General features: G+C 32.4%; 2 protein-coding genes across 4 annotated transcripts; one reads left to right on the top strand and one right to left on the bottom strand.

The window, feature by feature from the left end:
- Window positions 1–31526: 31526 nt before the first annotated feature.
- LOC114333479 (uncharacterized) lies at window positions 31527–35591 on the top strand. The gene is made up of 2 exons (XM_028283364.2): window positions 31527–31786; window positions 34285–35591. Exon 2 carries the CDS (start codon window positions 34336–34338, stop codon window positions 35113–35115), a length of 780 nt encoding a protein of 259 aa, XP_028139165.2. The 5' UTR covers window positions 31527–31786; window positions 34285–34335; the 3' UTR covers window positions 35116–35591.
- A 32034-nt stretch (window positions 35592–67625) lies between these two features.
- On the bottom strand, window positions 67626–135566 carry LOC114333480 (monocyte to macrophage differentiation factor 2). 3 transcript variants are annotated; one of them, XM_028283367.2, is made up of 5 exons: window positions 135447–135566; window positions 94625–94700; window positions 88456–88701; window positions 75360–75612; window positions 67626–70001 (listed from the first exon to the last, which is right to left on the bottom strand). In XM_028283367.2, exons 2-5 carry the CDS (start codon window positions 94696–94698, stop codon window positions 69813–69815), a joined length of 762 nt encoding a protein of 253 aa, XP_028139168.1. In that variant the 5' UTR covers window positions 94699–94700; window positions 135447–135566; the 3' UTR covers window positions 67626–69812. The 3 variants fall into 3 exon arrangements, with proteins under 3 accessions (XP_028139168.1, XP_028139169.1, XP_028139171.1); XM_028283368.2 differs by lacking the exon at window positions 135447–135566 and adding an exon at window positions 104634–104864; XM_028283370.2 differs by lacking the exon at window positions 135447–135566 and adding an exon at window positions 94879–94943.
- Window positions 135567–144179: the final 8613 nt, after the last annotated feature.

Here is a 144179-nt window from a genome sequence, read left to right as displayed (position 1 = left end):
CATAAAAAATTAGTCAGAACAGTAACGAAAATATGTTTTTTTTATGTAAAAATCTGTACATAAAACAAGAAAACTCTTGAGAGACGTAAAAATCTGAAAATTTTCAAAATATTTTACGTTTTATTGTTTTTTCTTTATTTAAAATAGATCAGGTTACATTTTAAGACCATCGAAAGTGCATTTATCTCAAAGTACCTATTTATTTTACCAAACATTGTGCGGATTTTTAATTGCATTTAAACTAGTTGACCACATCGATTTGAAAATATGGTTACATTTTTTTTGCTTTTCCAATTTCTATTGAGTCAATTATAATATACTTTTTTAGAATTGATTTTACACATTATAAAGCAAAGTTTGGGACTAACTGATGGGTCAGGTTAAAAATTTGCGCACTATTTTTTTATGGTCAAAAATGAGCGTAGAAAAATTTAGACAAATCGCAATGTAGGGGAGTGCATATAGATTTTCACTTCGGAAAAAATCAAACAAGATAGAACTTTCTGTAATTTCATTAAGAAATGTTTAATAAACAACATATCAAAAAGTTCTATTCGAGAAGTGGGTGCTTCATTTTTAATTAAACAAATGAACTACGAAATTAGATGTTTTTTTAAATAACTCCGAAAATATAAATTTTAGAAAAAAACTGACTTGACCATTGAAAATTTCAGAATATTTTACAAAAAAAACCTTATATAAAGAATTTTGTAAAATTAAATCTGTATCTTCTATAATTTTTTATTTATAACGCTAAAGTCACCCTTCTCACAAACATTGGCGCACTGTAAACTAACGTACGGCGAAGTGCACGGTTGAGTTATTTTAATGTAATTCTTTAACTAATTGATCAGATAAAATTTTACAAATTTAACATTAAAGAAGAATAATTAAACTATCTTATGATTATAATAGAAAGAAATAAAATGTATGGGCATAAGTACGGTGTAGGCGGAAAGTGACGCTTACATGAATTTTGTTTAAAAATTATTTAAAAATGTGTAACGAATACAATTTTTCTTATAAAACTCTCAATTTTGCACAACTTACCTTTCAAGCATCTTACTAAATGATGTTTTATTCAAAAAAAATGTCAAAAATTTAATTCAAATGATATGACGTCTCAAATATTGTAATTTTTGAAATCTTCGTAGTTTTATAGAATTACCACCAATTTAAGACGGTATTACTCAAGTTTGAACATATCTATTACAGTTTTATTAGTGTTGTTTTAAAGCTTAGGATGTAATCTTCAAAATTCACTGAATTATTTTACTTTAGAAAAGAAATAAACTATTTCTTTTTAAGAAAATTAAGAAAGACAACAAAAATGTAATACAAAAACCAAAAATTACCAGCTAAAAAAATGTTTATACAAAGTGATCAAAACTTTTTTCTGTAAAACTTACCTAAAATACATTTAATAATAAGCTTTAACAATAATAAATTTCAGCAAAAAAAAATTTTTTAGCTCTTATACAGTATGTCTGCGTAACTTTGAACATATTGATAACTTTTTTATTATCAGTTTTACGAAAAAAAGTTATTCTTTATAAAATACTCTGCATCGTATATAAACTAAGATGCAATCATCAAATATCAAATTTAATTTATGTTATACGAGGTATGTCAAAAAATATGAATTTCACTCAAGAGTAAAGTACCTTTACATTTCACAATATCGAAAATTGTTATTAAGAAAACTTGTTTGGAATTAAAAAATATGTTTCAGTGTTCAATTACATCCTTCTAATTAAAATATTGTGAATAATAAAGGCACTTAACTCTTAAGAAAAATTCATATTTTTTGTATCTTGATATCTCATGATTGTATCTTAGATTTTAGATGAGGGAGAGCATTTTATGAAGAATAACTTTTTTTCGTAAAAGTGATAATAAAATAGTTATCATAATTGTAATAAAATGATAAGTACCTATCCGTAATTTGAGAAAAAATTGATTTTTTTTTTCGATTAGAATGATGTAATTGTATATTTAGACATAGTTTCTGATTTCAAACAACTTTTCATAATAGCATTTTTTGATATTCTGGAATATAAAGGTACTTTACTCTTTAACGAAATTCATATTTTTGACATAACTCGTATAAAATTGATAAAATTTGATATCTGATGGTTGAGTTTTAGATTTTTGACTATCCAGAGCATTTTATTAAGAATAACTTTTTTTCGTAAAATTGATAATAAAAAAGTTTTCCATGTGGTTCCTAGCTACGCAGACACACTGTATAGGAGCTTCTGTATAAGAATTTTTAAATTGCAATGCCAATGCCATATTCGGATTCAGCATAATCAAAAACAAAATAGTAACAAGTAAAATAATGAAATAGTCGATATTTTTAAAATTATTTATACAAAACAATTGTTATTGTTTAAACAATTAATAAACAATTAGCGGCCAAATCTGCGAGTAGAACTTTTTACTTTAACATGTATATGTTACAGTTCAAGTTGATTATCCAGTTGGAGTTGACTCCAACTAGTTGGAGTCAACTCTAACGGCTGGTTTCAGTAGAAGTTGATTATAAATATAAAATGAAGATTTATATTCAACATGTACTAGTAAAAGTAGACTCCAACTAGGAAAAGTATACTCTTCCCAATGCCATTTAGTAAAAGTTGATTCTGATTCACACAAACAGCCGATTCTAGCAATTAAATGTTACTGAATATGTTCAAATTAGTCTAGCCTGTATCGTCGCCCCCGTTAGGTAAATTACTCCGATTCGAATTTTTTGCACAAAGTTACTCAAAAAGAGGTCCTTATAACAAATCTACTGGGTGCCAGGCAGTACCTTGATCGATAAATTGTTTAAACAATTTTTTTTTAGACAAATTCACAAAAATAATTTTTTCACTTCGAACAATTTTTTTTTAGATCGTTTGGGTTATTCTGAGCATTTGCATGAGTATTTTGTGATTTTTCTCTAAAATTGATTGTTGTCGAGTTATACGCGATTTAAAATTTGAAAAATGCGAAAATTGCCATTTTCAAGGCTTAATAACTCGGTTAAAATCCATTATTATGAAAGTCAGAAAGTGACCAAATCAAAGTTTATAGCCCCCTCTACAAGATCCAGCAGAAATTTTTGTCACTATTTTATTACTAAGCTTTATCTTTAATTATTAACAATGAGCGCTAAGTGCGTATTAGGCGGCCGTCAATGGTGAGTGCTAAAGAGATGCACCATTCCAGCCGTCCAATGGTGAATCTCACTCGCACTCACATTGACGGCCGCCTCAATACACGGTTAGCGCTCATTGTTGATAATTAAAAATAATATCTTATTAATGAAATAATAACAACAATTTCTTCAGGATCTTAGAGGTAGTTTTAATCTTTGATTTTTTTTAGTTTCTGACTTTCATAATATATAATATCGTATAGCATTTTTGCCTTTCGGACAGTTCCGGCGCCAATTACATATTTAACCCTGTTTCAAGTAACTAGTGTCGATGTACACTAGCCCAGGGGGACCGACTGCTTAACGTGCTCTCCGAGGCACGGTGAGACGGCTCGTGTCATTATTGAAAATGAAAATGGTTTGTCTTTAGCAGGGCTCGAACTCACGTCCACTGGCGTATGAGGCCAGCGATTATGCCGTTACTCCACGGCCGCTCGCTCGACTTTCACAATAATTATCTTTAACCGAGTTATTAAACCTTGAAAATGGTTATTTTGGCGTTTTTCAAATTTTAAGTCGCTAATAACTCGATAACAGTCAGAGAAAAAAAAGGCCTAACGGATCTAAAAAAAAATTTGTACGAAGTGAAAAAATTATGTATTTTTGCGAATTTGTTTAAAATAATTGTTTATCGCCAAACTTCACTAAAATCATTCATTATTGTACTCATTTGCCCTGATTTTCGGCAGTAAAGTAACACTTTGTTGTATTGAAAGAAGAATGTTACTTTACCTGCCGCGATAATTAATCAAATTAACCGAGATTGAATGTAAGTGGTCAATGGCAGCAATCGATTATTTATTTGAGTGAAATTAAAATTTATTTACTTTAATTATTAAAAATATTGTACACAATTTATCTTATTATTAATAAAATTTATGTCAAAAAGTAAAATTCTGTAGTGTTTCGCAATTATATTCATACAAAATAAATCAAAACTTTACAGATTTAGTAATTAGGTACAGGGGCGGTTTCTCCATTGGTTTACTTGTGCAGTGAACACCCAATGAAATTTCATTAAAATACATATTTTTAAAAATCTCATAAATACCATTAAAATATTTTTTCTTAAATCTCATAAATATCATAGTATCATTAAAATATAACTGTATTTATTAATCACATAATTTGTTTGGACAACACCGCTACGCTAGATGCACGTTTTAAGTGCAGAATTCAAATTGAACCCAGCCACTATACAGTAACCCTATAGAAGAACGAGAGCTCTTAAATCCGTGAACCAGGGATTCTCCTATCTTAAAACATTGACCATTTGTGCACTGCACACAGAGACCGGGGCTAAGCGTTTCGATTCACAGTTTGGTATTTTCTGTTGTGGGATTTTATTAAATACAATATTGGTAGGAAGTTTTTTTTAGGATGGTGGAGCCTTATTCAGTGAAGTTTATAAAAGAAAATGCAAATAGTTTTGAAAATCGACTTCTTATAAAAAGTATGGACTAACTGGCCCGGAGATAAACTTGGTACAAGAATGTGCAATAAGAAACAAAAAGTTTAAACATTGTTTTAAAGTTGAACAATATAGAAAAACTTAGTGATTATGTGGGTGTGATAAACTACATTCTTTATTTTGTTTTCCATGTTTAGTATTTTCAAAGAATAAAACTATAATTTCAATCTCGGTGTTTGGATGCCGTTAAAATAAACGGATTTTTAAACAGTTTTGACAAAGCCATTTCATTATTCGTAACTTCTGCCTCCACCTTCACTACCGAAGAAGTGCCATCATTCAGTAGGTATCATATTCTGCACAAAACAAAAAAAGTGTGTGACATCCTGACTAATCGGGTCAAAGATAGGTTTCACTTTACAGAACATCTTTTGGCGAGGCCCCAAAAATTTTTCGCCTGCGGCGCGTATTCACCGTTCGTATAATTACATTCTTTAATTGAACACCCTCCTTAAATTATCACGAGCCGCCACTGATTAGGTAGGTATACAATATTGATATAACTATCGATTAAATATCAAAACCGGCAATCATGCAAAAGTCATCTGTCATTACTGTCATACGAGATTTTTATTTCGTCTAAAATTAAAAAAATTTCCTCAAAGTTGTAAGTAACTGTTAATGTTTTTTATGATTGACGATACAATTTTGTACGCACAACCTCAATACTCTTTATCGAACGCGTCTGTTTCTCTGCTCGTAATATCAGACTCGTTCGATAAAGAGTCACTTTACTGACTGATTTTACTGAAATTAGTTAAACAATTTTTCGACCGCGGTACCGCGTGACACCCTGTGTATTTGTTATAAGGATTGTTATACGGATGTATTTCTTTCGAGTAAGTTTGTGCAAAAAATCAAATCAGAATAATTTACCTAACGGGGGCGACGTTACAGACTATACTAATAAGTAGTTGAAACGGTCAAAACAAAGAAACGCACACTCATCAAAAATGCACTTGAGATTCTCGTATAATCAACATTTACTGAATCGATCCAGGAAGAGTCAACTCCAACTAGTAAAAGTTGATTTAAATTTTTAAAATCAACTTTTACTGCTCGTTTCAGTTGGAGTTGACTCCAACTAGTTGGAGTCAACTCTAACTGAGAATCAACTTGAACTGTAACATATATAAACTAACCAAAAAGGTTTTAGAAAAATATAAGCTTGTTTGAATTCTTCCGAAACAATGTTCTTAATGTTCTTAAGTTTATTCATTTTAATTTATAAATAAATGAGCTTCGGTGTATTTATTTATAAGTTTCTTAAGAATAAAAAATATATATATGTATATCTCGTGTTACCATGTGAAACAACAATCCATTTGAAAGAGATGTTAACTTAATAATTAATAAATATAGAGCATATTAAATATGCTGATCAACGAACTTTTACTGGACTTTAAAAACTTCTTGAGCGCACGGCACTTCGCGTAATGATATCAATGAGTTCAAAACACTGAGCTCTAACTTTCGACAGAGTCGCGAAATCACTGAAACTTCGCAAAACTATTTACCGAAAGACTTTCCATGAATAGGGAGAAGCGCAAACTCGATGTTTGAAATTCGCATTAGAAGCAACAGGTTTCCAGGGCAATTGTGTGGGATAGAATCTACAAACGGTATTCGGGATACGAAATTGGATATCTGGATAGGTAATAATTTTTTTCCGTCCGTCAAGAATTATTGAAGCAATAAACGAAAACCAGTTAGCCAATGGTTTGAGTGCAATACACCGTATCTACCAAATATTAATTTCAAGTAAAATTTAATAAAAAATTTTTGGTTTGGTAAAAGGTATATTAGTTTAAAAAGCCCCTATAGGGCTACAAACATAGAAACAAAACGTTTTCGCTCTGTAACAAGAGCATCATCAGTGTTACCTAATATAAGTATAACCATTTTAATTAAAGCAAAATGTTAAAGTTAAAATGATGACCAAGGTAAAAGCAAAGTTTGGTTATACTTACAAGAACATGGTGAGCCAACCAAAAAATACAAAGGTCATAGTCCATTCTTTCACGGTTTTTGCTCTAAATTTTAAAGAACCGCTTGGATTGACATGAAATTTGGCATTTGTATAGCTTACATGTCAAAGAAGAAAAGTGATATTGTGCCGATGTGTGCTTTTGCCCTGGGGGTGACTTTCACTCCCTCTTGGGGGTGAAAAAATATATGTCCAAAATAAGTCCGGAAATGGGTAAACAGACCAATTTTAAGTAACTTTCGTTCTATAGAGCTTTTTCGCCAAGTCAACACTTTTCGAGTACTTGCGAGTGAATATGTTCATTTTTCAACAAAATAACCACATTTTTAGACGGTTTTTCGCAAATAACTCAAAAAGTAAGTATTTTGTCGAAAAAAATGTTTTTAACAAAAATATAGCCTATAAAAAATTAAAAAAGATGGTGTACGCGTTAGGTCTCTGGATCTCGTAGAACCAGAGTTATAGCCAATGAAAAATAGATTCATATTCACCAAATTTCAAATAGAATATTTCGACGTGAAATATCCAAAAAATTAAGCACTTTTTGGGGAAAACCCATTTTAACTTTTTTAAAGTGTTTAAAAAAAGATTTATTTCTGTTTCTACAAAAAGTTTCTAGCATTAAATTTAAGCAAGTCACGCTCAAAATAAAGTTGGTCCCTCTTGTTTTTGCAAAAAAAAATCGGGAAGACCACCCTCTAATTAGCAACTTAAATGAAATTAATCGTTACCGCCCCACAAATTATTTTACTTATGTTATGTTTATATGATCTGTAAGTTTCATCGGTTCAAAGTGCTTATTTTTGAAAAAATTTGGTTTAAAAGTAAAATTTTTAAAAATTTAAATTTTGAAAAATATGCTTTTTTTCAAAATAAGTTAAAAATTGTTAGAGATACCAAAAATCTCGAAAAACAATAAAAGTCAGATTTGCTTTTCTGAATATCATTTTTTTGTTTTTCTGTTAGACAAAAATTGATTAAGATTTGGTGTTTCTAAATTGGCCTACGTTCGTGATCAGTGACTCGTTCAATACCTTTTAACTACAAACCTTTCAATAATAGGGACTTTGAACCGATGAAACTTACAGATCATATAAACAATATATACACGAGTCAATAAACTTGTGAAGTCGTAACGATTAAGTTCATTTAAGATACTAATTAGGGGGTGATTTTCTCGATTTTTTTACCAAAAACAAAAGGGACTAACTTTATTTTGAGCGTAACTTGTTTAATTTTGATGCTAGAATTTTTTTTTATAAAACAAAAATGAAGCTTTTTTAAGCACTTTAAATAAGTTGTAATGAGTTTTCTCCGAAATGTGCTTCATTTTTGGTTATTTCACGTTAAAGTATTCCATTTGGAATTTGACGAATATGAACCTATTTTTCATTAGCAATAACTCTGCTTCTACTAGGTGTAGAGACGTGATATATACACCATTTTTTAAAAATTTTTACAGGCTACATTTTTGCTAAGAATGTTTTTTCGACAAAATAGTTACTATTTGAGTTATTTGCGAAAAATCGTCTAAAAGCATGGTTATTTTGTTGAAAAAATGAATATATTCACTGCCAAATAACTCGAAAAGTATTGACTTAGTGAAAAAACTCTATAGAACAAAAGTTACTTAAAATTAGCCAGTTTATCTATTTCCTGACTTTCTTTGGACGAATATTTTTTCACCCCCAAGAGGGGGTGAAAACCACCCCCAGGGCAAAAGCACATATCGGCACAATATCACTTTTTTTCTTTGACTTGTTAGCTATGTGTATGCCAAATTTCATGTCAATCCAAGCGGTTCTTTAAAATTTAGAGGTTTTGCAATATTTTACCGTTAAAGAACGGACTATCAAAGCCTTTCAAAAACAGACTTTTTTTTAAATATTAATTTGATATTATAGGCTAGGAACCGAAGCTTTTCACCTCGCAATTTTTACAGAATGGATCGATTTGCTTGAAAATTTGAGAATAGGTAGTAGATAGTCCAAAGATCAAAATCTATATGATTCCGAAAGGCGCTTTTACCATGGGGGTGGTTGCCACCCCATCTCGGGGGTGAAAAATTTTTATTATATTTTGACCGCAAAAGTTGATAAAAACATTCATTTTAAGCAAAAAAATGTTCTATACATTTTTTTGATAAAATTAATAGTTTTCGATTTATTCGCTATCGAAAGTGTTAGTTTTGTATAGAGAAAATCAATGTTTTCGATATTACGAATCACTCAATTTTTACCGTAGAAATTTTTGTTTCAAACCAAGTTCTTAGGAATTAAATAACCTACAATTTTATATGGAAACATTTTTTCGTATCTCTGATGCTGATCTTTCTATTGTGAAGAAAATGCATTTTTACCAAACTACAAAAATTCGTTATTCGCAACTCCAGTTTTTTAAAAACTAATCATTCTAAGCCAGTCAAACTTCTAGAATCTATTTATAATACATAAATAAATAAGAATGAATAAGGCCAATAACCAAATACACAGCTAACTTACATTATTAGGCTTCCAATTGGATTTCTCTATTTTTTTTTTCAAAAAAAATATATTGATTTTTTAACCGTAACTTTTTCATTTTTTATCTTAGAAAGTTTGATAAAAAAAATTTTGTAGGTTTTTACAAGATCTATAAACCTATTAATATTGAATCTTTTCAAAATCCTCAGTCGCAAAAAGAGGTGACTTTGAAACGGTTGGTAAAGGTGGTTTTTGCATGTTATTATGTTTCAATTGTCAATAGCTCACTGAAATTTTGCCGTAAAGAAAATTTTTGTAAACCATGTTCTTGGAAATTAAATAAGTTACAATTTTATATTTAAACATTTTTTCGTATCTCTGATATTAATTTTGCTATTCTGAATAAGAGGCCATTTTTTTCCAAACTACAAAAATTCGTTATTCGCTTTTAACTCTATTTTTTTTAACTAATCATTCTAAGCCGGTCAAACTTCTAGAACCTATTAATAATACACAAGTAAAAAAGACCAAACAAGGTTAATGACTAATTTTAATTAGGGTGGTGATTAGAGGGTTGCTTGCGATCACTTTTTCGCTGAAAAAAATAGGGACTGACATTCTTTTCATTATGTCACTTAATTTTTGAGTTAGAGACTTTTTTTATTTCTGGTGATAGATATTTTTAAGTGCTTTAAATTAGTTTAAACAAGTTGTCCTCGAAAAATGCATAGTTTTCCCGTCTTTTGACTTTGAAACTAGAATATTTAGCATTTGACGAAGAAGAGCCAACATATAATAAAGTATAGCTTGATTACTATTGGTCCTAAGGAATATTTAAAAAAACATTTTTGTTTATTTTTTCAAAAGGTACATTTTTGTTAAGTAAAGTTGTTTTGATAAAACGAAAACTTTTGGGGTTATTAGCAGAAAACTTATTAAAAACATTAATTTTTTTCAATATAAAACTAACACTTTCGATAGCGAATAAATCGAAGACTGTCCATTTTATCAAAAAAATGTATAGAGCGGTTTTTGCTTAGAATGAACGTTTTTACCAACTTTTGCGATTAAAATATAATAAAAAATTTCAACCCCTGAGATGGGGTGGCAACCACCCCCATGGTAAAAGCGCCTTTTGGCATGATATAGATTTTGATTCTCGGACTATCCATTACTTATTCTCAAATTTTCAAGCAAATCGATCCATTCTGTAAAAATTGCGAGGTTTTGTCCTATATTTTAAGCTTCATTACTTGGACTAATAAGTAGAAGATCCGATATAAGAAGGATATTGGATGTATAATTTAGTATGTTAAGATAACAACAAGGGGTGCCAATATAATTTTATCTCGACATTAAAGAATGACTTTTTTGTAAATTGTACTAAGATTTTTTCGGCTCTGTCAGATATCATTTTAGATTTTTTCGATTATTCTCAACAAAACAGTTTTTTAGTAATTTTTCTCTTAAGTTGATTGTTTTTGAGTTATAGACAATTTAAAACTGGAAAAAGAACAGAATATGACGATTTTCAAGAGTCAAAAACACAAGTAAAAAATATTATTTTTGTAATCATCAGGTACCTGAATTTAAGTTTCTACTAGGTCCCGGTAAGAATTTTTGCCGTGTTTTATTCTAAAATAAAGTTTTTTAATTGAGAATGAGGAAGGTTCCTTATGAGAAGGCGGACCATCGGGCTGCATTAGCAACTAACATATTATGTAGAATGTTTTATAATGAAATAAGCCCAAAATACTTATCAAGAATTGATAGAATAAGGTTTTAACTTGAGTTTTAACTTGAGGTTTTCAATCTGGTAGGATGTGGAGCAACATTTTTGATGTTGTTTTGTGTGCTGTTAGATTGAAAACTTGGTCTTTTGCTAGCAGTTGCCGCTAGGGCATCCATGCCATTTCGTTCGTTGCAGTTCGTGACTGCACGCCGGGGTTTGTCCTGGTTGGGTCAGAGAGAGCAGCATATGTGCCTCCTGATGAGAGACTAATAAGTTTCGAAACCGTTAGAGGTGCTTGCAGCACTCTCTGATTTAACTAGAATATTATGCGGCTGTAGTTTCGTGTTGCAACGAAATTGAACATGGTTATCATTTTTGATTTACATGTTTACTCTGATTGGAGTACGAAGGGAACCATTCTCGTTGGAACTTTACCGCGCTGAGCAGATGGGACGTGAATTATAAATTGTAAAATTTCGTCATCTTCCTTGGTCTCAGCATCCGTTATGGCTTGCAAATTTTAGAAGCCTCGGAGGTGTCACCAGAGAAGGTTCCCATTGTTTTCAATCTGGTAGGATGTAGAGCAAAATTTTTGATGTTGTTTTGTGTACTGTTAGATTGAAAATCTAGTCTTTTGCTAGCAGTTGCCGCTAGGGCATCCATGCCATTTCGTTCGTTGCAGTTCGTGACTGCACGCCGGGGTTTGTCCTGGTTGGGTCAGAGAGAGCAGCATATGTGCCTCCTGATGAGAGACTAATAAGTTTCGAAGCCGGTAGAGGTGCTTGCAGCACTCTCTGATTTAACTAGAATATGATGCGGCTGTAGTTTCGTGTTGCAACGAAATTGAAAATGGTTTTCATTTTTGAATTGCATGTTTATTCTGATTGGAGTACGAAGGGAACCATTCTCGTTGGAACTTTACCGCGCTGAGCAGATGGGACGTGAATTATAAATTGTAAAATTCCCTCATCTTCCTTAGTATCAGATAGTCTGTTAGGATGTGGAGCAATATTTTAGATGTTGTTTTGTGTGCTGTTAGATTGAAAACTTAGTATTTTGTTAGCAGTTGCTGCTAGGGTATCCATGCCATTTCGTTCGTTGCAGTTCGTGACTGCACGCCAGGGTTTGTCCTGGTTGGGTCAGAGAGAGCAGCATATGTGCCTCCTGATGAGAGACTAATAAGTTCCGAAACCGGTAGAGGTGCTTGCAGCACTCTCTGATTTAACTAGAATATTATGCGGCTGTAGTTTCGTGTTGCAACGAAATTGAAAATGGTTACTCTGATTGGAGTACGAAGGGAACCATTCTCGTTGGAACTTTAGCGCGCTGAGCAGATGGGACGTGAATTATAAACTGTAAAATTTCCTCATCTTCCTTAGTCTCAGCATCCGTTATGGCTTGCAAATTTTAGAAGCCTCGGAGATGTAACCAGAGAAGGTTCCCATTGTTTTCAATCTGGTAGGATGAGGAGCAATATTTTTGATGTTGTTTTGTGTGCTGTTAGATTGAAATCTTAGTCTTTTGTTTTAACTGTCACTTCGCGTCAAAAAAAACTGGTACAACTCTTATAACTGAAAATCGTGTTTTTCAAGTTGTGTAAGTTGATCTTGTCACAAGTGTTGCCAGTTCAACGAAAATATTATATCAAACTAGGTAAAAAAGGGGCTGTGCGACAGACCGCATTTTTTAATATACTAAAAACTAAAACAATTGTAATTTTCCGTCATCTCAATTAAGTATCCATACATAGTAGATTCGTGTTTTATTATAATTTATGAAAATATTTCAATTCAAAAATAATGATAGATAATAAATCTTGACATGACTTTAAATTATTATGTTTAATGTCAAATCGAGAGGAGTGATTGATTTCTCGTAAATTGTAGGACAAAACTGCATTAAGTTGTATAGAATAAATAAAACACAGTGGAAAAATTAAAAATTTAATTTGAAATTAATACAAAATGAATAAATTTTACAGGGAACAAGTGTGGAATTTAAATATATGTGTTACAATTCGAAATATACATTTTAAACGTTATTTTTTTGTATTTAGATTTAGTGCAATTCCGTTATCTGTGATGGCAACAACGAAGTGATTCACGAACAATGATTGTCAGTCTGAACACAGGTTTACATTGGGAAAAAAAGTGTACCAGTTTTATATGACGCGAAGTGTACTTCGTAATTTCAAAAATGGTATTGTTTACTTATGTTTTTTAGCCCCTAAAAACGTCATCTTTCGTTATTTTTTAGTTTTAAATTGTTTATAATAGGCCTATATCCCACGTACCAAAAAAAGTTGATTAAAACCCTTATCCGGGCAAGGTGAGTCCAACGGACCCGAGACGCCAATTCTTTTATCATAAACTGATAAAAAAAATTTATTGAATTTTATGCATCACTGAATTTGTTTAGAAGTATGTTTCCTTTAACATAGTCATGAGCTATTTAAAATATTCATTATCATTTTTTAAATTATTGCGTCGAAAGAATTTTGTCACGTAAAGGGGCAACACGGGCCCGTCGGACCCTATTCGTATTTATACCTAAAGTCTAAGTCTGTCTTACAGAAATTAAACTGGCAGTCAGGTATTGTTTTTGTGGATTATCTAAACGACTTTTATGATTCCGGAAATTTAATAATAAAGTCTAAACATGTAAAAACAATGTAAACTCCTCTTTGGTGTGAACATCAAAGAGATGCTTACAATAGGTGTTATACCTATTCTAAATGAATTTTAAAAACTGATAATCATTGTTGGAATGCAATAATATTGTTAGGTGGGTACCTATACATATTTTGAAATAAATAATGCATCTGCTATCAGTCGCTTGATATCGATGTTAGTGTGGACAACTAAGCTCCTAAAATTATATTGAATTACAGTGAAAGTAGATAGTGCTAATAAAATGCCCGAAAACAATTATCAGCTACAGAACTGCAAGATATTGCAAATAATTTATGGGATTCCTATAATAAAGAATCTCCTGAAGTAGATGGCATTGAAAGTGACTCTGAAATTGAAGGTCATCTTTCGGAAGCAAGTGAAGAGGATGATCAGCAATTAGTATTGAGTGATAATGAAGAAGAATGTGTAGCTACAAGTTCCCAGATTTCAGAGTGTGTAATTTTTGAAACTAAGGATGAAATTAACTGGAAGAGTTAACCACAACCGACAGAACGTATGCGATACTGCGACATAATAAAAAGCAAAGTGCACAAAGTAATGTTAGTCCCTGGTCAAAGTGTAGATGATCCTGTTGATTCCTTTTGTTTGTTTGTGGACGAAAAAATTGTGAACGAAATAGTGAAGTGTACAAATAAAGAAACCTAAGAAGTCCTGGGTATAGGGAACTGGAAATATTGCGACTCTACAGAGCTATATGCCTCTATTGGACTACTACTAACTGCAGGACACGTGAGTGCCAACATTCATAATGTAGATATACTTTGGAGTAAGTTTTATGGATCTACTATATTTAAAGCTACCATGGGGTTAAAACGATTCAAAAATTTGCTAAGATTTGTTCGATTTGACGATAAGGACACGAGGTCTGAACGAAGAAGCGACAAATTAGCAGCAATACGCGATGTGTGGAATCAAGTCAACCAAAACTTTCAGAAATACTATTTACAAGGAAAACATATAACGGTAGATGAGCAACTTGTTCCGTATCGAGGTAGTCTTTATTTGGCTCCAAATGTTTATTTCTTGTGAATAAATATTTTTTCTACAAAAGTTTTCTTGCATTTCATTATTTTGTGCAAATCCTTCAGATAGATCGCACCCTCGAGGTAGACCGCATACTATAGTAGCACCTTTTTTAACCTAGATAAAGAATATAAGAAATATGTGGGTAAATATGAATAGTACATTCAAGAACAGTAGTGGGCCCAACGGACCCGAGTTGCCCGGTTACGTAAGTAAAATGTGTTGCCCGGATAAGGTAGCAAGCTGAAAATGTGTTAATAGATTACGGCTATGGGTACATAATTCGCAAATATTTTAGGCCTATCCCTACCTTTTCTGTCTTTACATGGCAAATTACGTGTAGTAAAATTCACACTGGTATGGATATGTACATATTACTAGAATGTCATTCTACTTAACAATGTCATAACTAACTTAAAGAGATGGCTTTTGAATGTTCTTGGATAACTGTTATTTTTTGTATAATTGCAAATTATTAATTCAGTTAATAAATGTGATAATTTTTTCACTAGTTATGTATTCAGTGATTGTAATAATACCTATGTACCTACAACAAAAACTAATACTCAATCGAGAAAAGAGCAAAAGTGTAAAAGTGATTTTTTAATAATATATTGTTACTATGGAACGCTTACAATTTTGAACATCTTTAAAACAAAATACTTGGATCACAGAATATATTTAAATGTATTCTCTGCTTCTATCTTCCATAAATAATACACAATAAATAAATTTTTATAAAGTTGACCTCTTAAATCAATTATTTATCAAATACACTATATATCAATATTATTTAATCAACAACTAAAAATATTCCCGATTCATGTCAAATAATTATTTAAAATTGTCAGTGTCTGACTGACAATATTCTATTCGACTAAGTGCGTTGTATGACAAAGATAGATTTGGAAAATATCAACCCGGACATGGTGTCCATTTTTTTCGAATCCTGAAAAAACTAATAAATATTTTTACAAAATTTAAACGCAGAACGAAAGACTAAGTTATTACCGAGGGCCGAAAGTCCCTTAGAATAAATAAAAAGTTTATTTTGAATGAGATATTTGAAATTAAAAATAACACTAAATTTTCTCTTAGTTTTTCACCCCTGTAACTTATTAAAATAAACAAGATAGAAGTTCTCAGGGACTTTTGGCCACCGCTAATAACGTAATCTTTCATTCTGCGTTTATATTTTTTTAAAATACTTATTAGTTTTCTAAGGATTCGAAAAAAATGAATCCCCATTTGAATAGCATTGCAGCCGAAAAAACGTACCGATCCTCTTAACGGTGTCTAGTCGGACAAACTTTGATGCACGGGAACACTGGAACAGGGGAAGTTTTAATTGTGGAAGAGTTGAAAGATTTGGAACGTCAAATTACGAGAACCTCTCATGTATTTTGTCGGACAGAACATCCAATTGATTTGTTACCCTTTCATTAAACTCTCTTGCAAAAATCAGACTGCTATTACTAACCAACATGATTTCTGTCATTTGACATGTTCTTCGTGTTCCACTCATTAAAATGCCCAGTTGGTGATAAACACCAGTCTGATTTTGCATGAGAGTTTAATGAAACGGTAACAAATCTATTGGAAGTTCTGTCCGACAAAATACATGGAACGTTTTCGTAGTCTGACGTTCCAAATTTTTAATCTGTTCCACAATTAAAACTTCCCCTGTTCCAGTGTTCCCATACATCAAAGTTTGTCCGACTAGACACCGTTAAGCTTTCAAAAAATTTTCAGCTTGCTATTAATCAACTTTTTTGGGTATGCGGGATCCAGGTCTATAACTCAAAAACGATCCACTTAAGGGAAAAATTAAAAAGAACTTTTTTGTTTAGGATAACCGAATAAATCTAAAATAATGATATCCGCCCAGGCCGAATTTTTCTTTTTTTAATTTACAAAAAAAAAATTATTTTTTAATTATTAATTAATTGTAGTCAAAACAAAATTAGATCGGGCACCCCTTCCTTTTTATAATTATTGTTAACATACTAAATTACATAAATATCCAATAATTTTTATCCATTAAACAGATCGGTGCCGATCGACCTTGTATCCTATCTTAAACTATGTGAAATAGAACGACTGAGGGTTATAATTTAAAAAATAGGATCTACAAACGGTATTCGAGATACGAAATTGGATATCTGGATAAGTACCTAATACATTTTTTACGTCCGTCAAGAATTATTGAATCAATTCTTCAGTCTACACCAAATATTTAATAAAAACAGATAGCCGATGGTTTGGGTGCAATACCAACTGTTAATTTGATAGAAGCTATAAGTTACACTATTGTAAGATGAGTATGAAGTATTTACAGTGTATTTAGTGCAGTTATACTGAAGGTTTATATGAGCTATTACCTCTGATTTCGTTGAACCTCCATCGATTTGCATGAAAATTGGTGAGTAGTTAGAGGATACCTCAAAGAACAAAGGTGACATGGTGCCAACTAGCTCTTTTACCCTGGGGGGTGGATGTCACCCCTTCTCGGGGGTGAAAATTATTTTATTAAGAATAACCCCATAATTCGATAGAGGGACAAATTCTAATCAAAATTTGTTATATAAGGTTATTAAAATAAATCAAAACTTTTTGAGTTATTAAAGACCAAAGATTTTAATTTTTTTGAGAAAAACGCATGTTTTTAATTTTTCGATTTTTCACAAATAACTCAAAAACTATAAGTTTTACAAAAAAATTGTAATTACCAAAATTGAAGCTAATAAAAAATGAAATAAACTCATTACTAGAAAACCCTTTTAATATTAACTAAAAGTGAGTTATAGGTAATTGAATGTATATTTTTTTCAGCGAGTGCCAAAATCTAAGTATTCAAGCTTAAATAACGGGAAAATGATGCATTTTATAACATAAACAAAATTTGTCAAAGTACTTAGAAATATCTATCAAATTAATGAGCTCCCTAACGAGTCGATAGCTTTAAAATTTATGCTCCAAGAATTGTTCAAAATTTATCTTTTAAAAATTTTTCCAAAAATATTATTTTTTTTTTTTTTAACTTTGTTAATTTTTACGACATCAGACTCACCTAAACAACAATTGAAAGATAATTCCAGAGCTATTAAATCACGTTAAATTTAATCGTTTAAAACTGTTACTTTTTTAAAAATAAAAGGTTAAATGGCCCCGGTTACATGGTTCTCGCAGCAAAATTTAAGCTTTAAACGTTTCTATCTCAGTTACTATTTACCCTACAGAAATAGTAAAACAGGTAAATTATTTGGTACAGAAAAAGCTCAAATATAATTATATATCATTTTTTACGTATACTGAGTATTTTGGAGTTATTATCAAAAGAAAATGAAAATTACAATAATTTTAAAAATTCTGATTTTGTTAAATGTCTTCTTTTTAAAACTCTAAAACTATTTAAATCGTGAACCTGGTCCACCCATTTTTCTGTAGAAACCAGAAGACATGGCCAACAATACAGTCTATTTTTCTTGCAACCAATAACCAAGGATTTTCACTGTACCAACTAAATTTAAAATATCGAACTACTTTTTTGATTCCTTTTTTAAATTGTTTGAAATACGTCTTTCATTTTCAATATTCTCATTTTTTTCTTCAAAATTATACAAGGAGAATTACTTTTCAAATAGTTGATCGATTACGCAGCGACACTCAACCTTGGTAAACTGCACGCATACTTTTTATATGTACTGTAACCAAATTTAAATCTGGTAACGGGGCTACTGATATTCACAGCGCGCTTACGTCGTCGCTCCTTCAAAATTTTCAGACAGTAGCCAGCTGGTCCCGAGCGGCAGCGAGGATATAACCATTGTTACTACAAATGAGACTGGTAACAGAGTATAATAAAGTGCAACTGAGTCACATAAACTCGCCAATATTTTCGTGTATCTACGAGTAGTTGGCTATTTACTGAATTAGGTACTATTAACACATAATATAATAATATATTTCTATTGGTAAAAATATTGGTAAATTAAATTATTCATCGTCATAAAATATTTATTTGCAAGATTTTTAACTGTTACCAATGGTAACAGTGGTTACATGGACGCTTCGCCAGTGACAGTGATGTAGATTAAAATAAGTTAGTGACGTGACTGTTTTTCTTTATTAAATGTCTTCTTTTAGATATTTTTCTATAGGTACATTTTTTGTAAAAATTTTATTATACTTTTTTTTCGCTGAAACTTCGCAAAACTATTTACCAAAAGACTTTCCATGAATAGGGAAAGCGCAAACTCGATGTTTTAAATTCGCATTAGAAGCAACAGGTTTCCAGGGCAATTGTGTGGGATAGAACGACTGAGTTATAATTTAAAAAATAGGATCTATAAACGGTATTCGGGATACGACATTGGATATCTGGATAGGTAATAAATTTTTTTACGTCCGTCAAGAATTATTGAATCAATTCTTCAGTCTAGAGCAAATATTTAATAAACGAAAACAGTTCGAGGTTTATAGTGCAACATACCATATTTACCAAATAGTCAGGGCAGATTATAGGAAAATAAGCCATTTTGGGAAAAGTTATTTACCAGCATTTTTACTACTATGATCGAATCTTATGATTGTATGTATTATTAATATAAGTTAGCAAAGTCCACAGATAGTGTGCTATTTTATTTATAAAATTAGAACTCCTAAATTGTTTGTGTATTTTTTTTAATAATTATTATATCTAAAATCGTGCTTTTTTAATTATTGCTCTGTAACTCCCAAAGTTTTAACTTACACCAAAAACACTCATATAAAAATTAACAGAACTCTACATATAATAGAGATATTTTTCCCGAATTGCTTTGACGAAAATTTTCCTCGGAAAATCCGTGTTTGTTTTCCCAAAATTGTTTTTTATTTTCAATTAAAATTTTAGGTAAGTAATTATTTATCACTAATTAAATAACTTGATGACTTAAAAGCTTTTTTGGTATAGATTATCTATATTTTCCGTGGAAATACGGGTAATAGGTATGACCCGTAAGTGCACCAATGGTGACTATAAAATTGTTAATTCTATGTCAAAAAATGCGCAATAACTACGTCTTAAAACCCACCAAATTGTATTTGCATATCTCAACCGGTTTTAGAGCATTGAATAAATCCTCAGTTTTTAAGAAAAATCTCAACATTCTGTATTTCGGAAACGAAACGTATGCGGACATACGTTTATAAAGCAAACTGTCATTATTTTTTTATACAGAATTACTCCTTAGAGTTTGTCAAACTTATTTAAAAACACACTGTATTGATGAAAAACATGGCTAATTGTTAAAGTACCTAACTTTTTTACTATCCAACATAAACGAATTAATCAAAAAACATAATGTAGATCAATCAAGTTAGTAAAAAATAAGCCGTTTTTCGAGATAAGGGAAAAGACGAGGTTTGACAGTTGAAATGTATAGTATGAGATATTACAAAAAGACTACCATCTTGGGATTCATCAATTTTTTAGTGGAACAATTTTTAAATAAACAATCTAAACGTCAAACTTAGTTTTGTGCTCATAACTTAAAAACTTGTGTATTTAGAGATTTGACGTCCACAGGTAACTTTTTCAGAAAAAAAAAAGATACATCGAATGAGATACGCTATATGAAAATCGGTTTATAAACAAAAAAGTTATTGCAAAACGGACGACAAAATCGCTGTTTTTGAATATTGTTAATAACAATTTTATTGTTTATTAAAATATGTTTAAATATACCTAAACTTGAGGGCATTATGGTGTGTGAATGGTGTGCAAAAAATGGTCTAGATCTGTTAAATAGTTTTTGCAAAATTGAATTTGTTTATAAAATTTTTTGAAAAACGAACTAGTTTCTGAGGCTGGTCCAGTTAATTTGGGTGAATGTATCTCAATAATCCGGGGCTCATTTCCTTCGTTAGGATGTATACTAACAGCCTATGAAAAAAAAAGTAAAAAAAAAAATTTAATGTACGTACAGAAAATTATTTGTTAATAAATAGCAGTTTTTAAGCTTATAAACAATTACAATAATTTCGTAGAAATTAGATTAAGTTAAATGGCAATAAAAAATACGGAAAGTTGGTTAAAATACACAACTTCTAAAAAAAATTTTAGGTCCTACGACCCTTGGGGTCTGAGATGGTCCCCTTTTTTGAAAAAATCACTGTTACGTTAATTAACAACACTAAGAGCTGAAATTAACCAATCTTTTATAAGAAAAGTCAATGTTTTTAACAAAGTTTTTAGCAAGAAAAAATGTTAAAAATTGTTTAAACAGGAGTGTTATAAACAAAGACTATTTTGCGTGCCGACTAAAGTAAAAAAAATAGTGGGCGTAGTCGAATGAGAAGAAATTCGCACACTACCATTCGCTAGACCGTTGCAGCTCATTTTTAACATTGACAGTATACCGGATTTGAAGCTTAATATTAGGTAGATATATTTTGGTAGAAACTTGAATTTTATGAATATTATTCTGTTGCACATTTATTTAGTAGAATTATATTTTAAATAAATGAATTTAAAAAATAACAATAAAAAGGCCACTTCAAAAAAGTTTTATACATCCCATTAGCTGCTTTGTTTTGGATAATTTTGCAGTGAAAATAAGATAAATGTTATTATTTTAATGTGGTACCATAGATAAAAAAAATTAGTAAACTTGGTACAGTAGAACCCGATAGGTATAGGCCATTTTTTCCGGTCGTTTTATTTTGAATCTGTGTGTAGTCCAGGCTGTATCGTCGACCCCGTTAGGTTAATTATTCCGATTCGTTTTTTTTTGCACAAACTTACTAAAAAAAAGTTCCTTATGACAAATCCAGGGGTACCAAGAGGTACCGCGGTCGCAAGAGGTACCGCGGTCGAAAAATTGTTTAAACAATTTTTGTCAGATTTCATTAGTTTCATGGTTACTTATAAAATTTGGATGAGAAACTGTTTAGTTTATAATTTTAATCAACACAGCATTAAAACATAGGCCATGAAGAAATTTTCTGGAAAATTTCAAGACAAAATATGCAACAGGAAAAAAGTTACGCGACCTTATAGACGAGTGGCACTCCCCCAAAAAAACGCTCATTTCTCGAGACACTAACCACGGTATGGTGAATGGCTAATTTTGGTCTTACTTTATGTTTTTAATGGTGCTGAAAACGAAAATGGAATTATTTTAAATTTTAGATGGGGAAACATTGTCAAAATCGCAATTTTACCCTAAAAATAAAAAAAATCGCGTTTTTCTTAAAATTTTTCTTCGCGTCAATTAAAAGTTAGACCATTTTTTTTCTATAAAACATTTTGTTCCTTGTACTCTAGATTTTAATATAAACTTAGCTAAATTTAAAATTTTGTCACTCAACTTTTGCGATTAAACTTGCAATCCAAGAATCTACACCTTTTACTTCAAACAATTTATAACTTTTTTATAGTAAGACAGAAAGATTGAAACATGTCCCATTGTCTTCAGAAAGGTGAGAAATATAAACTAAAAAAATTTCAGAAAAAAAATATTAAAATGGAACTGAGTTGTAGCGAGTTAAACGCAAAAAAACGTAATTTTATTTTTTTTTTATTTTTAGGGTAAAATTGCGGTTTTGACAATGTTCCCCCACGCAAAATTCAAAGCAACCCTAATTTTCGTTTTCAGCACCATTAAAAATATAAAGTATGACCAAAATTAGCCATTCACCACACCGTGGTCAGTATCTCGAGAAATAAGCTTTTTTTTGGAGTGTGCCGCTCGTCTATAAAGTCACATACCGGTTTTCCTCTTGCATATTTTGAATTAAATTTTTTTGGAAAACTTCGTAATGAATCATATTTTATTGCTGTGTTAGTTAAAATTATAAACTAAAAAGTTTGTCACTCAACTTTTTTAAGTAAACATGAAACTAACGAAATCTGACGACAAAATGTTTAAAAATTAACAACTTCTCTTTTAATGTGTTTAATCATTTTGGCCAAATCTCATTGTTATCTAAATGCTTCAAAGATTACACAGTAAAATTTTCAAAAGGAAATATTTCCAGCAACCAAAAATACAGCGAGGTAAAATTGAAAAATCATTAAAATTAATTTTTCGCATTTTTGCATAAAATTTGATTTTTGAACATGTTCCACTAATTCTAGAAAAAAATATACTCCATATTAAGATTCCGTGACCTCGAAAACATAAGGAATGACCAAAATTTGTCATTCAACTTAAAGTTGATTTTTGTGGTCAGTATAACGTAATTTTAGGGGTTGCTGGCGCTCGCCAGCCGTGCCCACGATTCAGTCAGTCGACTACGCCCGCTATTTTTTACTTTAGTCGGAACGCAAAATACTCTTTGTTTATAACACTGCTGTTTATACAATTTTTAACATTTTTTCTTGCTAAAAACTTTGTTAAAAATATTGACTTTTATTATAAAAGATTGGTTAATTTCAGCTCAGGCCCGGTTTTTCAGTGAGCGGTTAAAATTTTGGTTAGCTAACCTAGTTTAAATTTTAACCAATATTTTAACCCTTATATCGTTTTTCAGTGCTTTAAACCAAGATGTGCAATTCTATAGATTTTTGACAGAAAAATAAACAAAATATAATTTCATAACCTATTTTATAAATAACAAATAACATAACATTACAAAAATGATTAATGCATTCAAGTTCCGATTCTTCATCTGATGATGAAGATATAATCAAGAATAGAATAATACATAATACAATATTTCCCGCGATAGCACAAAATGTCATAATTTAACTAACCTCTTCTTTCAGCAAATACAGTCGAACCCGCTTATTAGAATAGCCTTCGTGCCAAGCAAAAGTATTCCTATAACAGGGATATTCTAATAACCGATCATATGTGCCTAGTAAAAACGTTTTGGGACCTCAAATTTCTATTGTTTAAACCGGGATATTCCTTTAACCGGTATTCTAATAAGCGGGTTCGACTGTATAGATAAACGTCTGTCGGAAAATTCGGAGTTAAACCACCTATGATAGCGAGTATCGGTTAAAATCTTGGTCAACGTAAACGGGTTTAAGCGATAACCTAGTATTGAAAAACTGATTAACCATAAAAATTTCGGTGACCGAAAAATCTGGGTTAACCCAGCACTGAAAAACCGGCCCTTAATGTTGTTAATTAACGTAACAGTGATTTTTTCAAAAAAGGGGACCATCTCAGACCCCAAGGGTCGTAGGACCTAAAAATTTTTTAGAAGTTGTGTATTTTAACCAGCTTTCCGTATTTTTTATTGGCATTTAATTTGATCTAATATCTACGAAATTATTGTAATTGTTTATAAGCTTAAAAACTGCTATTTATTAACAAATAATTTTGTGTACGTACATGTAATTTTTTTTACTTTTTTTTTCATAGGCTGTTAGTATCCATCTTTACGAAGAAAATGAGGCCCGGATTATTGAGATACATTTAGCGAAATTAACTGGACCAGCCTCAGAAATTAGCTCGTTTTTCAAAAAATTTTATAAACAAATTTAATTTTGCAAAAACTATTTAGCAGATCTGGACCATTTTTTGCACACCATTCACACATTATAATGCCCTCAAGTTTAAGTATATTTAAACATATTTTAATAAACAATAAAATTGTTATTAACAATATTCAAAAACAGCGATTTTGTCGTCCGTTTTACAATAACTTTTTTGTTTATTAACCGATTTTCATTTAGCGTATCTCATTCGATGTACCTTTTTTTTTAAGTTACCTGTGGACGTCAAATCTCTAAATAAACAAGTTTTTAAGTTATCAGCCAAAAACTTAGTTTGACGTTTTGATTGTTTATTTATAAATTGTTCCACTAAAAAATTGATGAATCCCAAGATGGTAGTCTTTTTGTAATATCTTGTACTACACATTTCAATTGTCACACCTCGTCTTTTCCGTTATGTCAAGTAAAAACCTAACTTGATTGGACTAATGGTGAGAAAACCTAAGGCTCTGGTTTGGTTTTAATCTAAGTATTTTATAAATTCTAGAATATTCCACAGGGTGTTGCGAACTTTGAGAATTAACACCGTTTGATTGGTAGGGGAAGGACGTCGAAGATGACGCACCTAAGCAAAATACATTTTATTTAAGGGTAAAAAATATTTAAGCTAACTTTGAATGCTACGAGCCTGTAATTTGGACATTTCTATAACCAATTTCTAGGATTATTTTTAAATTCAATAAAAGGAAGTATTTTTTATGCGGCTTTAAAAAAAAACGCTTTTGCGCCATCTTACCTTCCACCGAGGGAAAGATGACGCACAGTGATGGTGAAGATGGCGCATGTAGGTATCTATATTAAAAGCGCAAGTGATATGAAAAGAAAATTTATTTTTTAATACTGAAAGTAAGAAAATGTAAACAAAGCTTTTTTAACATATTAACAAAAGTCACAAATGTAGTTTTCGGGACTTTTGGCTCCACTGCATTCTTTATGCACCCATTGTCCACAACTTGTGCATCTGAACCATGTTTCCGTCTTTTTGCCGAAGTCTCCACATAATATGCAGATATCAGTTTCACCTCCCTCGTTGATTATGTCATCCAACTCATCGTCATTGCAAAGACCTTCTTCATCAAAATCGCTTTCTTCAGTATCGCTATCCTCCAAGATTTTTTTGTTTATTTTTTGTTTGATTATTTTTTGTACTTTGGCTTTCCCTTTATTTTTATTTAGTTTTAATCCTGCATCATTAACCAATACTTGTCTGGTTACTTTTTTCTTTCCTTCTTCCGACTTCGCCAGTTTTTCTTTTTTTTTATTCTCTTTTTCTTCTAAGAATTCTTTTAAAGGGATGCTTGTTAGAATTTCAGAATGTTGCTTTTGTCGTCCATATTTTCTTTTAATTTTTTTATTGGGCAAAGGAACTGGAGAAATAAGTGAAAGAGAAATATGTGGACGTTTGGTTATTTCATTTTGTTTTGTGGGGGTTGTGTGACGACTTTCAGGAGACTGTCGGCTGGTTGATGGACGTGGTAATTCTGGTTCTCTTATAGATGGTGTTGTTATTAGTGGAGGTGTTCCCTGAGGTGCAGGTTCAGGAGAAACATCTCTATCCAAGCTATCATTGTTTAAATTATCAGCAGGAAAAAAGTCATCTTCTGTGTACTTATCAGAGTTTAACGGGAAAATTCCGCACGTTCCGAAACCAGAAACGGCCTTATCAATATTTGCCACCTGATCATATGCTAACTTAAAAATCTCGGCGACATCATATGGAGTAATTTTATCTTCAAACTCTGAGTTGCTGATCTTAGATTTTAGAAAGGAATTGCAATGGCGACCATACGCATATTTTAATGCAGAAAAAAATGACACATCAAGAGGTTGTAATTTGTGGGATGTGTGGGGTGGAATACTAACCATTATAATCCCATTCTCTTTGCAGTAATTATAAATATCCAGTGAAATATGGCTCGAGTGATTATCTAATACTAACAGCACGGGATTATCTGGACTAGACAGGACTTTTTTTTGGAAATGCTTCAGCCATAATAAAAACATAGACGTATTACTCCATCCATTATCCGTGCAGTTGTAAATCGCACCGCTTGGTCCATTTTTCTGAAGCTGTGGGCTCATCCTCTTCCTGGGAAATATAAATAATGGAGGTATGTAGTTACCGGAGGCACTGAACGCCATTATTGCCGTGATATTCTTCCCTCGTTCCCACGAAGAAATGATTCCAAACTGCTTTACTCCTTTGGGTCCAAGTCTTTTACATGATTCTTTAGGAACCGTAGATATACCGGTTTCATCAACATTTTAAATGCGATCTGGCAGAAATTTATATTTTTCTTGCACTGTTTCCAAATTTTTAAAAAAGCGGTCTACTTCTATTTTATTGAAGGCTGTTATTCTATTAATGCTTGTAGCTTCTGGCTTTCTCAAGGAAATTTGAGGATTTCGTTTTATAAATCCTAGATACCAGTCTTTTCCAGCCATTTGTTTATTCTTATTAAAATTGTGTTTAATTTCATTGCGTTCTGCATAAGCAAATGCCATGGTTCTCAGCTCTATGCAAGTGATACCAAAAAATAAATTGGCCAGCTTGAGAACATGATCTAGTATCTCCTTTTCATGATGTGCCGAAAACAATGGGGCTCTACCAAGAGACTCTGATTTGACTTCCTTTAATAAATTTTTAACCTTAAGTTTTCTCCTCAATGTAGCTTCTGGTATTGAAAATGCCCTTGCCACTTCCCGAATTTTACGACCATCTCTACAAATTGCATTCAATGCTGCATTAAGAGCTGCTGCAGAAAATGATCCTCTCTGTGTTTTTCGTGTATATTTTCCCATTTCTAAAAAAGAAAAAGATGCCTCAAAATGCAAAATAGACACTAAATAATAAATATTCTATACTCCATTGTTATTTAAGGTAATGAACTGAAAAGGCAAAGATGACGCACTATAACAGCAAAGATGACGCAGTCTGCGTCAACTTAGCCTGTTCAGCATAACCTACAAAAAATGGTTATCAAAATTATCCATCATCAAATATTTAACAGATAAATCCTCGCTAACTGAAAATAAATATCACCTACTCCCATGAATATGAAGAAAATCCAATGGAACCATTTTTAAACAACTTACCATTAATATTCGCAGTGTCAAAAATAACAAGAAATCAACGTGTATCGCGTTACTCTGCCTCACAGATACTAAACAGTACGAAAGCTGACCGATGAAGTTTTAAAGTAATAGTAGTTTCTAAAGGAGGGCGCCACGGGTATAAAAACTGAATTTAGTGAAGTACTTGATAAAATACAGAGGTGCGTCATCTTAGACGCTGCGTCATCTTCCCCGTCCTTCCCCTACACCCGCTGTACAAAGACAATTTACCTATATAGTAACAATATTTTGTTACTTATTTTTGTTATTTATAGTAACGACATTTTTAAAAATGTCTATTTGTAGGCAGGTCGACTCAGCCTGAATAAAATGAGTACCTTGGGTAAAACCAGGGGTAATAACAGGCGGTTAAATCGTAGCACTGGCCCTGTTACCTTCCTTGTACACCGTATACCCTAGATTTAGCAGACTACCCTGCAATAATCCCAAAGCCGCGTAAGCTGTATAAAACGGAAGATTATTATTATTATTATTAAGCTCTAACTTTCGACAGAGTCGCGAAATCACTGAAACTTCGCAAAACTATTTACCGAAAGACTTTCCATGAACATGAAGAAGCGCAAACTCAATGTTTGAAATTCACATTAGAAGCAACAGGTTTCCAGGACAAATGTGTGGGATAGAACGCCCGAGGGTCATAATTAAAAAAATAGGATTTGCAAACGGTATTCGGGATACGAAATTGGATATTTGGATAGGTAATAAATTTTTTTACGTCCGTCAAGAATTATTGAAGCAGTCTACAGCAAATATGTAATAAACGAAAAACAGTAAAACAGTTAGTTGAAAGTCTGAGTGCAATACACCGTATCTACCAAATATTAATTTGATATGTATGTAGTAGAGGATCCGATATAAGAACAAACTGCACCGATCATCTGCTTAATGGGTAAAAATTATAGTATGTATATTTTAGTATGTTAAAGATTATAAAAATAAGGGGTGTCAATATAATTTTATCCCGACATTAAAGAATGACTTTTTTATCAATTGTACTAAAATTTTGTCGGCCCAGGCAGATATTACTTTAGATTTTTTTTTCGATTATTCTAAACAAAAAGTTCTTTTGTAAAAGTTTTCTCTTAAGTTGATCGTTTTCGAGTTCCCACACACACACACACACACACACACATGCTCGTATCAACCCCAGCCCCGGGGGACATGTGTGTTCCAATGGAAAAGTGGGACCCACATGTCCGAAGATCACACCTCGTAATGGAGTGGTACCTATCTGACCCCCAAGCTATACCACCACCCCTCCCCATCGAAGGACATACCGAATGGGGAGGCGTTGAACTTAACGTTACTCTGGATGCCGTGGGTAATGGGACATCCTCTGTATTACTTCATGTGGTTAAGCCACTTGACTTTAGGGGTAGCTAGAATAGCTTTTCTCCCTATTAATGACTTAGTTAATTTGTTACTTTACTTTGGACTTGTGTCCTAAAAATAATGTGTTCCGGACATCAAGGCACCGATTGAAATCGGTGTCTCGCTGTCCAGACCGTGTGTGCTCGGACACTCAGCCGCCGAATTGGCAAAATATATTTTGTTCTTCTCGACGGCTGAGCGCCCGAAAGGTGTGGCCATCAAGCCCACGTCTGTCGGTACGTGACCTCGATGCTCAACTTCCGCGACTATGGTCCATTTGACCTACCTGAAGGGTACTTAGTGCCAGAAGGGCGACGTTTGTGCTTCGATTATCCTGTGGCTATCTCAATTCTTCAATCTTAAGGGTTTTCTCTATATCCAGCTAACTGCTGTCTACGCGCCGTCTATGTACCCTTCTTTGGTTTTCGTCATAGTAAGTCAATTCTCTTAATAATCTGCTGGGATGGTTCCTGATATTGTTGAATATTTCGTGTGCTCTTTCATCTATCATTCTCATAACTTTCTTTTGTTGCGTATGTCCAAATACGTATCTTAATGGGACATATCGATATAGGTATATTCAGAGCTTCCCTGATCATGTGGTTTTGGATAGTAGTTTGTATTTTTTCTTGTTGGTTTTACACGTGTGCCCCCATGCGGCTGGGGCGTATGTCAGTGTTGGCAAAATTATACAATTTGCCATCCTAATCTTTGTCTTAAATCTCAATTTACTCTTTTGACCTATTAGCGATGAGAGTTGACTCCTAAGGGCTAGCTTTGTTGATTGTTTGTTTTACGTGTTCTGTAAAGGTTAGCCTTTTGTCGAACATTACGCATAGGTATTTGGCTTGATTTGACCATTCAATTTGGGTATCAAATAGGAATAGTACCTCATTTGGTGTGCCTCTTCTTTTTTGGTACATGACGGCCTGTGTTTTGTCAGGATTGACAGCTATTTTCCACTACACACACCATTCTTGTAGTTCGTCAAGAGCTCTTTGTAGGTATCTTGTTGCAAAATCTGGGTGGGTTTATGTCTTTGCCGTAAATACTGGTCAACTTTATCACAATTAAACGTTTTTTTCTTTTGGAAGAAGCGTCCCGCCGCTTTTTTCTAATACCGTTTTCATGATTTAATTTATTTTAATATTTCCCGAGATGTTCTATTTGTTTATAAGCTAAAAAATTGTTTATAATTTTAAAATATTCCTGAGTCCGCTTAAATAGTCTAATTTCAATTCTGTAAAGTACATTAGATATAGTCCTGTCGCCAGGGGGGGTACAACGGCCTCGTTAATTCAGATGGACTTACTCAAGTTTTTTTTATGTATTTTGACCCGTAGAACACGAATTTTTTGGGTAACAGTTGATCCGGATGTCGATAAGATTGTTATAGACCAAGAACTTGAGGAATCAAATAACAGCGATTTTTGGCAAAACAAAACAATATTTTGTATTTTTTGGGCCATTTTAAGTAAAAAATATTTCTACAAGTTTTTTCGTAGGATGCACAGTTTTCGAGATAAACGCGGTTGAACTTTAAAAAAATCGAAAAATTGCAATTTTTGAACCCGAATAACTTTTGATTAAAAAATAAAATAGCAAGTCTGCTTACCGCATTTGAAAGTTTAAGTCAAATTATATCGGTTTTGATTATTTGCATTGGTAAAAATTTATTTTTTTATTGTTTAACAAAGCTATAAACACGTAGGGTTTCCCGTGCTTTTACATGCGTTTTAACGCATGTAACGTAGAAATAGTCTTGATTGCACTAGTACCTATTCTACCTACTCGTTCGATTTTAAATGAGAAATCATAGAAACATCACTCACGCACTAGTTGTTTGTAGCTTTGTTTAGCAATAACACAATAAATTTTTAGCAATGCAAATAATCAAAACCGACATAATTTGACTTGAACTTTCAAAGGCGCTAAGCAGAATTGCTATTTTATTTTTTAATCAAAAGTTATTCGGGTTTAAAAATTGCAGTTTTTCGATTTTTTGAAAGTTCAACCGCGTTTATCTCGAAAACTGTGCATCCTACTAAAAAACTTGTAGAAATATTTTTTGCTTAAAATGACCCAAAAAATACAAAATATTGTTTTGTTTTGCCAAAAATCGCTGTTATTTGATTCCTCAAGTTCTTGGTCTATAACAATCTTATCGACATCCGGATCAACTGTTACCCAAAAAATTCGTGTTCTACGGGTCAAAATACATAAAAAAAATTTGGGTAAGTCCATCTGAATTAACGAGGCCGTTGTACCCCCCCTGGCGACAGGACTAATAGGTACAGTGTCTTTTTATACAAAAATCATAGTTATTCTTATGTATCATAATTATTGTGGTTATTATAGCGACCGTAAATTTTTAATTAACAATTCAATTGTTGCTAAACTGTTTATTCAATTTCCATCGACTTCTGCAATTATAATCTATACGAAAAGGGCTTTTATATTACCAAGCTATTTAATTATTGATAAACAATTACTTATCTAAAATTTTAGTTGAAAATTAAATATTTTGTTGGAAAAACCCGCATTTTCCGGGGAAAATTTTCGTCAAAGCAAATCGGCAGAACACGTCTCTATGAAGAATTTAATTACGGTGAATTTTTATTTGGGTGTTTTTGGTGTAAAGTTAAAATCTTTAAAGTTATTGAGCAAAAACTGAAAAAAAACACGATTTTCGGACGCCATTTTGTTTATAAAAAAAGTAGCACACTATCTGCGGACTTTGCATACCTATATTATTAATATATTGGATCATAAGATTCGATTCCAGCAATAAAATTGCTGGTAAATAACTTTTCCTTGTATTTTGCTGATTAGCCCATGATGTGATTTAGGGGTTGCTGCCACACTCGCCTACTTATCCTGACCGCATTAAATTCGCTTCATGCCCATTCCCATTCCATCAGTATTGACAGTTCGTTGGTTAATGTCAAAATATGTTTTGTTGTTGTTGATTTTTTGAATCATATTATTTTAATTTATGCTGAAAAGTTTTTTACATGTTAACATGTATTAACAAGAGTAAGTAATAAGGAAATGAAAATGAATAATAATAGTAATATTAGGTAGAACGCAAAATATTAAGTAGGTACAAAAGTTAATAAAAAAATCATGTACCCATGATTTATCCTTTTCTGTATCTGTATCCGAAAAACGTTGAGATTATAAAGTAAAAACAGTAAAAGTCTCGTAGTAAAAGGTAAGTACAATACTTCAAAATGCATTATTATAAGAAAATTAATATAACCACACAAAGTTTTTGTTGCATATATTTGTAACATATGAGAACTTTTGAATTAAAACTGGTTACGAAATTTCATAAATAACTTTTTCATAAGAGCATGCCTGAATTAATTATTGTTTAATATACCTATTATACACTGAGGACTTTTGATGACTGATATTATTTGTACTAATTTATAAATTTTAATTCATAAAAATTTACTTTTTTCGGTGTGGCATTCATTTTATAATTCTCTGGCGGCGGGCGTATGCTGTTTGGTTGAATTGTTGGTTACATAGTTTCAGGAGGAAATACAAGTCCATGGTGTTTAACAATTGTTTAAATTTTAGAATTTGCCATTCAAATAAAAATAGGAGAGTATTCTCTGCTAATTAATCAATTTTTCTTTCATATTATATTCTTTTTATGGACGATTATACAGGGTGTCCAGAAACTCTACCGACAAATAAAAACCGGAGATTTCTCAGGTAATAATTTGAACATAATTTAACCCAATTCATCTAAAATGGTCTGAAAATGCTTCTTAAGGGACCTAGAACTCTTTAAATATGGCGTCTTGTAATTTGTTTTTTTTTTTATAGCTCCAGAACGTTTCTATTTAGAAAAACGAAAACTGGTACGCATATTTATCTTCCAGAGATAAATTGATTACATTAATTGCGAATTTCTACTGAATTAGTACCGGTCAAGGGCGTCCGTTTTAGATAGGTCAATTGTTATATTTTATTCCATAACTTTTTTATTTTTAATTTTGACACTGGATTATTAATCTCTGAGTCTGAGTTATTCCAGTATTAAAAGGTAGTTTTGCTTTAAGGGCTATCCTAGTGTAAAAGTACGAAATTCATATACTTTTTTTGGGAATTTCTAAAATAAAAAGTACCAATTGTTTTGAAAATTTGCATGAACATTTACCATACAAAGAAGTACATGTAAAACAATTTTCATAAAAAAATATATAAAATTAAACGATTTGTGCGCCATCTACTGGCAGCGTGAAAATAAAAACATAGCTCCACTGCTGCAGTGATTGGGACTAATAGAGATCCTGAACCATAAAATTTCAAAGTTATTATTGAAATATAAGTTATTTTCAATACCATCAACTAGGGGTTTTTTGATCGAATAAAAAATATCAATTTGGCGGTTTTTGAAACTGAAAATGTTTTAGCTAATTTAAAAAAAAATTTCAACACTTCGTCATTTTTCCAAATTTTAATATTTAAAAATCCTAGTTGATGGTATATGAAATAACATATATTTATTTCAATAATCACTTTGAAATTTTATGTTTCAGGATCTCTATTAGTCTCAATCACTGCAGCAGTGGAGCTATGTTTTTATTTTCACGGTGACAGTAGATGGCGCATAAATCGTTTAATTTTCAATATATTTTTTATGAAAATTGTTTCGCATGTACTTCTTTTTAAAATAAATGTTCATGCAAATTTTCAAAACAATAATTGGTACAGTACTTTTTATTTTAGAAATTTCCCAAAAAGTATATGAATTTCGTACTCTTACATTAGAATAGCCCCGTAAGTCGATATGATTCACCGTTTTCCAGAAAAATCGTTTTGAAAATTTTTCGTTTTTTGAATTTGAAAAAAATTTTCAAAAAACTATTTAGAAAAACGAAAGCTGGTAGTATTTGTTTGCCTTCTGACATACTGGTTTTTCTTATAGAGATGAATCGATTTTATCAATTGCGAATTTCCAGTACTGGTCATAGGCATCCGTTTTGGGTAGGTCAACGGTTATTTTATTGCTTTATCGCTTTCGCAAATTATGAGGTATTCTAGTACTAAAAGTTCTGTAAGTAGATAAAATACACCGTTTTATTTTGAAAAAAAAAATTGCAAATTCAAAAAACGAAAAATTTTCAAATCGATTTTACTAGAAAACGGTGCATCCTACCGGCTTCAATCAAGACCATCTTTTAGTACTAGTACACCTCAGAATTTAATAATCCAGTGTCAAAAATACTTCAAAGTTAAAGACAAAAAAGTTATGCGATAAAGTAACTGTTGCCCTACGCAAAACGGACGCCTGTAACCGGTACTAGAAATTCGCAATTGATAGAATCGATTTATCTCTGGAATATAAATAGACGTACCAGTTTTCGTTTTTCTAAATAGAAACGTTCTGGAGCTATTTTAAAAAAGAAACTAGTTACAATACGCCATCTTTAAAGAGCTCTAGCTCCCGTACGGGTACAGAGACCATCGCATCATATCCTAGCCTAGAGCTTAGTATCCTACTCTTCATTTGGGTGAACTTTTGGAAGCATTTTCGGACTAGATGAATTGGGTTAAATTATCTTAAAATTATCTGAGGAATCTCCGGTGTTGGTTTATCGGGAGAGTTTCTAGACACCCTGTATAATAGCAATGCCCATTAAGTAATCTTTTTTATTGTAATGATTTATTTTAGAGTGTTTTTCCTTTTTTCAGATCGCAAATTCTACTAGAAGTTTCCAACACACTTAAAAAATAAAACAAAAAATGAGTCTAACTGATGTCGAAAACGAGCTGTTGGTAGACTGGTTAGGCGAAATGTTAAAAAACGAAGGAAGGTACGTCGAGCCAATTTTAGAAACAAAATCTATAATGTTAGTAAGAGAAACATGCAACATTATTAAACAAGATCTCCACGTATTTGCCTATTCAGTGGACATTCTAGAACTTTATTTGAAAGAAAAGAAATCAAGATACGAAGACGTGGACGATCATTGTCTTACACTAATCGCGACAGTCTTCCTCTGTACGAAATTTATTGGAAATCAAGACACAACGATGCATATATTCCTAAGAATGTTAAAAAAGTTTACCGGACAAAAATACAGCAGAGAGGTCGTTATTTCAAAAGAAATTGACATCTTCGAAACATTAGGCAAAAAGTTACCTATCAACAACAGCGTGGATGATCTTAAAACATTCGTCATGAAGTTCGAAAAGGAAAGTCGAATTAGGGGATCTATTTTGAATATATCCTGCGAAATTCTAGAAATCTTGTACTTAACACGGCAAACATGGTTTTTCTCTTTGAAAAATGTGTACAGCTTTAACCAAGAAGCACTGGAAGTATTTAAAATGCTGATGCAAAACAGATTTTTCCTCCCGATTGGAATAATGATTTATGCTCTCAAGAACACGTCGTACAATAATATCCTCGATGTTGATAATATATTGAAGGACCTATCTCGGGGATCAAGTATTCACGAGGATCATTTAAACACGTTGATTTCTCAAATTGATAGCGTTGTTAAAAACTCATATACCTAATTCAACAATATATGTGTATATGTTACAGTTCCAGTCTCAAGTTAATTCTCAGTTAGAGTTGACTATTCCTAGTTCGAATCAATTCAAACTAAAAGGAGCAGTAAGAGTTTATTTTAACTTTTACTAGTTGAAGTAGACTCTTCCTAGCTCTTGTTAGTGAAAGTAGATCGCGAGAAAAAGAGAATCAACTCTTACTAGTTTGAGTTGACTATTCCTGGATCGATTAAATAAATGTAGAATCTCACGTGTTTTTTGGTGAGTACGCATCTCTTTGTTTTGACTGTTTTAACTACTTATGACGATTTGAACATATCCAATAACATTTTATTTCTAGAATCGGTCGTTTTTGTTTATGTTGTGAAAGAATAAACTCTTACTGAATGGCATTGGGAAGAGTATATTTTTTCTAGTTGGAGTCTACTTTTACTAGGAAATGTTGAATAAAAATCTTCATTTTATATTTAAAATCAACTTTTACTAATCAACTGTTTACAGTGCAAACGCGCAGAATACCCCAAATTAGCCAAGGGGTCCGTAAACTACAGATAATTGCCGTCGCAAGTACGCTATCCCCCTCCCCTACCCTACCCTCCAAGCGCAGACAGAACGCATGCAAATTGTCCTCAAATTTGGTGATTTATTTGGCAATGTAAAGATTTTTTTGCCGGCATTGTACTATATATGTTACAGTTTAAGTTGATTCAGTTAGAGTTGACTATTCCTAGTTCGAGTCAACTCAAACGGCTGGTACCAGGCTTCTTTCTTCCCATAACTCTCGCTTCATATATCTGTTTTACTATTTTTTCCTCTCCTCTTCTCAGTACATGTCCGAGCCATCTAAGTTGTCCTTGTTCGATTGTTGTTGTAACTGGGTGTATTTTCAGATTTTCTCTAAAGGTCTGATTTCTAATTTTATCTTTCCTTGTTTTTCCCTCTATTGTTCTCAAAAATCTCATTTCTGTGCTTATTAGTCTATTCTTTTGACTTTTTGTTAATGCCCAAGATTCACAGGCATAGGCGGTTAGAGTGGGTTTCACAATATTTTATACTATTTCCGTTTTTATATTCTTAGGTATTTCTTTCTTTTTTAAAAAGTTACTCTTAATAATATTGTACAGCTTACTTAATCAAAAGTTATTCGCGTTTATCTAGAAAACTATGCATTGTACGAAAAAAGTTGTAAGAACATTTTTTGTTTAGAGTGACCCAAAAAATACAAAAAAGTTTTATTTTGCGAAAAATCACTTTTGATCTGCCGTTAACATAGGGGGGAGGGGGGTAACAAGGCACCATCGCACCTTCGGCCAAGATTCAGTTTTTCATTGTTCAAGGTCTCAGGTGAAAGGATCCGAACAAGTTGCCGGTCCTCATATTTTGCATATTCAAATGCTTCCAGGGCCCGGTCTAATTAGACGAGGCAACGATGCATTAAACCTAGGAATTTTGTGCAGTAAGATGAATCGTCATGCAACTTTTTGCATTCGGTTTGAGGGAGTGTCAGGCAATTTTGTGAACTAAATTGATCTCCGGCAAAAAAAATTTCTGCATGAGAAAATGCATTTTCAAAGTACATACCTACATATACAGGGTGTAACAAAAATACAGGTCATAAATTAAATCACATATTCTGGGACCAAAAATAGTTCGAATGAACCTAACGTACCTTAGTACAAATATGCACATAAAAAAAGTTACAGCCCTTTGAAGTTACAAAATGAAAATCGATTTTTTCAAATATATCGAAAACTATTGAAGATTTTTTATTGAAAATGGACATGTGGCATTCTTATGGCAGGAACATCTTAAAGATAAATTATAGTGAACTTTGTGCACCCCATAAAAAATTTATGGGGATTTTGTTCCCTTAAACCCCCCAAACTTTTGTGTACGTCTCAATTAAATTATTATTTTGGTACCATTAGTTAAATTCAATATTATTAAAACTTTTTTGCCTCTTAGTATTTTCTCGATAAGGCAGTTTATATCGAGTTGAGGCTTACTTTTCAATATGTTTACATAAAAATTTTATGGGGGTTTTGTTCTTTTAAACCCCCCAAATGTTTGTGTACGTTCCAATTAAAATATTACTGCGGTACCATTAGTTAAACACAGTGTTTTTAAAACTTTTTTGCCTCTTTGTATTTTTTCGAAAAGGCACCTTTTATCGAGATGTGACTTCTTTCCTAATATGGTTCAAAATATCCCTAAAAATGTAAATCATAAATAAATGTTCATATTATTACCAAGTCTCCATAATCGTACTTAACCATATATGGGCCATTCCACGAACATACGCCTGTTTTGGATTACTTCGACAACGAATATTTTACTGTGCAACATAAGAAGTACGAAAGTAAATGGCGCTAATAATTATTCCAATAAACAACAATGTAATTTGCAATTTACTTTCGTTCTTCTTATTTTGCACAGTAAAATATTCGTTGTCGAAGTAATCCAAAACAGGAGTATGTTCGTGGAATAGGGTTTACAAATATGTGGTGGATTTGACAAATATTCGAAATATCTCGATAAAAACTGATTTTTCGAAAAAGTAATAGGAGGCAAAAAAGTTTTAAAAACATTGTGTTTAACTAATGGTACTACAATAATAATTTAATTGGAACGTACACAAAAGTTTGGGGGGGTTGAAGGGAACAAAACCCCCATAAAATTTTTATGGGGTGTCCAAATTTCACTATAATTTTTTCTTAAGATGCTACTGCCATAAGAATTCCACATGTCCATTTTTAATAAAAAATCTGCAATAGTTTTCGATACATTCGAAAAAATCGATTTTCATTTTGTAACTTAAAAGGGCTGTAACTTTTTTTATGTGCACATTTGTACTAACGTAAGTTAAGTTCAATCGAATTATTTTTGGTCCCAGAATAAGTGATTGAATTTATGACCTGTATTTTTGTTACACCCTGTATATCGAAGAGATGGGAAATGAAAAATTTAGAACTCAGGAAATATTGACGGAAATAAGTTCAATTTTTATACTGGGGGTTTTGGAGGTCACTGAACACGAATTTCATGACGGCGATGGTCTCCGACGTACCTTGATGCCCAGGGTGGAACTCGTCGCCTGGGACGATCGAATAATTCGCGAAATGAAGATTGGATTGAAAAACTGAAAAATACGTGTTCAATATTTTTCAAAAATCTATCGAATGACACTAAACACGAACCCCCCACTCCACCATCTGGAGATCGGGTGGGCGTAACTTTAAAATCTTAAATGAAAACTCCATTTGTTATTGCAGATTTGGATTGCTTACGTAAAAATAAGCAACTTTTATTCGAGGCATTTTTTCAAATTGTGGATAGATGGCGCTATAATCGGAAAAAACATTTTTTTCGTGATACCATAGGTAAATTTTAGGGAATTTATCTACCGCTCATGAAGAACGTACGCTTTTCGAGGGATTAGAAGAGAATCCTTTTAATATATGATGTTGATATTTATATTATTTTAATATATGAATTAATGTAATAAATAATCAGTTGTTTGTTGTTTGTTTGTTAATTTTATTTTTCTGTCATAATAAATATAGTATAATGTCAGACCAATCAAATATACTGCTCAAAATAATCAAATCTTACTAAGAGTCGTATCAGTTTTTTTTGGAACCAGCTGTACTTTGAAAATGCGTTTTCTCATGCACAAAAATTTTTGCCGGAGATCAATTTAGTTCACAAAATTGCCTGACACTCTCTCGAATCGCATGCAAAAAGTTGCATGACGATTCATCTTACTGCACAAAATTCCTAGGTTTTGAGCCTTTGAGTGCTTCGTTGCTTCGCCTAAATATACCTAATACTAATTCGAAGTTTTATTTCCGGAGAAATAAACACTTCTCTTGGGACCAGTTTCTGGTTACCTATTCGTGGTTTCTGCTACTTGCAAATCAAGCGAACGATGAATAACAGAAAAACACGGGGAGGTCTAAAAGTTGCAAATAGTTATATAAGAAGTTTTATCGATATCGAAATACTGTATATACACCAGTTAATAGGGAAAAAAATCATCGATTTCACGTAAAAATTTAAGCAGGGTTTTGAAGGTTTTAAACGATAGATGATGGATAAATGATGATAATTCCGTGAAGACGTACAGCTAATTTTTCTTCTTCTTTTTTTTTAACAGTTACAAAGAATGAAAAACTCAGTTTTTTGACTATAAATCGTTTCTTGTGCATTTTAGAGAAAAATGTTTCAAATGAATATTGTAGACCTTAAAAAGTCCTTTAATTTGTTGGGACAAATATTGAAATATATAAACAATTGACCGAGATAATTGTAAAAAACTCTCATTTTTGCACTAATTTATAAATGTTATTAACCGTATTTCTTGCACAACGATATTTAATTTAACTACTTTAGATTATTCAAATCAAAGGGTTATTTCAGTGTGCTAAATTTTAACCAGATTGACCAAATAGTTTATGAGTTATTCAATTTGTTTATCCCAGAGAGCAATTGTTTAAACAGCTGTTCTTGCCCTAACAGTGACTCCAGAGGTATTTTACAAACCCCAATCGATTATTTGAGACTTTAATTTTATGATGTATTGAAAATGTTTTAAGATTTTATCAAAATTGTTATTAAAAAAACCGTCTGAAAAAGACCCTACTTTTTAGGTTATATACAATTGGAATAACTTTGACAGTTTTTATGATACACGCTTGTATGTAGGCTCACTGAAAAGCTGGTGAAAAAATACACATTAAAATTGTAAAAAGAATTTTATATGACCAATAGAAATCAAGTTAGAATTTTTTTTTCAATAAATCATATTTCCATTGTTTATAAACATTAAGAGCTGAAAATTGAACGAGTTGTTTAAGAAAATCTATATTTTATGACCCACTTCATATATTGCATATTATGCAGTGAAAAAATAAAAAGTCATGACCCGTTAAACTGATGGTACTCGTGAAACACCGCAAACGAATGTGAAGGTGAGAATAGCTTCGTTTTATTTTTTAGAATGGAATTCCGATTTAAAACAATTTACAATTGATTCAACTTTTATGTGCAGAGCTCAACAAATCTGGGTACCGAACTAAAGTAGCAGATGAAGATGCAGACGTATTAATAGTGCAGACATCTCTTTACGAACATACATATGAACCTGACAAGATCGTTGTAATAATTTGTAATGATACCGATATAATCATAATATTGACGCAACTCTCTGCTCCGGACAATAACATATATTTTGAAAAAAAAACAAAAAAGGGCAATATATCTATCTATTATGGTTTTAATAGGTTTAAACATTCTCATATAAGAAAATACGTTGGGTTCTTATATATTTTTACTGGGTGTGATACAACTTTTTAGATCTGATAAATATTTTTTATGACGAGAATGCTAACAAGGACGACATCATGAAAAACGGATATACCATTGTTGCTTTGTATTCTGCTGCAATTGATGTTACATATAAAAAAGTACAATAACATATTGACATTAAATGAGTTACGATTTTTACAATTTATAAGAAATACAGGGAAAAAAATTGCGTTTATCATCAATTACAACACTGGTTAGGTAAAAAACTGGATGCTACCCATACTCAATATGGATAGAAAAAAACTGATATAGATTTTGAACCCATTAACACCTTAGATTGTTTGACTCCTGAAGTGATATTAAAACAAATAACATGTAAATGTTCAACGGGTTGCAAAAGTACAAGATGTGGCTGTAAAAGATATGGTATAAACTGTACGGATCTTTGTACAAACTGTGCAGTGGAAGAAGAGGAGAAAAAATGTTGCAATCGCGCTGGAGTGGTTCTTGACGATGTCGAGTCAGACTTTGTAGACGATGAACTAACTGTAACTTGCCGAGAAGTTTAGAAGTTGTAGATGTTCACTAGAATAATCAAATTAAAATTCATAAACAATGTTTAATTTTTTATTTTTATACTTATTAGATGCCTAGGTACCTAGACAAATATTAATAGCTTCTTTCAATTAAATCATACTAAAACAAAAATTAATTTTTTAAAAACTATTAAGGACTTTATATACTTTTTAATTATTGCAATTAAAATAAATAAATAATATATTGTACTAATTTATAATTATTTTATACTTATATAAAAAATATACTTTATTTAATAAAATTTAAAGAATTTCTACAAAAATTTAATATGTAAAATTCAATAACTATTATAGTATAATTGAATCAATTGATTTTCACGGGATTTTCCAATTTTCCCGGAAGGTGAAATTTGCACAATTTTTATTATTTTCTTGAGCTACCCCAGTTAAAAAAAAGAAGGTTGCGCTTGCTATGGAAGGTGATAATTTATTGCAGTTTTTTTTTTTCAAAAAAGGAAGCGAAGCTCGAACAGTTCCCACCTTCACTTTCGTAGGTGGTGTTTCACGAGTACCGTCAGTTAACGATACCGTTATAATAATAAGTTTTTATTATTTCACTGCCTATGCAATCTATACACTGGATCATAAAATATAGATTCCCATAAATACAATATGTTCAATTTTCAGCTATTAATGTTTATAAACAAGGCAAATTTGATTTATTAAAAAAACACTAACTTGAATCCTATTAGTCGTATAAAATTATTTTTTCTTTTTTAATATGTATTTTTTCATCAGCTTTTCAGTGAGCCTACATGCAAGCGTGTGACATAAGAACTGTCAAAGTTATTCTAATTGTTTATAACCTAAAAAGTAGGGCCTTTTTCAAACGGTTTTTTTAATAACAATTTTAATAAAATGTTAAATTTTTTTTAATATATCTTAAAAATAGAGTCTCGAATAACTGATTGCGATTTGCTAAATATCTCTGAGTCACTGTTAGGGCAAGAACAGTTGTATAAACAATTGCTCTCTTGAAAAAACAAATTGAATAACTTATAAACTATTTGGTCGATCTGGTTGAAATTTGGCACACTTATATAGCCCATTAAATAGCATAATTTAAAGTAGTTAAATTATATATCGCTATGCAAAAAGTAAAGTTATTAATATTTATAAATTAGTGCAAAAATGATGGTTTTTTGCAATTATCTCGGTCAATTGTTTATATACTTCAATATGTGTCCCACCAAATTAAAGAACTTTTTAAGGTCTACAATATTTATTGGAAACATTTTTCTCTAAAATGAACAAAAAACGTTTTATCGTCAAAAAACTGAGTTTTTCATTCTTTGTAACTGTTTAAAAAAAAAGAAGAAGAAAAATTAGCTGTACGTCTTCACGGAATTATCATCAGTTATCACTCATCTACCGTTTAGCAACTTCAAAACCCTGCTTAACATTTTTTCATGTTTTTTTACCTATTAACTGGGGTAATAAGAGGATATTGAGTGGTACTAGTGTCAAGTTAAGAACCGGAAGGTAAATATAGATAAATGCTTTCACATAAGTTTCTGTACAGACAATTAGAAATTCAAAACGAACTAGAGTATAAAAATTCCTTTAAACTACAAGGATTAAGTTTATGAGAAAGGCGAAATCCAAGCGACTCCATCTTTAAACAAATAAATATTTAAAATTAAAATCTTTGGATTTCTTAAGTCGGAAACAAATTCTCTCTTATACCTATTCCCTATCCTTCTAAAAGTTGCAAGGAAAAAGGGTAATGAATGCGGAGATATGGAGAGTCTACAATATGCACTCCACAACACATCAATTCATCGAGGCAAAGATCAACAAATTTGATTAAGTGTATTAACTAGTTTTGATGGGAAATAAGCCACAATTTTACTAACAAAATGATTTTATTAACGTTTCGATGCCCAAATCGGGTGTCATTGTCAAAATACAAAAAATATTAATGAATTAAACAAAAATGGTGTTTGTTGCTTAGTAAAAAAATTCTTCTAATAATTTATTTAATCTGACTCATTTATATCGGCAATTCAGACATATATTATACATTTTAAAGTAGAAGACTTTAAAATGATATTGCCAATATTTATGAGTTGCGTTCCTGGGACGACTTTATTGAAAGATAGTTCATTCGATTACATGAAATCAACCCCAACTCAAGAATATCCGTCACAAAAAAATCATAACATGTGATCTGTCTTTAAAAAGACAACCACATGCAATGGTGACAGTAAAATTCTCGCGCTAAGATTCCATAGTAAATCACGAGGGAAAACCAGGAAAAAACCTCGTGATACTATCCCGACATTGTAAGTATTAGGTCTTACTTTAGTTTACTCTCAAAACTAATACCAAATTCTGACCTTAATATGTGCATATGTTATTTTAAATTATAAATAATATTAATAATACATAGATATATAAACAATACTAAATATAAAATATGTACTAACTCGATATGTTATTGACTTACTAATCCTGGTATTTTATTTCTATTGACTTCCTCTTTTAGTATGGGTAACTACATCCTACTGCATTCTACCGAGGAATTTGCGACACAATTGGTTTCATTTAGCATAATTATTATTAAAGACAGATCACATGTTATGATTTTCTTGTGATGGATATTCTTGAGTTGGGGTTGATTTCATGTAATTGAATGAACTATCTTTCAATAAAGTCGTCCCAGGAACGCAACTTATAAATATTGGCAATATCATTTTAAATGTTGTTCTGAAGCTATTTCCTTGTGGCATTTTTATAATCAAGTATTTTCTATGGGAAATAAGCCACAATTTTACTAAAAAATTAATTTATTAACGTTTCGAAGCCCAAATCGGGTTTCGTTGTCAAAATACAAAATACTATTAAAATAAACAAAAATGTTGTTGCTAAGTAAAAAAATTCTTCTAATAATTTATTTAATCTGACTCATTTATATTGGCAATTTAGACGTATATTATATATTTTAAAGTAGAAGACTTTAAAATGATATCGCCAATATTTATTAGTTGCGTTCCTGGGACAACTTTACTAAAAGATAGTTCATTCGATTACATGAAATCAATCCCAACTCAAGAATATCCGTCGCAAAAAAAATCATAGCATGTGATCTGTCTTTAAAAAGACAACCAAATGCAACGATGACAGTAAAATTCTCGCGTTAGAATTCCATAGTAAATCACGAGGGAAAACCAGGAAAAAACCTCGTGATACTATCCCGACATCGTAAGTATTTGGTCTTACATTTAATTTACCTTCAAAAAACTAATACCAAATTCTGACTTTAATATGTTTGAATTATAAATAATATTAATAATACATAGATATACAATAAGTATACTAAAATATAAAATTTGTACTAACTCGATATGTTATTGACTTACTAATCGTGGTATTTTCTTTCTATTGACTTCCTCTTTCAGTATGGGTAACCACATCCTACTGCATTCTACCGAGGAATTTGCCACACAACGAAACCCGATTTGGGCTTCGAAACGTTAATAAATTCATTTTTTAGTAAAATTGTGGCTTACTTCCCATAGAAAATACTTGTTAAAATCACATGTTATGATTTTTTTGTGACGGATATTCTTGAGTTGGGGTTGATTTCATGTAATCGAATGAACTATCTTTCAATAAAGTCGTCCCAGGAACGCAACTCATAAATACTGGCAATATCATTTTAAAGTCTTCTACTTTAAAATGTATAATATATGTCTGAATTGCCGATATAAATGAGCCAAATTAAATAAATTATTAGAAGAATTTGTTTACTAAGCAATAACATTTTTGTTTAATTCATTAATACTTTTTGTATTTTGACAACGACACCCGATTTGGGTGTCGAAACGTTAATAAAATCATTTTTTTAGTAAAATTGTGGCTTATTTCCCTTCAAAACTAGTTAATTGCAAAAATGCCACAAGAAAATAGCTTCAGAACAAGATTAAGTTTATATTTCATTTCTAAGAATAAGGAGTCTTCAGTTGCTGAATTTCGTTTTGAGAAACTTTAGTGAATTTCCGATTGATGTCACAAAGGTTGTTCACTGCTCCCTTATACCTACGCTCACACCTTGAATATTCTACAATAATTTGGAGTCCCCTTTCTAAGCAACACATAAATTTCTTACGTACTATGCATATCAACTAGGAGCGCTACATCCAGAGTATAATAGGAACTAAATTTTAAGCCAACAAATTCTTTGAACCCTTTATGGCAGAATACAGTTTGATTTGGAATTTATTTTTAAACTTTTAATTATCTAATGTAGTATCAAGAGTGTTTTGGTAGAATTAACCTTAATATTCCGTAACGTCCCCCAGACCCCTCGATCTCTTTCACATAACTTCTCATTGCATTAATTATGGCTTTAATGACCCTCTCGATAGAGCTTTAGGTTCTTAAATCCATATTTTGATAGAGATTAGTTTTTCTTGAGTATAAATAAATGTAGGTATAGCTATTACACAGTGAGCACGTAAAGGTTGGAATAAAGTAATTTTTTTCGTGAATTTTTATTTAAAATCTCGATTTAAAATTGTAAAATCCCGAAACAGGTAAATTTGTATTTTTTAAATTATGATTTTTTAGCATATATATCATACTAGTGACGTCATTCATCTGGGTGTAATGACGTAATCGATTTTTTAATAATAGGGATCTTGTGATAACTCATTTGAAACAAATTGAGACTAAAAAAATGTATTTAATTCAGGAAATGTATGTAAACAGACAAAATGTTAATTTGACAAATAAATATTGTTTTTCGCTTAAATTCAAAGTTAAAGCTGCGACCCACCTACCTCCTGGAAGTTTGAATATTTAATTTAAGCGAATAGCAATGTTTACTTTTCAAATAAACATTTTTTTCGGTTTTCCCACAGCAGTAACATGTATTTTGAATTAAATAAATTATTGTACAAATAATGATATTAATGTTTGTATTACTAAATATAGAGTTGAATAATCCTTCAAATGAGTTATCAAACGACCACTATTCTGATTTGAAAAATCATCGATTTTGGCATAGGTATATACAGGGTGCTCTACCGACAAACGAAGACAGGAGATTCCTCAGATAAATTTAAGACATTTTGACCCAATTCTTCTTGTCCGAAAATGCTTCCTAAGGGAGCTAGAGCTCTTTGAAGATGGCGTCTTGTAATTAGTTTTTCTGAAATAACTCCAGAACGCGTTTATTTAGAAAAATGAAAATTGGTACGCATATTTATCTTCTAGAGATAAATTGATTACATTTATTGTAAATTTCTAGTACCGGTCATAGGCGTCCGTTTTGGGTAGGGTATTGGTTATTTCATCGCATAACTTTTATGTCTTTAACTTTTAAGCATTTTTGACACTGTATTATTAAATTATGAGGTATGCTAGTACTAAAAGGTACTCTTGCTTTAAGTCGGTAGAACACACCGTTTTCTAGAAAAATCAATTTGAAAATTTTTCGTTTCTTGAATTTCCAAAAAAAATTAAAAAAAAAATTTAGAAAAACGAAAACTGGTACATTTATTTATATCCCAGAGACGAATCGATTTCATTAATTGCGAATTTCTAGTACCGATCATATATGCGTCCGTTTTGGGTAGGTGAAGGGATATTTTACCGCATAACTTTTTTGTCTTTAATTTTTAAGAATTTTTGACTTTGGATTATTAAATTGTGAGGTATTCGAGTACTAAAAGTTACTCTTGCTATAAGTTGGTAAAACACAGAGTTTTTTCTTAAATTTTTTTTTTCAAAATCAAAAAACGAAAAATTTTCTAATCGATTTTTCTAGAAAACGGTGTGTCCTACCGACTTAAATCAAGAGTACCTTTTAGTACTAGAATATCTCACAATATAATAATCCAGTATCAAAAATGCTTAAAAGTGAAAGACAAAAAAGTTATGCGATAAAATAACCGTTGCCCTACCCAAAACCGACGCTTATGACCGGTACTAGAAATTCACAATGGATGAAATCGATTTATCTCTGGAAGATAAATATGTGTACCAATTTTTGTTTTTCTAAATAGAAGCGTTCTGGAGGTATTTAAGAAAAACTAATTACAAGACGCCATCTTCAAAGAGCTCTAAGCTCCATTAGGAAGCATTTTCGGACTAGATGAATTTAGTTAAAATGTCTTAAAATTATATGGGGAATCTCCTGTCTTCGTTTGTCGGTAGAGTTTCTGGACACCCTGTATATCATACTAGTGACATCAACCAGATGCATGACGTCACTAGTATGATATATGCCAAAAAATCATAATTTAAAAATAAAAATCGACCTGTTTCGGGATTTATTTTCAAAATCGCCCATTCACGGAAAAATGAATTTATTCCAAACTTTACGTGCTCATTGTATATGTTAGATTAGATAAATTATGTGATATTTAATTGTTACTCGTTTTAAGAAGTTAACTTTTCTTGAGAAAACATTTTAGTATTATTTTTAAATAATTGTTTATGTTATTATGCTGTAATGTGACGATCCCGTAAATTTAATAAATAAAATAAAAATAAATTTTGTGTTTATCTTTATATTTATGATCAACCCAACAACCTAAAAAATCTGATCCATAGAGAAGTGCCAATACATAAAAATACTAGATTTGTTGTAAAACGTATATTTTAAAATACCCTAAATAAGGGTCACAATAAGGCAAAACGTTTTCGGATTAGGAAATCCATCATCAGTGTTCTAAAAACCAAAAAAATAGCATGCCTGAGCCACCAAAATGTGTTGGGTAAAAACCCTTTAAACGTAAACGATTATGTTATGTTACATATTTATATAAAATTTAAATTATGTTCTAGATATGCCTGGATGTTACCCAGGGCAACACAGGACTCTTCCCACGTGGTTGGAATTTTTTTTTTGAGAAAACCTCACATATTAGATTTCAATGGCTAACTGTGTTGCCCTGGGTACCATCCAGGCATATCTAGAACATTTAAATTTTATATAAATATGTAACATAACATAATCGTTTACATTTAAAGGGTTTTTACCCAACACATTTTTGTGGCTCAGGCATGCTATTTTTTGGCTTTTAGAACACTGATGATGGATTTCTTAATCCTAAAACGTTTTGTCTTATTGTGACCCTTATTTAGGTTATTTTAAAATATACCTTTTACAACAAATCTAGTATTTGTGTGATTTATGGTATACAGCCAGCTACAGGAAGTTTATTTTCCTCGTGGATTTTGCCAATACATACTTATGTATACTAAATACGCAAAAAATCTACTACGCTCTAGAATACCTCATAAAAATATCAAAAAAGGTATAACTACCGAATTCAACATAACCAATAAATGAATCCACGAATTACCTGAAACCCAAGGCAACAGAATTAGCCTTGAATAACAAACAGCGCGCTGAACTTAACATGCAAGACCTGGTGTACCTACATTTACTCGGATCAGGACTTATTTGTTTGTCTACCTGCTTTATGTTACATACTCCGCAGATTTTATTTGTTATTGTTATCAATAGCTTTTATCTTATTAATTCTCGTCAATTAATTCTCTTAGTGAATAGATCGTACCACTTTCTTTGTTATAGGACTCTCAGTGCCTTTCGTTTTTCTTTTACTGTCATTGAAAGTAAATACGACAATAATTACAATATGCGCATTAAAATAAAATCAATGATAAACAAGAACAAACTCAATAAGTCTCCCAAAAGTATAAATCACAGCGGTGGAAATCATGGGTCGTGGATACAAATATGGAAATCCTACATAAAAAAATCATTTGCGTCTAACAAGATTGATAAGCAGCTATATGGAGAAAGACAAACAGTACCCGATATCCTTAGATCAAAGATAGAAGATGCCATTGAAGCCAAAGATTATCTGTAAATTAGACAAATAATTCCTTTATAAACTAGTTGCACTTTTTAAAAACACATAATGGCGGAAAAATCTCGGAGGACTTTTTGCAGTAGGAATTAATTACAATCTTGAAGAAACGAAATACACCTCTGTGATAACCACCGTCTTATAAGCTTGATCAATCACATCATTAAAGAGTTCATCCAGATTATTCATAGAAGAATATAAACTTATATGCATAGAAATCGGCCCACTTAAAAATTTGGTCATTTTTGATGTCTCGTATTTCCTAAACCTGTTGGACGATTTAAATTTTTTTAATATGTTATAGCCTGATTCTTTAACAACGTCGCTGTAACAATATTGTTGCTAAACAGGTACATTTTTATTGTATACCGGGTGTACGAATCAAACTGTGATTTTTTCTCAAAGTTTGCATCACCCTGTGTAATATTCTAGCCTTTATAAAATACTGACATTAAAATCCAACTACAGCTTCAGGATTTCTTAATATTCTGTTTTTTTATTCATTTGTTTATGTTGGAAAATAAAAAAGTTAGGTACTTTAACAACAAGACATGTTCTTCATCAATACTCGGTATTTCTAAATAAGTGCGACAAACTTTAAGGGGTAATTTTAGATGAAAAAATAATGACAGTTTGCTTCATAAACATATGTTTGCAAATGTTTCGTTTCCGAGATACGGGATGTTGAATTTTTTCTTACAAACTGACAATTTATTTACTGCTCTAAAACCAGTTGAGATATGCAAATGAAATTTGGTAGGTTTTAAGAGATAGTTATTGCACATTTTTTGACATACAATTAAGAATTTAATATTCACCATTAGCGCGCATACGGGCAATATCACCGATCATATTACCCGTATGCACGCTAATGGTGAATATAATACTAATACAGTCGAACCCGCTTATTGGAATAGCCTTTGTGCAAGGCAAAAATATTCTTATAACCGGGATATTCTAATAACCGATCATTGGTAGCTAGTCGAAATAAGTGTTACCGAATATACGTAATAATATTATTTACATACTATGCCAATGTGTAGTTTTACATTACTATGCCAATATGTAGTTTTATTACATACTATGCCAATATGTATATCATATATGTACCTACATAATCAGTGTATGTAAATGGTTTTAGGTTTTTTTACGTCAATAATACAGTAGTGTAACTAGTACTTATCTATGTATGTGTTAAATACCAAATTACATTACATGTATGTGATTGAATACATTAGGTAATTAATATGAAATGTATGCAATATGTAGATATGTAAATATTTTCTTATTAAAATGTATATATAACAAAATTACTTTTTTTTTTCTTGAGAAATTATTGGTAATTATAGCTTTTTCGTTGTTAATCCGTGTGGTCATCCTTAATCCATTGGTTGAATAGAAGTTTTATTGGCGTCAAGAAATGGCGTCAATTACATTCTTGTTCTTTTCTCTTCTTTTCTAATTTAACAAAGTCATAATTCACATCTTGCAAACAAGTAGGTACTCCCTGAGTGAATTCTAAATAAACTGCTTCTAACAATTTTATAACAGGCAACAGTGCCTTTGTGTAGACAAATAAAAATTATTTTATGACCCATGCATTTGTCGGCCATGCTAAAGATCGAATTGGTATTCGTAACAAAGTAATAAATATTTATTACCCTAATAATATCTAATCCAGCACTACAGGCCGTTGACGACAAACCATAATACCAAACATAATTTAAATTTTTAGTAAATTATAAAAAAATATTCTTTGACCTGCAAAATATGCTAATAAACGGTATTATCTAGTTAGATCCTATTCCAATAAACAGATAAATTTATTAAGGAGTAAATGGAAATGATTCGGGAACTTGAATTTATATTCCATAAACCGGGATATTCCTATAACAGGGATTCTAATAAGCGGGTTCGACTGTATATATGGATATATAATGGTGAATACAAAATTTCATTCGCATATCTCAACTTGTTTTAGACCAGTAAATAAATCGTCAGTTTGTGAGAAAAAATTCAACATCCCTTATCTCGGAAACGAAACATTTGCAAATATATGTTTATAAAGCAAACTATCATTATTTTTCATGCAGAATTACCCCTTAAAGTTGGTCGCACTTATTTAGAAACACCGTGTATTGATGAAGAACATGTCTAGTTGTTAAAGTACCTAACTTTTTTATTATCCAACATAAACGAATGAATCAAAAAACCGAATATTGAGAAAACCTGAAGCTGTAGTTGGGTTTTAATGTCAGTATTTTATAAATGCTAGAATATTCCATAGGGTGATGCGAGCTTTGAGAAAAAATCGCAGTTTGATTCGTACACTCGGCATACAATAAAAATTTGCCTGTTTAGCAACAATATTATTACAGCGATATTGTTAAAGAATCAGGCTATAACATATTAAAAGATCAGTTAAATCGTCCAACAGGTTTTGGAAATACGAGACATCAAAAATGACCAAATTTTTAAGTGGGCCGATTTCTATGCACGTAAGTTTACGATTATTAAGAGTCAATATTAGTTGCGTTCGCGGGTACAGTTGACAAATTGTCGCTGACAATATCTAACCTCACTTAATATAAATAATACCGTTAATAGATAAATAGACAAGGTATATTTACTTTTAATTAATATTAATAACTAATTATTAAATTATACTAGGTAAATGTACCTTGTATATTTATCTATTAACGATATTATTTATATCATTTTAAAGTGCGCATGCGTTTTGCTGCTAATTTGTCGCCGACAGGCATCCTCGAACGCACTTATCTATAAATATTTGTAGATCACCGCTGTATACAGGATGTAGGATCAAACATGTCACCAATATAGACACTGAATCCACAGAATTGGAAAAGAGAAAGAAATCGTGAGCACAATAATTAAACAAAGAAAATTTAAATAAGTATCTAGACCACATATTAAGACACGATAAGTAATGTCTACTTCAATCGATTGTTTAGGGAAAAATGGAAATCAGCACTCGTGGCTACGAAATCTGAGGAAGTTGATCGGACTCACATCGATTGAACTATTCAGAACTGCTGTAGGCAAGATCAGAATTGTCATGTTAATATCTAACGTTCGCAGCGGATGAAAACCTGAAGCAGAAGAAAAAATAAGAGAATCTAAATTCAAAGGACCCCGCAGAAACCTTATGGGAAATGGCTCTCTGTCAAATGCTTTGAAACTTTGGGTTCTGGTAGTCCTTGATGTGTAGAACAAAAGACTCACTGAGCGCGTAGCTCCAAAAAATCATGGTTTTAAGATATAAACCTCTGAAGTTATAGGTACAGTGAGGACGTTCGAGTTGGAATAAATTAATTTTCTCGAGAATGGGCGACTCTGGAGATAAATTAAGAATCAGGTCGATTTTTATTTTTAAATTATAATTTTTTTGGCATATATATCATACTAGTGACGTCATCAATCTGGGCGTGATGACGCAATCGATGATTTTTTTTAAATAAGAATAGGGGTCGTGTGATAGCTCATTTGGAAGGTTATTCAATTCTTCATTCAATAATATAAACATTAACATAATTATTTATACATCGTGTCCAAAAAATTTTTTTTAATTAAATTAATTGAGACAAAAAGAAGAATGTATAAATTCGAAATACATTTTACTGTTGTCCGAAAACAGGAAAAAATGTGTATTTGATAAATAAATATTGTTTTTCGATTAAATTCAATATTAAAGCTGCCACCCACCTGCCTCTTAGCAGTTTGAACATTTAATTTAAGCGAAAAGGAATGTTTATTTTTCAAATTAACACTTTTTTCTGTTTTCTGGCAGCAGTAAAATGTATTTCGAATTAAATAATTTATATACATTCATACTTTTTGTCTTAATTAGTTTAATTCAAAAAATTTTTTGGGCACTCTGTAAAATAATTATGTTAATGTTTATATTAGTGAATAGAGAATTGAATAACCTTTCAAATGAGCTATCACACGACCCCTATTCTTATTTAAAAAAAATCATCGATTGCGTCATTACGCCCAGATGGATGACGACACTAGTATGATATATATGCCAAAGAATTATAATTTAAAAATAAAAATCGACCTGATTCGTAATTTATCTCCAGAAATGCCCATTCTCGAGAAAATGAATTTATTGCAACTCAAACGTCCTCACTGTACCTATAACTTCAGAGTCATATCTAAAACCATGATTTTTTGGAGCTACGTGCCCATTGAGTCTTTTGTCTACACATCAAGGACTACCAGAACCCAAAGTTTCAAAGCATTTGACAATGAGCCATTTCCCATAAGTTTTCTGCGGGGTCCATTTAATATAAATTTAAGTCATAATTTAATTAAAACTTCTTAAAAATGTTATTATTCATTATCTAGATCATAAATAGTGAAATAGTCGTAATGGTATAATAAAACAACAGTAATATCTTGATTTACACTTTAATGTTTCGGTTAAAGCAAACAGACACACTAAGAATATTACTATTCTCCTTTTCATGACCATTTTTCAGTGCGTCACAAATTATAGAAAAAAAGGTAAGTCCGTGATAATACACATTTATGACATTCTAACATGACATTTTAGTTCAATCTGACAGTTGTCACATTTTATTTTCAATTTGGAATAAAAACAAATCAATTGTGTCTATTGCATTTATAAAATGGTATTTTCTTTGATTTGTATAGTCTTATAAATTGTACAGATTATATTGATATTATTAATTTATTTAATAAATAATTCTTTTTTGATTATGGCGCCATCTGTCGACAACTAGAATAACTACAATAAATGTTATAAATGTCTGTAATCACCGACGTGCCTTTTTTTCTGTCACATACAATTTAATGCGTTAGAGAGAAATCGAAAAAGTGTTACGCACTGAAAAATGGTCATGAAAATGACTATAATTCACTTCTTTATTAAAAAAACATAACGAGTCTATCGTAATGTTGCTATTTTTGAAAATATTATCGCCAACGGACGCAGTTCCTTCAAAAATACCAATTTTATAAATATAATATAAAAATACATAGAAAACTCTTTTTGTATCTATAGCAATATGAAAACTATATTCTTACTGAATTAGTGACTAAAAAAATGAATAATATACTAAACTTGTACCGCTACTTGTCATGCAATAACCAAATAAATAATTTTGAGATTGTAAATAAAATTAAATTCGTAGTGTAACTTATATCACAAAAAATCACAATTCCAATGAAGCAATTCATTCAGTGCATAGTGAAAACAATATAAAAATATATAAAATATGTAATAACTGGGTAAAACTTACATAATATCTACCAAATAACGAGTGGTAAGAAGAAAACCCATAGTTTATTTCTAGGACAATAATATTATAGTTACAAAAACATATTATAGTTACATAACTTGCAACGTATACAAAAAATTTTTTATCTATAGTCCGTCCCACCTTGACTTTACAGTATTGGGACCGTGCAAGTTCGGAAAAGCGACACCTGGTTTCATAGCTCGGCAACTTTTTTCGCACTTTTAATTGTATTGGCCAATCATATTGGTCCTGGTTGCTGGATAATTGTCAAGGCCGTAGCCCAAAAAAAAATTATAAGAAGAAAAAATAAGATTTAGGTTATGTTATTAAAAGGTAAACAATTGTATGTAGTAAATAAAATTAATTAATAAAATGCAGTACTGCAAGCAAAATACAATTAGTTAAATATACTTTTATATAACAATTGCATATCATATCAATATTGTGAGCAACATATAATTTTTCTTCTTCAATGACAGTAGGTATGAAATATACGTCAATTTGACAATTTCAATTGACAATATGAATTATTTAAGAAAGTTGCAACATTTCTCCGCTATTCGCGCACGATCGTTTCTCGTATCCCCTCCAAGTACTTGCACACCGCGAATAGGGAACATAGGCAATGCAATCCTTATGAGAGTTTTCAGCGCGGTGATGCCAATTTTATCAAAAAGGATTTGTAATCGAACATAAGAGAGATTAAATTAAAACTGTTTCAGAAAGACAATCTACAATTTTAGGATTCGTATGCGTTTAAGTATATTTGATATACTATAGTTATTACGCATATTAATCCTGAAATTGTAGATTGTCTTTCTAAAACAGTTTATATTAATCTCTTTAATGGTCGATTACAAATTCTTTTTGATAAAATCTTCACCACCACGCTAAAAACTCTCATAAGGACTGCATTGCCTATGTTCCCTATTGGGACCGTGCAAGTTCGGCAAAGCGACCCCTATTTCTTCGCTCTGTACTTTTATTCGCACTTTTAATTATATTGGCCAATTATATTAGTCCTGGTTACTGGATAATTGTCAAGGCCATAGTCCAAAAAAATAGTAAGAAGAAAAAATAAGATTCAGGTTATGTTATGAAAACGTGAACAATTGTATGTAGTAAATAAAATTAGTTATTAAAATGCAGTATTGCACTCAAAATACAATTAATTAAATTTACCTTTATATAATAATTGCATATAATATCAATATTGTGGAGCAATATATAATTTTTCTGCTTCAATGACAGAAGGTATGAAATATACGTCAATTTGACAATTTCAATTGACAATATGAATTATTTAAGATAGTTGCAATATTTCTCCGCGACTCGCGCACGGTCGTTTCTCGTTTCCCTTCCAAGTACTTGCACACCGCGAATACTGTAAAGTCAAGGTGGGACGGACTGTAGTCTGTTCTACGATATTAAAATATGAACATCGAAGATCTGAGCAACAAAAATACTGGAAGAATTGAATTGTGGATACATAGGGAGAAATGTTTCCATTCACTGAAAAATAGCATAAATATAGTCATTATCTCCCTGGCACTACAACCACAGCTACAACTGTCAAAGAGCCTCGGCCTAGAAATGCTTTTGTGGTTGTATCTTCCAGGTAGGAAGATACAGTATCCATATCAGTTTTGACTTACTAAACCTTACTACAACAATAACGAAAAAACCTTTAGGATGCCCAATCCGAGACTAGATATGACACTACTACAAACCTTCATAAAATTATCATCATTTTTGTTAAATATTATGTATGTTTTATAATCACATCATCAACAAAGGGAAAGAGGAGAACTACTTAATTATATCTTTAAAAATTAGTGGCTATGAAATGCGCCTCAAAAATTTGTAAGTGTTTCAAAGATTATATGTGACAACAAAACAGAATGGTAAAACCTTCCAACTAAAATATAAATAAAGCGCAATGGTATTTTTTATCACAACAGTGAGTCAGTTCAGTAAATAAAATAAACATTATTTTAAAGCTCTTGTGTCACTCGGTATGATCAGTAAATCAAGAAATATTTATTCTTTCACTGAGAGTAAATTTGAACTAACTTTTACCTTGCAAAGATCGACATTTTAACAGGGCATTTTAACATTTTAGTGCGGCATAACCGAACAAAAAAAACATACTGGGTGACGCAATAGGGCTTTTCATCGATTATCATTTGTTTCGAGCTCCTAACATATGTTGTATAATCTGTGTATAATATTAATATACACGGATTATCCGGCACATGACAGAAGCTCGAAACAAATGACTGTGAATGAAAAGCCCTATAGATCTGAAATGATGTATTACTTACCATATTTATGACTCCGTTTAAAATTATCTTAAATGGTGTAAAAATTATCCGTCCAGCAGTTTTAATGATTACCTCACTACATCACAAAAACTAAAAACCACTGACTTTGTACAGTTTACATTAAAATGTATTAATATAAGTTTTATACGAAAATAGTTGGGGATAATTTTAAACCAAAACTACATATAATTCAAATATACAAAGTAGGTTTCATGTTTAAACTAACTGTTTGATTGTTGCCGAAATAAAATAACAAAGACAAACATTTTGAAGTTTTATAGTAGGTACTATTTAAAAGGAAAATTATATTAATTGGCCTCTCATACGTGTATTTTTCTTCCCCTTTGTTGATAATGTTTAAAAATGATTATTAATTGTCAGAGAAACCCACATGATATACTCTACAATAAAAATATGGGTAATAAAAAACTATAACATCAAAAAGATTCCTAAGTGCTCAAACTCGGTTGAAAATGCTTCTACGGTTCACTTGAAATAATGTAATGTAGTGTAATGTACTAAAATTTCTTAAAAACGTATCTATTTTCTTAACAAAAGACTTTTGAGTCTGTTAGAAATATCGTGTTAAATATTATTGTTCTGGGTTTTTCTGAAAACAATTTTGAGTCTGTATTGTAAGTTGAAGTGATAGAAGAAGTATTTTCTACGCGGAACGAGCTCTACCTATCCGTGCGCACATCCCACCAACCAAAAAATATATATCTACTAGTATGTCTACCTAATTCTGGAAGACAATGCTGTTGGAAATCTCTAATTCGCTAAAAATGTATAATCGGTCCTATTTGACTAAAATAAAATCAGATCTACTAATAATCTCTAAGAAAGTGCATATCCATTTTATCTAAAATGTCGCATATTGTTGTATCTATTTCTTAACAAATAAATTAGTGATGAGCATTTTCTTTTTTATACTTAAATTATAAACTAACTAAATAAATTAATTTCTAAATGAGCAAAAAGCTGATTCACCTTTTTGTGGAATGACTTCATACCTAGTTTAAACGTATTTCTATTATGATTAACTATTTAGATGGGAAATAAGCCACAATTAAATTGAAAAAATAATTTTATTAACGCTTCGACGCCCAAATCGGGTGTCGTTGTCAAAAAACAAAATACTACTAAATTAATCAAAAATGTTGCTAAGTAAAAAAATTCTTCTAATAATTTATTTAATCTGGCTCATTTATATTGTTTTTTTAATTTAGTAGTATTTTGTATTTTGACATTTTTGTTTAATTTAGTAGTATTTTGTATTTTGACAACGACACCCGATTTGAGCGTCGAAACGTTAATAATTTTTTTTTTAATTTAATTGTGGCTTATTTCCCATCTAAATAGTTAATCATAAAAATTCCACAAGGAAATAGCTTCAGAACAACAGTATTTCTATTATATTCGTCCTAATAATCACCCGATATCGATGAAATTCTGACATGCAGGGTGGCTGGAAATTTCCTTTACAGTTATAGTGATAATTTTTGAGACCTCAGACAACTGCGGACATTTAATTTTCAAGTCCGCTCCACCCCATTTTGCTCTTATTGTCCGCAACCGCATGAATGAAACCTTCTCGGGTCGACGGATTGGGCGAGGTTTTCCAGAATGTCGTGTACCAATGCCTTGGCATCCAATAAGTGGGTCTACCCCAAAGTCCCGACAGCCAAAATTCCGACAGCCGAAATCCCGACAGCCAAAATCCCGACGGCGAAAATCTAAAATGTATTTATATTATTTATATTTAGCTAATTATACTAATATCACCTACATACTTGGAAATAAATTAAAACTGATTAATTAGCGAAGAATTTTTCCATTATTGTTTTCACTAATTTTGAAAAAGTGTGAAAACTTTGAATTATCAACGTCCGTCCGTCTGTCTGTCCTTCCGCAAACACAACTCCTCCATCATTATACCAGGTAGAATGACATTTGAGGTGTCAAATGAAAGCTTATAATCCAAGGATGGTACTAAAGGTGAGAAATTTGACCTATGCTGTCTGTCCGTCCGACCGCGAATATAACTTCTCCATCATTATACCAGGTAGAATGGCAAATGAGGTATCAAATGAAAGCTTAGATGGATACTATGTATTATAGTTTTGAAAATCTGACAGGCTTTTTATTTGTCGCGATTCTGGCCTGTCGGGATTTTGGCGTGTCGGGATTCTGGCCTGTCGGGATTCTGGCCTGTCGGGATTCTGGCCTGTAGGGATTCTGGCGTGTTGGGATTTTGGCCGTCGGGATTTTGACTGTCGAGATTTTGGCTGTCGGGATTTTGGGCGGCACCGCCAATAAGTCCAGAATTGACAACGCCGGAAAATGCACTGTGGTGTTTCATTCAAAAGAGAAGGTTAGAGATCGCAGATGTTTCAAATGAGGACTTGCGAAACGGAGTTCGCTAAGCTTTTACATCAGTTACTCCGGACATGAGAAGGATGAACATACGAATATGGCGTCGTATCAAGTTGTGTTGCGACAATGGAGATATGCATACGGATGCCGATGTTTTGGATAAATAAATAATTCACAAACAAAAATGTGTTTATTATTTTTCCCTGTGTAGTATACCGAAAGCCATTTATTACTGTAAAGGGACTTTCCGGCCAGCAATTAATCTAAAAAATCTGCTTAAATCTCAAAAAGTCAGGCGGATATCTTTATTTGTCTTTTTAATTAAATTTCTTCTCCATCTTGTAACGATGCCACAGTCACCACTTGCCGGCGGCCGACCTACTCTCTGTATGCCCACCCTCCCTCCAACTTACCACTACTATCGCTGAGCAGTGGAGATGTAACGTCGTAAATCACGACAAAGAACCGAGATTGATCCGGAGTATTTATCTGATAAGAGCTCCTACCTCTGGGTCTCTGAGTAATGATTATAGTAGCCCACCGTCCCTTCCCGTACCCTGCGATCGGATATTGATCAATCGCTTCCGTTTCTCGTCTTTGTCGAGTATATATCGACCGATTCTGAGCCACCTCTAACCTAGACTACGTAATTATCGGTGGTTCCCTCGATTTTTGAGAATAGAACCATCCTTTACAGTTGTCTTAGGTCAATAATAAGGCAAATTTAACGTCTCTCGCCCCTTTCTCTCTGAGAACTGTTGGTACTCCTATTTCAATCTCAGTACAAAGGCTAACCAGTGTAATAATTTGCCTTTTATTAGGTCGTTTATGCTTCTAACTGCATGTCAGAGGTCACATGAAACTTCAGTTTAACGTACTCCTTTAACTATTGTAAGCCCTTTTCAAGTTATCATTGCAAGTATTCCACATAATTTCATAATATATAAGTAAATATAATAACAATTTCATAGTGGATCTTCTTTCTACCCTATTCCTACTACGAAGATCCAAAAATTTTTAACTAATTCCGCTATTCCTAAAAATTTCCTACCAAAGTCTTTTATTTTACTAAAGAATAAATATTCTTTTGTATATCAAAATTGTAAATATAAATTTGTCTTTAAAAATCAAGACAATTGAAAACTTTCTATTTCTAAAAAGAAATTTTGAAAATAAAATTGTATGTACAGCTGGTTCCAAAAAAAACTGATACGACTCTTAACGCGTATTTTGTAGAAAATTAAGCAGTGTATTTTGAAGGATAAATACTTATTATTTACAATATGTCGCTGTCAGTGCCAAATCTTAAAATTTGTCAGATAACTTATTCTGTTTAACCTCAAAAAATGGCTGTTTGTTTGTTTATTTTATTATTTGTATGTCATAATAAATATAATATAATGTCAGACCAATCATACACTACTCAAAATGATCAAATTTTACTAAGAGTCGTATCAGTTTTTTTAGGAACCAGCTGTACCAACTGTATAGAAATATTTCTTAGCAATTTGGTCACATTCCAGAAGAGATTCTAAATAAATAGCTAAACTGTGGACAAATTAACATCTACATAAACATAGCTACCAGTACGTAGAAACGTATACAGTGATGAGCGCGCTAATAACCGGCAAAATAGCGCAAAACTTGGAAAACATATTAAATTGTGAGATAAAAAGAAATAAAACTAGTAGAGGTGTTAAAATTAGCGATAGTGACATATACATTGACATTATATTGATTGTTTCCCACCTTTAGACGTATCAGAGGAGTATGTCAACTAAAACTGTCACTGTGACAGTGGCATTTCTCAAACTCGTGCGATACGTCTAAAGGTGGGAAACAATCAATATAATGTCAATTATTTTTAAGTTACTATCGCTAAATTTAACACCTCTACTAGGTTCATCTCTTTTTATCTCACAACTTAATATGTTTTCCATCCTTTGCGTTATTTTGCCGGTTATTAGTGCGCTCATCACTGTATATACTTATATACGTATATATACTTACAAGAAAGCAATTCACATTTGTTAATTTCAGACCAATAATGCTCCAGTGTTAGTACAAACATAAACGGATAAAACAAAAATGAAGCTTCTAGTATAATTTCAGACTGGTTCTGAATATTTCCATAAAAATACATGTCTTTATTAGTCCCTTAATTTACTATAGAGGTATAGAGAAAAGTCATACTGTTTCTATATAGAGCTAGACAAATATGATATTTTGGCACATACCACACCGATAAAATTACTAAAGCACTATTGATCCAATAAATCAAAATATACTATAGAGTTCCCTAAAAGTCGTGTATACAAGTATAAAAATTTTAGAAAAAGAATATCGGTGTCTTGAAGACACGTACAGATCCATAATTTGCAGAATAAATTGGATTTAAGATTTTTTCTTTTTTTGAGTTTTAGAAATAACAGCAAGATGTTACGCCAACAATTTATGACTTAATGACTTACACCTTCCTTTAAAAATTTGTTAGATTAGGGTTGGATTCTTTATGGTAAATACCATACAATACTTCTTTAGTATCCACATAATATTTAAAATTGGATATAACATATTATTAACGCTATCCTATGGGGTAAATAAAAAAATTTAATCTATAAATGTCCTATTTCTTATTAAGGTGATACAGTAGCGATCAACAGGTAGCCAAAACGCGTTCCAAGATTGCGGCTGTAATTTTGAATATTTTTTCGAGATTTTTGGTACACATATTTGTAATTTAATAAAGAATGGCGGTACAGAGCCCAATTTGAAAAATATATTAATATGTGGAAATTACTCTGTAATTAAATACAATATTAAAAAAACGAGCCTGTGCCGCCATTAAGAAGAACAAAAAAATACACTTTCTTCAAATAAACTTTTTTATCAGATGCCTAGATTTTGTGTCATTTTGGAACTACTAATGAAATAAAAAATTTGAGTAGTTCCAAAATGACACAAAATCTATGCATCGGATAAAAAAGTTTATTTGAAGAAAGTGTATTTTTTGTGCTTCTTAATGGCGGTACAGGCTCGTTTTTTTAATATTGTATTTAATTATAGAGTAATTGTTAATATATTTTTCAAATTGGGCTCTGTACCGCCATTCTTTATTATATTACGAATACGTGTACCAAATATCTCGAAAAAATATTCAAAATTACAGCCGCAATCTTGGAACGCGTTTTCGCTACCTGTTGATAGCTACTGTTTCCTCTTAATTTAATATCTTTCCAATTTAAGTTTTAGTTAATAATAAATATAAATATGGAAATTCGATTAAAAGTACTCTATATCAGTTTCTATATCGGAGTTTTGGTAAGGGTTAGGTTAGGTTAAGTTGACCCAATAATTCTTCAGAACTGTCTAATGGATATTATAAAACATACTTAGAGTATTTAGAATAAAATATAATATATTCTCACATCCAATTTATCCTGTTTTTTAACATTTGACCCTTTTTAATAACCATTTGCTTATTAAAAGTCAAATGTATTCGATAATGTATCATAAAATATACACAACACTGAGACTTACAGACTTCTAAAAAACTTATGATGTATGATAATATCTATCTAGTAATTAACTGGTGGTAAATTCAGTACTTTTCTGATTATATAAAGTTAGTATAAAATGTGGAAATCGGATACTTTTTATAGAAGTAAATATATACCAGAATGCATAAACATATACTATAAAAAAAATTTTCTATTTGTTTATATTTACTATCAGCTGCTCGAAAAAAAGAAAAGATTTTGATAAAATCAGCGGTTCTTCTGATCATGCTCAGCATGATCACTTTTTAAGAAACACTGCTTAATAAAAAAATTAATAAGAAAAAACACATAGAAAAGATATGTTTCTATGCAGCACATACAAAAAATTCGAATAATCAGTTCAAGGTGTAGGATAAATTCGATACCACCAAATCTAATAGACGCAGAGGCAGCGCTGAAAAATCTCTTTGAATTTACTACACCACATTCACATAGCAAATTCCCAACTATAAACAAACGCACGTGTTACTATTCGCCCTGTCATTCGTCAAGAGGCTGTTAAATGTAATTTATTGCCCTAAACGAGGCGGATTCTCATTTTACAGGTCCAAACTGGTCAGTCTGCAAATTCAAATTGTAGGTAGCGTGTTGGTTTTTAAGATACACTTCAGGACGACCCTGTTTAGCTTCCATGTGCGTTTGTTTACAGTTGGGAATATGTAAAATGAATGGACTGTAAAGCTAAATTTTTCACAGTTGATTACTGTGATTGTGTAGAGAAACATACTGCGCTCGGTCAAGCGAAACGTAGAACATGTGTTACTTAGAGGGTATCAAAGTTGCTTTCCTACGAAGGTAATTAAATCCATTTACTAAGGCTGAAAATCAGTACACACATTCTAAATTTAATATAAATAAAAGTTATTATAGTCGGTCAGATGTATGACGGGACAGAGCCGGTCGGTCGGCCCTAGTGCATGCACAGGGCTATTCACTATATTTTGACCCCCTTGTAAACTGCTTTATTTACAGAATTAGAAAAAAATGTAAAATACAAAAGTTATTCGAATTTTGAATTATGATTTTTTGACATATATATCGTACTAGTGACGTCATCCAGGGCGTGATGACGTAATCGACTATTTTTTAAAATGAGAATAGGGGTCGTGTGCTAGCTCATTTGAAAGGTTATTCAATTCTCTATACAGTACTATAAACATTAAGATCATTATTTATACAGGGTGTCCAAAAAAGATTTTTGAATTATTAATTAAACAATTAATTCATTTAAAAAAAATAGTTTGGACACCCTGTATATTTAATCATGTTAATGTTTATATTACTGAATAGGGAATGGAATAACCTTTCAAATGAGCTAGCACTCGACCCCTATTCCCGTTTAAAAAAATAGTCGATTACGTCATCACGCCCAAATGGATGACGTCACTAGTACGATATATATGTCAAAAAATCATAATTCAAAATTCGAATAACTTTTGTATTTTACATTTTTTTCTAATTCTGTAAATAAAGCAGTTTACAAGGGGGTCAAAATATAGTGAATAGCCCTGTGCATGCACTGGGGCCGACCGACCGGCTCTGTCCCGTCATACAGCTGACCGACTATAATAACTTTTATTTACATTTAATTTAGAATGTGTGTACTGATTTTCAGCCTTAGTAAATGGATTTTATTACCTTCGTAGGAAAGCAACTTTGATACCCTCTCAGTAACCCCTGTTCTACGTTTCGCTTGACCGACCGCAGTATGTTTCTCTACACACTCACAGTAATCAACTGTGAAAAATCTAGCTTTAGTAAATTCAAAGAGATTTTTCAGCGCTGCCTCTTGGACTATAATTGACTGTCGCATTTGCGGCATCACCAGTCTATAACCAGACAAACAAGGAAACAATAAAAGAGGTAATAGAAAACATGAATCTAATAAAAATTATTCTGTTTCTACATATATTCCAGAGCTTTTGATTTTTCCAACGTTCCTATACCATTCTCTTCGCTTGTTTTCGATGTTGTTACCCTCATCATAAATATTGGAACATTATACATTCTATGTATCACGGTTAAGTATGTCTTCTTCTGCTGGTATATAACAATATTATAATTATTTTCTTTCGAATTATAGGAAGAAGATTTACTGCTATTTCATAATAGTTATTCATATCAAAAATGTTATTAGTTAATTGGTTAATATATCCGGTTGGTTAGTTGCGGTAAACACTATTTGCTTACCGTTTCCAGAAATTGTTGAAAAAAGTTACTTTGTGTGCCTTTCCCTCTTTTGTTTACGTTAAATTTAAAGATATTTGTGTACCATATTTGTATACTTCTTTTAAGATGTTTATAATTTAGTGTATATTAAAATTTAAATTGATCTATTAAAGAAAGTTGAAATACTTTTATAAAAAGTATCAAGATCCCAAAATGTTCCCTAAAGTATGAGAAATTTTAACAGTCAACAACTACACTGCGGTGCAAAAAAATCGATCCACTAAAAGTTTGGTCAGTTTTGATGTTTCGAATTTCCTAAAACTCTTGTCCGATTTAAGCGATTTTTTACCACGTTATAGCCTTATTCATTGATAATATCGCTGTAATAATATTGTTGTTAGACAGTCAAACTGTCATTGTATACCGGGTGTGCGAATCAAACTGTGCTTTTTTCTCGAAGTTCGCATCACCCTGTGGATTATTCTATCATTTATAAAATACTGAAATTAAAACCCAACTATAGCCTCAGGTTTTCTTAATATTATGTCTTTCGATTCATTCGCTTATGTTGGATAATAAAAAAGTTAGGTACTTTAACAACTGGCCATGTTCGTCATCAGTACAGGGTGTTTTCTAAATAAGTGCGACAAACTTTAAGGGGTAATTTTGCATGAGAAAATAATGACAATTTGCTTTATAATCATATGTCCGCAAACGCTTCGTTTCCGAGATACGGGATGTTCATTTTTTTTTACAAACTGACGATTTATTTATTACTTTAAAACCAGTTAAGATATGCAAATGAAATTTGGTGGGTTTTAAGACGTAGTTATTGTACATTTTTTAACATAAAATTAAAAATTGTATATTCACCATTGGCGTGCGTACCAGTAATATTATCGGTCATAATACCCGTTTGCGCACCAATGGTGAATATTAAATTCTTAATTGCATGTCAAAAAATGTGCAATAACTACGTCTTAAAACCCACCAAATTTTATTTGCATATCTCAACTGGTTTTAAAGCAATAAATAAATCGTCAGTTTGTAAAAAAAATTGAACATCCCGTATCTCGGAAACGAAGCGTTTGCGGACATTACAAAGCAAATTGTCATTATTTTCTCGTGTAAAATTACCCCGTAGAGTTTGTCGCATTTATTTAGAAACACCCTGTACTGATGACGAACATGGCCAGTTGTTAAAGTACCTAACTTTTTTATTATCCAACATAAGCGAATGAATCGAAAGACAAAATGTTAAGAAAACCTGAGGCTATAGTTGGGTTTTAATTTCAGTATTATATAAATGATAGAATAATCCACGGGGTGATGCGAACTTTGAGGAAAAACACAGTTTGATTCGTACACCCGGTATACAATGACAGTTTGACTGTCTAGCAACAATATTATTACAGAGATACTGTCAATGAATAAGGCTATAACGTGGTAAAAAATCACTTAAATCGGACAACAGGTTTAGAAAATTCGAAACATCTAAAAATGGCCAAACTTTTAGTGGATCAATTTTTTTGCACCGCAGTGTATTTAAGTAAATACTGAATTTACTTTTTTACGTCTACAAAGACAAAGGCCTCTATTGAGTTAGGTCTATGATAAAAGTCTTTACAATGGAAATTGCAACATTTAAAAATAGATTCACTACAAACTTCTTTTATAATAAATAGTTGTATATGTACAATTTTACTTCCAAACTATTTGGAATTTAAAGAACTCGTAGACTCAATTGAGTTTAACAAGCTAGTTATTTCAAAATATGTAGAACATTTCACAGCCATTGGCTCATATTAATAAATATTTTGTAAATACTTTTTCTACGAAATATACATAGTAACTTTCCACCGATCGGTCTCCCTACTGAAAACTTATTTCAAGTCAATTTCGATTTAGGAAGAATGTATTTTTAAAAAGATTTCATCCAAAAACCTGTCAACCTATCAAGCCTGAAACCTGCCAAGCTGAGAAACCTGTTAAGCTTTTGTATTGACGTGACATCACATTAAGGAATTTGTATATTTTTTAACTTAATTAAATCTATGTTTGGATTTACTTTTCGAAGAAATGTACGAAAAAGCCTAAAGACCTGTTTTTTGTAAACCTTGTGATAGATTATTTCCTGGAGCTGTGTTCAAAGATGAAATCTTTCAACTTTGTAGACCAAATATTCGATGCTGAAATCAACACTAATAGTCAAACTTGATGATTCCTAACTATATAAAAGCTTCAATAATGTTGTTTCAAAGGTTTCAACGTTGTTAAAAGGATTAAGGCATGATGGGGTTGGGCAGCATAAGCTAAGAAATCCTCATGGGTTGAATTCTCCAGTAGAACAACAGATATCTGTAATAGGTTTAGATGCGGTCGCTTGACTCTCACGATTGTGATGGCGGCATAAAGAAAAGACAAAAGTTAGAGTTGAAAGAAGAGTTCGAACATCTGGTAGTATCCGATTCAAGATATGTGTGAGAAAGAGGGACATAGTCGAAGATGTTAGGAAATAGGAAAAGAAACTCAGTACATACATGAAAATATTTGAGGCCAAAATTAAACAAAAAGTTTATTAAAAAAAACTCATACAGAAGTAAACACTTCAAGTTGTATACTGGTATAAAATTGTTTATTAAAAAACTTCATAAAATGTCGTGCAAAACGTTTTCGTTCTAATTCAGAACATCTTCAGTGCATTCTGCTAAGTAATTGTAACTAGCATACTATTTAAAGTGGTAATTTTATAATATATGGTTTACATGTTAAATTTTATGAAAATATGGTGACTACCAGTCGATGTTAAAAGATTAAATTAAGTACATGCTTAAAGGTCTGTGCCCATTGAACTGGCAAGTACCTAGTTTTTTCGAGCAGGGAAGCATGTTGCCCTTTAAGCATGAACTTAAATTAATCTTTTAACATCGACTGGTAGTCACCATATTTTCATAAAATTTAACATGTAAACCACATATTATGAAGTTGCCGCTTTAAATAGTGTGCTAGTTCCAATTACTTAGCAGAATGCACTGAAGATGTTCTGAATTAGAACGAAAACGTTTTGCAAGACATTTTATGAAGTTTTTTAATAAAAAATTTTATACCAGTATACAACTTGAAGTTTTTACTTCTGTATGAGTTTTTTTAAACTATTGTATGCAGCAAACTATTGGGATTTTCCCATTGATTTTATAAAAAGTTTATTACTTCTGCTGGTTAAACAAAGCTGCTGTTAGTTCTTTAGAAGACTGAACTCATGGTAATCAAACGTGTTCTCACTGGATACTCCTCATTCAGATAAATCTCTATAAAATGGGTAAAGTGGACGAAGCAACATGTAGGATATGTGAAAATGGCCGAACATAGTGTCATCAACTGCAGAGTAACTATGCGCCAACACTTGAAGCCAACACTATGGCTTCCTTCTCCCGTGACTCCCGGTTTGGGTGGATGGATAAATTTAAAATGCGATTTAGTATCCATCTGTTAGCTATATCAGGTGAAAAATTATCAAGGAACGAATCTGCAGTACAGCCATTTTCCAGCATTTTAAAAAGATCTGCCTGAGGTAGAAGAACTGAGTCCTCTTCATGGCCAAATCTATAATGCAGACGAGAGTGGTATGGTTTAGAAACTCTACTGGAACCGACAAATGTGATTTCTTATTGATTTGTAAAGCAAGAAATCCACATAGAGCTTTCAAAAACACTTGTCGGTCAGTCTGCTGCAAGCACCAATTTAAAAGTTGGGTCTGGAGAAAGGTATTTAATGAATGGTTCCGTAGCCTTTGTCCTAGAAGTAAAGAAGCTTATTAAAAGATCTAACGTGTCCATAAAAGCTTTAACCATACTTCACAACACTCCAGGCCACCCAAATGAATAAGAACTTAGATCAAGGGATGGGAATATCCCAACCACCTCCTACCACCAAACTGCATACTTTTATTGCAGCTAATGGATCAAAATGGTATCCAAAAAGGCAAGTTCTTGTATAAAAATAAATTGTCCATCCAATTATTTGCCAGGGTGGTGAAAAAGCAGAGCCTCAAACAATTGAATTTGAAGGATATTGTATTTTCTCTAGCTCACGTATGGAACTCTGTTTTACGTGACTTATGCTATATCACAAACAAATAAAAATGTGGTCCTGAAGATAATCTACCTATTACTAATTGGTTTCAAAATTTATCCGAAAGAAGATTCGGCATAAGTCAAGAAGATACATAAGATCTTGTAAGTCTCTTTGTTTTAAGCGACCGAAGAAACAGAACAGAGAAACATGCCAAAAAGAACTTTATAAACAAGGACTACAAATTAAACGAAAAAACCTCAATAAAGGATTTTTTGAACAGTGTTAGATATGTAGTAGTTAAATGTGAAATATGTTACAATTATAAAAAACGTGTAGAACATGAACACAAATACATACGTTGTACCTATACCCTTTATGGAATGCTTTTTTTCATGTATTGTGAATTTTTCCTTACAATCCCGTAATTCGAACATTCCAATCATCCAGCACTCTCTAGTTTTTAATACTGGCGGATTAGGGAGATTCTACTATAATAGGCTATCTTAGACGTCTAGATCTTTTCGACTGAAACATAGATGTAGGGTACATAATATGTGTAATATGTGTAGGTAGTAGGTATGTCTACAATTTTATATTATAAATGATCTTTCCGATCAGATATTTCGATGTGGAAAGGTCTACAATGTAAAACACCCCTTTAACATCTAGAATGGACAAGACGAAATGCGAGGAAAACCGGTAACCGAGGCGACATTATGCCCATCAAGGACGATCCAAGTTGTATCCAGGTTACAAAAGAGCTGATAGCTCTAATAATACTCAACAATGTTCACACATTGTAATAATTGACATGTAACTGTAAACAGAACCAAAAATTTATTTTATAATTGTGAATGTGCAATAAATTTGAAATGCACATTGTGTACGATCGGTGGAATTATTTAAGTCTGTTATTTACTATCGTAAATGCCATTTTAAGTCCAAAAACTGTTAACAGATCTATAGTACAATATTTTTTAATATAAATTTTTAAAATGTATACTTGATTTTAACTTCACTTTTTCATATACATAGATAACAGTTACCGTGCCATGCACTTTTTTCATCGCAGTATCTTTTTCATCGACCAACTCAATACGGCAATACGCAAACTGCTACATTTCCAGTTCTTAAAAATAGAATCAGTTTGGCAGTAAGATCATTCCGTCGTGGGTAGAGGATACAGATAATTCAAGATGGCATAGTAGTGAGCGTACGCCGCCAAAACGACGAACAAATGCCAGATAGCATGCGCAAATGGAAGCCGTCCGTCGCTCTTGAAGAAGACTATACCTACAATGTACAACAGGCCGCCGATAGAGAGCTCTGTTATACCCTTGAAGGTGTGCTAAAACACACAAAAATATTAGGTAATGAAGTAAATACCTGCTATGATATATTTTTAAACAAGTATAGGTTGTAACGACCCAAAAAAAAATTTTAATTCAATTTTCAACAAACCGTGTTGGATTTAATTATCATCTGTAAAATAATGAAGTCATGTTCTTAATAGTTTCTTATTTCCTTTTTAAATTGTGTTTTCACCTTATCAGTTGCCACAAGAGGAACGGCTAGGACGATGAGGTTTGGATTCGTTTGCCAGATGACCTGTTAAGCTTCTAAGGAAGATAAGCATATGTTCTCTTTAGTATATATTTTATAGTTGGTTGTTGTCTTGACTTTACTCATTGTGACGTTGAATTGTTTACTGATTGTAGCACTGGATTTTTCTATGTGACAATTTCATTCCGAATTTTGACTTACTGATTTTGTCGATTTTCTTGATTTTAAATTTTTCGTGATTCTAAACTTTAAATTATTTTAGGGGTGTGATATCAAACCTTCACAAACTAGCTAATCTATTACTTCTGTTGTCTTTTTTATTCTTCTTACTATTACGCTTGAAATTGGTTGTACCAAGTTGGATTCGATTAGGTAATAAAGATGTTTTACTGTTAAACTTATACAGTTATACAATTAGTCGAGGAAATGAAATTGAAAAAATGGCAAAACCTCGCAATTTTTTCGTCCAGCATCGATTTGTACAAAAATTTGGGATTAGGCTCATATATTTTCTATATTAAGCCGTTGTATGCTTTTGGTTTTTTAAGGGTGAAAACTACCCCTAATTGTAAAAAATTATAAAATAACATTTTAAACTTTAATATTGTCAACATTTGGTTTTTATTAGTTACATAATGATTGTTTTATGCTTTAAGATATACTATCATAATATTTCACCCCTTAAAACCACCCTTAAGAACATATATAAAGCTATATATAAAAAATTACTTATCCTAAAAGAATAATTTCGGCTTGCATCGATTTACATAAAAATTTGGGATTAGGATAATCTCACTCTGTACTTCATATTCTATAACATGCTCAAGGGAGTCGATTATTATAGGGGTGTAAACTACCCCTTATTGTCAAAAATTATATAAAAACATAAAAACATTGCAAACTTTAATATGGGTAAAATTTGGTTTTGATTGGCTAAAAATAATGATTGTTTTATGCTTTAGGATATAATATCATAATATTTCAGCCCTTAAGAACATTACAATTTTTATTAGTAGATAATTTAATAGATCTATACAGAAAAAAAAGTAGAATTAAAGAATTACAAAAACATTTATTTACACAAAAATACGAATTTACAAATATGTAGAAGTACACATACAAATAGTTTTTAAGTCATCTTCCAGTATACGAACCAGTTCTGTGGTATTATACATGCATTAAAAATGTTCCATAAGTGGACTATTCGAATATTTCGAAAAAAAAATCGTTTTATATAGCGACACAGTTCCTTCATTTTTGGCGATAAAAATGTTTTTTCAAAAATGATTTTGTAGGATTTTTGAAGAACTATAAGACTATGTAAATTAAATTACGTTAAATCCCATATTGGGGTGTGTTTAGAGGGCTCGAATAAGGGGGTGTTTGCTCGTAAATAGAGGCTTTAAACAGCTATATCTCGCTAACTATTCACTGTAATGAAAATCTATGCACAATATAATTTTAGTTATTACAAAAGCTAGAATTTCGTAGTCTATCAATTTTTTTTCGTATCTCCAATATTTTCGGAGATATTTTGAAGTAAAAATACGAAATTGCAAAAAATTTTTTTTAACTCCAATTTTTCTATAATTAGGCCTTTTAAATAGGTCAAACTTCTTGGGTGTATTGACAATACACATATACAAAGAATTACAGAAAGGTGAAGACCAATTTTTAATTAGGAGGGTAGTTAGGGGGTTATTTCCACTAATTTTTTCGTAGAGAAAAGCAGGTACCGACCTTTTTTGGTGATAAGTCGCTCTATTTTCATGTTAGAAATTTTTTATTATTATTCTTTGAAAGGTTTAATTGTATACTTGAAAAAATATAATTTAAGTTTTCCTCGAAAAATGCAAAGTTTTCCCGTTATTTGGCTTTGAATATTTCAAATTATGCATTTGACGAGAAAAGCTAACCTTTAACATGCCGTATCTCGGTTTATATTGGTCTTAAAGATATTATAGAAAAAAGAATTTAGTTTGTGTTACTAAAAGATACAATTTTGTTATCTACAGTATTTTTGATTAAATGCACATTTTTCGAGGTATTCTCAAAAAACCCTCTAAAAAAGTCGATTTTTTCGACGAAAAACTGTTACTTTCAAGCGCAAATAACTCGAAAAATATTAGTTTGAAAACTTGTATTAGTATGAATGAAAAAACTTTTTTTCTTAGAATGACTTTTACATCGATTTACATGGTTAAAATGTAATAAAAAATTCCCACCCCCGAGATGGGGTGTCAACCACCCCAAGGTTTTAGCGTACAGCAGCATGATATAGAAAATGATCGTTGGACTATTCCCTACCTTCTGTGAAAATTTCAAGTAAATCCATGCTGGACGAAAAAATTGCGAGCCAAAATGCTTCATTTCCTCGACTAAATACTTGAAAAATGCTTCGGCGTAACCCAACAAAGTGAAATCAAGTTAACATATCACTGGCTTTGGCTAGTGTCTTTATGTCCCGGATGAAAGACTTCGCGGCATTGTTGAGATTGATTTTCGAAAATTTAGTCTTTGTGTATATCCTAGTGAATTTTTTGACATCATTGCATTTAATTTTTGAATAATGTAGGTTGAGAATACTTGAGAAATGATTCGTCCTGGCCCGATAAAGTAAACATACTATGTACTGGTATGTATATCCCGGATAAAAAACTCCTTGGCATTGTTGACTTTGATTTGTGTAAGTCCCGGATGAAAGACTCCGTGGCATTTTTGTGTTGGATTTTCAAGAACGTAGTTTTTGTGTAAGTCCAAAATCATTGGCATCATTGCGTTGTAATTTGCGAGAATTTTTATTTAAGTCCAAATAGATTCTTTGGCATCATTGCATTGTAATTTTTGGCAAAGTTGCACCCTTTTTGGAAAATTGTTTTTAACTTGATTTTTTCGTTTTATTGATCCAATATTTCTGGTTTAGCTGTAGTAGATAGCATCACCATCTTATAATTTTTATTTCTTCTGCAATTTTATTTTTGTTTATAAGCTGGTAAGAATTATCCAAAGGAGCACCCCCACATCACCAATTCTGAGCAACGCGGCCTTCATTATTTTTGTGTTACATCTATGTGTTACAAGATTAGCAAAATTTCACTAAACGAATACAGCATTTGAATAAGATCGAGCGAAGTAAAAGAGTAATTTGAAAGTTATATATTTGTTTGGTAAAACAAAATTAAACAAACTCAAGAATGAAAACGAAATAGTTGTTAGAATGTATGTAATGAAACACAAAATACAGGGCTGCGATAAATAATGGAACCAACTAAATATCTTTGAAACACAAAAAAAACACAATTCATGAAACTTTGCATCCAAGTATATACAATGACATATAAGGCATCTGACGCCATAGTTTTTGTTACTACTCGACTTTCGGTGTCACCGAAAATACCCTAAAGTTATTTAATTTAAATGGGATACCCTGTATATTTTTGCATAGTTTAAAAGAACTTGTTATTCCCAATCTATACGTACCAAGTGTGGTACATTATTTTCCTAAATAAAAATCAAAATAATCGTTTCGTTTTGATTCAATTCGAGTCTCTTGCCATCCCCTGACACCTGGTGTTTCGGAATCTATCCCTTGTCAAAGAGGCTTTACAAATAGACTGAATTGCACCATAACGAAACGAAAAATAACTGCAGATATTAAAATATTTGCAGTGGAGTGTGGTTATACTGTCCTCTAAAGGAGAATAACGAAATGAGTGAAAATAATTTCGACCACGAGTCAGTAATCTGTTAACCGAGATACAGTAGTACCAAGCGGCGCCGCTAGGAGAACACTCCAATAATGCGTCGCAGATTACTTTAATGAAACGTGGTCATTTGTACTCTTAAACGAGTAAGGTATAACAAAAAACAAAATAATCGTTTCGTTTTGATTCAGTTCGAGTCTCTTGCCATACCCTGACACCTGGTGTTTCGGAATCTATCCCTTGTCAAAGAGGCTTTACAAGTAGACTGAATTGCACCATAACGAAACGAAAAATAACTGCAGATATTAAAATATTTGCAGTGGAGTGTGGTTAGACTGTCCTCTAACGGAGAATAACGAAATGAGTGAAACTAACTCGTGGTCGAAATTATTTTTGGTCGTGGTCGTTTCGTTATGGTGCAATTCAGTCTACTTGTAAAGCCTCTTTGACAAGGGATAGATTCCGAAACAGCAGGTGTCAGGGGATGGCAAGAGACTCGAATTGAATCAAAACGAAACGATTATTTTGTTTTTTGTTATACCTTACTCGGTTTAAAAGTACAAATGACCACGTTTCATTAAAGTAATCTGCGACGCATTATTGGAGTGTTCTCCTAGCGGCGCCGCTTGGTACTACTGTATCTCGGTTAACAGATTACTGACTCGTGGTCGAAATTATTTTCACTCATTTCGTTATTCTCCGTTAGAGGACAGTCTAACCACACTCCACTGCAAATTTTTTAATAACTGCAGTTATTTTTCGTTTCGTTATGGTGCAATTCAGTCTACCTGTAAAGCCTCTTTGACAAGGGATAGATTCCGAAACACCAGGTGTCAGGGGATGGCAAGAGACTCGAATTGAATCAAAACGAAACGATTATTTTGTTTTTTGTTATACCTTACTCGGTTTAAGAGTACAAATGACCACGTTTCATTAAAGTAATCTGCGACGCATTATTGGAGTGTTCTCCTAGCGGCGCCGCTTGGCACTACTGTATCTCGGTTAACAGATTACTGACTCGTGGTCGAAATTATTTTCACTCATTTCGTTATTCTCCGTTAGAGGACAGTCTAACCACACTCCACTGCAAATATTTTAATATCTGCAGTTATTTTTCGTTTCGTTATGGTGCAATTCAGTCTACCTGTAAAGCCTCTTTGACAAGGGATAGATTCCGAAACACCAGGTGTCAGGGGATGGCAAGAGACTCGAATTGAATCAAAACGAAACGATTATTTTGTTTTTTGTTATACCTTACTCGGTTTAAGAGTACAAATGACCACGTTTCATTAAAGTAATCTGCGACGCATTATTGGAGTGTTCTCCTAGCGGTGCCGCTTAGTACTACTGTATCTCGGTTAACAGATTACTGACTCGTGGTCGAAATTATTTTCACTCATTTCTAAATAAAAATACCATGTATTTGCTTAGCAACTTACTTCACATATGATAGGAAACACCGGTCCAACACCCATGACAAGGTAAAATATTGTTTCGAGCATTTTGTACTGTTCATGGAAGATCTGTTGATAGGTGATACCTAATATGGCTAAGAACCAGACTATCCACCGCATCTGGGAAGCCCATCCTTCGTGTGGAAGTTTCTCGAGCGTGAGCCATGGAAAATATGATCCTGCGATAAAGACGTATATCATGGCTCTATCACATCGATGGAGGACATCTTTAAGTTGGCTAAAATGTCAATACATGTAATTTTAATAATTGTATAACAAATCATAATATAAAATAATCTTTACATATATATCAATCATATTCCTTGTTTTAGAAGGCAAAAGGATTATAAAAAATGTAGAAAACTTTACATCAGCTGGACAAGAACATTAATCAATAAAGGTGCAACTTCTGTTAATCAGCTTACAGGTAGCTTATCCTTTTTCAGCTTATCTTAAACATTTTACTTATAAAATTTAATTTAAATTAAATTTTCAATTTAAATTTTTACATAAAATTAAGTAAATACATTTTACCATTGTTTATATAGGAACAGTTGGTCAGCCCAATTGGAAAATTTGTTTGATTCAAATTGAGACAGTCACCAGATGTCCCCACAATTTCTGTCAGGGTCGCAACGTCAAAATGCATAGACACCAAGTTGAATACGATCCTATTCATAACACCCCAACTCGCATACATATTAATAAAAATAAATATATATAGAAGAATATATTTAGAAATTGAATTAATGATGGCATGCTATTATATTATATTATAATGTATAGTAGCATGACATTAATTCAATTTCTAAATATACTCTTCTATATTTTTATTTTTCTTAATATGTATGCGAGTAGGGGTGTTATGAATAGGATCGTATCCAAATTGGTGTCTATGCATTTTGACGTTGCCACCCTGACAGAAATAGGGAACTTGCATAAATTTTTAAATTCGAAAAAAATGTTATAAATCACAACACAACATAATTTAAAACATGTATCAAAGATAAAAAAGTTTTGTTTGTCTTTCGTTTGGCCCCTAAAAACGATTAAAAATTCAAATTACAACAGGTGGTCCAAAACGCGTCATGACGTCACTTGGTTTTACATTTACATTTTTCCAATAAAGTAAACAGAATTTTAAATTAGACGTTATAAACGTCAGTAGAAAATACATTTATGTGACGTTACAAGTGTTTTTGATCGTTTGAACCATTCATAGAAAAATTCGTACTTTTACAAAATGGTTTTATTTTCAATAGTAAACCTTCGTTCCTTTTCTTCAAAAACAGTATAAAACTACAATTTTAACAAACTGGTATATATTATTACAATGACATACGATAAATGTCATTAGAATATAAATATATTTGACTTATTCCACGACGATGAGCTTGCCAAATACCCCAGTAGGTGGAGGCCAATAAACTAAAGAAGGAGAAGAAGAATATACCTAAATATAAGGTTGTGTCTAGGTATACGTTACCGTGTACGCAAATAAAAAAGTTAGTGTCAGTGATTTCTTATTTTTTATTTGTTTAGTGTTTGTTTTTAAATTAACTATGGAGTGTGGATAATTATTTAGTTCTTTTAATGGGTTTAAGAACATTTTAAAACAGTACGAAAAAGATAAGAGACTATAAATTAATATATATATTTTTTTTAGTTATAAATGAAATAGTATGTATTACCGTAAAAGATTAAAATAAAAAGAAGACCTAAAGCTTTCACAATAATAATTAACTTGTTCTGAAGCTATTATCCTTGTGGCATTTTTGTAATCAACTATTCTAAATGGGAACTAAGCCACAATTTAACCAAAAAATGATTTTATTAACGTTTCGACGTCTAAATCGGACGTCGTTGTCAAACTACAAAATATTATTAAATTAAACAAAAATGGTGTTGCTTAGTAAAAATTTTTTCTAATAATTTATTTAATCTGACTAATTTTTGTATTTTGACAATGACATCCGATTTGGACGTCGAAACGTTAATAAAATCATTTTTTTAGTTAAATTGTGGCTTATTTCCCATTTAGAATAGTTGATTATAATAATTAACTTACGTATAAAAATTATTTTAACAATATTTTTTACGTGTTATGTCAACTAAATACATATATTTATTTTGCTAACCTAAGTATATACTTTAATATATACATTTATTTATTACAATTAAGATTGAAACATCTGAATAGTTCTGCTTCCCTTCCTTTAACAAATATTTTTCTATCAAACACACGCTAAACATATCAAAATAGCATGTACCAAAATATACAGTCACTGCGCACGCTAAATAATAACGTCACTGGCTTGATGAAGTTTAATTCGCGTGTAGATACCTAACTTTTTTATTTGCGTACACGTTAGCGTGTACCTAGACACAGCGAAATATAACCATAATAATAACTAATGTAAAACTATGTGACGTCACGGGTCGTTTGAACTATTTTATACCGCTGAAGACTTTAAATACGTATTTCTAAGTTATTACGAGTTTTTGAAGCGTGAAATTTTGGAAATCTCATTTTTAAACAAGACTGAACATTATTATGTAATAAGAAAAATTGTGCAAGTTCCCTATTGTGGGGACATCTGGTGACTGTCTCAATTTGAATCAAACATATTTACCTATTGGGCTGACCAACTATCTCCCTATATAAACAATGATTTTACTTATAAAAATTAGTGCAGTCACTGAGTTAACGATAAAACGAAGAAAACTCGAATATTTGGGTCACCTGATGAGAGGTCATTACTTCAAAATATAATGCAACGAAAAATAGAAAGAAAACTGAATCCAGGTCGTAGAAGAATGTCATGGTTGCGGAATTTGAGAGAGTGGTATGGCTGCACCACTAATGAACTTTTTAGGTCAGCTTTAAACGAGGTCAAGGTTGCCTTGGTTATTTCCAACCTCCGATAGGAGTGGCACAAGAAGAAGAAGCAGTCACTGAAGGTGGATATGAGCTATTACCTACGATTTCTTTGAACCTCCATAAATTGTTATAAAAATTGGTGATTAGGTAGACTGATAGAGGATACCTCAAGAAACAAAAGTGACATGGTGACATCTTGCGCTTTTACTGTAGCGGGTGGATGGCACCCCTTCTCGAAGGTGAAAAGTATTTTATTAAAAATAACTTCACAAATCGATAGAAAGACAAATTCTAAGCAAAATTTGTTATATAAGGTTATTAAAATAAATTAATACTTTTTGAATTATTAAAGATCAAAAATTTTAATTTCTCGTGAAAAATGTGCATGTTTTAAACGACATTTCATAAATAGTTAACTGAAAAACTATAAGTTTTTACAAAAAATTTATTCTTACAAAAATCGAATAAATTCCTTACTTAAAATACCTTTTATTATTAATGCAAAGTGAGTTATAGGTAATTAAATGTATATTTTTTCCGGCGAGTACTTAAATCTAAGTATTCAAGCTTAAATAAATGTGAAAAGAATGCATTTTATAAAATATACAGTCGGAAAAATGAAAAAATACCCATGAACGGTCACATCAATCACTTATTTTGTATTTGCTATCTTGTTCTATAACAAACGTTTGTTATTTATAGAAAAAGACAGCAAATACAAAATAAGTGATTGATGTAATTGTTCATGGGTATTCTTTCATTTTTCCGACTGTACACTTACTAAACACTTGTCAAAGAACTCAGAAATATCTATCAAATGGGCTCCAGAAGAAGTTGATAGCATCCAAATTAAGCAAGTTAAGTTAAGTTAAGTTAGACATAACGATAGCCACCAACTACGTTAGCAATAAAATTACAAATTGGCGTGTGTCTGATGATGCGAGTTGCTCGGATCACAGACACATACAATTTGAAGTAGGGGAAAAAACATGTACCCTAGAAACCTATCGTAACCCTAGGAAAACTAACTGGGAGGCGTATAAAGCAGACCTGGAATATAGTTTAAAACAGACTAAGGATACGATAAGAAATACAACAGACCTCGAAATGGTTGTGGAGCAGCTGCAAATCATCTCGGCGTATAATGACAACTGTCCTTCAATCAATAAGGAATCCAACAGGAAAGTGTCCTGGTGGAATGAGGAACTTAAAGAATTAAGAAGGAAAGTTCGTAAAAAATTCAACAACGCAATGAACAAGAATATCAGTTGGGATGAATACAGAAAGGCCCTAACTGAGTACAATTAAACTCTGAGGAAGCAGAAAAGAGAATCATGGAGAAGGTACTGTGAGGATATAGAAAGAACTCCAGAATACGCCAGACTCCATAAGATTCTCTCAAAAGGACCTCAGAGTTCGATATATACTCTCCAAACAAAAAACGGAGAGTACACAGAAACAGGGGAAGGAACTATCAGAGAACTGCTGAAAGTCCACTTCCCCGGTTCCCAAGTTACAGACTTAACTTTGGAGAACTGCCAGAAATCAGAACTAGATACCCCTCTGTGGGCATCCAAGGAGAAATGGCAGGCAGCAAAGAAAGTAGTAACTGGGAAAAAAGTAAAATGGGCATTACACTCATTCGAACCTTATAAATCGCCAGGATTAGATGGGATTTATCCAGTACTATTGCAGAAGGGATCCGACCTTCTGGCAAATAGAATATGTACAGTGCTTCGGAGCAGTTTGGCTCTAGGATATATTTCAAAGGCATGGAGAATGATCAGAGTAACTTTTATACCAAAACCTGGAAAAACTGGACAGGATGGAGCAAAGTCTTTGAGACCAATAAGTCTTATGTCTGTTATGCTTAAGACGCTAGAAAAACAGCTAGACAGGCATATACGGGATGGCGTATTGGAAAACAGACCGATACATAAGAACCAGTATGCATATAGAGCAGCAATGTCAACAGAACATAATCAGCTTGTAGAAAAAGCTGAATATGCTCTCAAGCACAAAGAGGTACTATTAGCGACCTTTTTGGACATAGAAGGAGCGTTCAATAACATATCCTTAGAAACAATCTCAAGAGCATCGAGGAGAAAAGGGATCGATGAAATTTGTTGCAAGTAGATAGACCACATGCTACAACAGAGACTCGTATATACGTCCATTCTAGGGAAGAGCATTATTGCCCAGGTCCGACGAGGGTGTCCGCAGGGAGGTGTTCTGTCCCCGCTAATATGGAACCTTGTCATGGACGATTTGCTTGAGTCCCTGGAAGTGAACGGCCATAAAACCCTGGGCTATGCAGACGACTTGGTAGTCCTTGTTCAGGGAAAATTCCAAAACATAGTAAGGGAACGCATGCAGCAGGCCCTTAATATTGTCACCAAATGGACTGAGGAAGAAGGGCTGAGACTCAGTCCTTCCAAAACAGTCACAATTGCGTTCACCAGAAGAAGGAAGCTGGAGGACTTAAGGGAGGACTTAAGGCCTCTGATCCTTAATGGTGAACGATTGGAGCTGTCTAAAGAGGTAAAGTATCTAGGGGTTATACTGGACCCAGAACTTACCTGGAACCGACAGCTTGAAAGAGTAATTAAAAGAGCGGAGGCGTTATTAATGCTGACCAGACGCACACATGGAAAAACATGGGGACTCTGTCCGAAAATGGCGTACTGGACATATACAACGATAGTGAGACCCATGATAACACATGCATCCTTGGTATGGTGGACAAAGATGCAGCAAAGAACCGCTATAAACAAGATAAGCAGGATACAAAGACTTGGGAATAACGGGAGCAATAAAAACAACACCGACGGCGGCACTGGAAACCCTGTTAGACCTACCCCCTCTTGATATATTCATCAAAGGGGAAGCGAGGATGGGAGCATACAGGCTGCAAGGAAAACCAAGGGATAAATACGAGAACCTTGGGCATAATCAGATTTGGAACCAAGGTCGGGTAAGTATATCTGATACATACACTGACCACATGGTGCCAAAATACACATTTAATAGGAACTTCGGAATAGAAATCAATGACCGAAGGGAGTGGAACAGCATCAGAAGCAAAATCAGGGGAACGATCTGGTATACGGACGGATCAAAAACCGATGAAGGCACTGGAGCCGGTATTTTTAGTGAAACAGAGAATGTAGGACTCAGTTTCTCACTAGGAACATACACAACTGTGTTTCAAGCGGAAATGTACGCAATTCTGCAGTGTGTCACAATGAACAACTTGAGGGCCTATGAAAATAGACGGATCAATATACTCACAGACAGCCAAGCATCACTGAAGGCACTAATGAGCCCGAAAGTGACGTCAAGGCTGGTATGGGAATGCCGGCAAGAACTGGAAGAACTGGCCGAAAGAAATAGTGTAACTCTATTCTGGGTGCCAGGACACACCGGGATAGACGGTAATGAGAAAGCAGATGAGCTGGCAAGGAACGGTTCATCAACTTCATATTTGGGCCCAGAACCTGCTCTAGGAGTACCTAAAACAATAATTAGGGGACAAGTCAGGGAATGGGTCAAAAACAAACACAAAGAATACTGGGGGAACGTACCTGGTCAGCGACACGGGAGGCCCTTAATAAGGGAACCCTCAAAACGGAGAGCTGAAGAACTAATAAAATTACATAGGAGTCAGCTCCGCATAATTACAGGTCTTCTCACGGGTCACTGTGCCCTGAAAGGACACCTGAATAGAATTGGGCTGTACGAAGTGAACCTTAACTGGAGACTGTGCAATAGGGGAACTGAAACAGCATATCATGTACTGTACGAGTGTGAGGCTTTGGATCACAAGAGGCAGGCTATTTATGGACAACCAAAATTAAGTCCAGCAGAATATGCCACCCAACCCATGCTAGGGATGTAAAATTTGGTACGTGGAACCAAGCTTGTGGATTGGGTGACATAAAAGGTAGGATGGCTGGCACAATAAGCCCATGAGGCTGCAGTGCCATCGGAGACATATGTCAAACGACCTCCAAAAAAAAGCAAGTTATGATGAAAATAACAGAACCCTTTCGATTCTTTTACGAAAAAGTGAAAAATAAAACATACGCCATTTCCACAAAAATTAAAAAACGCTGGACGGAAGGGCCGCCCGAGAACTTTATCGTACCGATCTATTATCGTTATCGTACTAGATACTGGCATTCTATAAAAATAGCAAAGTTACTCATGGATTTTAATGAAATTTTGGGAGTAGCCCAATCTCTTAATTCAAAGTCTATCCTATATGCTATGGCGCTTTTATCATGGGGGCGGTTCCCACCACTTCTCGGGGATGGAACATTTTTATTTTCGAATTACATTCATAAACATACATACAAAACCATTCATTTTAAACCCGTTCAACTTTTTGAAAGTAGAAATAACACTATATTAAAAGGTATTGCAGAAGAAAAACAATGCATTTAAATTCTGGTGGATGAGGGGTTAAATGTATGTACTTTTCATTTTTCCTTAAAGTACATTAGTCATATATTTTTTTGCACCATATCTCGCTTAGTTTGAATGTAACCGGCATTTAGTGGTGCTCATTTTAAAGGCCTTTTCAAACACTACAAAAGGCGTTGGTAGCATTATACACCTAAAACCTACCGTTCCTCTGTTATTTCAAGTTGAATACACCAATTTGAGCATGCACCAAAAAACAAACTCTTTTCACCTACCATATCTCTTTTTGTATTATAAATAGAACATTTTCGAAGGAACGAATCTCTTTGTTATTTATAACCTAAAAAATGTTTTATATATTGTTTTTAGTTCGATGCATAGTTTTTAAGGTATTCACAAAAAACCGTCCGAAAAGGTGTCATTTTTCAATGAAAATGGCCAGTTTTCAACTACGCATAACTCAAAAAGTATTGAGTTCTCAAAAAAAAGTATAGACCAGTTTTTGCTTAGAAATAGGTTCTCTAGCCACTTCCGTGCTTATTTTGACCAACAAATTTTCCACCCCCTTGAAGAGGTGGGAACCGCCCCAAGATAAAAGCGCCATAGTATATAGGGTAGATTTTGTTTCTTGAGCTATTCCCTTACATCGATGTAGTAGGATGAAATTCGGAGCCAAATACCCTCATTGACTGCCCAATAATTAATAATGCTCTGCTATGATCGCGTGAGAGAGGACACACACAAGATTATAGCAAAATTTCTATTTACTGTAACTTTTCGAGTTTTTGAGCTACAGCAACGAGTTTTATGTCATTGGAAAGGTAATTTTGCATTCTTTCATAATATTTTATGTAAAAATATATAGGGCATATCAAAAAAATTAAGATTTTTTTTCACTCCCGGTTCAACCGGGAGCCACATTTTGGGTAAAATTTATTGTGATAATAGATAATAAAGTACCATATATGTCTGCAAAATTTCAAATTTTATTTTCTATTACAAAGGAAGTTACGGGCACTCGAATATTTTTTTATAGAAAATTCATAACTCCCCTCCTGTGGGGAGTTAAGAAATCTGACTAATGTCATTTAATATAATGATAGGATTTCAAAAATATATCAAAAATAAACAAATTCCTTGGAGCCATTTTTGAGAAAATCTAGTTCAAAGTTATGTCAAATTTTGACCCCTTAAATATAGGCAACCCATAACTTTTTCTGAAAAACGATAATATTATTCTTATAGCACCATCTTTAGGCTATATAACGGCTTTTTCAAATTAAACTTATCTTAAACAAGTTTTTAGATAGGTAAGGAAATGTGTCGGGTGGGCGGTCGGCCATGTTGGCCGCCATTTTGAATTTGGAAATGTTAAATTCCGTATTTCTATTTACTTATTGATGAGCTAACTTTGAGTTAAATTTCATTCGTTTTGGTCAAAATTTGCAAAAATGGGCCCTAAATGACCCCCCTATTTCGGCCCCCCCCTTGAGAGGTTTTTTTGAAAAGCTTAGTTTCTCGACAAAATTCTCTTAAACTTACTCATAAAAAAATTCATCGAAATCGGTCGGGTAGTTTTTGCGGCCGAAAGCGGTCGCGACATACGTACGTACATACGTACGTACATACTTCCGACATGTTTTTTTTATTTGCTTTTTAGACTCAGGGGGACTCAAAACGTCGAAAAAAAGTGAAATCTGAAAAAAAATTTTTTGCACGATCCTATAACTATCTATTATACTATACTACGTATGTAGTACGATAAAGTAAAAAATTGACAGGTTTTGACATCCTGTATAAATAAGTATCTTAATGTTTATATTACTGAATAGAGAATTGAATAACCTTTCAAATGAGCTAGCACACGACCCCTATTCTCATTTAAAAAAATAGTCGATTACGTCATTACACCCAGATGGATGACGCCACTAGTATGATATATACCTCTAAAAATCATAATTTAAAAATCGAATAACTTTTGTATTTTACATTTTTTCTGATTCTGTACATAAAGCAGTTTACAGGGGGGTCAATATATAGTGAATAACCCTGTACACACATATTCTTTTTTTTTGTACTGTCTAAGACTTGAATAATAATATTATTATGTAAAAATCTTCATGTTCATATTTTTAATACAGGGGTTGAGAAAAATATTCTTGAAAAAATTTTTAATTTTAGCCTTCTAAAGTGTACTAAGCATTATTTTTAAACCAAGAGGAGTAAACTAAAACGACAGATTCACACCCAAGAAAGTCACTAGAAATATCACCAAATACATATTCTTTTTTGGTTGATCATATCGGCCTTTGACGGTAATCCATAAATATTATATCATATTAATACATCGCTAAAGAGTTCTAAAAACAACTGTTTTTTTTATATAAAAATAGACTAAAAATCTAAAAATTAAAGGAATAACGTAGAAAATACAAAAAATCGCTGATATATAATTAACCTATAAAATGACAGAAGTGTCAAAATTTTATAAATGTCATTAGTGTCAAAATTTGATAACAGTGGAGTAAACTTGCCTGATTTTGGACCAATTACAAACAAGCTTTACGGCGCGGGAAATTTGAATTACTCCTCTTGGTTGAAAAACAGACTATAGTATCTTAAAAAATCATCGATTACGTCATCACGCTCAGATGGATGACGTCACTAGTATGCCAAAAATTGTAATTTAAAAATAAAAATCGACCGGTTTTAGGATTTTTCTTCAAAATGGTCGATTTTAGAGAAAATCAATTTATTCCATAATTTTGCCCCTCTCTGTATATAGAACGGCTGATGTCGAACTTTGTCTTAAAAAATTATGTAGGAGGGCTACTATCATTGTAACTAGTTCAAATTTGTGGGTTCGAACAACATGAGTTTACTTTAAAAACGGAAGTCATGATAAAAAACATTTTGTACAATTCATCTTGTGCGATACAATCTTAATTAAATAATCTTTGCTATGAACAACTTATAGAATGTATTCCAGAGAACGGTTTTATTTATTAATCAGTTAAGGTACTTAAATGTTTCGACCCCAATAAATAATAAATGAGTTTCTATTGCATGCCATTTAAAGTTTCTGGTTGAGGAAAATCTGTTGTTTTTATAACTTAGTTATTTGTCGCATCTGATTAAGTTCAAATGGTTTAAATTTGTAATTTAAAGGTCGTGTGACCAATTTTTGTGGCTATTTTTTAACTACAATGATCTAGAGTTTAACCTGGTAATGGTCTGCTAAGACCGAAAACGTTCGTTAATCTGTGATGTACTTGTAGTCCAACTTGGATATTTTTTTAAGAAATAAAAAAGTTTATATACCAGTTACAAAAGGAAGCTTTTTTACTTCTTCAGTATTTTCACTACGGTATACATAGTGTGACCAACTAGCCCGAAAAATCCGGGACATGGCCCGAATTACGAAATCGTGTCCCGGAGTCCCGGACAAGGCTTCCGGGCCATCCGAATTTTCAACGTTTTGGTAAACTTCTATTTTCAAATTTTGACTACGTTATTCTTCTAAGAATTCACATCAAATTGAATTGGTGGGACAAAAAAAGTCGATAATTTCTAGAGTGTAATACTAATACCACATGCATTTTATATCGTGGTATTAAGGCGGGTATACATATGCGCTCTGCTTGGTGTGCGAGCCGCTCGCGCGCAGCATATTTGTTAGATTAGTACGTGTTTTCAAGTGGCACACAAACGGCTCGCACACGGCGCACCACGATCTAACTTCTGTCGGCTTTTCAACAAATGCTTTGATGGTACGCAATACGTATTTGGACGGGTTTGCATGTGGTTTGTTGGTTTTGGGGCGCCTGAGTTGAATATTTGTTAGTAATGGAGTGTTAGGAAGGAAATATCAAACTTATTGATGTTTACCGTGGAAAGTGAAAATGAGATGATGACATTGAATATATTTAAACATGTTAGCTTGCAACCCCCAACTTGCAACCAACTTGCAACCATCTTGCAACCAACTTACAACCAACTTGCAACCAACTTGCAACCAACTTGCAACCAACTTGCAACCAACTTGCATCTCAACTTGCAACCAATCGGAATGAAATCAAACACTTCTCGATGAGAATAGGAGAAGCTACTCCCGACGTCGGCCGATATCGGATCTGATCTGATCGGAGAAAAACGGATCCAATGTAGGCACCCACATTTAATACTAATTATCTACAATTACTAAATGTTCGTAAGTTTCCTCGGGATCGCGGAAGGTTCGTCAAAATGAAAAATTTTAACGAACATTAACCGCGCCACGAACGCGCGGCGCTCACAGGGCGCGGAGTTTGCGGCGCGGATATCTATCTCCGCCTTTATAGTTCTACGAAAAGTAAAACTCTGGACTTTTACCCGTTTCTGTATTTTAATAAATAATTATTGTCTTCTAAAAAGACGATTCGAAAACACGAATATGTATTTTTCTAATTTTTTTATAAATTATATTTTTATATTAAATTAAGGTTCTATTTACATGGAAGTCCAACATCAGTTTTTTATATATTTCTGAAACCACCTTAGTCCCACAGAAAAACATGTTAGTGTAATAAACTCAAATTCGCTAAAATGTGACTTAGGTTCTTTCTGAAATAAGCGATTCAGTTAATTTTATAATTTTTCTTTTTTTGAAAACGATTTCGGGATTGGAAGTCGAAAGTCGAAAACAAACAAAAATGTGATTATCATTACAACCCATACCACTAAAAAAATTTTTGTCAACATGAAAATGTTAAATAATCAATAAAATGATGATAATAATGTTCTATACAGTGTGAGCCAAAGAAAACAGTCCACCTCGATATTTGGCAGTAGTTATTAGATTTTAAGGAAAAGCCAAAACAGGTCAATTTTTGATCTAAGGGGGACATATTTTTACGGTACATACATCTGTCATTTGTCAACCCCCTCCCTTCCACTTCCCCTAACCCCTTATTTTTAAATCGGGAATAGGGGTCGTGTGATAGCTCATTTGAAAGGTTATTCAATTCTCTATTCAGTAATATAAATATTAACATAATTTTAAAATAATTATTTATACAGGGTGTCCAAGAATAAAATTTTTTAATTAAATTAATTAACACAGAAAGAAGAATGTATGTAATTTATTTAATTCAAAATCAAAATACAATCTACTGCTTTCACAAAACAGAAAACAATGTTTTTTGATAAATAAACATTGCTTTTCGCTTGATTTCAGTGTTCAAACGGCTACCCATCTGTCTCTTGGTAGGTTGAATATTGAATTTAAGCAACAAACAATGTTCATTTATGTAATAAACATTTTTTTGTTTTCTGTCAGCAGTAGAATGTATTTTGAATTAAATAAATTACATACATTCTTCTTTTTGTGTCAATTAATTTAATTCAAAATAATTTTTCTTGGACATCCTGTATAAATAATTATGCCAATGTTAATATTACTGAATAGAGAATTGAATAAACTTTCAAATGAGCTAGAACATGACCCCTATTCCCTATTTAAAAATAAGGGGTGGGGGAAGTGGAAGGGAGGGGGTTGACAAATGACAGATGTATGTACCGTAAAAATATGTCCCCCTTAGATCAAAAATCAACATGTTTTGGCATTTCCTTAAAATCTAAGAACTACTGCCAAATATCGAGGTGGACTGTTTTCTTTGGCCCATAATCTATTAAAAAAATGGCCTGATTTTCATTGAACAGTCCCGGTTTATTCTTGTAATGTTATACATAACAATTTGTGTCCTACAAAAAAATTACTGTCAATTAAAAACTCACCCGTGTTGTTTGCAGAAATGTACACAATGGAAAGACGTAGATATAGAAAATACAAATATGAGAGTTGCTCCATACACAATAGCCGAGAGCATGTGGTCGGTATCTTTAGATCTGCTCATTAATTCCAGTGTTGCTGAGATGCTAGGTATTATCCAGATGCCATGCGTGATGATATTTGCAACATGCTCCACTGGTGTGGGACGATATGCTTCTTTGTGTGGTGCCTTTTTGTTCTTCCACTGTATGCTAAAATAAAAAAAATATTACTCTTTTGTTACCAGCAAGCATGAAACACTTATATTAATGCTTGATAGAAAATTTTGCTCTATTTGAGATTAACTGTTTATGTAACTGTAATGGTTTATGGACTGTTGTCTGTGATTATGTATATTAAAACAAAAGAAATCAATTTGTGTGTGTTTTATTGGTACTGGTTTTAACAACCAACTGACCAGAAATCGAAAACAAAGAGAATCAATTTAAAACAGACACATGTAGAAGCATCTTATGACATTTTTAAAGAGAATTATATAGTAAGTGCCACACTAGTAGATACTTCTTCTTCTTGCTTGTCTGTGGCTGCTCTTCTCCATACACGGACTCCTAAAAGGGCTTGTGCATCGCTATTTACTGTTTCTTCTCAGCACTTTCTTGGCTTTCCAACCGGTCTCTTTCCCTGCATTCTAGCATTCAGTGCTCTTTTTGGTAGCCTATTCTCTCTTATTCTTATCACATGTCCGGCCCATTGCAATCTTTGTATTCTAATGAAGTCTGACAGAGGTGCTTCCTTATAAAGTTGATAAAGTTCGTTGTTGTATCGACTTCTGAAGATTCTGTTTATGTAACTGTAATGGTTTATGGACTGTTGTTTGTGAGTATGTATATTAAAACAAAAGAAATCAATTTGTGTGTGTGTTTTATTGGCACTGGTTTTAACAACCAACTCGTCAGAAATCGAAAACAAAGAGAATCAATTTAAAACAGACACATGTAGAAGCATCTTATGACATTTTTAAAGACAATTATATATTAAGTGCCACACTAGTAGTTACTTCTTCTTCTTCTTCTACGGCACTACAGCCCAAATTGAGCCTTGGCCTCCTTTATTTTTTGCCTCCACCCTTGGTTGTCTGTGGCTGCTCTTCCCCATACACGGACTCCTAAAAGGGCTTGTGCGTCGCTATTTACTGTGTCTTCCCAGCGCTTTCTTGGCTTTCCAACCGGTCTCTTTCCCTGCATTCTAGCATTCAGTGCTCTTTTTGGTAGCCTATCCTCTCCCATTCTTATCACTGTTATGTAACTGTAATGGTTTATGGACTGTTGTTTGTGAGTATGTATATTAAAATAAAAGAAATCAATTTATGTGTGTGTTTTATTGGCACTGGTTTTAACAACCAACTGGCCAGAAATCGAAAACAAAGAGAATCAATTTAAAAGAGACACATATAGAAGGATCTTATGTTATGATATTTTATACACATTTTATAAAGAGAATTATATAGTAAATCCCACACTAGTAGATACACAGGTACCTAATTGCTAGGCTTGGGCTAATCCGGCCTGTTTTCACCTGTGACTTTCATGTCTGTCATGTGATATGACTGTCATGAAACTAATTAAAATAATTGTTTTTTCGTATATAATATCACAAGAGAGAAAATTTTGCCGGCAATATTTTCGACTGGTATGAAAGTTTGTTGCCTGGCAATTTTCGCGAATTAAATTTTGACTTAAATCACGAGACGTCAGTCGAGTGATTTTGTCAAAATTTCGTAAGCGAAAATTACCAAAAGGCAACGAACTTGAATTAAACCAAGAGAAAATTTTGCCGGTAAATAATTTTTCCACCTACCTCTACCGAAAGTATACTTTTCCGGACCTGATTGTAGGGAGCAAAGTTGTACTTTTCCTCCCTAGGGAGGAAAATATTTTTCCTCCCTAGGGAGGAAAAGTAAAAGTGACGTCATAATATTTCATTCATGAAATATAACTTATTGACGCCCTGTATAATATCTATTTTCTATTACGGAGTATCTATACATTTTAACGTTTATTTATAAAACATCCTGTATTTTGCAGAATGGTAAAAAACAGTAAATTGTTATTTTTATTTAACAATGTTTACATTAATAATTTGACTTATATTTGACAGCTGACAGTTATATTGTACCTACTTGTTGTTTTAGTTCTAATAAATTTTGTTGGTTAGTTACATAAATAAATTAAGTAAAAATGACAAAATGACTTGTTATTTGAGGAAGGTGGAAAAACCATATGTATAACATGGGAGTAAAGTGCCTTTTCCTCCCTTGAATGATTACTGCCCTCCGCTACGCGTCGGGCAGTAAACTTCATTCTCGGGAGGAAAAGTTACACTTTCCTCCCTTGTTATACAAATAGCTATTTCCACCTACCTCTACCGAAAGTATACTTTTCCGGACCTGATTGTAGGGAGCAAAGTTGTACTTTTCCTCCCTAGGGAGGAAAAGTAAAAGTGACGTCATTCATGAAATATAACTTATTGACGCCCTGTACAATATCTATTTTCTATTACGTAAGTATCTATACATTTTAACGTTTATTTATAAAACACCCAGTATTTTGCAGAATGGTAAAAAACAGTAAATTGTTATTTTGATTTAACAATGTTTACATTAATAATTTGACTTATATTTGACATTTGACAGTTATATTGTACCTACTGGTTAGTTTTAGTTTTAATAAATTTTGTTGGTTAGTTACATAAATAAATTAAGTAAAAATGAAAAATGACTTGTTATTAATTTGAGGAAGGTGGAAAAACCATATGTATAACATGGGAGTAAAGTGCCTTTTCCTCCCTTGAATGATTAAACTTCATTCTCGGGAGGAAAAGTAGCACTTTCCTCCCTTGTTATACAAATAGCTATTCTCTCGAATGATATTCGACAAGACTATTTCACGAGACAATTAATGCACCATATCAACGAAATATAATCTTTATTTATTTGTTATTACCAGACACTTTCGTGACGGATCTGTCATAATTTTGTCACTGAGAAATCACGTCGCTAAGGAGTTTTGTCAGTAGGAAACCATGTGTTGCTATGACGTTTTATCAGTTAAAAACAGTCTAGTGAAATAGTCATACAAAAAATTCATTAATTACTATAGTTGATTTTTTAACCAAGAGGAGTAAACTAAAAAGACAGATTAAAACACCCAAAAAAGTTACTAGAAAAGTCACCAAATTCATCTTGTTTTTTCGTTGATTATATCAGCTTTCGATGATAATCCATACATATTATATTATACTAACACATCGCTAAAGAGTTTTAAAAACAACTGTTTTTATATAAAAGTAGACTAAAAATCTACAAATTAAAGGAATAATGCAGAAAACACAAAAAATCGCAATTAACCTATAAAATGACAGAGGTGCCAAAATTTCATAAATGTCATTAGTGTCAAAATTTAATAACAGTGTAGTAAACTTGCCTGCGGTTGGACCAATGAGAAACAAGCATTACGGTGCGGTAAATTTGAATCACTCCTCTTGGTTAAAAAACAAACAATAGTATTGTAGGATTACATTCGTTTAAGTTATTTTATTTTATCATAAACGCGAGCCGAAAGCCAGTTAAGTGGCATTGCCTAATAATAAAAAAAACGCGATAGATCTATAGGTTCAGCATATCATGGCCAAGTGACAGTAGTCAAAAAGTCAGAAAAAAGTCGAGTTGACATTAAGACGCTGATGATAGTGGGCAGACAGCCTTTTTCATCAGGATAAAGACGAACGACGAAGTAAGACTGCGTATTCTTGCTATAAAGCCGTTTTAGATGTTCAGTGTTAATTGCCGTTTACATTAGTTTTTGCATTGTCCTTGTAATTGCGAGTTCTACAATAAAATATTTGTTGTATCCTAAAATCGACCTGTGGCCAAATAATCAACCCTAGACAACAGAGGATAAAAGCCTACAGTATTGTTACTCTTCTTTAAAAAAACTTTATTCAAACACCAACAATATTACAATACTCATAACTTTTACAACTTTAACAAAATGGCAACTATAAACTTCAAATACAACTATTGTTCTATCAACAGTCAACTTTCTATGTTTATATTGGTTTCTATATATTTTTTGACGCACTAGATTTTACTAGACATAGTAAACAGTGAATGGTTTAGGACTGCATTAGCTCAATGTACCTGTGTCTAGTAGCATCGCGATTACTGTATACACAATAATTGTTGTCTACACCTATAAATATATTTAAAATATGTGAATAATTGTAAATATGAGATTTTGGACAAGAAAGAAAAATATGCATCATATTTATAAATATTTGGGTCAAAGTCAAAATGTGATAACATAATAATATAATATTTTTCTATAACTATTTCTAATATCTTATTCAATTTTTTTACTAATCATATGATGTTGGCAATAACTAAGGGCGCAGTATTATAGGATTTTGCAAGTCTGGACAGTTTATCTTTGTCTCAATTGGGAAAATAGAGTAGGTCAGTAGGTATAATATTACATATTTTAAAATGAAGTGAGAGGTTTCCAATCTTCTTTGGAAATTGGCCTTGTTAAAAATGCTCAAATAATCCACTCAATTAGCCAAATAACTGATATTAGGTATTTTATGATAAGGTGAAACATTTATAACAGATTTTATGTTACAATATCTTTTGATTTTAGACATTTTGAAAGTTTCTTTATAGTCTATAGCCACATTAAAAAGCATTGAATAAGTTCATAAACCAAACTTGTGGAAACCAGACGTTAACTACATATTTTACCCAGAGCTTGTAGTTACAGACGTTTCAGATAAAGTATTGACAAGCAAGTTACAAATGTAATACGTTCTTTTATGGCTGGACTCAATTATTCATGTAAGTAGTTATCTTTTCATCAATGGGTTATTAGAGGATTAAAGGTCTTCAATGCTATCAGTCAATATAACAGTGTAGTCTATATTACAAATACTTTTGTTAAATGAACCTTTAATTATAACTTACTTTTAATTATAATCTTATTTTTTGCAACTTTACTACAAACTTTTGTCTATCTATCTGTATTCCAGGTTTTTAAGCATACCCACTTTTTGGGTAGGAGTTTATGGAACAGTAACACTGAACAAAAAGCCCTCATCTCTTACCATACTGCTCATCCATAGGTTAATCTGATACACCAGTGTATTCCAGCCTAAGTCGCAGATTCAGTGAGAATTTTTAAAACTACTACGTTAGCCTTTTTGATTTCTGGCTAGAGCCTGAACCATCGTCTACTAAGATCATTTACAATAAAGAGAAAAACTTTTGACTAAGTTTTCAATCTAATGGCATATAAAACAACATATTGTTATTCTACATCCCACCAGATTGAAAACAATGGGAACCTTCTCTGGTTACACCTACGAGGCTTCTACAAATTGCAAGCCATATGGATGCTGAGACTAAGGAAGATGAGGGAATTTTACAATTTATAATTCACCCATTAATCCCATTACACCCAATCCCCGAAATTGAAAATGGTTATTGATTTTTGAGAAAAACTTTTGTTTTTTTATTTATTTAAGATTATTTTTCATCCTTGATTTTCATTTTCATTTACTTCCTGGATTTCTAATAATTGTTAAAGTATTTTCCTTATAAAACATTTCAGTTATGTCATTCAACGCAGTCCATTAGAAATCAGGTCATTTAACAAACAATCATGGTAATATATCGTTTTTATATTTCCCAATACTACTTTCACTATTAATGATATGCATGTTGGAAACATATGTGGACAAATGATTTAATATATTTTTATTTTTAAGTGAAATGATGATTATGATTCCAATACTGATAAATAACACTAACATTTACAAATATTAGCTTACCTTTGGTTGGATATATTTCTAAAAACAATCATTTTTTTAATAAGAAAATGGGGCACTTTTTATGTTTAAGAACAAAAACCAGATAAAATTTGCAATTTCCTATAACCAGTATAATTGCAAAATTCAAGGATTTGAAGATAAATTTGTTAGAAGTGCGATAAGTTAACTCAAAGATACTGTGAACTGGACGGGTTTATAAAACATTTATCAAGTTAAAAATAGAAAAAAAAAACATTTTTTTAACTTAAAAACATATGATACAAACTAAAAATCTATTTCTAACACACTTACCATTTCAGTTTCTGTAGATAGGTGTTTCTATTGATATAGAGAAGGTACTGTTTTAGAAGAGTATCACTTAGCATATCTGAAAACAAAGAAATCATTTATGAAAATCTTACTTTTGCATTCATTTTATGAAATAAACATGTAATTTATTGCGGTGATATCGTTGTTATGTGCTTATAAATACTAAATTCATTTGCCAAAACATATTTTTTTGCCAATTTGTGCAAATATTTTAAATTTTTATGTTATTTACTAACCAGAAATGGATAAACAAAAGCATCTGGCACTGCACAATCCGACACCAAGCGACTGTCAAATTGTTTATATTTTTTAGGAATCTGACTGACAGTTGCTAAAGTAGTGTAAAATGTGTTGCCTAAGCGACTTCTTTAAACTTCTTGTATCAACCACTAATAATAGGTTTACTTTATCGGTATTTTTAATAAATATGTACGTTTTTTAGTGTTTCTTAAAAGTAAGATATTCTTTATGACATCTATCTCCTCTGCATTAATACAGTCTACTTTCAATTCAGCAGAATTGCGATTGAAGTGAACGCTTTTGTAGACAGTCTTAGCCTCTTAGCTGTATTGTATTGTAAGAAAGTGTAAGTTTACCTTTCTGGTTCTGAAGGCTAATATAGCAAGTCGTAGAAAACAAAATTTGATAAGATGGATAGTTGCGGAATCCTAATTTCGTAGCAGTCAACGAAGGATTACATGTGAGTTTCCAATTCGATAGAAGCTGAGGAAGCGTTGTTAAACTGTGTTAAAGTCGCAGTAAGAAAGCCGAGTAGATGGAGATGAACTGACTCCCCTATTATAGAGGATGGAAAACATATTAAGTTGTGAGATAAAAAGGAATGAAACTAGTGGAGATGGGAGATTTGGCGATAAAACCTATACACTTGCATTCTATTTATTGTTTCCCACCTTTAGACATTCAGAGGAGCATGTCAACTAAAACTGTCACTGTGACAGTGGCAGTTGCCAAGCCAAACTCGTCCGATACGTCTTAAGTGGCAAACAATAAGTAGGTAGAATGTAAATGAATAGGTTTTTATCGTTTAATCTTCCACCTCCACTAGTTGCATTTGTTGTTATCTCGCACAACTTACTTAATATGTTTTCCATCTTTTGCGTTATTTTGCCGGTTATTAGCTCGCTCATCTCATCACTGTATATGATGTGCCTTAATATATCTGGGCACAGAAATCAATCAGAAGAATTCCGTAAGTAGTGAAATTAATGCACGTATTTCCAGTGAGAAATTGTACATATGTACTATGCTAATAAACGAGTGGTGTCATCGAACTTATTAGACAAAAGAACCAAGATGACTATCTACAGAACATTGATTAGACCCGTTGTAAAATGGTAAGGACAACAAAGAAAGGAGCCCAACTCAGACATTCGAGAGAAAGATACTGAGTAAAAGTATATACCTTACCTATAGCCTGGTGCAAGAGGAAGACACACAAGGAGAATCAGGAGAAACGACGAGGTTAATGAATTGAAAGGAGGGTATGACATTGTAAGATTTGTGAAAAATCAAAAACTGCCATGGCTGGAACATGTCCAGACACAAGAAGATGCTAAAACAACAAAGAAAAAATTACAATGGAAGCCGATAGGAAGACGAAAAAAAGAAGGCCCAGAACGAGTTGGTTGATGACGTGGAATATGACCTGAAAGCCATGAATATAAGACAATGGGTGAGAAGGACACAAAAGAGATCTGAATGAAAGGATATAGCCAGACAGTCAAAGACTAGGGGTCTTTGATACGACTAGGGATCCAGAGTTATGATGCCAAAGAAGAAGATGAAGTTTTTGTTTCGAACGAATCTAAAACTCTAGTGATGAATTGAGAAAACTGGTGATCACTAAACTAATATCATAAAGAAGAGATAATTGCCAGTTTTACCAAGGGACGAAGAGTAAGATGAATAGAATATACCGAAAAATTACCAGAAGCAGAACGGCAGAAGACGGGAAGAATCAAAATATAAAGGGAAGACCAGAACTTTGTCGTGAAGATTTCTTAAATTTCAATGGAAGCCGATAGAAAGACGGAAAAAAAGGAAGGCCCAGACAGAGCTAGGCCGGGTACTGATAAATTGTACTCGTATACAGAATGCCGTGTACTTTTCATATTTGAGGAACGAGTACAGTGTACCGAGTACATTGCTCAAAAAAAGTACTCAGAGTACAATACTCAAAGTACAATTACCCGAATTTCTCGGGTACTTATTTCGAGTACATTTGAATATAGAACCCGAAATAAGGTAAGAAGGCAATAATTATCTCTGCATCTCTAAACATATTTATTTATGAGTCATGAAAACATAAAATAACGTACAATTCCAAATTAAATAAAAAATAAGAATTTTAAAAATTGATCATTGATTAATACAGTAAAACCTGTCAGTAATGGCCACTAAAAATGAAGGAACTATTGGCCGATATAGAAAGGTGGAGGATATTTCCCGTTTTTGTAGTTCACAAATACATAAAAGATAATTGGAACTTTGTATATTTTGTTAATAAAAGCAAATTTAATTCTATACATAAACGGAAACTACTAAAATTACTTTAATATCCTAATATAAAACAAAACTAGAAATAATTTTTCAACTCATTTTTATTTTTTTATATCCCTTGATAATTTGAGTTTTTACAACACCATACTTTTCGGCCAACTTTTGTGAATTTAAATCATACTTATTAATAGTTACAAACGTTTCTCTTTTACAACGCTTTTACGAACTTTTATTATAGGATTTTAAGAACCTTGTGACCACCGACCCGATGCAGGTTATTTAATCTCCTGTTTAGGTAGATACAATAGGTCCTATTAATAAATAGTACTGGGAATTTCCATCAACAAATAGACAAAATTATTTTAACAAAATTAGCCCAATAAATGACCGTTTTGGAGTGTAATTTCCAGGGGCAACTCCGAATTGCATGAAAATTTGGATTTAGGTTCTACTTACCCTCCACTTCAAAGTTGAATTTGTGCCGTTGGTTGCTTTTACTTGGGGGGTGACATTTACCCCTTCTTGGGGGGTGAAACACGCGTGTTTAAAATAAGGCCGGAAATGGATAAACTGACTTATTTTAAGCACCTTTTTAGTATAGTATAGTTAGACCCAAACCCAGACATCCAAAGTGAAAGTTATCCTCCAACACCAAATTGTTCTATATGGTCCACATAATGTTCTGAAAAAAGTCACACCATTTTGAGCGTCGGGTTTGGGGGGGAGAGGGGGGAGAAATCTGCAAATTCGTAGTTTTTTAGGTTTTTCGTCAATATTTCTAAAACTAAGCGGTTTAGCATGAACAACCTTCTGCACAAAATTGTTCTACATTAAATTTGAAATAAAAAAGGCCCATGCATAACCCTTCTAAAATGAACGGTTCCAAAGTTACGGAGGTAGTATGGTATAATTGGTCCAAAAAAAGGCCTAACCCAGACATCCAAAGTAAAAGTTTTCCTTCAACACCAAATTGTTCTATATGGTCCACATTATGTTCAGTAAAAAGTTAAACTATTTTGAGCGTCTGGTTTGGGGGGGGGGAGATGGGGGAGAAGTCGGTAAATTAGTAGTTTTTTACGTTTTTTGTCAATATTTCTAAAACTATGCTTTAGCGTAAAGAATGTTCTATAGAAAAATGTTCGACATAAAATTTAAAACAAAAAGGTTCTATACATAATTGTTTTAAAATCAACAGTTCCAGAGTTACGGAGGGTGAAAAGTTGAGGTTTTAGATACTTTTTATATTTACCGATTTCTCCCCCCTCTCCCCCCCAAACCCGACGCTCAAAATGGTGTGACTTTTTTCTGAACATTATGTGGACCATATAGAACAATTTGGTGTTGGAGGATAACTTTCACTTTGGATGTCTGGGTTTTTGGTATAGTTATATCATAAATATTGCCCAAAAGATATAAAAAGTATCGAAAACCTCGATTTTCACCCTCCGTAACTCTGGAACCGTTGATTTTATAACAATTATGTATTTAACATTTTTTGTTTTAAATTTCATGTAGAAAATTTTTGTACATAACATTGTTTACGCTAAAGCATAGTTTTAGAAATATTGACGAAAAACGTAAAAAAACTACTAATTTACCGGCTTCTCTCCCATCTCCCTCCCAAACCGGACGCTCAAAATGGTGTAACTTTTTACTGAACAATATGTGGACCATATAGAACATTTTGGTGTTGGAGGAAAACTTTTACTTTGGATGTTTGGGTTAGGCCTTTTTTTTGACCAGGTATACTATACTACCTCCATAACTTTGGAATAATTCATTTTAGAAAGATTATGCATAGAGCCTTTTTTATTTCAAATTTAATATAGAACAATTTTGTATAGAGGGTTGTTCATGCTAAACCTCATAGTTTTAGTAATATTGGCGAAAAACTTAAAAAACTACGAATTTACCGATTTCTCCCCCCTCTCCCCCCCCCCCAAACCCGAAGCTCAAAATGGTCTGACTTTTTTCTGGACATTGTGTGGATCATATAGAACAATTTGGTGTTGAAGGATAACTTTCACTTTGGATGTCTGGGTTATGCCATCTTTTGGATTAACTATACTATACTATTTGTTCTATAAAGTTTTTTACGTAAGTCAATACTTTTCGAGTTATTCGCGATTTAAAATGTTGATTTTTCGACAAAAAACTACGTTTTCAGACCGTTTATCCCAAATAATTCAAAAAGTAAATATTTTATCGAAAAAAATATTTTTAGCAAAAGTGTAGCCTATAAAAAAACGAAAAAAATGGTGTACCAGTAAAGTCTACAAATTGAGTAGAAGCAAAGTTGTAGCTCATGAAAAATACATTCTTATTCGTCTAATTCCAAATCAAATAATTCAACGCGAAATCACCGAAGAAAGAAGCGTTTTTCGGGAAAACCTTATTAACATTTTTAAAGTATTGAAAAAGGCTTATTATTTGTTTTTTACAAAAGTTTACAGCATCAAAAATAAACGAGTTACACTGAAAAAAAAGTTGGCCCCTTTTTTTTGGTAAAAAAAAATCGTGGAGACCTCCCTCTATTTAGCACCCTAAATGAAATTAATCTTTTGGTTTTACCATTTATTTTAACTGTATGTGTATTGTTTATATGATCTGTAAGTTTGATTGGTTTGATGGGCTTATTTTTGAAAACATTTTGTTTTATAGTAAAAAAAAATTTTTTTTAATTTTTGAAAAATTTTAATTTTTCAAAATAACTTAAAAAGTATCAGTGATAAGAAAAATCTTAAAGAGTAAAAAAATGTAAGTTTTGCTATTATAAATATGCTAGTTTTATTTTGTTTCTCCGTAAGACAAAAATTGGTTAAGATATGGCTGTTCAAAATTTGCATACACTCGTGATTAGTGACCCATTCAAGCTTTCTCAATTATAACCCTTTCAAAAATAAACACTTTAAACCGGTAAGACTGACAGATCATATAAAAAATAGATAGGTAAGTAAATTGTTTGTAAAGCGGTAGAGATTAATTTCATTTGGGGAGCTCAACACGGCGAGATTTTCATGATGTTTTACAAAAAAAAAGAGGGCCAACTTTATTTTGAGCGTAACTCGATTTTTAATGCTAAAACTTTTGTTTAAAAATTAAACAAAGCTTTTTATAAACACTTTAAAAAAGTTTAAATGGGTTTTTCCCGAAAAGTGCTTAATTTTTCGGTGATTTCGAAATATTCGATTTGGAAGTAGCCGAATAAGAACGTATTTTTCATGAGCTACAACTTTGTTTTTATTTGATTGATAGACTTTACTGATACACCATTTTTTGGGGTTTTTTATAAGCTATACTTTTGCTAAGGATATTTTTTTCGATAAAATATTTAAATTTTGAGTTATTTGCGAAAAACCGTCTGAAAACGTAGTTTTTTTGTCGAAAAATCAACATTTTCAATGGCAAATAACTCGAAAAGTATTGACTTAATTAAAAAAACTCTATAAAACAAAAGTTGCTTAAAAACAGTCAATTTATCCATTTTCGGTCTTATCTTGAACGTATGTTTTTTCACCCCCGAGAAGGGGTGACTGTCACCCCCCAAGTAAAAGCAACTAACGGCACAAATACAACTTTGAAGTGAAGGGTAAGTAGAACCTAAATCCAAATTTTCATGCAATTCGGAGTTGCCCCTAAAAATTACACGGTTTCGCCGGATTTCCCGTTCATTTACTGGGCTAAATGATTTTGGCCGACATTCCCATTCAATTTCTATAATATGGGCTTTAAAAATATGTGATTATTACACCGCGTCCGTATTATAAAGGTGATCGTAAATAGCAGGATCATAGGCAAAGGTGATCATAAATATGGGAATATACAAATAATTGGTTTGAGGAATTTTGAAACCGACCGTAAGTACAGGTTGCCGGTAACACAGGTTTTACTTTAATCAGTATAACACACTCACACTCACTGATTAATTTTATTGGCTTTTAAGATAACTAATTTTTCAAAGTTTCATCAGTTCTTCAGAGCATTTCTTCGAGGGCTATTAATTATTACGGCATAAGAAATTAGGCGTTTGCTTGACTTTGCAAATGGACTGGTACTGAAAACGGCGTTTTGCGTGTTGCTATTAATTTGCTGTCCCACATGCAACGACAAGTTTAGACTTAAAAAAAGTACTCGGAAAATGTACTCGTATAAGAAACGCGGGTACCGGGTATTTTACCCATACGCTACGGGTACGAGTACCGAGTGCTTTATTGAAAATGTACTCGGGTACTGGGTACTGAGTACCCAAAATGTACTTAGAGTACAAAATTCGGGTACTTGTACTCGGGCATTGTCCAGCTCTGGGCACAGAACGAGTTGGTTAGATGACGTGGAATGCAACCTGAAAGCCATGAATCTAAGACAGTGGATGAGAAGGACACAAGAGGGATCTGAATGGAAGGACATAGCCAGACAGGCAAAGACCCATCCAGGGTTATAATGCCAGAAGAAGAAGAAGAAGTTGATTTTTTTATTTCGAACTAGTCTAAAACTTTACTGATGAATTGAGAAAACTAGTTATCACTAAACTAACATTATAAAAGAAGAGATCATTACCAGTTGTACCAAGGGACGAAGAGTAAGATGAATAGGATATACCGAAAAATTACCGGAAGGAGAACTATAATCGACAGAGACGGGAAGACTCAAAATATAAAAGGGTCTCCCAATAAACCAGGTCTTTTTCGTAAAGATTGCTTAAAAATAACAGTTAGAAAAGCCCAAAAAGCTCAAAAATCTTTTATGAGCGAAAAGGCCGTGATGATATATTGTGATAATGATAAAAAACTGTAATATGTATAATTCTTTAATAAAAATAGCTATTTGTATAACAAGGGAGGAAAGTGCTACTTTTCCTCCCGAGAATGAAGTTTACTGCCCGACGCGTAGCGGAGGGCAGTAATCATTCAAGGGAGGAAAAGGCACTTTACTCCCATGTTATACATATGGTTTTTCCACCTTCCTCAAATAACAAGTCATTTTTTCATTTTTACTTTATTTATTTATGTAACTAACCAACAAAATTTGTTAGAACTAAAACTAATAAGTAGGTACAATATAACTGTCAACTGTCAATAATATAAGTCAAATTATTAATGTAAACATTGTTAAATCAGAATAACAATTTACTGTTTTTTACCATTCTGCAAAATACAGAGTGTTTTTAAATAAACGTTAAAATGTATAGATACTTACGTAATAGAAAATAGAGATTGTACAGGGCGTCAATAAGTTATATTTCATGAATGAAATACCATGACGTCACTTTTACTTTTCCTCCCTAGGGAGGAAAAATATTTTCCTCCCTAGGGAGGAAAAGTACAACTTTGCTCCCTACAATCAGGTCCGGAAAAGTATACTTTCGGTAGAGGTAGGTGGAAATAACAATTTACCTGATATTTGTCAATGCTAGTTTGTTTTTCAAACCAAACGCATCTAAAACTTTACTGTTGAATTTAGAAAATTGGGGATCACGAAATTAATATCGTAAAAGAAGAGATCGAAGTCATACTGAACAAAAGAAACGAGAACAATATACCATGGTTCAGAAAAGAAATAAAAGAGAAATGTAAAGGGAAACGAGAGGCCTACATACATGAAGTATAAAACATCAAGTACTCCAGAATACAGACACCTATAGAAGAATACGAAATGAAACGAAGTAGTTGGTAAGAAGAACAAAAAATGAACACTGGGAATAGTTTACAAAACGGATCGAAAGCGACTTCTACGGTACACAAAAACAAATATGGAGATTCATAAGAAACCAACGGAAAGAAATTGTAGAATTGAAGGAATATACAATAACATACCAGCAAACGAATGGGAAAGATACTTGACGGAACTGTTTAAAGGAAAGGAAAATAATCAACACAATAACGTACCGGAATTAACACACGAAATAGAAATTAGTTTTCAGGAAGTAGAGCCATAAATTCACTCAAAAATAAAAAGTCACCAGGACTAGACGGAATAACCAACGAGCTTCTAAAATACGGAGGAGAAAGTTTAACCCTAGAGGTGACAAAACTTATACAAAAAATAATATTGTACTGCAAGATACCAAATGCATGGAGAAAAGCATAATGATACCAATGTTCAAGAAAGGAGACAAAGAAGACCCCAACAATTATAGAGGTATAAATCTACTGAACACCGCACTTAAGCTAACCACAAAAGTCCTAACCAACAAAATCAATAAACTAACATTTTTATCAGATGAACAACAAGGATTCAGATCCGGAAAATTCTGCTAGACACCGTACTTGTATTGAAACAGATAACAGAAAAGGCCATCGAGTAGGTACAATAAACCAGCATATCTATGTTTTATAGACCTGACAAAGGCTTTCGATCGGATCAAAATCGAAGACGTCTTACACCTACTGTATAGAAGAAACATAACAATCAATATTATACAAACCATCGAAAACATCTACTTCGATAATCGAATACAGGCAAAGATAAATGAAAAACTAACACACTTTATACCAGTACAAGGCAGTACGTAAGAGTCATGGTTACAGAATGGGGAACAAAGAAATTCAAATATTATGTTATGCAGATGACGCCGCATTAATCGCCGAGACAGAAGACGATCTCCAAAGATCGCATCTTCAATGCAACAGCCATATAATACAATATGATAATATCAGCAGAAAAATACCAAATATATGACAACATCTAAATACCCACTACGATGTAAAATCGAAATTGATGGGAAAATAATAAAGCAGGAAGCAAAGTTTAGATATCTGGGCACAGATATAACCAGTTACGGAGATGTTGAAGAGGAAGTATGACAACAAAGCTTAAAAGCAAGTAAAGTGGCGGGATCTGTTATGACACAATCTGGAAGAACAAACACCTATGACAAGACACAAAAGCAAGGATCTATAAAGCAGCAATTAGACCTATATTGACATACACGGCGGAGACAAGACCTGATACATCTAAAACGAGACGACTACTAGAAATAATAGAGATGAAAATACTTCGACGAATATCAGGGAAAAGTTCGTTGGATAGGAAGAGAAGCGAAAATATAAGATCATGAAATGTAAAAGACATAAATAGATGGGTAACAAAATGGAAACAGGAGTGGAACGAACACATTTGTAGAGTGGCAGAGGATAGGATAGTACGAATAGCACTAGATAATTCACCAAATGTACGAAGAAGTATTGGCAGGCCAAGATAAAATTTGTGCGATAATTTAAACAATTTAGGAGGCTTATATTGAAGAAAAAACAGGCTTTAAAACCTATATATAAAAGGAAGAATAAGAAGAAAGAAGAGAATATTATGATGTACAGAAAAATTACCAGAGGGAGAGCTATAATAGGCAGAGAAGAGAAAACTCAAAAAGTTCAAAAATCAAGTCTTCTATAAATGAAAGGCCGTGATGATATGGTATTGGTACAAAAGAAACTGTGATATGTACGATTCCTTAACTAAAATAACAATTTACCTGATATTTGTCAATGCTAGGTTTTTATTTCAAACGATTCTAAAACTTAAGCGTTTTTATTAGGTTAGTACAGCATTACATTAAACAGTGATGAACACTTCGTTTATCCTTCGTGCAAAAGATTGCTCTATTAAAAATAATAGAACACAATAACACTACCTAACAATCAGGATATTCGGTTGATTAAAAAATTGCATAGCAATTTGTTTTTATAACTGTTTGGATATCCACAACGGGCACGACACAAAGTCTCTTGCGCAACTAAAAGGATTATAACGAGAAAATGAGGAGATCTGTGTACTTGAGAAAATTACGCGATTACGTTACTATTAGTATAAAGGGTGATTCTTCCAGGACTCTGACATAAAATGGATTCTATTTTACAGGACATAAGAACATATAGCGAAATATAGCAAATGTTAAGACTATAATATTTTTTGAAAAATAGGGTAATAAATTACAGGTGAAGAAAAATGGAATTAAAATAAATTATTAATAGTAATAATTTAGATACCTAGATAAGCTAAGCATAATCCGTGATAATTGATATGCTAAGCATACAGAGTGTCCCAAAATGTGTCATTATAAGGCAGTGGATGGAAAAATACAGGACTAAAGAAACAAAACGGTCATTGATTTTGAGGCAGCATATGATGGAGTTCCTTGAGAGATTCTGTATTGGGCGCTCAATAATAATGGAGTTCCGGTGAATATGTAATGTAGGATTGCACCAAGGCTCAGTGCTTAGTCCTTATTTATTCTCATTCGTTTTGGATCAGATAAGAGCTAAACTACATTGTAACATTTCCTTAGTGCTTAATTTATGCTAATGATGTATATGCCAGTCGGGATAGAGACGAATAACAGGCCTAACCTTGCATTAGGAGCTGTCCCAAATTTTATTTTTCTAATCTTTAGGGGGGCTCAATAGTAGTGTAAATTTAAAATCTCGACTGAATTGCGGTGTTGCGTTAGTCGCCATCTTGATTTTAAACGAGAACCGTTTTTGCTCAATATCTCCGCCATTTTCAACTTTTCGACAAAAAGTATAACGACCAAAATTGTTGAAAATACGATTTTCTATAATTTATATTATTACAATTTTTTCGTGCGGTCGATATTTTCCGAGTTATGGCGGAAAATATTGACAGTTAGAGCATAGTTATTGAATTATTTCGTTTATTATTAGTTTTGCGACAAAAATGTTCCTATACAAAAATAGAGAGAATTAAATTCTACACAACTTTGATTTTGTTAATTTTTTTGCTAAAATTAATATTTAAGGTAGTACGGATGGGGTAATGGCGCGAGCGTAAGAACTGATTGATTTTATAGCAATTGTTTTTGTTCAATATCTACGATATTTTCTACTAAAATTGTTCAAAATATGATTTGCTACAATTTCTCCTTAACAATTTTTTTCACGCTGTTGATATTTTCCGAGTTACATGGGAAAATAGTAAAAAGTGGTGGGGGGAGCAAATTATTTAATTGAATCTTGTTTCCGAACTGCCTCAAATTTTATAATTCTATCCTTTAGGGGAGATCAATAGTAGTTTAAAGTTAAAATCTCGACTGAATTCCGTGGCTGTATTAGCCGCCATATTGATTTTAAATGAGAACTGTTGTTACTTAATATCTCCGCCATTTTCAACTTTTCGACAAAAATGGTGGGAACTAAAATTGTCGGAAATGCAATTTCCTACATTTTGTTTTGCACAATTTTTTTATGCGAATAATATTCTCCCAGTTAAGGGGGAAAATAGTGGAAACGGAGGGGAAGCATAATTATTGAATTGTCTCATTTATTATTAACTTTACGACATAATTGTACATAAACAAAAATAAAGAGAATTATATTTTATACAATTTATAAGTACATATTTGTTGTAAAACTAATAATAAACGAGATAATTCTATAATTCAATAATTATGCTCTAACTGTCACTATTACCCCCCCCCCATAACTCGGAAAATATAGACCGCAAGAAAAAAATTATAATAATTTAATAATAACAATTATATAACGAAATTATAGAAAATAAAATCGCATTTTCAACAATTTCAGCTTCTACACTTTTTGTCGAAAAGTTGAAAATGGCGGAGATATTGAGCAAAAACGGTTCTCGTTTAAAATCAATATGGCGGCTAACGCAACGGTGGAATTCAGTCGAGATTTTAAATTTATACTAACATTGACCCTCCCGAAAGATTAGAAAAATAAAATTGGGGGCAGCTCGTAAGGCAAGGTCAAATGCTATCCCGAATGGGCTAGTAGCGCTGCCGCGCTGGTAGGAAATAGTGTAAGCGACTCGGAGCAAAAGCTGGAAGAGTGGAGAAAAGCTCCTGAGGATAAAGGTTTAAAACTTAAACACAAAGGTAGGACATAAAGAGTATTTGGAATGTTCATTTAAAGATGGGGTTGCTCCAAATAAAATGGTATCTTTGGATAATGAAATGATTGCAAAAAAAAGTAATAGTTTTAGGTACCTAGGATCAGTATCACACAGTAATAGGGAAATAGATTGAGACGCATGTAATAGAATTAGGGTTGGGTTGATGAAGTGGAAGGAAGCGAGTGGTGTTTTGTGTGACAGCAAAATTCCAATAAAGCTGAAGGGAAAATTTTACAAAACAAACATAAGACCGACTGCGATGTACGGAACTGAATATTGGGCAGTTAAAAATAAAGAGGAACAACGAATGCATATATCCGAAACGAGAATGCTTAGAAAAATTAGTATATTTGAGTAAGTCTAGGGGTGGCACCAATTGATGCCAAAACAAGAGAACATAGGTTAAGATGATTTGGCCATGTTCAATATCGAGACGTTTATCAATCAATGCGAAGAATTGCTGAACTATGGGTTCTTAGAAGGAGTAGGAGGGGAAGACCAAATAATACCTGGGATAATGGAGAAATACAATTAGGGAAAAGCAGGCAGGCAAGAATATTTATACCGCACAATGGAACATATTGGAATGACTCAAATCCCACCTTAGTTCAGGGGATCAGGACGCAAGGAAAATTCGGTTTTAACGTTAGCTGTTTTCTCCAGCCTAATAAATTAGTTTTTCATGTATTTGGTGATAAACTAACTGATGTCTGATACACAGTGTGTTCCAACAAAAATTTGACCCCCTCCCCCCTTCCTCCCTCCCCCACCCCGCAAAACCTCAGGAACCAAGAGCTGCTTCAAAATTAAAAAAAAACGTCAATTTATAATGGGAGGGGGACGAATTTTCATGCAAAATTCATGCCCTCAAATGTAACCCCCTACTGCCCCGTATCAACCCCCACTTTTTTTTAAATAGCAAGTGTGGTCGAGTGGCACATCATTTAGGTAATTTTTTTCTCTACAGGACACTCTATTTTTTTTATTTACGTAATAAGTTTAAAGATAATTTTGGACTTAACAAATGTATTATAAATTAGTTAAATCCAAAATTGTCTTTAAAGTTATTCCGAAAATTAAAAAAAAATAGGGGGTCCTGTACAGAAATAAAATACCTTTCAAATTATGTGCAGCTCGACTACACTTACTATTAGAAAAACTGGGGGGCTGTAAGGGGTTACATTTGATGGCATGAATTTAGCATGAAAATTCGTCCCCCTTCCAATACAAATTGACGTGTTTTTTTTAATTGTGAAGAAACTCTTGGTTTCTGAGTTTCTGGGGAGGGGGTCAAATTTTTGTTGGAACACACTGTATAGATATCTTAGAAAGGAATTTAAATGACATTTATAATGAGAAATATTTGGCTGAGAGGAATACATTTTGGTTCCAACAAGATGAAGCACCTGCCAATATGGTTAATTCAAAGGAAATTATTTAAATGAAAAATTTCATCATCAGTGGATTGGAACTTATGGGTCTATTAGATAGCCCCCTAGTTTACCAGAATTAAAGCCTCCTGATTTTTCTATTTGGGAATATTTAAAAACCAATTGCATAAGATTTGTAAGAAAAAGGTGTTAATTATTATTACAATAAAAGAGAGGTTCAATAACACTACTTATTAATAAGGATATTCGGTTGTTTGTATAACTGTTTAATTTGTTTTTATAACTGTTTAATTGTAATATAATTTAATTTGTTTCTAATTTATTTCTATAACTGTTTGGATGTCCACAACGGGCACGATACAAAGTCTCTTGCGCAACTAAAAGGATTATGGATAACGAGAAAATGGAGAGATCTGTGTACTTGAAAAAATTACGCGATTAAGTTGTGGCTAGTATAAAGGGTGATTCTTCCATGAGTATGACATAAAGTAGATTCTATATTATATTACTTATATTAGCACAAGAATATTGCCTACAGGTGGAGAAAAATGGAATTAAAATAAATGATTAGTAATAATTTAGACACCTAGATATGCTAAGCATCTGAATGGCTCAAATATCGCCTTCTGGTTCTACTTTCGGTTGCTTTGGGTGAAAACCTGGGACTTACGAAGTCCAATTACTTGTTCTGTATTTCTTTTTCGCAGTTATATTCTCTTGTGAAGACAGTTTCTAAGTACCTAGGCCTAGGTACTCAAATCTTTAAACTTCTTCGAATTTATATTGCGTCCCCTTTGCTTTTGTCATTGTTATGTATTGCTCCCAAACGAAATGTTTATTTGTCCTTTCCGTAGGTTATTCGTTAATAATTCGTTTTTTCTTCATTTATATACAATCCCTTGGTTGCTACTACCCTCTCTTCGAGTTTTATGACGGTTTCCATTAGTTCTATTTTGCTTCTAGCCAAGATTTCCAAATCGTCCGTAAATGCTAAGCACTGATGTTTTTTGTGGTATATCAGACCTTTTTTTTATAATATTATGCTAAACATTGTAGATGGTAATGGATCACCCTGCCACACTATTTGTTTGACCTCAAAGCTTTCTGTTAAACTATTGTTAAACTAGTAGAATAATGCACGTTGCATAAATAAATAAATATGACATGTGGGAATATTGAAAGATGAAAAACGACGGGTTGTAGGTACATCAAAAGAAAAATGGAGAAAACCTATAATACGTAATACCAGCAATATTTTAAGAAAACCCTGAATATTAATGAAGATCATACATATTATGTTCTATGTACCACGTAAACATATCTAATATACATATAATATCTAATAATAGTCCAGGGCCCATCTGTTTTGAGATGGACGTTGAGAGGTGACTCAAATTTTTTTGCAGAAATTTCTTGAAAATAACTCAAATAATAATATTTGAGTTATCCTCCCTCTTAAAAAGGTCCGGAACATTGTTTAAATAATTAAAATGTCAAAAAATGAAGGAAAAATTCGATTTTCTTCTTCGTTTTTTGATTATAACTTTAAAAGTATTCATTTCCGAGAAAAGATGTACTAACATAAAAGTTGCGTAATTAAATTTACTACAATATAAAATTAGTTAAAAATTTTAAAAATAGTCACACTTGTTGCAAAATAGCAATAATTGCGAAAAAACCATACAAAAACAAGTATTCGCATTTTACATTTTTCAACCATTTATGCTACACTTAGGATATTCATATTTCAGCCAGAAAAACTTCATGATACAGTAAAATAATACTGTAAATTTCATTAAGATCGGTTCAATAGATTTTGCAAAATAAATTTTGCAATCTAGCTTTCGCAAAAAAAATTAATTTTTTCAAAATGTTACACGACTGAAAATAAAACAGATATTCTCCTTTTCATGAACATTTTTCAGTGCGTCACAAATTATAGAAAAAAAGGTAAGTCCGTGATAATACACATTTATGACATTTATTCTAACGTGACATTTTAGTTAAATCTGACAGTTGTCAAATTTTATTTTCAATTTGGAATAAAACCAAATCAATTGTGTCTATATTGCATTTATAAAATGGTATTTTCTTTCATTTGTATAGTCTTATAAATTGTACAGATTATTTTGATAATATTATTATTTTATTTAATAAATAATTCTTTTTTGATTATGGCGCCATCTGTCGACAACTAGAATAATCACCGAACTAGAATAATTACCAAAGTATTAACAGACGTGCCTTTTTTTCTGTCACATACAATTTAATGCGTTAGAGAGAAATCGAAAAACTGTGACGCACTGAAAGATGATCATGAGAAAAAGAATAGCAAGTTGAATTTTTTTTTGCATATAGAAGTGTACTGTACCTTTCATTTGCAATTTGTAAAATTAAAATTGATTAACTACCACGGCGTCAGGAATTTTGTTAAATTAACATTAATTATTGGTGCTACGCGCAGGACAGCGGTGTTCGGTTCAAACAAGTTGATTTCCACCAAAATTTCTTCCAATCTTTATCTAATATATTATTTTCTTACTCTACATTTTGTTGTATTTTAATATTTTAATTCCACAAAAATCAAACTAATTTTATTACTGTTTGTGAAATATTGTTTAAACAATTGCATATGTATAAAAATAATAAACTTTTATTCTCTAAGTTAAAATATATGAACAAAGAAAATTTTTGCTAAAAAAAGCGTTATTTCAAAGGATAAAGTAAGTGTTTTTATTTTGCAATAAACAAATTTAATTATTTATGTCGAAATGTAATAAGAATTAAAATGTATCAATCATTATCAAAGGTCATTGGAATGCCCAATCACAGCAAACTATCCGCTGTCCTGCGCACAGCACCAATCATTAATGTTAATTTAAAAAAAATCCTGACGCCGTGGTAGTTAATTGATTTTAATTTTGCAAATTGCAAATGAAAGATACAGTACAGTTCTATACGCAAAAAAAACTTCAACTTGCTATCTGCTTTATTTTCAGTCCCGTAACATTTTGAAAAAATGAATTTTTTTTGCGAAAGCTGGATTGGAAAATTTATTTTGCAAAATCTATTGCACCGATCTTAACGAAATTTACAGTATTGTTTTACTGTATTATATAGTTTTTCTGGGTAAAATATTAAGGTCCTAAGTGTAGCATAAATGGTTAAAAAACGTAAAATGCGAATACTTGTTTTTGTATGGTTTTCTTGGCAATTATTGCTATTTTGCAACAAGGGTGACTATTTTTTAAATATTTCACTAATTTTATGTTGTAGGAAATTTAATTACGCAACTTTTATGTAAATACAACTTTTCTCGAAAATGAATACTTTTAAAGTTATAATAAAAAAACCAAGAAAACAATCGAGTTTTCCCTTCATTTTTTGACATTTTGATTATTTAAACAATGTTCCGGACTTTTTTGAGAGGGAGGATAACTCAAATATTATTATTTGAATTATTTTCAAGCAATTTCTGCAAAAAAATTTGAGTCACCTCTCAACGTCCAAATGTACTAATATTTTTACAGATGCGCCCTGGTCTATAAAGAAAGTAAACAAATTCGAATAAGAAAATTTTGCTCAGTACACAACACCATAAAAGTCAAACAATATTTCACTGATAAAAGCTTGCTTAACTGTAATGTATGCAAAATATTATTATTGTTATTATTCTGAGAGTATCACCCGTATAATTAGCTAATAGAAATACTCACTTTAGGGATTCCTCGACGTCAATGCGCATCCAAGGGTTTACGTAACTTCTTTATGTAACTAACTGTGCTACGCTCGCATGATACCTTTAATCTACATGTGAAATCCATGGGGGAATATTGAAATTGTTTTAATTTTTAGAGCTCGTTTTTGTATTAATAATCCGGGTATTGAAGACCAATTTTTGTGTTTCAAATAATTTTCTCATTTTTGTTTCCCCTAATAACAAAACACATTCAGAAGGAAACATGGGCAGACTACTTTCGATCTATATTTGCTAAAGGTGACGATAATGAATAACCAATACCTGAAGTGACGACAAACGAAGAAATAAACATTGACGAAGGAGATGTAAAGGAAGCATTAAGGAAATTTAAAAATATAAAATCACCAGGAGAGTACGGAATCTCCTAAAGTACGGAGGACAATATCTGACCAAACAACTATTCAAACTAATTTAAAAAATAATGGAACAAAACAGAAAACAACAAAAATGGTGATCAAGTATTCTAATAATTCTCTTCGAAAAGGGAAGGGAGATAAATCGGACCCGGAATATTACAGAGGAATTAACTTATTAAACACAACATTAAAATTAACAACCAAAGTGATAACAAACAAATTGAATGAAATTATACCATTAGCAGAAGAACAACAATATTTAGGTCGGGAAGATCATGCACCGACTCTATATTTATAATGAGGCAAGTTCAAGAGAAATCATTAGAATACAACAAACCGGTATATTTATGTTTCTGGACCTTAAGAAGTCCTCTGACATTAGATGTATTCTACTTAAGAGAGTCACTTTTAGGAATAATTTAAAAGATCCAAAATATCTACCAGAAAAACACAATAAAAGTAAAAGTTGAAGAAGAGCTAACTGACCCAATTGAAGCTGGCAAAAGGATAAGACGAGAGTATTCCTTCTTCTTCTTTAAGTACCGTGCCCAAATTTTTAGGCATGGGTAGCTTCCATAACAATTTGCCGATATCGTTCTCGATCTTGTGCGGCATGTAACAATTGATCTGCTGATAAGCCAGTCCATTGACGAAGGTTTCGGAGCCATGAATATTTCTTTCGACCAATTCCTCTTTTTCCGTCGATCTTTCCATTGAGTATTAACTGCAGCATCCTGTATCTGCTACCTCTCATTATATGCCCCAGATATTCAAGTTTTCTCTTTTTTATCATCTTCATTAAGTCACCTTCGCCTTGACCTACTCTGTTTAAGACTTCTCTGTTTGAAATGCGTTGAACCCAAGATATTCTGAGCATTCTACGATACGACCACATCTCAAAGGCTTCTAATTTGTTCATCATGTTAACCTTCATGATCCAGGTTTCACATCCATATAGTAATACAGGATACACATAACATTTTAGGAACTTGATTCTTAGTTGTAAATTCATCTGAGAGTTGCTCAGAATAGATATAAGTTTCATAAATGCTCCTCTTGCAATTTCTATACGAGTTTTAATTTCTTCATCCGGATTTAGTGTCTCGTTTATCCAACATCCTAGGTATTTAAAATGGTTAACTTTTGTTATTGATTCATCACTGACAATTAGTTGCATAGGGCCGACGTCTTGTTTACTAACCACAAGTAACTTTGTCTTTGTTGCATTTATGTTAAGTCCGTTATTGGAGCATTCTCTAGTGACTCGATCAATAAGGAATTGAAGATCTTCGATATTTTCAGCCATGATCGCGGTGTCGTCTGCATATCTGATGTTGTTAATAGTTTCTCCCCCGATTCGAACTCCACATTGTCCTTCCAAGGCTTCATTAAAAATTATTTCTGAGTATAAGTTAAACAAAGTTGGGGATAACACACAACCCTGTCTGACACCTCTTTGAATGCAAATTTTGTCTGTTTCTTTGCCGTCTACCAGAATAGAAGCTTCTTGATTCCAATATAGATGTTGTAAAAGTCTCAGATCTTTATCATCTATTCCAATCATTTCTAGATATTCAAACAACCTATCATGTTGAACTCTATCAAACGCCTTCTCAAAATCTATAAAGCAGACGTAAATTGGTTTCTGTACTTCCCATGATCGTTGAAGTAATGTTAACATTGAGAACAAAGCTTCCCTTGTTCCCAATCCTTCTCTGAAACCGAATTGTTTGTGTCCCATTGTCTCTTCACATTTCTGCTTGATTCTATTAAGAATTATCTTAAGAAGTAGCTTGAGAGAGTGGCTCATGAGACTAATTAGTCTAAAGTCTTTACATGATGATGTATTAGGTTTTTTTGGGAGTGGAATAAATGTAGACTCCAACCATATCTGTGACATCATTCCAGTCTCGTATACCTATATGGTTATAAATGTTTGTTAATTGTGAGACATTATCGTCATCCAGAAGTTTGAGCCAGTCTGATGGTATTTGATCAGGGCCTGGAGATTTCCCATTTTTGCTCTGTTTGATGGCTTTCTCTACTTCCGCTTTTAAAATACTAGGACCAGTATTCGTATACTTTGTGGTGTTAAGTGGTGGCCTCGTATCCAGGAAGAGCTCTTTTATATAGTTAGTCCATTCTTCCTTTTTTTCATCCAAGTCGAGAATTATGTTACCTTTGGAGTTTCTCATAAAGTGAGGAGTTCTTTTTCTCTGAGTGTAGGTAATTTGTTTAAGCTTTTTATGTATATTAAACTCGTCATGTTTTCTTTGTAGTTCTTCCATTTCACGACATCTTTGTTCAATCCAGTCCTCTTTTGCTCGCTTAACCTCGTATCTTATTTGTCGATATATCTCTCTAGACCGAATCTCGTCTTTGTTTTTCCAATTTCTTCTTTGTTGAATAAGGTCTAGTATTTTATCGGTCATCCAATCCTTTTTCTTTATTGGGTCTTTTTCTGGTTTCAAAACTTCATTTGCTATGGTGACCATGGCGGAATTCATGATATCTAGATTTTGACCGATATTTTCTTGTTCAGATCTTTCTAACTGTTTTTTAATCTCACGATTTATCTTATTTCCGAACTCATCTGCTATTACGGCATTTCTTAGGAGTCGAGTATTAGGTTTCTTCTGCTTTGTGGGGGCTTTTATTCTTTTTAGTTTTAGTTTGAATCCAGCACAGAGCAGATTAGCAGATTATGGTTAGTTGCTGCGTCTGCACTTGGGTATGTTTTTGCAGATGTAATACTGTTTCTAAACCTTCTATTAATGATAATGTAGTTAATTTGATTTCTGACTATCTTTCCCTCTTGATCAGCTGGAGATTTCCAGGTATATAGTCGTCTTTTAGGTTGCTGAAACAAAGTATTTGCTATAATGCATTTCTCTTCTTGGCAGAACTGTATTAGTCTTTGCCCTCTTTCGTTCCTTTCTCCAAGTCCATACTTTCCGGTTATATCTTGTGTGATTTCGGCACCAACTTTTGAGATGAAGTCTCCCATAATAATTGTAGCTTCATGTTTTTTTGTGCTCCGGAGAATTTGTTTAATTTCGCTGTAGAATTGCTCAATTTCTTCATCTGGTTTGTCAGCTGTTGGTGCATAGACTTGTATTATATTAATATTCAGCAGTTTATTTTGCAGCTGAATCATCATGATACGATCATTGAAGGGGGCGAAATTTCGGATACAGTTACGAATTTCTTCTTTGACAATGATTGCGACCCCGTTACGTCTGGGTCCTTCTGCCTTTCCCGAGTGGTATACAATGTATCCATTACTCTCAAATATGTTTGACCCTAGCCATTTCGTCTCGCATATACCTAGGATAGAAATGTCTAGTCTGGCCATTTCTAGCTGAATATTTTGTAATTTTGCACCTTCAAACATAGTTGTTACGTTCCACGTAGCTATCTTGTGGATTTCCACGACACGGGGTTTTCGTGTGTTGATGACCTGAGAGGCCCCGTGGTCTCGTTGTGATCTTCGTCCCCTGCCGGATCTTGGATTCCGAAGTCCATGATCATTAAATGTATGTATAGTTTCCTTATCTGTCATGGGAAGCTGTACTAGAGATATCCACAAGGATCTTTAATGTAGTGGTTTCTCCTGGCCTTCTACATCCTGATGCCGTTGACCATTTCCTGGTTCCTCCGCCTTTGAGACCGATTTCTCGGTCTCAGGACAACAGAGTGCCCTACCACTCACCAACTCATCCGCCCGAAGCCGTTGGTCAGTAAGTAGGGGATTGCTTATACCGGCAATCATTCGGTGAGAAGTATTGATAGAGTGATAGAAGTAAAAAATAGTGACCCGTCTGGCCTCGGAAACCTAATAGCCATTCGGGGTCGGAAAAAGTAAGAATTGGCCAAGTGAAGCCGATAGGAAAGATTAAAGAAATTTTACTCAAGATTCCCTGTGTTCTCTATTGTTGAAACTGATCATGGATGATATAACAAAAAAAGTAAGAACTAAAAAAATTTTCCAAATGGGAGAAAAACAACTTAAAATAATCTGATATGTAGACGATGTTATACTAATCTCTCAAAGTGATTTACAACGTATGAATATTATACAACCATAAGAAAATTTAACGTGTTAATTGCCCCAAAAAAGACAAAATTCATGATTATGTTACAACAGCAAATCTACTAGATAATAGAACAAATGATGGAGTTTAAATATCTAGGCATCACACTCTCTAGCTACGAATAACTCAAAACAGAAGTGGAACATCAAGTTAATAGAGCAAACAGAGCCGCAGGTTTCCTGAATGAAACAATATAGAGAAATAAAAATATCGAAAAGAAATGAAAGGCAGAATTTACAAAACAGTCATCCGACCAATAATGACATACGCGGCAGAAACACGACCCGACACAGAGAGGACAAAAAGATGGCTCGAAACAGCAGAGATGAAAACCCTTCGAACAATCGATGGTAAGACTCTATGGGACAGAGCTCGAAGTACATATATACGTCGGAGATGCAAGGTGGACAACATTAATAACTGAGTAGGAAACAGAAGAGTAGAATGGAACGACTACATAAGCCGAATGACAACAAATAGAAAAAGTATCAGACTCCCGGGTAGAAGATGGAGTGACCGCCAATGATCAAACAGAATTGCTTATAAAGATAAAGAAGAGGAGGAGGGAGCTTTTATTTAATACTTTTTATATTATTAAATTGCTGGTTATAAATCTGAATTTAAACTAGGAACGATAAAAATAGTCTATATCCACTAGTCTATAAGTAAAGATAAAAAATTGCAGGATTTTAACTAATTTTACTATTTTCGTTATCACATAGAAAGTATTATTTTAAAAATTGAATTATTAGGCTTCGTACCTTTGAATAGTGTATGTGTGTAAACATTCTTAAATAATTACTGAGTAACCTTGATACCAATACGATATGACATGCAATGCGATATTGTCGAAGGTACAAATATTGTATATAGGTATTAGAATGGTGTTCTATTTATATTTAAAAGTACATATGTACAGAGTTATTCACTATATTTTGACCCCCCTATAAACTGCTTTATTTACAAAATTAGAAAGAAATGTAAAATACAAAAGATATTCTATTTTTAAATTATGATTTTCTAACATACATATCGTACTAGTGACGTCATCCATTTGGGCGTGATGACGTAATCGACTATTTTTTTAAATGGGAATAGGTCGAGTGCTAGCTCATTTGAAAGGTTATTCAATTCCCTATTCAGTAATATAAACATTAACATGATTAATTATGCAGGATGTCCAAAAAAAATGTTTAATTAAATTAATTGACACATAAAGAAGAATGTATGTAATTTATTTAATTTAAAATAAATTCTACTTCTGTCAGAAAACCGAAATAAATGTTTATTGAACAAATAAACATTACTTTTCACTTAAATTCAATGTTGAAGCTGCCACTTGCCACACATCTGCCTCTTGGCAGTTTGAACATTGAAATTAAGCAAAAATCAATGTTTATTTGTGTAATAAACTTTTATTTCTGTTTCCTAACAGCAGTAAAATGTATTTTAAATTAAATAAATTACATACATTCTTCTTTTAGTGCCAACTAATTTAATTAAAAAAAAATTTGGACACCCTGTATAAATAGTTATCTTAATGTTTATATCACTGAATAGAGAATTAAATTACCTTTCAAACAAATGAGCTAGCACACGACCCCTATTCTCATTTTAAAAAATAGTCCATTACGTCATCATGCCCAGATGTATGACGTCACTAGTATGTTGTATATGTCAAAAAATTATATTTTAAAAATCGAATAACTTTTGTATTTTACATTTTTTTCTAATTCTGTAAATAAAGCAGTTTACAGGGGGGTCAAAATATAGTGAATAACCCTGTACATTTTTTTAAATTATAGTCAATAACCACTCACATTCAGCATAGAAATTCGATACAAAAAGAAATATAAAATACAGCTGCTTTCTAGGTAAACAAGTAGTAAAAAGCCCAAAACCTACCAAATTTTTTCAGTTAGATGAATCTCAATGAAACTTTTTGTATTCGATTCGTAAGATCCTAATGAAACTTTTTGAACAAAAGTGATGATGAAATTGAAACTGCATTAGTGAACAAGGAAAATATGCATTTCGAAGTGACGAAAAATGATAAATTAGTAATTCGGAAATAATTCAAGATGGGCCTCGTCTCCTGGAGTTTTATGGAAATTCTATACAAAATCAGTGAAAACTCTTTATAGGGGAGTTTTTGGAAAAAAATTTTGAGGACCCAAAAACCCTCGACTAACCAGTTTGCACTGATTTTGTATCAAATTTTCACAAAACTTCAGGAGGCGAGGTACAGTCCTGCCTCGGAAACTGTCGCCGTCATGATATTCGTTGCTCCAAGAACACCCCAAGAAGTCCTGAGCACCACGTGCCTCCCAAACCATCGCCGTCATGATATTAATTATCAACAACCCCAAAAACCCCCCAAGTAACGAGTTTGCTTTGATTGTGTATCGAAATTCCATAAAACTCCAGGAGATGAGGCCCATCCTGAGCACCAGGTGCCTTGAAGTTTTCTGTAAGGTTCAGGAAGGCCTTTCTGTAATTCACAAAGCGCTTAAGCATAGGGATATTAAATTCTCGAGTTATTTCGATTAGCTTGAAGATGTGTTCTCTTATACTCTTTGCTTGATTGGAACCTAGACAATTTAAAAAAAAAGAGTAATAATTAAAAATATCTAAATGATAAATACGCTGAAGGTTTAACTAAAATACTAGAAATTAGAAACAAAAGGAAAACATTGAAGAGAAACAAGACAAACTAACATGGATAAAAGTTGGAATAAGAACTAATAGACTAAGAGCCGCTATAGGTGAAATTTCTTAATCATTTTAGGCACGATGGGACGCTATAACTTAAATAGTAGAACCTAAAAGAAAACGTTTAAACACTGTGCCGTCACTTTTCAGTGGCACATGCGTCGACAGTGGCGCATCAAACTTTCCACTTATGGACGGGATAAATAAATTAAAAATTACCCTCCCTTACTAACAGAATTAAATTTTTTCTGTTTTTTAAGTGCTTTGTGATTAACACATAAGATTCAGCGTAATTTTAACCCACCACCTCCTTCCCGCTGCCCCCACGATCAAAAACTTCATTTTTCGTTTTTTTTTTGTGGGATGTAATCAATTTTAAAATTTCAAAAAATTCACACGCATAGCTGAGGCTTTTATAAAACATGTCTATTTTTTATAGACCCGTAGGTAGAGTGTACATAACCTCAAAAAAATAAAAGAAATTTTTTTTTTCAAAAAAGCGTATAACTTTTTTTGCGGAATAGCTGCAGGTCTAATTTTTTCTTAATCTTGTGTGTTTTATCAAACACTATATTTCTAATTTTTTCAGATTTTTCCGTAAGGCTCGCCCCTTCAAAAATCCGAAAAACTGTTTTTTGGGGGGTTTTTGGGGATTTTCCCTATTTTATAGACTTCATACAGTAGCGTAGCTGACAGGCCCGCAGGGCCCGCAAGGCGGGGGGCCCGACGCTAGGAGGGGCCCCTTAAAGCCTTCAAGCATAATATGTACTTATTTTTTTAAATTGGGGATCAAAACATATTTTCCTAATAAGCATCAAAATAGGGAATTTGGAAGGAAGTAATGAAACGGGTAATTGACCTAATTCTTACTCTTTCCGGGTGCAATCCAGCGTTTCGTGGACATGTTGGTAGTTTAGATATATGTAAGTAAATTCCAAAAAGTAATTTTTTGTCGGTGGTTCTTGTACTAGCCAAATATGATACTGTTTTAGCTACATTAATCGATAAAAACAAATACTTAAAAACAAATTACTCGAGCCCCCAAATACAAAACGAATTTATTTTGCTGGCTCAAGAAACTGAAAATAAATTGATTATTTTAATTAAACAAGTTGTTTTTATTCAATAATTTTTGACACCCCTCAAGATATTACAGAAAACGTTCAGCTTAGTTTATTTTTTTGGTATTTAAAAATAACTTGCGATGAAAATAATTTACCTTCCAAAGCAGAAGTTTTTTGGGATTTATTCGCATATCAGACCAAAGTGTAGAAGGTCTTGTAAATGAAATTTTAGAATTTATACAATCAAAGCACCTTTCTGTACACAACTGCAGAGGAAAGGGTTATGATGGAGCAAGCGTTATGAGTGTGTAAATTCAGGCGTAAAAAGGCACATAACTGACATTGAAACAACAGCTTCCTATGTTCATTGTGTATCCCACAACTGAACCTAGTGTTGAATATAATTCAGTGGTTATATGATTTTTTACTGCAAATATTAAAAGATGGGATCTACTATGCACTATTGCGAGTTTGGATTCATCGCGTTTGCCAACACTTAAAAGGTTATGTGAAACCCGGTGGTCATCCAGACATGATGCTGTTATGGCTTTGCTTCGAGCTTTTCGACAAATAATGAAAAATTTCTTTGCTATCTAAAAAAATCGATGAAAAATTAGAAGCTAATACATTATAAAAGAATAATATGAATAATTTTGAATTTGCTGTTAGATTACTATTCAATCTAGAATACTTAACTTTATTAATCTTCACATCTAAATCTAAACATCAAAATTTTTGCAATCTAAAACGGCAGAGTTAACAGTCGCCCTTCAACTTTTTGAAAAAACTCGTCATGATCTTCGAGAAATAAGAAATTCGTTTTCCGAGACTTTAGCAAAACTTGCAGGAGTAGCAGAATAGTAGGGTATTATACCGGAATTTAAAAATAAACGGATTAAAACGTAGAAAAAATTTTACGATGAGCTCAGCTGCGACAAAAAAATAACTTGTAGAAAAAACAGTTTTGAAGTTAATGTTTTCAATGAAAATTTAGATATACATAATATTGCAACAACTTACTAAGAGGTTTGTTGCATTAAGAGACATGTATAATAGGTTTTCATGTCTATTTCCAAAAAATCTATTAACACTAACTGATGAAGGCTTATTAAAGAAAGGCCAAATAATGCCATTTACACATAGTTTAGAAATTATACTGTTATTATTTGTCGTTATGTTTATAATACGGGGGCCCACAAAAATTGTCACGGGGGGGGGCCGAATCTTCAGCTACGCCACTGACTTCATAATATATCAAATAAATTTCGTTTTTATAGGGTATATGTAACTTGAAGTAACTGAGTTCTTTATAATATTTAGAAATGAGAGAAACACGTTCAAACCCCCCAAAACCCCCTTAAAAAACAGTTTTTTTGATTTTTGAAGGTGACCAGTATTACAGAAAAATCTGAAAAAAATTAGAAATATAGTGTTTGATAAAATACATAAGACTAAAAAAAAATTAGATCTACAGCTATCCCCAAAAAAAGTTATATACTTTTTTCCAAAAAAAAAGTTTTTTAATTTTTTTGAGGTTATGTACACTCAGCCTACAGGTCTATAAAAAATAGACGTGTTTTATAAAAACCTTAACTATGCGCGTGAATTTTTTGAAATTTTAAAATTGATTGCATCCCACCAAAAAAAATAAAATCGAAAAATAAAGTTTTTGATGGTAGGGCCAGGGATAAGGGGGTGGTGGGTTAAAATTACGATGAATCTTATGTCTTAATCACATAGAACTTAAAAAAAAATGAAAATAATTGAATTCTGGTAATGAGGGAGGGTATTTTTTAATTTATGTATCCCGTCCATAAGTGGAAAGTTTGATGCGCCACTGTCGACGCATGTGCCACTGAAAAGTGACGGCACAGTATTCAAACGTTTTCTTTTAGGTTCTACTGTTTAAGTTATAGGGTCCCATCGTGCCTAGAATGATTAAGAAATTTCACCTATAGCGGCTCTTAGTCTATAAATGAATATAAATGGAAAAATGCAAAAATCGACAAATCTATACAAAAAAAATATAGAATTATCTCCCGCAGACCATACTTTAATAAAAAATATAAATTGGGAAGTTAGTACACAATAATATTGACGTGGCTACGTGGAAGATAGATATTATGTCTATTAATAGCGCGCTCTGAGGCACAAGATCGGCTCACAGCGAAAATGTCCGCTGTGAATTTGCTTTTTTTCAATTTTTTGTACTAAATGAGAAAAAAGAACACATATGTCACATAAGAGTATGTCACAACCTGTGGGAAGTAGAAATAGGGGTATGCCAAAACTTAGATGGAAGGATGGTGTAGATGAGGATGGAAGAAAAATAGGCGCAGCAAACTGGCAACGGTTGGCAATGGATAGGACTGACTGGAGTAATAGACTTGGGAAGGTCCAGGCTCTTTCATAGGACCATTAATGATGATGAGAAAAAAGATATAGATGAAAAACTAAGATTTCCGAAATATAACTTAAAAGTAAGTTGTTCTTATTTATTTACACTAGTATTTTTACAAACATTTTCTTTCATGGATCTTCATCGACATATACAGGAAATCTCAACTTTTTTACATCTTCATAAGTGTGTAGAACAACTTTTACAGTTATTTGGTGGTACTAAGTCTGTTCTTGAAGACATTGAAAGTAAAACTTTTTGAGGCTTCAGAGTCTCATTATCTATATCATATTCATATAAAAGTGGGTCTAGCTCTTTTGCAGCCTCATTAAGGCACGTTAATTTTGTGTACACCGCCACATGTTACATACCTACAATGATGATGCTGCAAAAGAACTCGATCCACTTTTATATGGATATCATATAGATAATGAGACTCTGAAGCCCCAAAAGTTTTAATTTTAATGCCTATAAAAACAGACTTAAGCTCCATGTAACTGTAAAAATTGCTCTATAAACTTATGTAGATGTAAAAAAAACTGAGATTTCCTGTATATTTCGATGCAGATGCACGAAAGAAAATGTTTGTGAAAATAGTATAAATAAATAAGGCATCTTTTTTTAAGTTATATTACTGAAATCTTAGTTTTTCATGTTTAATTTCTCATTTAGAAATAGTTTCTAATTTAGAAAAAATTTCTCATCTAGAAAAAAATCGAAGAAAAAGTAAATAGAATGAAAAGTGATACGAGGTACTTTATGATGATTTAATTATAAGAATTATTTAATCAAATTGTATTAGGATTTTCAAAACCGAAAAATGAAGACAACTTATATTATAATAGTTATTACGGCACCAAGGATATTATAAGGATAATAACGCTTGAGGTCAATGGTGTATACGTTGACCGGAAGCGTTATTGCCCATAATACCCGTGGTGCCTTCATCGTTTAATGTCCGAATAAATATTCTTTATATGCAAAAAATTTGAATGAATTTTGAATTAATTAGTTTTTAAATAAGTACATTTACCAGCAATATATAGTCGTAACGTAATTGTGGTAACCATAGTTTTACTTAGGTTGTTATTTATCAAATTGACAGTATTTAACTAATTACTACATTCTTTCACGGTTTTTGCTGTAAATTTTAAAGAACCGCTTGGATTGACATGAAATTTGGCACACGCATAGCTAACATATCAAAGAAAAAAAGTGATATGGCGCCAATGTGTGCTTTTGTTCTAGGGGTGAGTTTCACCCCATCTCGGGGGTGAAAAAATACATGTCCAAGATAAGTCCCGAAATGGATAAACTGACTAATTTTAAGCAACTTTTGTTCTTTAGAGTATTTTCACCAAATCAATACTTTTTGAGTTATTTGCAAGTGAATATGCTCATTTTTCATCAAAATAACCACGTTTTTAGACGGTTTTTCCCAAATAACTCAAAACGTAAGCCTTTTGTCGAAAAAAATGTTCTTAGCAAAACTATAGCTTATAAAAAAGTGAAAAAAATGGTGTATATATTAGATCTCTATATCTAACAAAATCAGAGTTATAGCTAATGAAAGATAGGTTCATATTCGGAATATTCCAAATAGAATAATTCAATGTGAAATATCCAAATAATTAAGCATTGTTGAGGAAAACACATTATAACTTTTTTAAAGTGTTTAAAAAAGCTTTATTTCTGTTTTTATAAAAAAAAATTCTAGCATCAAAAATGTAAGCAAGTTACGCTCAAAATAAAGCTGGTCCCTTTTGTTTTGCCAAAAAAAAGCAGGAAGATCACGCCCCAATTAGCAACTTAAATGAAATTAATCGTTACGCTTCACAAGTTACTTTACTTAAGTTGTGTTTATATGATCTGTACTATCTGACAAACGAGTCCTGGCGGCTGACCTTGCCCGAAAATACACAGCGATAAATGCACAACACGACAAGGTCACGCGCCATGTCTCGCTTGTTCGATAGTAAGTTTCATCGATTCAAAGTGCTCATTTTTGAAAAAAATTGGTTTTAAAGTAAAATGTTTAAAAATTTTAATTTTGAAAAAATGCTTTTTTTCAAAATAACTTAAAAATTGTTAGAGGTACCAAAAATCTTAAACAATAAAAAAAGTCGGCTTTACTTTTTTGAATATTTTGTATTTTTTGTTTTTCTGTAAGACAAAAATTGGTTAAGATTCGGTGTTTCTAAATTTGCATACACTCGTGATAAATGACTCGGTCAAGCTCTTTTAACTACAGCTCTTTCAAAAATAAGGACTTTGAACCGATGAAACTTACAGATCATATGATCAATACATACGCGAGTAAAAAACTTGTAAAGTGGTAACAATTAAGTTAATTTGAAATGCTAATTAGGTGGTGATTTTCCCGATTTCTTACCAAAAAAAGGGACCAACTTTAATTTGAGCGTAACTTGTTTACTTTTGATGTTAAGAATTTTTTTAAAAAAACAAAAATAAGCATTTTTTAAACACTTTAAAAAAGTTAAAATGAGTTTTCCCCAAAAAGTGCTTCGTTTTTTGGTTATGGCACGTTAAAATATTCGATTTGGAATTTGACGAATATGAACCTATTTTTCATTAGCTATAACTCTGCTTCTACTAGGTATAGTGACCTAATATATACACCATGTTTTTCACTTTTTTACGTGCTATATTTTTGATAAGAATTTTTTTCGACCAAATACTTACTTTTTGAGTTATTTGTGAAAAACCGTCTGAAAACGTGGTTATTTTGTAGAAAAATTAACATATTCACTCGGAAATAACTCGAAAAGTATTAACTTGGTGAAAAATCTTTATAGAACAAAAGTTGATTAGAATTAGTCATTTTATTCATGTCCGGACTTATTTCGAACATATATTTTTCACCCCCAAAAGAGGGTGCACCCCTAGTGCAAAAGCACACATCGGCACAATATCACTTTTTTTCTTTGACACGTTAGCTATGTGTAATGTGTATGCCAAATTTCATGTCAATCCAAGCGGTTCTTTAAAATTTAGATATTTTGCAATATTTTATCTTTAAAGAACGTACTAAATTTAAATTTAATACTCCCCCTATGTGGCTCAGTGGTAAGAGCCCCTACCTTTGGATCGAAAAGTTCGAATGGTCGTGAGTTCAAATCTCACCATGGTCAGGGATTTTTCGTTTATTATAAATTAGCAAATGAAAACAGTTTCTGTCCTTGTGGGATCGGTACTCACCGGAGGAACCGCAGACGTTCGGATACAATTAGCGTCTCTTTGCAAAGACAATGACGCCGACTTTGTAAAGTAACAAGACATTACTCAACACACACTACACATGACACTAGGTACCTAACTGCAAAATTCACCGTACCTACCATTCTAATGGCCATTAGTTGTCGAGGCATTAGCTAAATAAAAAAAATTAATACCCTAGGGTGTTATTTTCAAAAGTAACGCCCTAGGGAAATATATCATATTTAACTGACTTTGAAATCATGTCATTATTTGTCAAATAATATACCAGTCGGACATTAATAATATATTCTCCTTATAGTGCAGTCACTGAAGGTGGATTTTAGCTATTACCTCCGATTTCGTTGAACCTCCATCAATTTTTATGAAAATTGGTGAGTGGTTAGAGGATACCTCAAGGAACAAAGGTGAAATAGTGCTGTGTTGCGTTTTTTGTATTTTAGAGATGAAATCCAACCCTGTTTTAAAATTATTTTTTATATTTCTGAAGGTGCAGTCACCGAAGGTTTTAACCTCCGATTTCGTTAAACCTCCATTAATTCTGATGAAAATTGGTGAATAGTTGGAGGATACCTCAAGAAAGGAAAGTGATATGGTGCCAACTTGCGCTTTTTGCATTGTAAGGGTAAAATCTACCATATTTTAAAATTATTTTTATATTTTTGAAAGTGCAGGCACTTCCGATTTTGTTGAACCACCATTTATTCTCATAAAAGTTGGTGAGTAGTTAGAGGATACCTTAACAAATAAAAGTAATATGGCAAGAACTTGCGCTTTTGCTTTTTAGTGGTGAAATCCACCCTTATTTTAAATTTATTTTTTATAATTCTGTAGGTGCAGTCACCGAAGGTTTTTACCTCCGATTTCGTTAAACCTCCATTGATTCTCATGAAAATTGGTGAGTAGTTAGAGGATACCTCAAGAAATAAAAGTGATATGGTGCCAACTTGCGCTTTTTGCATTTTAGTAGTGAAATCTACCCTTTTTTTAATGGTAAAAATGCAGATTTAAGCATTCTGGCGTAAGTAATCTAGCTTAGATAAATGCAGATTTTTGTTTATATTCGGTTCAGATTTGGACCACTATCTCCATATAGCCATTTCAGCATCCTCATGCCTCATCAGTGGCCAAATCACAAGATTTGTGACTGCATAGCTTCACTGATGAGGCATGAGGATGCTGAAATGGCTATATGGAGATGGTGGTCCAAATATGAACAGAATATAAACAAAAATCTGCATTTATCTTTTCCATTTTTACTCAGTTCTGTGTATTTAGAAACTGTCTTTCGGTCCTTTTCCTAGACGAAGAGAAGGTAAATGCGTGGCCTACGTGTCCTTTTTGCTTTCTCCTATTTTCGTCGTCTCTGTGATTATATATTGTAAAATCCGGAGATACGGGATGCAGCCAGAAAGCAGTTTATTAACGAAAAGTCTTGGATTTAAAATATTGTTTACTGTATTTTATTTCAATTATTCTAATTGTTTAAAAGGTAGTAAACTTTGTATCTAGGGCTTTTCGTTTTCCTCTTAATAATCTAGTTTAATCAAATAAAATAAATGTTTTTTAACATTTTTATGCATAAAAGTTTATGATTTTAATTAATTTTTTTTTCCCTTCTAGCAACCATTCTTTAAATAAAAAATCATAAGAAAATTATTTTTGATTAAATATTTTCGCGGCCAACCTAATAAAATTTCATGTACCTAATTGTTGTTGCAATTAATGTTGGGCAAGAATCACCAGTAACTCACAAATAAAAACATTTAGGTATGTGGAATGCTTAGGAAATAATAAAGTTCCAAAAAATAGCATTTCATTACAATGCTAAAATACAGGATGCTCCAATTGAGAAAACTAAGAAAATACTCATTCAGTTTCGACCAACCCTGTATACTAAAATTAAACATTTATAGATATTAATAATTTTTAACAATAGTAGATTATATTAAAAATCATTTGAACATAAATAGATTTTTTTATATCAAATTACTACAAATATACCTACAGGATGTGAATATTGCTGTGAAATTAATAAAATAACATAATTATCTTTTAAACTACTTCGTATAACATTACAGAACCTTATATCTTAAGAAAAAACATCGATGAGAATCCAAAAATGAAAAAATATACAAGGGGCTCCATTAAAAAAAAAAAGGTAAGTTTGTTTCACCCTTTCAATACGAATGGCCCTGTATATTAGGAAATATTTTCAAAATTATTATCCTATCGATGTCCCAATCTTACCTAAATAAATTTTTTTCGTACCTCTTACGACAAACGAGTAATTGGACATAACCGCACCCTGTATACATACAAAACCTCTGCTACAAAAATTTTTTCAAAAAAATATTATTGGTTTTTTAAGAATAACTCCGTTATTCTTATAACATCATATTAAATTTAATCGTCCTAATCCCTTATTTTTTAAAGGGCAAAAGGTTAAATGGCCCCGATTACATGGTTCTCGCAATAAAATTTAGGATAAAAACGTTTCTATCTCGGTTATTTTTTATCATACAAAAATGAAAAGAACAGTAAATGCTTTGCTAAAAAGAAAACTGAAATTTCATTATGTATCATTTCTTACGTGTATCGAGTATTTTTGGAGTTATTTTCAAAAAAAAAATTTACAAAAACTTAAAAAATTCTGATTTTTTTAAATTATATTTTTTTTTTCAAAAATATGCATTTTAAACCGGTTTAAAGTGTTGAGGTCATTACTGCTGTTAAAATAAAGAAATTTTAAGGACTACTATAAATTTTAATTTTTGTGGAAATTACGTTATGTTTTATTTTTCACTTTTTCCTAAAAATTCGAGAGGGTTCTCTTATTTATATTATAACTTGCTTAATTTTGATGATGTCGACTTCTTCTACGGTTTTTTAATAGGAATTTCTGAGTACTCAAAAAATGTTCAGTATGTATATTTAATAAAATGTATCGTTGTCCTGTTATTTAAGTTTGAATACTTAGATTTGAGTACTCGCCGAAAAACAATACACATTCATTTTTGGTAAGAAGAACTTTTCTGAAAAAACTTACTATTTTGAGTTATTTATGAAAAACCGCTTGAAACATGAATTTTGTCACTAAAAATCAACATTTTTGATCTTTAATAACTCAAAAACTGTTGATTTATTTGAATACATTTATATCACAAATTTTACTGAAAATTGGTCCGTCTATAGATTTCTAGGGATATTTTTGTTAAAATAATTTTCACCCGCGAGAAGGGGTGGCATCCACACCCAGGGAAAAAGCGCAAGTTGGCACCATGTTACCTTTGTTTATTGAGGTAGGTATCTTCTAAATACTGACCAATTTTCGTGAGAATCAATGGAGGTTCAACGAAATCGGAGGTGAAAACCTTCAGTCACCGCACTATTAAATAAACCTATTAGTCTAAGAGCTAGAGCCGAAAAATCATCGTCATAAGTAATATGGAGTTTGGCATGTGAAATGTGTCTATTGTATATTGATAATTATGACCCCTTTCAGGCTGATACCTCAGTGGATACAGGAAGTAGCAATAAGGGTTGAAAGGGGAAAGTTAGTGTAGTCTTTAAAGGTTTTCACCTCCTATTTTGTTAAACCTCCATCGATTTGAATGAAAATTGGTGACTAGTTAGAACATACCTCAGGAAATAAAAATGATTTAGTGCCAACTTGCACTTTTACCCTGGGGGTGGATACCACCCCTTCTCGGGGGTGAAAACGATTTTATTAAAAATAACCCCACAAATCGATAGAGGGACAAATTATAAGTAAAATTTGTTTTATCATGTTATTAAAATAAATCAATACTTTTTGAGTTATTAAAGATCAAAGATTTGTCTGTTTAAGAGAACATGCGTGAAGTTACGGATGATAAAAAGAACATATTAATTAATTGTATGCTACTAAAATATTATTGTATATTATATCGATATTATAAATTTAGCCAAAGTGTATTCGAATATGTCAAATGTACCCATTATTGGACACCCCCAATTTCTAGACATATTCAGTTTATAATGAAAAAAAAAATTCAATTAAATATCGAAATAATATAAAAATAATAGTTTACTAACATACAATTAATTAGCATGTTCTTTTTATCATCCGTAACTTCACGCATATGCTCTTAAATAGACAAATTTTTGATCTTTAATAACTCAAAAAGTATTGATTTATTTTAATAAAATGATATAATAAATATTTCAACGTCGAGACGTTAATCACCCAATACGAAGAATAACTGAAGTGCAGATTCCTGCAAGGAGTAGGAGGGGAAGACCAAAGAAGACCTAGGGGTAGACGATAAGGCAGAACATATTGGTAAAGGGGATTAACATTGCTATGACCCAAGATAGAGTTGTGTGGAGAAATGCAATTAGGGAAGCCGACCCCGCATAGGAATAAGGCAAAGAGAATGATGATGATGATGATGATGATATAATAAATTTTCCTTCAAATTTGTCCCTCTATCGATTTGTGGGGTTATTTTTAATAAAATAGTTTTTACCCGCGGGAAGGGGTGGTATTCACCACCAGGGTAAAAGTGCAAGTGGCACCAAATCAGTTTTGTTTCTTGAGGTATGCTCTAACTAGTCACCAATTTTCATGCAAATCGATGGAGGTTTAACAAAATAGGAGGTGAAAACCTTTAATGACTGCACTAACTTTCCCCTTTCATCCCTTATTGCTACTTCCTGTATCCACTGAGGTGTCAGCCTGAAAGAGGTCATAATTGTCAATATACAATGGACACAATTCACAGGAAAAACTCCATATTACTTATGACGATGATTTTTCGGCTCTAGCTCTGCGTCTATATGAACATTTTCCTAAACTCAAAATGTTCCTTTTGAGTTCTTATATCATTACTGATAATAGGGCTTTTCATTCACAGTCATTTGTTTCGTGCTTCTGTCATGTGTCACATAATATTAATATATCTACGTTATACGTTATTGGTATACGCCAATGATACAAACCAAAGACGTATGACGTAGATATATTAATATTATGTGACACATGACAGAAGCTCGAAACAAATGACAATCGATAAAAAGCCCTATTAAAGTATAACTAATATTATGTATTGCTCTAATTTGCTTAAAACCCTTTTAAACAAATAAATGTACAAATAAAAAACTCTAACATGAAGTAAAACCACTTCTATGTAATTGGTATATTTATTAAAATTTAAAAAATCCCAATGGATTGAGTAAAATATGTCCAATTCAGAACGTTTTCAGACCTATCGGTCCATCATCAGTGAAAGTGCATACTTGCTAAATAGCCCCAGAACCAAACAATGGTTGAATTTATAATTCGATTTACATTATTTAAAAATAATATTAAACAGGCTAAACGCCGATGTTACAGGATATAACCTACGGAAACATGGTGAAACCCTACCAAAACGCAATCAACCATCTTAGGCCAAAGTTGACTATAAAGTCTATAGTTAGAGTTTTTTAACTATATGGTATACAGCCAACCTAGGGAACTTCCCTTTTAGTTTATAAATGTACAAATCTTTTAAGAAGATTATAACTGCTAACGGATATAACTGTAATACAAAAATAAATATAAAGTAATTTAACAAACTTTGGAAGTCTATGAATTAAGCTTTAAAATAAGACTTTGTAAAGCTCATTTGCATGCATAGAAGCCGCGTTACTATCGAAAAAGCTTCAAAAAATACTCATTTTGCAATTTGCAATTTGAATTATGCACTATAGTCCAAGTAATGAAGCTTAAAATAGGACAAAACCTCGCAATTGTTACAGAATGTATCGATTTTCTTGAAAATTTGAGAATAAGTAGTGGATACTCCAAGGTTCAAAATATATATCATGCCGAAAGGCACTTTTACCATGGGGGTGGTTTCCACCCCATCTCGGGGGTGGAAATTTTTTATTATAATTTAATTGCAGAAGTTGGTGAAAACGTTCATTCTAAGCAAAAAACGTTCTATACATTTTTTTGATAAAATTGATAGTTTTCGATTTATTCGCTATCGAAAGTGTTAGTTTTATATCGAAAAAAATCAATGTTTTTAATAAGTTGTCTGCTAATAACTCCAAAAGTTTTCGTCTTATCAAAACAACTTTTCTTAAGAAAAATGTACCTTTTAAAAAAATAAACAAAACCGTTTTTTTAAATTTCCTTTTGGATCAATAGTAATCGAGCTATACTTTATTTATGTTGGCTCTTCTTCGTCAAATGCTAAATATTCTAGTTTCAAAGTCAAAAGACAGGAAAACTATGCATTTTTCGAGGACAATTTGTTCAAACTAATTTAAAATACTTAAAAATGTCTATCACCAGAAATAAAAAAAGTATCTATCTCAAAAATTAAGTAACTTATAATGAAAAGAATGTCAGTTACCATTTTTTTCAGCGAAAAAGTGATTGCAAGCAACCCCCTAATCACCACTCTAATTAGGCATTCCAAATCACGTGATATAATATGGCTGCTGGATGGCGAAACTGTCATCCATAGGCGTATCCAATGTTTAAACCACTTCATATTTAATGTGCTATCACAATTTCACAAATTTCGCTACACAATTAACAAAAAAACACAACCAAACAGGATATTCTTTACAAATTTGTCAATATTTAATGTAAACATTAGATACGCAATGACCACCCCCCTTAACTATGTCTATGGCCATGTCAGTTTAGCCATCCACCGGCCACCACTGACAGTTCATTGGAATCCCTAATTAAAATTGGTAATTAACCTTATTTTGACTTTTTTACTTATGTATTATTAATAAATTCTATAAGTGTGACCGGCTCAAAATGATTAGTTTTTAAAAAAATGGAGTTAAAAGCGAATAACGAATTTTTGTAGTTTGGAAAAAATGGCCTCTTCCTCAAAATAGCAAAGACAGCATCAGAGATACGAAAAAATGTTTAAATATGAAATTGTAGCTTATTTAATTCCCAAGAACCTGGTTTGCAAAAATTTTTTCTAATGCGAAAATTATGTAAGCTATTGACAATTGAAACTTGTAATAACATGCAAAAACCAACTTTACCAACCCTTTCAAAATCACCTCTTTTTGCGACTGAGGATTTTAAAAAGATTTAATATTAACAAGCTTATAGATCTTGTAAAAACCTACAAAATTCATTTTTACCAAACTTTCTAAGATAAAAAATAAAAAGTTACGGTTAAATCAATATATTTTTTTGAAAAAAAAAAGGAGAAATCCAATTGGAAGCATAATAATGTAAGTTGACGGTGTTTTTGGTCATTGGCCTTATTAATTCTTATTCATTTATATATTAGTAATAGATTCTAGAAGTTTCACTGGCTTAGAATGATTAGTTTTTATAAAATTGGAGATAAAAGCAAATAACGAATTTTTGTAGTTTGGTAAAAAATGCCATTTTCTTCAGAACAGAAAGATTAACATCAGAGATACGAAAAAATGTTTGGATATAAAATTGTAGGTTATTTAATTCCCAACAACTTAGTCCAAAAACAATTTACTACGGCAAATATTGAATGAATTGTAATATCGAAAAACATTGATTTTTTCTATACAAAACTAACACTTTCGATAACGAATAAATCGAAAACTATTAGTTTTATCAAAAAAATGTATAGAACATTTTTTGCTTAGAATGAATGTTTTTATCAACTTTTGCGGTCAAAATATAATAAAAAATATTCACCCCCAAGATGGGGTAAAACCCCCCATGGTAAAAGCGCCTTTCGGAATCATATAGATTTTGATCATTGGACTATCCTCTACTTATTCTTAAAAGTTCAAGCAAATCGATCCATTCTGTAAAAATTGCGAGGTGAAAAGCTTCGGTATCTGGCCTACTAATTTTACAATATCTTAAGTTCTAATTATTGGATTGAAGTTTAGTGAATACCATTTTCTTTGTTTTTTATTAAGAAACAAATTTTATTTTAAAATGTTTTTGTCTCCTTTAGTTTACGAGCTAGAGCTTTATAAACAATTTATAAACAATTAAATTGTTTATAAAATTTTTTTTGACCACTCGGATCGAAATCCATTGAAATCAGTGCGGTAAAGTTCCAACGAGAGAGCATTTTTGGTGTTGTTTTATGTGCTATTCATTTTTTATTTACATGTTTACTGTGATTGGAGTACGAAGGGAACCATTCTCGTTGGAACTTTACCGCGCTGAGCAGATGGGATGTGAGTTATAAATTGTAAAATTCCCTCATCTTCCTTAGTCTCAGCATCCGTTATGACTTGCAAATTTTAGAAGCCTCGGAGGTGTAACCAGAGAAGGTTCCCATTATTTTCAATTTATTTGGATGTAGAGTAGCATTGTTGGTGTTGTTTTATGTGCTATTAGATTGAAAACTTCGTCTTTTGCTAGCAGTTGCCGTTAGGGCATCCATGCCATTTCGTTCGTTGCAATTCGTAACTGCACGCTGGGGTTTGTCCTGGTTGGGTCAGAGAGAGCAGCATATGTGACTTCTGACTTGGGATTACGAACACTCGATACGAATCGTATCCGCCATGTTTTACCATAACGCCTTACGAGAAAACATGGCGGATACGATTCGTATCGAGTGTTCGTAATCCCTAATGAGAGACTAATAAGTTTCGAAACCGGTAGAGGTGCTTGCAGCACTCTCTGATTGAACTAGAATATGATGCGGCTGTAGTTTCGTGTTGCAACGAAATTGAAAATGGTTATTCATTTTTGACATAAGAAATAATTGAATTAGCCCATCAGAATTGAAAAGGCCACGTCGACCTATATTTGGCGCCTAGACTATACATATACTCAGTTTATAGAAAATCAATTGAATTTATTTTCAAATTCATCTTCGAATGATAATATAAACGACTTCATAAATAAATTGTATTCTGTTATGTTATATGTAGTTTCCGCAGCAGATCATTGGATCGCAAAAAAAGGGAAACCATAGCAAATCGCATAGGCGTACCATGGGGGACAGTCACTTCCAAGCTAAAAGCAAAACCCACAAAGCTTTTAATATAGATAAAAAACAAAAAAATAAAAGAAAACCTTTTGCAATTTATAACGTTTAGAGCTGTTACTAGGAAAGTGATAAAAGAAACAAAATATGAGTTCTGGAAAAAAATAATCAACATTAACAGTTCTGCCACACTGTTTTACTATTTCCAATAGTCTGGAAATAAGTTAATAAAATTAATATAAAAATAATAAAATTTTAATTATAATTTAAAGCAAAAATCGAGAATGTAGAGAACCGTAAATATTACGAAAACTATGATTAATTTAGTAATATTAATAAATATTTCTAAGAAAGTAGTTTTATATCAGTATATTATAGCACTACACATGTACACATTGCTATATCATGCATACAATCAAAAAGTCCCATTTAACATAAAATAATACATAATACCTAGTTATACCTTTCAAACTGATTCACGTGAACACCACAAAATAATTTATTCAAAATACTGTGTTATCTAATTGAAAAAAATTGTACTTTGTAGTTTTGACCGGTGGACATAGAGGAACGATCATCAACCGCTATGATAAAACTACTTCAATGCCACAGATTACATTGCTGTTATAATTTTTGATTTTGTTTATGTGTTTGGTGATTACGAATTCATAAATATTTAGTAATTTTGGGTTTAATTGGTGTAGCAACGGAAACATTATAAAAATAATAAAGGGTTAGGCGATATAGTTCCCATAGTTACCTACACATAATACGAGAAAATTTTTTGATATAAATATTTTATACATTAAAGAAAAAACTTAACAATATTGTAATATTAATAATTTATGTATTTACAGAGGAAATAGTACACTATTATGTTAAATATAATATTTTTACCCACAAATTGGTTGACATTTACCTTTATTATACCGGGTGTCCACTTATATTTTCCCCCATTTTAACTGCCTATAACTTCTAAACGGTTCAAGATAGAAATATGCGGTTTCGCTGAAATGTTTTATTTTAGTAAAAGTTTTGTCTGAGTGGATTGAATTTTTTATATCGTTTTCAAATACGAAATAAAAAATGGCGGATTTGTGAAAAAAACTTTGTTGACTTTTTTTTAATGGAACACCCAGTATATTTTTTTGAAAATTGAAAGAAAGGTCATTCACCTATCCAGCGATATAAAGTTTTTCAAAATCGGTTGTCAAATCACTGAGTAATTAATTTTTAGAATGAGGGGTGCAACGTGGATATCACATACCTGAATAACATAACTGAGCAAAATGATATTATGTTATGTGAGTTCCACATTGCATCTCTCATTTTAAAAATTAATTGCTCGGTCATTTGGCAACCGATTTTAAAAAATTTTATATCGCTGGATAGGTAAATGACCCTTTTTTCAAGACACAAAAAAATATACTGGGTGTTTTAATAAAAAAAGTCAACAACGTTTTTTTTTTTAAATCCGCCATTTTTTATTTAAAAGCGATATAAAAAATGGTCATTTACCTAAAAACTTGAAAAAACGGTCATTTATCTATCCAGTGATATAAAATTTTTTAAAATCGGTTGTCAAATGATTGAGTAATTAATTTTTAAAATGAGAGATGCAATGTGGAAATCACTAACTTGCTTAGTTATGTTATTTAGGTATGTGATATCCACGTTGCACCTCTTATTTTAAAAATTAATTACTCAGTGATTTGACAACGGATTTTGAAAAACTTTATAATGCTAGATAGGTGAATGACCTTTCTTTCAATTTACAAAAGAATATACTGGGTGTTCCATTAAAAAAAAAAGTCAACAAAATTCTTTTCAAAATCCGCCATTTTTTATTTCGTATTTGAAAGCGATATAAAAAATTCCATCAATTCAGACAAAACTTTTACTAAAATAAAACATTTCAGTGAAAACCGCATATTTCTATCTTGAGCCGTTTAGAACTTATAGGCCGTTAAAATGGGGGAAAATATAAGTGGACACCCGGTATTTTGTAGTAGGGGAGGAAAGTATACTAAATTTGCAGTTACTCGAGCGTTACGGGGACCTATTGGATTGTGAAGATTGGGTCTTAAAATCAAAAAAAGTTAAGTAAAGTTGTCCATTTAAGTGGGGACTTTCCATTTTTTAATTTAATTGTCCATTTCTAACAATCGTTTTTTCAGATCATAGCGTCATCTGTCCATAATTCGAAAAAATGTCTCGAATAAAAGTTACTTTATTTTTACGTAAGAAATTCAAATCTGCAATAAAAAATGGGGGCTCCTATTTAGGATTTTAAAGTAACCCCCATCTCCGTGGGGGTCGTGTTTGGTGTCATTCGATAGCTTTTGGAAAAATATTGAACACGTATTTTTAGTTTTTCGATCTGAAGTTTATTTCTCGAAATATTCGCTTTTTCCTTGTGAGAATTTGTGACCCACCCATTTCCTTACGCTCACACCGTCAGGTTTTTGAAATGCACACTGCTCTGCATGTACTTTACTTACCTTATCGTAATCTGACTATTTCGGTTTTTTCTAAGGACAGATGTTTTTTCGGACCCCCTTAACGAACTCCCATGTATTAAGATCCAATATATGGTAGGGGCACATTTACAGGGTACAAGGTTTCTCCCCTTGTGATCTTCTGACGCGCTCGAGTAACTGCAAAAATCCCCGCTTGGGCTCCCCTACCATTAGGAATAATCGACGAGGTGTAATTTCTGTGCTACTTGCGTCTATGGTGACCAGGAGCGTAGCTACCGCCGTATCAGCCGTATTAATAATACGGGCCCCGGGGGCATATTTACAGATGCTAGCGTGTGTTGGCACCAGGGTGTTGAAATCTGTGAGGTTTTGGAAGAACAGTAAATTTGCAAATACCAACAGATTTGGACACCAGAGTGTTGAAACCAGTAAGCTTTTTTAGTAGCTATACATGCACAGATGATAACGGCTATTGACACTGATTTTAAATACCTACTTCTGTAGAAAAACATTTAAGTGATTTAGGTATTAATAAGCAACTAAACATTATTGGGATATTGTTGAAATTGTTCAAACTACAGGGGGCTTAGTGTCATAAACTCACTCTCAAGACTCTATGGAAAAATAATAAAAAATAAAATTGAAAAAGAGATGACAGATGTAGAAGAACAAAATGGCTTTCGTGCAGGCAGATCCTGTATGGACAGCATATTTTCTCTAAAGTAGGTTATTGAGAAAATATTAGCCCACAACCTTTCCACCCCTATAGTTTTTATTGATCTGACAAAGGCATACGATAGTGCACCACTTTCAATGCTCTGGGTAGCAATGGAAATACAAGGAATAAGCAAAAAAAATATACAAGCAGTACAACAGCTTTACAAAAATATGACCGTAAACATTAAATCTGGAAACAAATTAACGAGAGAAATTCCTATTAGTAAAGTAAGGTTGCTGCATAGCACCTACACTCTTTAAAATATTTAAATAAGGCACTCTCACTGTGGAAAAGAAAGTGCTGCAATATGGGCAAAAAACCGAGTACTTAGTTGTAGGAGAAACACCAGAACGCCTACAAATTGAAATGGGAACTATAAACCCAACAGAAGTCTTCGAATACTTAGGAGTCCAAATAACTTCAAAAGCAGGAAATAACAACAAAATACATTCCAGGATTGGCCAAGCAAGATCAGCCACCAGACAGCTACACGGACTATTGCGGAGTAATAAAATAGCAAAAGAAAATAAAAGAAGAATGTATAAAACAATACAGTCGAACCCGCTTATTAGAATACCTCTTATAGGAATATCCCGCTTTAAGGAATAGAAATTTGAGCCCAAAACCTTTCTACTATAGCCACCAATGATCGGTTATTAGAATATCCCGGTTATAGGAATACTTTTGCTTGACACGAAGGCTATTCCAATATGCGGGTTCGACTGTAATAGAAAGTATTGGGTTGTACGGAGCTAAACTCTGGGAAATCAACCAAAGAAAAAAGTCAAAAATTAAGGCCATGGAAATGAACTATTGGAAACGATGTTGCCGATCACTAGACTTGATGGGGTGAGAAACGAAGATATCAGGAGAGAAATGGAAATTGCTCTAGATATAATAGACACAATCGAAGCCAAAAGACTTAACTGATATGGACCCATTCAGAGAATGCCTGAAAATAGATGGCCGAAAAAAATAGAAAAATGGACTCTACCCACTAGAAGAAAACGAGGTAGACCAAGATAGACCGGGCAGTATCGTCGCCCCCGCTAGCGAAATTACTCAGAACCGATTTATTTGCACAAACTTATAACATATCGAAAAATTTAGAAAAATAATTTCTTCATTTCAAACATTTTTTTTTTTAGATAATTTGAGTCATTCTGAGCAAAAAAGGGCTCCTGTCATTTTTCTCTAAAATTGATTGTTGTCGAGTTATGTACGATTAAAAATTTGAAAAATGCGAAAATGGCCATTTTCATGGCTTAATAACTCGATTAAAAATTATTATACAATTCAAAAAATAACCAAATCAAGTTTCAAATCCCTTCTTTAAGGTACTGAAGAGATTTTTGTCATTATATTATTACAAAGCTGTTATTTTTAATTATTAACAATTAGCGCTATAGTCCATAGTCTAAGAGCTAGTGAACCCTCCGACTAACGGTCGTCCTGTAAGGCTAGAAATTTGTCTAGTGATAATTCATAGCACACCAAGGCTAAAAACCATGTCCTGGCAGGCATCAGCCGTGCACGTATATCTACCAGGTGAATCGAAAAGTGCAAATTTAGGGGGTAAAATAAACGTTCTCCTGTAAAGTTTAAATTTAAGTATGTGTTTGAGTAAGTCATTTAGAAGAAATGTGTACAATGACAGGCGATTCTGAAGAGCATAAGACCTTGCCAGGCGAGGGGAAAGATTATGGGTTTTTCCTAAAATTATTTTTTTTGCATCGAACAAAGTTTTTTAGGTTTTTTGAATCATTCCAAACAGAAAAGGTGTTTGGTGATTTTTCTCTTAAGTCAATAGTTTTAGTTGTATAAACGATTAAAAATTTTGAAAATTGCGAAATCGGCCATTTTTAACCCAAAATTGGACATTTAACTAAAAATTCCAATGTTGCCAAGGTAGGTAGATATTCTTTAAACATTTATTGATGAAATCCCGAAGAGTTTTTTGCAATACAATATCTATAGTATAAGTGAGGACGTTTGAGTTTGCATAAATTCGTTATCTCGAGAAAGGGCAAATTTAAAGAGAAATCCTCAGATAGGTCGATTTTTATTCTTAAATTAGGACTTTTGACATATATATAATACTAGTGACGTCATCCGTCTGGGCGTGATGACGTAATCGATGATTTTTTTTAATGAGAGTAGGGGTTGTGTGATAGCTCATTTGAAAGGTTATTTAATTTTCAATTCAGTAATATAGACATTAACATAATTATTTATACAGGGTATACAAAAAAAAATTTTATTTAAATTAATTTAGACAAAAAGAAGAAAAAAATTGTTTGTACACCCTGTATAAATAAATATGTTAAGGTTTATATTACTGAATAGAGAATTAGATAACCTTTCAAATGAGCAATCACACAACCCCTAGTCTCATTTAAAAAAATCATCAATTACGTCATCACGCCCAGATGGATGAAGTCATTAGTATTATATATATGCCAAAAAGTCCTAATTTAAAAATAAAAATCGACCTGTCCGAGGATTTCTCTTCAAATTTGCCCATTCTGGAGATAATGAATTTATGCAAACTCAAACGTCCTCATTTATACTACAGTGCCGCGCCCGCTTGATTAGCAATTAAAAAACAAAGGGGTTTTCGATATTGTATTGCTAAAAACTCTTCGGGATTTCATCAATCAATGTTTAAAGAATATCTACCTACCTTGGCAAAATTGAAATTTTTAGTTAAATGTCCGATTTAGGGTTAAAAATTGCCGATTTCGCAATTTTCAAAATTTTTAATCGCTTATAATATAACAAAAACTATTAACCTAAGAGAAAAATCACTAAAGACCTTTTCTGTCTGGAATGATTCTAAAAACCTAAAAAAACTTTGTTCGATGCAAAAAAGATAATTTTAGGAAAAAAACCCTAATCTTTCCCCTCGCCTGGCAAGGTCTTATGCTCTTCAGAATCGCCTGTCATTATACACATTTCTTCTAAATGACTTACTCAAACACATACTTAAATTTAAACTTTACAGGAGAAACTTTATTTTACCCCCTAAATTTGCACTTTTCGATTCACCTGGTAGATACACGTGCACGGCTGATCCCTGCCAGGTCATGGTTTTTAGCCTTGGTGTGCTATCACTAGACAAATTTCTAGCCTTACAGGACGACCGTTAGTCGGAGGGTTCACTAGCTCTTAGACTACCAGGATGTATCGTCGCCCCCGTTAGTGAAATTATTCCGATTCTATTTTTTGCACAAACTTACTCAAAAAGAGGTTCTTATAACATATCCACAGGATGCCGGGCGTGCTGTGGTCGAATAATTGTTTAAACAATTTTTTTAAACAAATTCACAAAAATAATTATTTCACATCGAACAAATTTTTTTTAAGATAATTTGGGACATTCTGAGCAAAAAAAGTCTCTTATGATTTTTCTCTAAAATTAATTGTTGTCGAGTTATACCCGATTTAAAATTTGAAAAATGCGAAAATTTCCATATAACTCGACAACAATCAATTTTAGAGAAAAATCACAAGAGACCTTTTTTGCTCAGAATAATCCAAATTATCGAAAAAAATATCGTTCGCAATGAAAAAATTATTTTTGTGAATTTGTTTTAAAAAATTGTTTAAACAATTTTTCGACCACGATACCGTCCGGCACCCTGTGGATGTGTTATAAGGACCTTTTTTGAGTAAGTGTGCAAAAAAATATAATCGAAATAGTTTCGCTAACGGGACGACGGTACAGTTGGACTATAGCGCTAATTGTTAAAAATTAAAAATAGCAGCTTGAAGAAGGGGTTTGAAACTTGATTTGGTCACTTTTTGAATTTCATAATAATAATTTTTAATCGAGTTATTAAGACTTGAAAATGGCTATTTTCGCATTTTTCAAATTTTTAATCGCATATAACTCGACAACAATCAATTTTAGAGAAAAATGACGAGATACCTTTTTTGCTCAGAATGACCCAAATTATCTGAAAAAATATTGTTCGAAATGAAAAAACTATTTTTGTGAATTTGTTTAAAAAAAATTGTTTAAACAATTTTTCGACCACGGCACCGCCCGGCACCCTGTGGATATGTTATGAGGACCTCTTTTTGAGTAAGTTTGTGCAAAAAAATCGAATCGGAATAATTTCCCTAGCGGGGGCGACGATACTGCCCGGTCTAAGACGATCCTGGAGAGAAGATAAGAGAAGATCCAGAGACCTAAAAACTGAAGATTGCTTCGACAGAAAACGCTGGAAATTAGGATTCGAGAAGCTACGACAGCTGTAGAAGACTCGCTTATTATATGGGATATTAAAAAAGTATATTAAGACAAAAGAACAACATAAAAAAAAATTAGATTAATAAGCAGATGTATGCCCTTTGGCGTTAAGTTGATTATGTGTGATGTTTCTCGTCAGGTTTCTAGTTCTTTTTTTTCCTGTTGCTACCTCGGTTTTGAACGGATGTCCAGATTGAATTCTACGAGATCCGCAAGACAATCATTCGTGATGTTTTTCTTTTGCTTTTAGCAGTTGATTGAACCTTGATATTTCTCCCTTTGAATAGGGGTTGTTTGTACAAAAATAAAAAAAATCTGATGGATTTTTGATTTGCTTTAGCATATTGTTAAATAGCCCTAGCATTTTCTTCATGTGATTGCCTTGATTGGAAATAATAAATTATGTTCCTCATGTTTTCTATGTTTTTCAAGAAAGTATTAATTTCTTCTTTACAACTTTCGTTATCAGATCTCCCATATCCTCACAATATCTCTTGGCAAACCAGCAACTCTACAGCCGCCATTCCGGCCGCATTTAAAATGTGTCAATAGCCGTTAGCATCTGTGCATGTATAGCCACTATAAAAGCTCACTTATTTCAACATTCTGGTGTCCAAATCTGTTAGATTTTCAAACGTAATGTTTTTCCAAAGTCTCGCAGTTTTCAACACCCAGGTGTCAACACACGCTAGCATCTGTAAATATGCGTCCCAGGGCCCCCGACATACAGGGGACCCCGATATGTCGAAACAAAAATTAAATTTAAAAAGATTATTCCATCATTTCACTATTAAATCTTCGGCTATAAAAAAATATTTACTGATAATGAATTTCTTAATGAACCCCTATAGTAAGTATCTACCTACATAATTCAAGAAAACTCACCTGATGTTTGTCAGTGGGTTCCGGCCATTCCTTAATGGAATCAATTTTTCTCTTATCCACGGCCACTTGTTCTTTGCTGTCTATATGACCAAGATAATTGACTTTACTTTGAAATAGCTAGCTGGGACTTCTTGGGATTTGAGATCAATTAGGCAGCTTTAAGTCGATTAAAAACATCTTCCAAATTCTTCAGATGATTTTTCAAAAGTGTGTTTTAAGACGATTATATCGTCTAAATAGACCAGGCTCCAGTGGCTGATCTATTTGCCTTGGGAGGGGAAATACCACATAAAAGACAAACATAATAACTTATATGCATTAAGTTCGCTTAATTTTCCTAACTAGCGTGTTTATTGGGTTGATTTTGACTGTATGTGGCTCAAGTTTCATGTCAGCTAATAGATTTTTGTGTTTCAACAATTTTTTTCTTTAATTTTGGAGCTTGTTAGCGGGGGGGTGAAATTTTTCCCATTTTCCCTCCCCGTAGATCCGCCACTGTCAGGCTTGTTTTCCAAGATACCTCCTTTTCCTCTCAATACATTTTCAATAAGCCTCCCAAATGTCGCAGGTGCATTACAAAGTCCAGTGACATAACGTTGAAATGCCACAATCCAGATCCTGTGCTAAAGAATGTCTTCGCTTTATCTACTGGATCCATTTCTAACTGCCAATATCCAGACTTCATATCCAAAGGAGAAAATAATTAACTTTCAGCCAATGTATCCAAGGTGTCGTAGATCCGAGGCAGAGGATAACTGTCTTCCTTGGTAACATTGTTCAACAAACGGTAGTCCACACAAAGCCTCATAGTTCCGTCTTTCTTTTTGGCCAGAACCGCCGGAGAGACCCATGGGCTGA

The sequence above is a fragment of the Diabrotica virgifera genome, chromosome 1 (assembly GCF_917563875.1).
Source record: "Diabrotica virgifera virgifera chromosome 1, PGI_DIABVI_V3a".
Lineage (NCBI taxonomy): Eukaryota > Metazoa > Arthropoda > Insecta > Coleoptera > Chrysomelidae > Diabrotica > Diabrotica virgifera.
This window is presented reverse-complemented; position numbering and strand designations above follow the sequence as displayed.

What these genes read in the sequence shown, in the direction of transcription:
- LOC114333479 (XM_028283364.2), top strand. Translation starts at nt 34,336, where the DNA reads ATGAGTCTAACTGATGTCGAAAACGAGCTGTTGGTAGACTGGTTAGGC.
- LOC114333480 (XM_028283367.2), bottom strand. Translation starts at nt 94,698, where the DNA reads ATGCTAAGTGATACTCTTCTAAAACAGTACCTTCTCTATATCAATAGA. An exon ending in CATTTCTGCAAACAACACGG is followed by an intron (nt 75,613 to 88,455) that starts GTGAGTTTTTAA and finishes TTGACATTTTAG; the next exon opens with CCAACTTAAAGATGTCCTCC. An exon ending in TGTTTCCTATCATATGTGAA is followed by an intron (nt 70,002 to 75,359) that starts GTAAGTTGCTAA and finishes TGTGTGTTTTAG; the next exon opens with CACACCTTCAAGGGTATAAC.